At 41.9% G+C, this 144179-nt stretch overlaps 2 protein-coding genes across 15 annotated transcripts in view; one reads left to right on the top strand and one right to left on the bottom strand.

Moving 5' to 3' along the window:
- The window catches only part of LBHD2 (LBH domain containing 2), a 22026-nt gene extending 16691 nt beyond the window's left edge, over positions 1–5335 (bottom strand). The window contains exon 1 of one of the 4 annotated variants that reach the window (XM_041424103.1): positions 5165–5335. The gene's annotated coding sequence lies outside the window, so the exon portion shown is untranslated. The other 3 variants (XM_041424183.1, XM_041424270.1, XM_041424354.1) reach the window with 3 other exon arrangements.
- Positions 5336–51323: 45988 nt separating this feature from the next.
- On the top strand, positions 51324–142785 carry CDC42BPB (CDC42 binding protein kinase beta). 11 transcript variants are annotated; one of them, XM_041398843.1, is made up of 38 exons: positions 51324–51768; positions 79964–80055; positions 92404–92487; positions 96077–96172; positions 100484–100632; positions 102580–102673; positions 103980–104180; positions 105059–105307; positions 106262–106341; positions 107334–107500; positions 107590–107709; positions 109534–109667; positions 111464–111706; positions 113521–113631; positions 114105–114349; positions 114552–114657; positions 115164–115288; positions 116024–116129; positions 117713–117861; positions 118516–118610; positions 118698–118777; positions 121339–121428; positions 121864–121938; positions 122336–122441; positions 124833–124969; positions 125557–125696; positions 127255–127336; positions 130452–130668; positions 131055–131117; positions 133381–133977; positions 136930–137027; positions 137139–137223; positions 137373–137490; positions 137575–137692; positions 138621–138659; positions 138789–138897; positions 138989–139059; positions 141056–142785. In XM_041398843.1, the coding sequence occupies exons 1-38, from the start codon at positions 51591–51593 to the stop codon at positions 141185–141187; spliced, it is 5181 nt and encodes a 1726-aa protein (XP_041254777.1). In that variant the 5' UTR covers positions 51324–51590; the 3' UTR covers positions 141188–142785. The 11 variants fall into 11 exon arrangements, 10 of the variants coding, with proteins under 10 accessions (XP_041254777.1, XP_041254695.1, XP_041254609.1 ...); XM_041398761.1 differs by having other exon boundaries at positions 137370–137490; XM_041398675.1 differs by having other exon boundaries at positions 121849–121938.
- The last annotated feature ends 1394 nt before the right edge of the window (positions 142786–144179 follow it).

Here is a 144179-nt window from a genome sequence, read left to right as displayed (position 1 = left end):
TTAGTCCTAGGAGGATGGAACTATAGCTGAGAACCACACAGGGGGCCTGGGCCATCCACAGGCAGGACCATGGCCAGTACTCTACCAAGGGTGGGACAGTGACTTCAGCATCTCAGTACAACCCAAAACAAGCACTTACATCAGTGACACCCCACAGCCTTTTTTCCTTGACTGCACCTGAGCTCAGCTTTTGGATACTGCAGGTAGCTACTTGGACAGAGTCTTTGTTTCCCCTGGTTGCACATTTGTAATGAATGCACTTCATGAAGTGTTGTGGATTCCATGGGACTAGCAAAATGTAAATCACCGCACGGACCGCAGAAGATAAATGCATGAACTCCTATTTAAACCTCCCACTTCTTTTTGGATGCAAATCTCTTTCCTAAGCAACTGAGAAAAGTGCGATATGTGTCAGAGTCTGGAGATTAGAGATCTGTTCTGTTCCCTCATTTCAGAAGCTCTTGTCTTCGACCACCCACGCAGTACTTGAGTTCTGCTCTCCGCAGGCCAAAGCTGCCTTCCTCTCCTCGGCAGCGTGTGCTCCACAGAAGATGTCGATCTCTCTCAGGAAGCAGGGAGATGAAACGGCTCTCAAAGTGGAGGAGCTGAGGCATTTCAGCATAAGACACAGCACGTAGTTTGGGAGAGAGAAAAGGGGTAGGAGGCTGCTATTTCCAGACCGTGCTGCTTCTCACCGCTAACTTTGTGGCAAGCTGCAGTTTTTACTGTTCCTACTCCAAAGAAACTACTGGGGTAAGTATCACCCTCGGGAATTTCTCAGACACTCATCTGTGGACTTCCAACCCTACAAAACACAGGCTTGGAAAGGGCCAGTGCTGGCAGATGACTCTAACTCAGCCTCCTCGACTCCTGGTGTTGCACTATCAGCCACTGGGGAACCGCTGTTCTTCTGACATCCCCGGATCCTGGAGCGCCACGGCTGCATACAAACCTCAACCTCCAGTTTGCGGTAGCTGCCCAAGTTCCTGCTGGCCCTCTTGGCAAAAAGGAGCTAAAAACTAGATTCACAAATGACCAAAGAACAAGTAAAAAGAACTAAAATGTTCCTGTGTTTAACTATCACAATTTTTAAAGCAAACTCATGATTTGGGGATGATTCAACTCAAAGTTTTTTCAAATTATTTTTGCTATGCTGCTTACTATGGGTGTTTCCTTGGTGGATTCTTCCTTTTGCTTTTTCTTTTCCCCTGGCTGCTTTAAAGCAGCTCATTTATTTCATCTCTTTGATCACAGCACTAAACTACCTGAGCTTCCTCGTGGAAGATGCCACAAGGGATAGGTAGGGCAGGACGGGGGTGGGGGGCAGCCAGACAGGATGCTTGGAGATAGGGACGGGGAGCAGCCAGCCAGGAAACATGTGTAGAGCAGCGGAGGCAGGCAAGAAGTAGAGCAGATGGGAAGAATGACTAAGCCAGCTCCTCTGAAAGCTGGTAGACCTCGATATCATGGAAATCTCCACAGAGCCCTCATGGAACTGTGTGCCAAGAGAAAGTTTGGATTTATTTTTTTAACATCAGATTCAGCAGCTAATTGATGTGAGAGGAACTCATTAGGAAAACACCCCATCAAAATTAGAGATAAGCCTCAACAAGCTGTTAAATGTTTTAGAGGTATCTCTTCTGGTACTTGCTGTGCAAATACTCTCATCTGAGAACTTGCTTTTGGGATCAGAAATGCCTGTGTTGAGCAGAGTGATTTTGCATAGGCTTTTATTTCCCATAGCCTTACAAAGCCATCATCTTACAAATAACTGTATTGTTCCTTTTAACTCAGAGCAACCCTTACTAAACGCTTTTCGAAAGAAATGGTTTTGTTTCTGGGATCTGCTGGAAGATGATGATTCTCTCATCCCTAATATTTCACGCCACAATTGCCCCTCACCTTGCAGCACCCATGGGAATCAGTGACAGATTAAAATTGGCTTCCTGTGATTCTTTCTACCATTCCCTAGGTATTTTTGGATAGCTCTGAATTCAAGCAAGGGAGTGGGGGAAAAACATCTTAGAGCATCAACATAGAGTACATGATTCTCAGATAGAAATGTCATGGGAAATGGGTTGCAAAATGTTTGATGTCTTTTTGGCACCGTGAAAGAATACTCTGGATAGTCTATGACTGGGCTCATTTCTAGGCAACACAGTAGGGTAAGAGGTTAGGTGCAGTCAGATAGAAAAGTATTTACTTAAAAGACAAATTAGTTATTTCCTTGTAACTTTGGGAAAATTAGAATACAGCACTATCAGTGTTATAACCTGATGTAATATTGAGCATTTAGCAGAAAATTTGGTAAGGCAAAGAAAGAAAAAGTGGTAAGATTTTATAAAAAATAAGCAAACAAAAACCCACCAGAGACTCCTAAGAGAATAAAGACAATAAAGTGCCTATTAATATTCCTTGGCAATTAATAGCACAACCACAGGTGTCATGATATCACAACCTAACACCAGAGATGCAGCTGGTTTTGTCCACAAATTAAAATTCCGTCACCTCAATTGAATTTCCAAGCATGGGAAGCTGCTCTAGCCCAAGATGGAGGATATGAGAACACTATGTCCTACCACAGTAAGAATGGGGAAGATGGAGAGTGAGGACAACACATATCTAAAATGAAGAAATCACTAAAAACCAAAAAATTCGGTGTGCCTTTATTTTAATGAGTCATTAACACTGAAAGCAGATATGCATTAACAAAACTGTGAGTCTTCCTGCCAACCAATTAACATTCACCCCCTGAATCTAGAGGTCTACTAAGTATTTGACAGAGGCAGTTTATGTGTGTGCATGTCAGAGACTGAACTCAGCTGAAAATTCAGGTTACATCTTACATAAGCTCAGTGGTCTCAACAGAGAAGCTGGACTTGGACTATTTTATCCTAGTCCTCTGGGGACATGGGCACTAGGGAGGAGAACACTTTGGGATCAGTCAATGCACACTGGTGAGAGAAGGGGATTATCCTGCTGGACCACAGCTTCTTCCAGCACTGGCATCTGCACTGCAGGGACTGGTCATGCTCTCTCCAAACCATGAAGGAGAGGTGATCCCAGACTCTGAGGACTTGCAATCACAGAGGGACAAAACTGAGATGAGATTTTAAGGACCTGTTGGTGTTAATCAGTCTACTTCATTCTAGCTGGATGTTATTAGTTGGCAGCTTTCCTGGGGTTTGCAATAAAGCCTTCCCTTGAAGACTGAAAATTCAGGAAATTGATTATTTTACAGAATTTTCCAAAGAATGTGCATGTTTAAGAAGCAAAAGGAAGGGCTGTTGCTGAGGCAGATACTGGTCTCCTTGAAGTCCTGGCAGAGCTCTTCCTGCCTTGAATGCCATAGGATCAAGGCTTCTCTGACCAACTTCTAAACAGAAACGGTTAAATGGGCTCCAACACAGGGGCATAATTTCAGAAAAGAGAGAGAGAGAACAACTCAGGATTCAATAATTTCAGAAATGAGAGAGAGCCTGTGACACTCTGGGGTTGGTACCTGATCTATGCAAAAGCCTGTTGCTTAATACAAAGAGATCATTGTGAGAAGGGAGAGAAAGTAGTAACTATATTTGCACATTATTTCTTCTGCTAAAGCAACGTACCAAAGACGCTGGAGGAAATTCCACCTGATTGACAAATTGTTGGGCTAGAATGGGAAAGTGACAAAACCGGGTCAAGTTATTCCCTGTTTGCTTGTTTTCTCTTTGTAATCATAATGTTGACTCTGAAAACATGTTTTTTAAATGGTGTATTAATTATCGAAATCCTGAGCTGTGAGCTGGATTCTTTTCTGGGCAAAAAAAAATTGTTGCTCATTAAAACTAAGAGAAGGAAAACACTGGCTTGAGCCTAGCTGTGCGTAGGCAGAATTTCCCTGCTTCACCTTCCTTCACAGGCTACTCATAAGGAGGCATTGTGCTGTGAGCCAGGCAGGCTGCAGGGCAGGTGTGAACACCAACCCTGGATCCTTCCGTAAGATGTGAACCCATAGCCTGAGGTGCTTCATTGCTGTACTGCCGGTAGTAAAGATCTCAGTCAGGAAAAGACTAATGGAAACAAATTTCTCTCTGTGTGTTGCTTATTGTGCTTGGAAGAGTTAATGCTACGACCAGGCTAACCCGACTCCCCTCCACGACTGTAGCCATATTCAGAGATGCACAAACACGGCTCTGTCCCAGATGAAAAGAAAATTTCTGTGGTATGTTCATTTGGCAGATGGAAAATACTCTCACCCCTTGCTCTGAGTAAAACATAGTCCTCATTTACAGAGCAAAGTAGGTTCTTTCATTCTCTAAAAGTAATCGTATGTGCGGTATTTGCTACCTGATGGGAAACGCAGGATTTCAGCGCTCACTTCAGCTCGGCTGCAAGCAAAATCATCGTCTTAAACTTGTGCTTTGTTAGTCGCTTCCTCGCCTCAAAAGTTGTCTTGGAAAAAAAAAGGCATAAACAAATAGCTGAGGCGATCGCAGCCCACAAGCCAACAACTCCCTCAGCGCTGTGCTCATTCATCAGGATTCCTTCACACAGCCCTTTCGGCTGCCGAACGAGTTGGGTGGTGTTTTTGTAAACGAGAACCCTTTTTCTCAGTGAATTCTCCGTAACACCCTTTACTCGAACAAATGTGCATGTGGAGAAACAAGCGGCGGCAGAGGCGCGCCTCTCCCTCTTCCCCCGTTACCCCGCAGCCGCCCGTGGGACCGGAGCGCTTCTCCCCGCTCCGCGCTCCCCGCACGGCCCCGCAGCGCTCCAACCCGCGGCACCGCGCTCCGAGGCTCCCGTGCCCCGCACAGACCCGAGCCGCACCGCACTGACCCGCACGGCACTGACTCGACCCGCACCACACAGACCTGCACACACCCGAGCCACACGGCACCGACCCGACCCGATCCTCACGGCACGGACCAGCATCGCACAGACACGCACGGCACTGACCGGCTCGGCACTGACCCGCACGGCGCTGATCCGCACAGCACGGACCTGCACACACCCGACCCTCCGCCCCTCCGCCCAGCTCCGGTCGCCGGCTCCGCCACGGGTCCCGGGGAGCTCCACCCGTCCGCCGCGGGGCTGCGAGCGGGGCACTCACAGGTGGCAGCTCTCCCCCTCTCCGCACCCCCCGAGCCCGGCGGAGACCCCCGCCCCCGGCCCGGCTCACCGGCGCGGCAGGCGAGGCGAGGCAGGCGGCAGCCGCCCGCCGCCCATGCACGGCGGCAAAGGGGAGCCGGCAGCTCCGTCAGCGCGTCCGCATCCTCCCGGGCCGGGCGCTGGCACCGCCGCCGCGGCACCTCCCCGCCCGCAGACCGGCCCCGCCGCCGCCAGCGCGGGGAAACCACTCCCCCGGCAGCGCCGGCGGGGCGGCGCGCAGACACGGCCCGGCCCGGCCCGGCCGCCCCGCGGGGAGGGGACACTTTCCGCGGACACGTGTGGGACCGCACGGCCTCACCCAGCCCCGACCCCCGCACGGTGCCGGTGGCACACAGAGCGCCAGGCGCGGGACGGAGGTCCCGGAGGGGTCACTCTCCCTGAGCAGTTCCCCTTCTCCCCTTGCTTTTCTCACGGGTGTCCCGAGCCCGCCCTGCAGCAGTCGATGAGAAAACGTCGAATGCGGAAAGCACAAACTTTTCTGGAGTTCTTTTTGGAGGTGTTCTCTTTTTTTTGCGGGGGGTGGGTGCTCCGCACCGAAGTGAGTTTCCCATCGGCATCCCCGACCCGCGGCAGGGACACGCTCTGCGGCGCGCAGCATCCCACCACCTTGTCCCGAGGGGCTGCGGAGCTGGGGCTCGCAGGCAGTCTGTGCCAGGGCTGTGGTAAGGGGCTCCCCCCTGCCAGGGGCTCACTGCAGACAGGCTGTCAGGAGGCATCTGCAGCTCTGCATGTATTGGTGATGCTGCGGATAGAGGCAAAAAACACACGCAGTGGCAGAAGTCACACTGGTGGCAGCAGCCTAGGGAGCAGTGGTGGAGGAATGTGGGCGTACAAAGGAGCACGGTCCTCCCCACTGCTGGGCATCCCGCCGGGAAGCGGCTCAAACTCGGGTGCAGAGGGATGAGAGGGGGTGCGGATCTGCCTCCTTCCCTCTGCACATCCAGCAATGGCAGCTGTGGCTTCAGCCTGCAGACGTGCAGCCCATGGGGTCCCCTCGTTGGCAGGCTCAAAGGAGGGACATGCACCACGGCTGCTGGAACAGGCCTTTCCTTTAGTGCCTTTTTCTTGAGAGTGGTGCTTCCAGCTGAAGCACGGGATGGAGCACGGGAACACTGAAAGGGAGATGGGTGTGAACCAGGGAAGACCCTTCCAGCATTTGTTTTGTGGGAGATCCTGCAAGACAAATGGCAGCATCCATGGATGGCACAATGTGCATGGAGCATCCAGGGGAAACACAGCTGCAGGTGAGGAGGAAGCAGTGTGTAACCTCTGCTTCAATCTCCTCTGCTCTGTCTTAACATTAAGTTGTCAGAAAATAAGGAGCCCACCCTGCATTTCAGGGTCATTCATGCTTGGCTGGTGGGGGTGAAAATGTCAGCTGCTGCTGATTTAAGGGAAGAGACTGCCTCTTTCTGTGGGCAGTGGTGGAAGGTAATTCCACTGGGGCAGTGGGACAGTGGTGGCACAGCTGCAGTCAGCTCTTCAGGCACCCAGGATGGTGGATGAGAAGGATCTGTGCTAGAGCCCAGGAAACCCATTTGGGAGTGAAAGCAGCTCCTTCCAAAGGATGTATATGTAGATATATGTACACTCTACACAGGGAGTTTATCTACTGGAATTTTTCTAGTGCTGGGGTTATGGATATGAATTCCAACCCAACAGCCACCCAAGAACCAGTTTGTAGGCTCTCTTTGGAAGCTGTTCTTGAACAGTGACCTTTTATGCACTTTGTGCTTTTTACATACACTTTTTGCAAGTGTATATAAAGCATAGCTATTGGCTTAATCCTATATATTCAATAGATATACACTTCACTGTACAGCTCAGTGGTCTAAGAATGAACCCCACGTGGCAATGGGCTGGCTAATTGTTTCTGACAGTTTTGTTCCTGAGTTATTCTTGCCTGAGGACAGAGTAGCTGCAAGGGGAGATTTATCCTGTGGAGACTAAAACCAACTCCCCAATAACATTGGGATTGCAGGAAATCCTTAAGTAGGAGGTGTCCTTGGCACCAGCACTCCAGGGAGATAGTAGGGTGCATGTGTACCCTATCAAGGAGATATCCCATCAGGGAATACCCCTTGTGCAGTGCAGGTGCTGGGTGGGACAGAGCAGGATCCAGACTTGGGGCTGGACAAGCTGTTCCACTGTTCCACTGTTCTCCAGAGAAACTGCTTCTGCCACCTGTATCTAAGGGCACCAGAATCTTGCAAGGAGGTTGGTGGGGAGAGTGCAATTCCTCCAAGGAACTTTTCCCCTGCTTTCACTTCTAGTCTCCATGAGCAAGTTCCTGCCTGTGCATTTTCCCAAGCTGCTTCACCACAAGCTGCAAAAGGCAAGGTGGAAAGCAGAGACAGACAGTGACTACTGTCAAGGAAAACAATGGTTTAAAGCTATTTTGAGCTTTGTGGAAACAATTTATTTTGGTTTTGTGGCCCCAAAGAAGAGCAAGCTTCTGTCTCCACCACAGGATCTGTTTAGTCTCGAGTGGCAGATAAGCCTCAGAGGCTGCACCCAGCCTGGTGGGCACTGTGGGGCATTCTGTCTTCTGTTGACCCCCACAGTGACCTGTAGAGTGTTGTAGGGCTCAAGATGTGTCCATGGCAGCTAGAGTAAACATTCAGGAGCAAATAACATCTGCCTGGTGCTCTCCAGGACAAGTTTGGAGTTTTATTTCCAACCCTTGAGGTCTCAAGTGGGAAATTCACTTTGCTCCATGGGCAAATTGATCAGACTCCAGCTGGGAAAGCAGAGGATATGGATGGGATATCCTCTGTGTGGGCTCCTGGAAGTCCCATACTGGTAGTTTCTGAAGCCCACTGCAGTTTCTAAAATAGGCAATATGGCAAAGGCTCTCTTGATGATGAACAGGGTAAGTGCCAGTCAACCAGTGTTATTCCTGTGCAACTGATCTGAACACTACACAGACTGAATTTAATCTCATTATTAATTATGCCAGGAAACCACAAGTATTGGATAGGTGCCTTTGTTAAATGAATCTCATGGAAATAATTACTGGCTCCAAGAGAAGGGGATTGCATTTTCAGATCCAGATAAGACTGGTGTGGGAAGGACAATCATCCTGCACACCAAATCCAGATGGAAACCCCTGGCCAAGATACTTAGTGAGAAGTGCCCGTTCTGAGGCCAAGGATGGCACCTCATGCATATGCCCACCTCTGGGCTCTTGGGAAAAGGATCTGTGCAAGCCCCCATGTGCCCCTGCCTTGAGCCTTAGCCAAAATCTGAGTTGTTATTATGGCCAAAGACACACAGGCTGGACATGCAATTTCCAGAGCTGCATGTCTGCAGCAGCACTTGCACACAGGTGTGTCCATTTTCCAATGCAGCTCTCACCTTGATTCTTCATGGCTCGTGTCCTGCTGTTTCCACATGCCTTGATAAGTCAGTGCATCCGCTGAGCAGAGGCAACTGCCCATTTACACAGCATATATGCATCTCTTACCATAAACCTTTCCTGCCATAGATTAAAAGGAACCAATTTCTTTCACCTCTGTTATAGGAAAATGTCAGAAGCAGGGACAGCTGGTTCAGCTTAAGTGAAGGAGTCAGATGAATATGCATGATGCTAAGGCATTATTAACCTTGTGAATTTAATGTTGGAAATTTGACCTTTCTCTCCCTCCTCTCTCCCCTTTGTGGATTGCTATCCCTGCTGGACACGCCTCTCATTGTGAATTGTGAGATGTCACTGTGTTGTTCACCGTGCATGTCAGCACGTGAGTGCTTCAAGACTATTAATCACTCCAGTCCTGACTGAAAATTCTCAGTCCTTCAATTTTCTGGATGCATTTGACTGAGTAATGTCCTTGCAGAGATGAGGGAAATAAGCATTTCCAATTAATTTGCAGATATTTGATTATTTTAAAAGCTGTTTTTGTGAAGCACCTCATAATACATAAGGTTGCATGGCTCCATATCATGAAGGAAAACCCAGGCAACACAGCTCTTCAATCCAAACAGGCATAAACCAGCTGGCCAATGACAGGATCAGCTCTCACACAAATCAGGCAGCAGCTAAAGGGATCAGTTCTCACCTGGCACAAGGGCGTTTGGGTCAGAGAATCTGGTCATGCTGGGGCTCTGTTTGAAGCAGGGGAGCTGAGGTGTATTAACTTGCACTGAGCACGGGAATCAAAGAGGCTTCAGGTGCCAGGGCTCTTTGGGCTTCAGGCTGGAGAAATAACAAAGGATCACATAAAGCATTCTGATATTAAATAGCAAAAACTTACTGGAAGGAGAAGAAGTACTTTTTATTAAAACACCTGCTGTTCCTTGGCTGCAGAGCTCCTGCTTACATGCTTTTCCCATCCTCCCCTATACACTTTCCCCCTCCTCAAGCTTCACTCCCTGATATGCCTACAAGGCCACACATCTTCATTCCTTGCTGCTGTGCAGGGAATGTGGCCCTGCCTACCCCAGCGTGGGTGTGCTGCACTGCAGGGGTTCTTGATGGGATAAGATCTGCAGAGACTGCTGTAACAGGAGGCCTCCCACTATAATACCAAATGTCCATTTAAATTTTTATGCTAAATGTTGGCTATCATAATAGGCTACCATGTATTACAGTACTGGCTTAATTTCCTTCTCTGAATTTGGTCCCTTCTGGTGTTGGAGCAAGGTTTTATCTGTCTGAATCACTGCATCATCATCAGATGTGGTCTACAGGCCACATCTGATGTGTTGGACTGTCCTCCAACAGCCCATCTCCTCATCTGGAGGCTGTAGTTAGGGGTATGGTTACCATGGCGGTGGCAAGATGATTAAAATGGCTTTATAATCAGCTGAAGGTACTGACTGTTTCCAGGATACTATATATCCTATCAATCTCAGCTCCAACAGACCTTGGAGCAAAGCCAGATCCAATGACAGCAGTTGGTGGTGTTTAATTTTTTGCTTTCTCCTCCAGCCCCCTAGGGTTAGCTTTCCTGCATGGGTTTGTAGCTGCAGTTCAAGGTGAAAAAAAAAAAATCTCCATCATTTCTGGCTGTGGTATCTTTTGGTCTTTGATTTGGGCCATGCAGCACACAAAATGTGTGAAGCTACCACCATTTCTCTGACCTCCTGACCTGCCAGAAGCTGAACTGGCTGCTTGGTGTCGCCTGATGTGGGTGCTGCCTTTGCCATGAGTGCAGGGAATAAGGGATCTCTTTGTGGAAGGCTCCTCCTAACAGGCTGTGCTTCTCCCCTTGCCAGGCCATTCCCCGTGGGTGGTGGGGGCTGGAAGCAATATGTTGGAAGTCACACTGTATCCCAACAGCTTGGGATTCAGAGCTGTCAAGCAGTGGCTCATTGTTAGTACAACTTCTTCCAGAATGCCAGAAAAAGAAAAGGAGACTTGAAACTTTTTATGACCTGCTGACACATGAGTCTGGTAGGAAACTGACTGTGAATCTGGAGAAGTAGTGGAGGGGTTTGGAAATCTGCTGCTGCTGCTCATTACAGGGTTGTTTTTTCCTACAGGTAGCAATGGGAGCCAGAGGGCTCCTCCAATTTACATCTGGTTGTTCCAGCTGGCTTACATGGATCAATTTTGTGGTGTAGGTGCTGCCCTGTGCGTGGTCAGCACTTCTTGGGAGTGTACAGCATTTTTGTGAGGGCTTTTTGTATTTTTGCCATGGTTCAGAACAGTTGAATTCCCTTTTTAGAGAGTTTCTGACCTACATGAGCCCTGAGGAGACTATATTGTCCCAGGTAGGAGGCTGGGCCAGCTGTGTCCTGCAAGTCTGGATGAGTTTGCAATGTGAGACTACAGGATGGCACAAAATGCCACTCCTGACTGCTGCTACTAAGAAAACTTAGCTCAAGGCTGCTCTGTGTGGCACTGGGCACTTCCCCCAGCGCAGGTGCTACAGTGGGTTTCAGTTTCAGGGCTATTTTGCATTTTGTGGTGACACTGTCTCACTGTTCTTAAGATTTTTGTATCCTACAAACATTTGGTTTACATTTTGTATACATACAAACCAAATGCTTAAATCCTCAACAACTATCAGCATTAAAATAAAATTAACTTGGATCTAACTTAGGTTTATGGCCCTGCTTAAACCTCCTAGAGTTGAGATCCCTGTTTTGGAAGCTGCGATGTCTTTGCAATCAGTCAATCAACCAAACAATCCCATGCCATCAATGACATTTGCTTTAGATAATCAGACTCTGCTCAAATCTCCTGAATTTCTAGCATGCCCACAGATTTGCTAGCTCTGTACTCTGTTGGGATTTACCTGATCCTTCCAGCTGGAAGAGTCTGCCAACAGCCTCCACTTCACAGAGGGGCTCTCCACCCAGGCCACCGCTCCTGGCGCTGCTGAAACAGATTTGGAAGCATTAGCCTGCTCCATTAGTCTCCAGGTTAGAGGGTCAGTGAAAGTCTCCAAGGTACACCAGAAACCTTGTCTGGAGACTCTCCCTCCCTCAAGGAGCCTGCTACCTTCAACACTTACTCAGTGACCAAAGACAATAGCTTGAAACAGCCCTAATTTCCAAAGATAAGTAATGTAGCTATGTAAATAAAAAGTTGCAGATTTCCTTAAAGGCTCTGTTTGAACATATGTTTTCCATGACTCCCCTTCACACCATTAGGTCTTTCTGGCAGCTCATTTTGGATGATTTTGTTTCAAAATATGTTTAGAAGCTTAGGTTCTAGCGAAGAATAATAATTACCCAAGTAACAATGAATTTAACCAACCACCCAAGGAGTTAGAATGATTTACAGCTTTCAAAGGAGCTGATGCTAGCTTGCCTTTTGTCTTTCTACTTAATGCCTCTCTAATATTCTTCTCTGGACACAATGCCTTTATGAACTGTTTTTTCTCCATCTTTTTTTCTTCAATAGATTGCCAAGTCCCTCCACCACCTAATTCTCTGCATACAAAAGAAGATTTAATATCCTCTAAATGACTATAAAGAACAAACCTACCAGATGGCAGACTTCATTGCTCAAGGGGGATGCAGGCTGCTTCTCTTGGAGAAGCATTTCAATGTGGTTTTGAAAGAGAGAGTCATTAGATGTATTCATACTTGCCTTAATGGGGTGCTGTGATGTAACTCAGGAAAGGTGTAAGAAGAGGGAAATACATTTTGTGATCCAACAGAGGAAACAAATGGAGCTAGATGAGATGCCTTTTTGCTAATTTCTTGAATCTCTCTGAGAAACATGTTGACTGTGACCTTGAGCATCTCTGCAAAACTTTTGAGATGTAGCATCTTGATGCTATGTATGATTTTACAAACTCAAAGCAAGGTTTAAGAAAGTTACTAGCATTCAAAGACTTTTTCTCCAGATTTAAAACAAGGATGTTGCTGACATATAATCAATGCTCCTCAGGAAGAAACTGTTATGCTTCATTCTCTTTCCATTTTTCCTATGTCAGAAGCTGACAAGATTAGTTGATTAAAAGGACTTCTTTAAGAGCAAATGTTTGCATCTCACTTATTTTCCAAGTATTTGGCTGAATAATTCATCTGACACATAGCTAAATCATTTATCTTTGTAGATTATCTGAGAAGAAATCACAATATTTATGTATGGACCTATTGCTCAGACTTATTTGCTAAATAATTTATTGGAATAATCTGTGTTTTGTGTCTCATTTGTGTCCAGTTCTTTGGAAGATGTTGGTATTCTGATGATGTGATGTGTTTCTGTTCCCATGTGGGTGAGTGTAACTTTCTGGAATTATTTTGTGATGTAAGTGCCTGTTATTATGAGTCTGAAATGTGTTTTCATGCTAAATTCACACTTGGTGAGTATTCCTTCCAGAAAATGTGTTCCCCAGGATAACTGTGGAAAGCAAACACAAAAAAAGGAAGGAAAGCAGTCAAAGCAAATCCATAAAAAGACTCAGATGCACAGAAATGTGTTTGCAGGACACACTTATCTCTGCTGTGAAGCAATGTGATAAAGGAGACCTCAGATTTACAAGGCAGAGATGGTTATAGGCCAGCCAGCTACATATCCTCTGTGGACAGCTGGAATGATGATCTGCAGCCAGGTCTGCTACCAAACAAATGTGACCCACAGTCCCTTGTGCTCTCCTTGGGATGTAGGTTACACACCAAAGTACCAAGCGAAGCAAAGTGTAGCATTACATATCAAATGAAAGAGAAAAGATAAAAAGGGCATATTAATGGGGAGGCAACAATCTTAGTATTAAGGGTGAAGAAAATAGGGTATTTTATGTGTCTCCAAACTGACACAGTAGCCTGTCGTAACAGCCACTACCTGATACCTTGAAAGCAAGAGAAAAATTTCCATCATGATTTAGTGATCAGCTTTCACGCTGAATTTGGAGATCTGATCTCCTTATCTTTGCAAGTGCTACTGGGAGACCTGCTTGGTAACAAGAAAAGAATTCAACCTAACAACAGCCCATTCATCCTGGTGCTGTGTCAGGCAAAACCCAAGCCTTTATCTAGAATATTAATTCTCTACAGACCTTTGCTTCGAGTCTTATTTGCTGTGCACCGGAATATATTTTCATAGCCAAAGAGAGACCTTACTGTCACAGAAATTCAGTTGAAGTATGCTTCTCCCCACCATGAAAAAGTAGATTCAAATCATATTCTTCTCACAATATAGTCATATAGCTCCATGGGGAAAATCAACTATTCTGGATTTAATCCCAGCTACTAATCGGGAAGACAGCTTGCAGTTTTCTCCCCCTCTGGTACCCACATCTATCTCTAGATTTTTTAATGATATCTTTGGGCCATCTATAGAAAAGACATTAACTGTTTTAGATCTTTGGCCATGTCTATACAGGGATGGTATTTTTCAGTACATAAATATGTACGTTGTACACTCTACATCAAACTCTCTGGTGCACCCTGCTTATTTATCACAATCTAATGTGCTTCTCTTGACAACCCTTGTGCATATGCTATTTTGTCAGTACTCGGGAGATATCCTGAGGTTCAGTGGTCCCTTCCTCTATGCTGTACTCTACAGATTTACTGGCAGTAATTTGTGTGATGCCTTTCCAAAACTACAGGAATACTGGTCTGGAGGCGTAAGCGTATTAAACCGCCGAGCTCCCGTGATTCACATCCTTTCCTGACACCCATTAGTGTTCCTGGCACCATTTTCAAATTACTGTTTGGCAGATGGAGGACATGCTGCTAAGTGCTATGATTATGAGATTCATTAATATGGACAGAATTATGCACATGCATTTGTATTTGGGCAGGCAGAAGAATTTACATCTGAGGTTTCCAAAGACACTGGATACTGAGGTGATACACTGCAGGAAATGATACCAGAAGAAGATGAGATAAAATTTTGTGGAGAAGCTACATGAAGCTGTTTTGCTTGATGAAATTTTTGTTTTGGGGCTCACCTAGGCAGCAACAACTGGTGAGAACAGGTAGTGGTTCAGAACTGGATGGTCACTGCCAATGGCAAAGCTTTTGGATGACAAAGACCAATTAGATCTGTGAGCAGAGCCCAGAGCTACAGGAGAGGAGCGTGAATGTGCCCATCCAAGTGGGCAACCCCACCACCATTACCTCTGGCATCTTACTGCTGATCAGGAGCTCACAGACAGGCTTGGGAGACCAGCTACACAAATGTCACAGGGATTTGAAATGGGGAGATTTCTGCTCTGTCATGTCAAAAGTCTGAAAATGTGCAAGAGTTGGAGCTGGCTTTAAGGGCTGTAAATGACAGACACAGATACCTGGTCTTTTCCAGCAGGATCAGGTACTTTCGATGGATTTTCAGAGGCTAACTGATCACTATAAAATATTCACTGAGAGTAATGGGAAGTGGAAAGGTCTGTGATGGTGTGTCATTGCAAAAAAACAGGTCTAGGTGCTGGAATGGAGAGGGACTATTTGCTTCTAGAGATATGAACACTATAACTCTTGTTCTGGGCATCTGGATTTAGTGTATGCTCTGTTTCCCCGGCCAAGGAGGCTCTTTGTTGGTGGTTTCAGCATGAAGAAAGAATTATTTAGCTTTGTGCAGAGTGGTTGCAGATGATCACTGGCATGTACTTCAGGAAGATGGATAGGAGGAAGGTGGTACTTCATGAGAAGGGTGGGTGTTTCTCATCATGATGTGCTTCATGTGATAAGTGCCTGCAGTTTTTTTGCACTTCCATAAGAAGATTTCCTGAAGGAAATGTTGGAGGAGGAATGTGAGTGGGAGCAGGAGGAAGAAATTTAATGTTTTAGGCAGATGGGGAAAGCAAAATGACCAAAATAATCATGACCACAACATACTGGATGTTTGGTGTGCTGAGGACAAAGAAGGATTTTTGGCCTACGAATGCATTGTAACCAGGGAAATGTCTTGCTCTTTGGAGTATTGATAGTGTGTGGGTATGATCTGTCATTTAAGGGTTGAGCTGGAGCTACGTGACCTTTTCCAGTCAAATGCACCAAAATTAATCTGAGTGATGAAAGTAATACATGATGTGTTGAATAAAACCTCAAATAGTGCAGTGAGGAAGAACACAAACAGAACAGCTGCGAGTGAGATGCCTGGTTGGACTAAGAACATGTAGGATCACAGAAAGGTGCCAAAGTGGGGTTCGCAGTAATGAGAGCCCAAGGGTGGCATGTGCCCTGGAGTTCCATGGAATTCTCCATGCCAAATCCTGTCTTGCCAGGTGTTTGACTCTGTGCTGCCCATCCTTCCACAGTACCTCATTCCTATTCTTTAGCAGCACCTCAGGAAGTGCCATCTCCCTGCTGTCTCTGTAGCCCCTCTGCTGGGATGCCCTGGCAGAGATTCTCTCACTTTTTTTTTCCCATTCAGGTACCTGTCAGCTTCCCTGTACAGGATAATGCTTCTTTTCACACAGGTTGCATGCTACAAGTGCTAAGGGACATGATAAAACATCTAAGTGCTTATTGTCCATTCCCAGTTTCCATGGCAACCATGACAAAACATTTCTTTTCCCACGTTTCAGGAATGCCATTCACCTACTTTCTTCCCACTCCTCAGTTCCCTTCAGGAGGAGGCCATGCTCCCTCTGCTTCCTCAAGGACAGACTGCTGTGGCAAAGGCTCAGTGCTGCCCACACCTCCAGGACAGATGTGACAGGTCATGGGGCAGCACTGGGTACCTGGTACATCGCCTTGTCCCAAAATCCGAAGACCCAAACAGGTCTTATCATCTGAAGATGCAATGGTCACTCCAGGATCACACCAAGGGCCAGCTTAGCTCTCCTTGTGCCTGCAGGTGTGGAAAGGGGAAGACAGCTCTCTCACAGAGGAGCATCTTTGCCTCTCAGGGGTGTGCTGTGCTGTCTGGGCTTTGATTTCACTATACAGGACCTACAGAGTAGCACAAATTCACTGCAAATTAATTGAGTTTCCCAGAGGTCTTCCTAGGCACTTCACAGCACCCTAAAATCCGCCTGCACCTTGGTCAGCCTTGGGAGCTCTGTGGCAGGGGCTCAGTCCTGACAGCTCATCTTCTTAATCAAGCTGAGTGAAATAATGAGTTGGAGAGCCTTTCCTAGAGAGTTCTTCTGCCTGGGCTGTATTACTGTTATACACACACTGGGTTCACAGTGTGCATAATTGTTCAATCATAATTGTTCATTGTTGCTGGTCACTCTAGCCTACATTGTGTGAGCTGCTGCAGGTGTGCTGAACTGAGCAAACTGCTGGCCACGTGGGAATGGGATGTGAGGGCAGCAAGCCTGGATAACAGCTGCAGGGTGGTGGTAGGAGGCAGAAAACCTGAAAGTCTTGGCTGACTTAATTTTGAGTTGTACAATGCATTTGGTGTCTTCTCTCAGTTAACAAGTGAAAGGACAAGAGAAAATGGCCTCAAGTTGCATCAGGAAGAGGTTTAGATTGGATAGTAGGAAACATTTCTCACTGAAAGGATGGTCAAGCACTGGAAAGTGGTGGAGTCACCATCCCTGGAAGTGTTCAAAAACCATGGGATGTGGTACTTGGAGACATGGCTTAGTGAACACACTGATGATGGGTTAATGGGGGGACTCGATGATCTTACAGGACCTTTCCAGCCTTAATGATTTTGGGAATCTATGTACAGGAGGAAAGAGGGTCGAATGTGAAATGAATGAAATAAGGAGTCAATACCTGAAGAAGAGAGATTTTATATATTATCCTAGTATTTGAATACATATTATATAGTTTACATGTATTTTTACTTATCTGCTACTGGAGGCCGTCTCTGTGCCACGTTAAATGAAACTCTCCTCAAAGCATTTGAGTGCATTGCTCAAATCTGGTAGGTCTCTGCCCATCGCTGGCTTCCTCTGCTAATGTCCACCTTGGCAGATCCTGGGGCACTTCTGAGGTGAAAAAAAAAAATAGGATGCTGGAGGTAAATTTTGTGGGGGCACTTCTGAGGTGAAAAAAAAAAAAAAAAAAAGATGCTGGAGGTAAATTTTGTCTTTTTCCTCACTGGCAACAGGGTGGTCTGGGAAAAGTCTGTCCCACCGCTGTCCTTAATTTGTTCAGCACGCTGATAATGTCAGGGAAGTCACCTGCAGAAACATAGTCCAGCTCCTCATAAGCTGAATAAAGAGTGGGACCACTGCCTGCCTGCCTGCCTGCCAGAGAGGTCTTGCCTTCCTGCAGCACTGCACTGGCTCCAGGAGAGCCATCCCTTCCCTGTGGCTCTCCTTGTCCTCCTCTCCAGATGGAGACTGAATGTGCAGCTCTGGAGAGGCAGCCTCCTCAGGCCCCTGGAGGGTGCACAGGGTGGCTGTGCAGTGCTGCTAAACCAACATGCTGCTCTCAAGCACTGGGAAGTGACAGCACCAGAGAGCTGGCACCTAGGCAAGGTGACACTGGAGCTGTGCTGAGCCCACATGGTACCAAGGAGGTCAGTCTGATAAGGAGCAATCACTTGGCTAACATGCTTGGAAACCTAGCATAGACGGCAATGTTAGTACCAGAGCTGGCTGAAGATCAGGAATTCTGGTTCACCAAAAGGAACATTTTTCTTCCTTCCCCCTCCCTCTGAGTTTCAGGAAATTAGGGCCAGACCCTTAACCTCAAGACTTCTTAGCCCAGGAAAAGACTTTTCAAATACATCTTTCTGATTCCCCAGTTTGCAGCACCCCCAGCCCAGGGATGTTAGGGATCCAGAGAAAAGCACCCCAGAGCCTTGGCTGAACCTAACTCATTCTCTACAAGACATTCAAGTCCTGAAGAAAGCAGCTGCTGGCCTTGAACTTTGCTAGAAAGTTTTCAGCCAACTGGAATGAGTTAAAATGTGCCTTTAGGAGCCCTAGACACTAAATGGCTTCACTGGGAACTCAACCAGCACCTGTTCTCGGAGGTTTCTTTGGCATGAGCAAAAAAAAGGCCCCAGGTGCTGGCCATCATTTATGCTCTTTAGTCATTGTTTTCCTCCCTGTCCTGGTGCCTGCCAGTGCCCTGGCATGGTATGGAGGGCAGTATGCACTGAGGACTGTTCCCAAATACAAGGCAGGGAGGAATAGACTGCACCAGTTTCAGCACTATCCTCCCCACACAGTGCTATACTTTTTCCATAGCCCTGTTTTCACAGAAATAAAATATCACCCTGCTCAACTGCAATACTATTTCAGACATTTAGAAGTGGGGGAAAAAACGAAATAAAAAGATAATTCTAAGAATACTCTATTAAGGCCATCGGGACAGCACAGGGGTCAGATGAGACCCAGAATCAGATGTACTATGGGCTGGAAATGGCTAATCTGTGCTACTTTACTTCAGAGGCAGAGGAAGGTCCCATATTTATTTCAGTCCTAAACCAGCCAGCAAATTTGGTATGGAAGTGAGCAGCATGAAACATCACACACTTCTGATGCAAACTAATTTAGTCCCTCTGGTGTAACATCTCCTTAATAAAGGTTTTGTGGAAACAACAGGAGGTGCAGAGGTATTGTTTTGCTTGCATAACAGGCTCATGAGGGTGCTCAGGATGAAGTATGCTACATTAGAGATTCTTCAAATTGCCAAGATGACCAAAATCCTAAGAACTGCACAGCTCTTCTGTACGTATTGGTCATTTCAGTGATGCTGTTACAGACAGTCCATCATTTGCCTGCTTCCTCGCTGTGGGACATTTACTACATGGATTTATCCCCTAGATGTTCTGTGTACAGAGTGGGGAGTGGGTGTGATCCAAGGTTGGAGGATATTAACTAACATTAGTTTGGATTTTCCCTCCTCTAGTTGACAAATAGTTCATTGGAAATGAGCCAGAGATCCTGAGGTTTATTGAAGGAAGGAATTAGAAAAAGGATTTTAAGAAAAGGGCTAAAGAAGGGGTTGGTTACACAACTAATTCCACATCATAGCCATGAGCACCTAATCTATCTCCCAGCCATTCCTATTACATCTAAATAGACCTGTTGTAATGAAGCATTGAGAGGTAAAAGAGGGGGTTAACTCTGTCACTGCTGAAGGTATCACAATTTGATGGAGGTCACACAGGAAAACAAGCATGGTTGTCTCAGTTGATTCTTCAGGGTATGACCAATGCTGAATTTTCCTGAAATCTGCAGATTTTGCATTTGTTAAAAATCTGCATAAATTATGTTGAGAGGAGATTGTAATGAACCTGTTATGCAGGCAAAACAACGACTTTGTACCTCTTGTTTTATTTAACACTGTACCCTTTTTACCTGGGGTTTACCTTTCTAGTGTGATCTCTTTTTCCCCTCTCAGATAAAGCAAAATAGCTACCCAGGGGCCAGTGAAATATATGAATGGGGCTGAGTTGGAAAGGGCAGCCCTACAGATACGCTGGACTGGGCCAAAGAGCAAGGTGAGCAGATTAGGCTATATAAATATTTAAAGAGCTGTAATTAGGACTAACATGGCCTTGCTCCCAAGGTTCATTATTATACATGCACACGGCAGAAAAGCAACTAATCATGATCTTTCTCCACTTGCTTTTTCCTATGTTTTTGACAGAGTGTTTTTCACTCCCTAAGGTGTTCTGGGCTGGCACTGCCTCCCTAGGAGGGGACAGGAGATTTGTCATGGCTTTCTGTGAGAGCAGGAAAAAATCCCAGAAAACTTCTGTAAAAAAGCAAGGAGGAGATGTTTTCTCCCGCCCACCCTGTGCTGCTGGGATCTGGGGCAAGGAAGAAGATGTTTTCCTGCATGGTGAAAGCTCTCATCCAAAGCCCAGCAGTACTTGAGGAACCCTTGCTGAGGACACCCTGTGTCCCATGTCACAGTCACACAAACACCCTCCTCCTGTTGGGGTGACTCCAGCCCTTCCTTGGCTTCAAGACCATGTATCTGCAGCTCCGAGGCTCAGCTCACAATTGTCCTCAAGGCATGCAACCTCCCAAGCTACAAACACTGCAGCTGATACAAAGCACAGCATCCTATTTGCTTAGCAACACAGGTTTCCATGAACACCTTACACCATGAGGCTCGCTGTTGCCTTAATGCTCTTTAACCGAGCCTAATGCAAGGTCTCCTCCTGGGATGGAGGCCACAGTGACACAAGGGCCAGTGGGACAGCCCATGGGCTGGGCCACCAGGGCAGCCATTCTGGGTTTTGTGCTCCTTGCAGTGCAGCTGGAGCTCACCACCTTGGTGCCAGCACCTCTAGGCAGGGAGAGCACAGCAGGCCAGTCACTGAAGAGAGTTGTCTTCTCCTCCAGGAGAGCACCGAGCTGTCTTGCCCAGAAGAAGAGGATCAATGAGTGTCAGAGGTTTTTTCCACATTGCCCAAGAACACACCCTGATGCTGGGTGGGGAACACACCCATAAATTCTGTCTGCAGCATCCATCCCATGCCCCTTGCTCTTGGTGGGGACCAGCCTCTGCAGGGTTGGTGGTGTGGGTCAGAGCTCAAGGCATACACACACACACCACAATTTTAGACCTGCAGCTTTTCCAGACATAGCATTTTAATTATCTGTTTAATTATCTGTTTACCATGCACACAGCTCAGTTTGGATGACATTTCCATTGATAACGACTTACTGGTCGTCTGACCCAAGAGAAAGACAGAAAGAAGGATGTGGAGTAGAAGGGAACATGTTCCCAGAGAGTCAGGAAGCTGATGAGCACACCTGGGTTGCACTGGCCAGCAGCTTGCACCCAGGTACACTTCTCTCAAAGTGGCCACAGGACAAGAAAATACACATACAAGCACAGGGGATTTAAAAAAAAAAACAAACAAAAGATTAAAAAAAAATGAAAACAAGAAAGGAAAAAGCGTTGTTTGCTGCCCTACTCTTCCCTGTGGCTAAATTAATTGGGTCTTACTCCTGCCGTCTGTATGCCGGCAGTACTCCCACAGCACTGACTTTAATAGGAGTGCAGATTGCAGGATCAGGCCCACGGTGTCTTGGAAAAGATGAATAATAATCACTACGTGGAGAAATACTGCAGTTTGCAACTCAAAGAACACTTTAAATCTGCTTAGCAATTTGTAACGCCCACAGTAGCACACTGTGTAAAGCTGCAGTTATGAGACAAATCACTTTTCCATTAAGCACGGCTCCAGGACGTGCCTTATGGCAGCACACAGGGAGCAGGCAGAGATGGAGGGGAGGGGAACGCTGTGCATGAGGTGGTGCAAGAAGCCAAGAGGTTTGCTTTTTTCCAGCAGCAGCTGTGTTATCCCTTTACGGTTATTTTCTGTGCTCTCAGCAATTAATCCCCACACAGCCTGATTCCAATGTCCATCCATCTGCAGACCGTTGTGCCGCCTCTCACATCTAACCATCTCTCAGTACTGATGACTTTCCTTCAACAGCAAGCCTGGAAACAGCAAATTATATGAATTTTTTCAAATTACAGTATTTTTCCCGGTTCCAGATCTGAGTGTTGTTTGATGAAGCCTGACCTGGCCACCCAATGTTCTGCCAGCAGTTATCTGACCTCACCTCTGCCTGAAACATCACTCTGCCAAGCCAAAACAAAACAGTGGAGCTATGAAAACTCATTTTAAGGGCCTTCCTCTTTCTTAAGCCTTTGAAATCCTGCTGATCTTCTGGAGGCAGAGAACATCGCCAGATGCAATGTGTCCTCATTTGACTCGGGGATGTTTCACACTAGCAAGAGGCAATGAGATGCTTGGGATGCGAGTGGCAGGTCCCAGTCTTGGCCACCACAAACTGGTTTAACTGGTAGATATAACCCACCCTTGCCAGCTCTGACCCTTTTGTCCCCAACCTCCCCTCACTGTCCAGTTATAATTCGATTAGTACCAGATGATGACAAAAAGCACCAGCAGACACAACACCTGAACCACAACCATCAGCTGTAGGAGGCCACTTGAAACAAATTCCTCACCGAGGGCTTGGGCAGGGCTGGCTCTGAAGTGCCATGAGAGCAGAGATGCCTGCTGAGCACAGATCTCTACTGAGAAAAAAGACCTTGGACACACTGGAAATAAAAGTGTGGTTTGAAATACAAGGAGAAGGAGGACAATGAGCTATCTTGAAGCATCTACACAAAAGTATAATGACATTTAAGCCTGTCTAGGCCAGTGAGGAGATCCAGGCAGACTGGGAAATTAGACAAAACAGCCAGGGTCTCAGTGCAAGCTTTTATCTCATTCTTAGAGAAGGTGTTTGGAGACCTTGAATGAGAAAAAAAGGGTAGCAAGATAAACAGAGCAGGCAGCTGAATCCCTCAAGATTTTAAAACAATGATCAAAGGAAAATGCAAATGAGGAACCTGCCCCCAGAAAGTCAGAGGAAAACGATTCATAGCTCAGTGGTGGGAATCAGTATTAGAAGAGGTGTTTCAGCTCCTCCAGGGAATCCAGCCTGTCCCACACCCAGAAAGCATCTTTGTGCTGTAGGGAGAACACAGGCAAGGCTTAACAGATTAGTCAAGTTTCCTTCTGCCTGGATTATGGGATATCCCAAGTGGTGGATGTAGGATGGCATGGAAGATATGTAAAAAGTAAGATATTATATGTAAAGGAAAAATTATTCTTGACAAGGATGATTAAATGATGAAACAGGAGTCAAACTTCCCCAGTTTTCTCTCAGACTGGGGTCTGTGCTGCCACTGTGAATGCAAGGGATCCCAGCAGCCACTGAGCAATGCATCTCCACTTCCAACAGAGCAAAAGAACCTCTCTACTCTTGCACGTAGCCAGTTATTTTTAGTTTACATCCTAGCTCAAGACAAGTTTTACTGCGGGGTTTGGGTAGTGATGGGGAAAAGCAAGAAAGTTTCATATACTCAAGGTCTCTTTAAGTTTTACTGCGGGGTTTGGGTAGTGATGGGGAAAACAAGAAGGTTTCATATACTCAAGGTCTCTTTGCAGACTTCATCCTGCCAGCCTCAGGAGTGTTTGGCCATAATGGGTTTCAAGGGTAAGCCCTAGGTCATGAACCCTGTAGCCCCAACTCAGAGCAGAAGGTAGGGAAATAAAAATTAAAATAAACCCCAAAAATAAAAGTGAAAAACAAAAATCACACACAGAATCACTAGGTTGGAAAAGAACTTCAAGATCATCAAGGCAAACCCATCCCTAGCACCTCAACTAAACCATGGCACCAAGTGCCACATCCAGGCTTTTCTTAAACACATCCAGGGATGGTGACTCCACCACCTCCCCGGGCAGACAATTCCAGCACTAATTCCAGTAATCCCATGACACAGGCTAGTCCACAGCGACACCAGTAGCAACATCTGATTTCCAGCTGGTCATGCCTTGGTTATTGAAGCACAGCCAGGGTGCCTTACCTTGAAGCTGGCAGTCACTCAGGGCTAAATACTCCAAACACATCACATCTGATCATTATTTCTTCAGAAGTACCTTGAGGTTTCCCTATAGGACAAAGAGTCTACAGAACTGAATATCATGTACACAAAATACACCGCCCCCTCCATCATCATTGTGAAATCTCCCATCTCTTTTCCCCCTTGACCCACATTTTTGTAGCAGAGAGAGTGCTTTTAAATGAAGGAAACAAAATGAGGAGCAGCTGTTTGATGGCTACTGAACAGCCTGGGATGGCAGTAGCAGCCCGAGCTGAGAAGAATTAATGGGCAGCATGCACATGAGGAGGTCAGAGGTGGCAAATAAATGACATTTATCAGAGAGTTACAGAAATAAAGGAATGAATCACATTGCTTGCATCACTATAGATGAGGTATAAATAGAGTTAATCAGCACTGAAAGCATATTAACTCAAGGAGAATTATTCATGCACTGCAGGTGTTTTCCCAATCTCTGTCCATGGAAGAAATAAGTGGGAGAAGTAATTGGTGTCCAGCCCATCTCTAGCCAGCAGCTATTGCCCCTTCTGGACTGAATTAATCTTCCAAATTGCTATGCTGCTTTACAACACATATTTCAACATAATGGTCTTTTACTTATTATTATTTTTGGTAGCTTGTGAGTTATAGAGATTGATAGCATCCTTTGCAAAAGAAATAATGAACCCAAGGGAAACTGATAATTCATTGAACTTTTGAACTGCCTCCGAGTCACCTCTCTGGGACTTCAAAATTATGATGTATTATTTATTCAGCCCTGACTGTGCCTCTCTCAGTGTGGTAGGAAGCTTTGGGAGAGTAATAACATCACAGGCCTGTACACTTTCCCTCAACACTTGCTAGACAGAGCCTGCTACTAATTTGCCTTTCAATAGGGGCTGTATTTTACCTTTGTAGCCACTTTTTAAAACTACAATTTCTGTGTGTCGGTTTCAGTGCAGACTCAAGAGTCTCCCTGACTGTGGTCAGCTGAGCTGCTGCTCCCCAGCTGTGGCACAGGAGGTGTTCCAGAGCCCTCACGGGGAGGTTCACAGGCACCGCTGTCCTCCCCGCTCCCTGGGCCAGCACCACCTCTTCCCACAGACTTCAGCAATACGGGAACAGATCCCCGAATAATTGGATGTACCTCCTCTGGGCCCAGATCTCCCTCTGAAAGGTGCTCAGCTCTGTAACCAGACTCAGAAACGGGCTTAAACAAAGGCTTAACACAAGCACGTGCTCACCTTAGAGCTCAAAGGATCATCCCTGGGCAATTCCAAGCCCCATTAATTTCCCAGTGAAGTTATGAGGTGAAGATTTCAGTGGGTGCTGAGACACTGCTGAGTTTTCTCACCCTCTCCTCCTCATCCTCCCCCCATGGTGTCAGGGAAGATGCCGGCTTTAGGAAGGCTGACAGGACCATCCCCAGCCCTTTAGCCCCTAAGGGAGCGTGGCCATGGCGACGGGGCTGACATGGAGCCTCTTTGCGATGCCAAAGGCCCGTTTCTCTGAACACCTGAAGCACAGCAGCAGGAGGAAGAGGGGCGAGCACCAGAGGCATCCACCTGTGCCCCTTATGCCAGGTTTAGCCTTTGACGGCAAAGGTTCCCTACAAAATCTCTGCCTGGGCTATTCAGGTGTGTAAAGGCGTTGTTAACCCTTCGAGGGCCACCCTCAGCCGCGCAGGCCGTGGTGGGGCCGCGGGGTGCGAGGGTCCGGATCCCCGCGGAGCCTCCGCGCTCCCCGGGCGGGCTCGGGGCTCGGCGGCGGAGGAGAGGCCTTTGCTTTTCTCCTGGCTCCCTCTCGTGGGCCTTCCCGAGCGGCACAGCCCCGGCCGCCTCGCAGGCCCTGCCTCGGGAGCCCCCGGGCCCCGCTGGCCTCCCGGCCATCCTGCACCCCCACGGGTGCGTGGGGTGCACAACCGGAGTTTGGGCTGCGGCCCCCGGCAGTAATTTGGGTTTTCCAGGGTGTGTTGGCTTCACAGCTGTGTTTTTGTTTCCAGCAAGAGGGGTTTAATGCTCCTGCCTTCGTGACTTAGCACCAGTTTTAGGGAGAGATGTGCTTTCTCCCAAGCAAAAAGATCATTCATAGTCGTCGCTTCTGTGCCCTTTGCTGCTTTTCCTCAAGCTGAAGGCTGCAGTAGCTGTATTGCTGGATGTGTTGCTGCAATTCCTTTCGTTGCTGCTACCCATGGGATTGCTTGTCCCACGGGATCCTCCATCTACCCTGCAACCTGGTTTAAACCTTCATCTAAGTCTTCAGCTTGCAGCACTTTCAGAGAACTGTCACCTTCCTCCTTGTTCCCAGCCTGTCTGCAAGCTCCTCTGGCCCTTCTTCACCCCAGTTTTCACCTCCCTTTTCACCAGCCATGACCCTACGCCTGTTCGGCAGCTCTTTCCCGTCTCTTGCTTCTCTCTAGACACCTTCCAAACTGTTCTCTGCCAGGGCACTGTCAGCACTGCTGTCTGCTTCTGCCAGCTGACCTCTTCCTTTCACCCCTGTGAAGCCAAAACACCTGAAAATGTGCTCATTGTCGTTTCCTCCTCTCTTTTATTCTTTCCCCTCGTGTTTCAGTCTCAGCTGTATCCCTTACTCCATAACTCATTTTGAGGCACAAAGAATGACAAGCCATGCCACCCAAAGCATGGATGAGAATCAGAAAATCCCTGCAGCTCCAGGGCTGTGAATTAGGGTCTAATGCTCTGTTGCATGATCTCAGGCAGGTTACTGAACCTTCCCATGGCTTTCTTTCCCTTTTCATCCGTTCTCTGTATTTCAAACATCAGCTGCCCAGTGCAGGACAATTTCTTAATCTCTAATGTGTCAGATTCAAAGAAGTCCTGTTTTTATAAAATTGAAATCTAAGGCCTGATAAAATTTGAATCTAAGGCCTGATAACAACACAAATAATAATACAGCATATAGCACTTCTGAAACGGTTCTTTGCCAAATTGATATTGTGGAATTGAAGTGATGCTTTCTAGTCTTTCAAACACCCACAAGCCTGCAGCTGCCTCCAGGGCAATTTATTTCAATTCCACCTCATTTTCCTGTGAGATACTCCATGAGATTTAGTGACAGAATGTGACAAAGGAGCTAGAAAACGTTTTGGTGTAGAACAGCCACTGGGCCATCCAATATGCTTGATGTGCTTTATTCAGAGACATGCCACTAGGTATTGAAAATTTATGGAGAATTATACCATTTGGTGATGTGTCTGCCTTTCCCTTCTCACTGGTTGGGTTCCTTTGGGCTTACTGGAGCATTCAGCAAGGAGGAGCATGCGCTGCCAATCGATCCAAGAGCTCCTCTGCCTCACGGTACAAAGAGTGTAAGTGAAGTGGAAAGCACATGTTCTTTCTCTGTGAGAATCACTGTTTACTTGTCACTTTCTCAGAAAATTTTGCAAGGATTACATGTGTTAGAAATGTCTGAAGGCTTTGGAAAACAAAGCAAAGCTATTTTGAAATGGTATCATTCAGACTGGAGGGTTTCTCCATCATGATGGAACTTCACTACTAGATAGCAATGTAGTTCACAGCTGACAGAGAAAATAAAGTTTAGTGTCCCATTTGGTCTGGTCATCCAGGTCTCAGTAACATCAACTGCACATGAGCTGTCCGGTATCATTCAATATTTTGGGTTGGGACTGTTAAAGGTCATCTAGTCCTAGCCCCTGCAATGAGCAGGGGCACCTTCAACTGGATCAGGCTGCTCAGAGCCCTGTCCAACCTGACCTTGAATGTTTCCAGGGATGGGGCATCTACCACCTTTCTGGGCTACCTGTTCCATTGTTTCACCAACCTCACTGTCAAAAAGGAGACAATACAAGGTGCTGGACAGAGGGCAGCATAAGCATGCCTTTCCAACCACCCCAATGAACAATCAAGGATGTGCAGGAGGTAAGAGAGGTGAACAGAAAGACCCAGCTTTCTTTCTTAGTCCCTCGGTGCTAGGCCTGTTTTTCCAGTAGATCCTTCCAAAGCACCACTGGCACCACGGAGGAGAGCTGACCTCAGGCAGCACCAGCCACTGCCCAGCCACTGCCATGTGCAAACCCTTTCCACTTGAAGCAGAGCTGGGATGCCTCCATCTCTCATGAGATGCCATCATGAGGTGGGAAAGAAGACCCTGCTGTCCGTGCCACCTCTGTGAGGCATGTTCTCAGTGCTGATGGCATGGGGTCCAGCACAGAGCTGGCCATGTCAGGGGACTCAGGCCACTACCTTAAAGCAGCAGCCAGGCTCCCACAGAGTCCAGCTGCCAGATTCCCACTGCAGTCTGCAGACACTGGATTTGACCCTTGCTGGAACAAATGCACTGAGGCACAGCCCCTTGCAAGGCCAACAGCTACCAAACCCCTTTCCTTGCCCGTGTTCCCGATGCTGACCATCCCCTCTCAGAGCCCTGTGTGGCTCTTACATAACAGAAGGTTTGTGACATTTGTTTGCCATCGTTTTCCAGAGACAGCAGCTACTCATGTGGCTGCCACCTCCATCCTGGCAGCCTGCAAGCCCCTCTTGACACATTCTCTTATCAGAAGGTTAAATGCTGGTCAGAGCAGTTAAAATTTAGGATGTGCTGCTTAATGAAGCAGCATGTGTTCTCTGTCTGCCACTCCCCATCTCCTTTGTCTTCAGTAGGAACTATTTACTGCCCAGGAACAGCAATGAGGGGCTGGGTGTTGGTCTCACAGCTGGAGAAAGGCTGCTGTCTAGGCTGAGCTCTGTCTTTTGATTCCCTTGCTGTTGGATCTATTTTTATTCCAGATGAGCAGATATTCTCTTGATGTATAATAGTGAATGCATAGTTCTTACCTAGAATCAGTCTCTATGAATTCAGGTTTTTGATCAGCAGATGAAGGGGCAGATGGGAGGTGAAGAAGGGGACATCACAGGACCTATAAGGGTCCTGAGGAAGCCCACCCATCTTTGTGCTGTTTCCATGGGAAGGACAGGTATTTTGGTTCTGCTCATCAAAGGTGAAGGCAAGTAAATGAAGTTCATTCACTTCTAATTTGGGCAGTAAGTTTACTCATTCCCCACCAGGAGCCTGGAGCCCCAGGCAGGGTAAAGTGCTTACTTTTATTCACCACTCTAGTACTGATCCTGGTTCAAAGACAACTTACTTTTAGTTTTTTTCTCTTCATTTTTCAACTTAATATTACATAAAATGTCTGAACAAAGTCCTGTCTAGCCAGTACCCTGGAGAAGAAACCAGCTGTATTTCGGGGAGACACAAGCACATGCTTTTCTTGCCCTGCAGCTGTGGGACTTTGTCTATGGCTGTGCACTGAGACCCCCTTGGTGGCACCTCTGAACCTACTGGGTGTGCATGCCACCTTCACTCCACCTTGGGGGCCCCCTGGGAGCTCCTTGGTGGGTCATGGGGGTGAAGTGCTGTGCAAACACCCTCCAAGGGACAGTCCCCTCCCACCCCAGTGGGACAGTGGACTTCAATAGGAAACAAAAGCAGAAGACAGCAGCAAAACCATCCCCTTTGCTGCCCATGGTTAACCTCTCCATTCATCCTCTTCACCATAAAACCTCTGTTAGAAAATTTTGGAGATTACTTAAGATAGACCTCTGCATTCAATAGGCAGATTTGGGAAGGGATTCCTAGTAGCTGCTAAGGGGGGAAAAGCAAAGTGTAACTACAAGCAGCAGGAGACCACAAATCCATATTTCCTACCCAGGCAAAGCAAAATAGCGGGGGGGGGGGGGGGGGGAGGGGGACAAGGCAGGGTGAGTGACTTAAAGACAGAGCCTGGGGTCTGGCTGGAGGAAGGCTTCTGAACCGAGAGGGAAAATGGCATGACCTTGGTGTTATGCCAATCTTATGATGCAACAAAAAAGTTACCTTTCCTTTTGAAACTTACTTTTTTAAAATTATTTGCAAGGAGGAGGTAGAGAAAGTAAACTGTTTTAGCCTACATCTGGCAAGCTGCAAAGCTGAACCATTAAATCTATAAATGCAGATTACTTAGGGGAGCTGGTGGCTGCAAGCTCGGTGCCCTGCTCATCCCCACAGCCAGGCTTGTGCTCACACGTCAGCTTGCACAAAACCAGGAGTGGCATGGTGACTTGGTCTGCAGCAAACCTGAGTGCTGGAAGCTCTGACACTCCCCAGGGACTCAGGGCTGCTGACTTAGAGGAGCATCTGCTGTTAGTCAGAATGGAGAAGTCCAGTCACAGTTGGCATCTTATTGCTCAATTAATTCATCTTGTTTGTTAATTCTCACAGAGGGAGAGAGATCCTGGAAGGACATAGCCTCTGACAGGCAGGGAGCAGCCAGAAGCCCTGCCAACACAGTTCCTGCTGCTGCAGTTACAGCACAGGGCTGTGGTTAACATCCCCATCACAGTTAGAGGGCATGGTTATGGTCTTCTGCTGCAGCAATCAGGATCTTCAGCACTAAATTTGGATTTAAGGGAGGTGAAAATGGCACTTTGGAAAGAGGGTTCTGGCTGGAAATGATGGAGAAATACTATCACAAGCTCCTGTCCCATCCCTGGGCTGCTGCTGCTGGGGTGATTTATGAGCTGGTTTATGGACTGAGACATGCAGGAGTGATTGCCTGTTCCTCTGCAGTGCAACACAGGCTGCAGCCAGCATCAGCAAAAACACTGCTGTGCAGTCCCCACGGCTGGGAAGAGACAGGCCCCCACTCCTGACTCCCAAGAGACCCACCCTGAGGTCCTCCTCCAGGATAACATCCAGCCCAGCAGGCACAGCAGTCATACCCTGGCTTCTCACAGCTAGTCAGGGCTTGAAAAATCATATTCACAAGGCATCTGCAATATTCAAGGGGTCAGAACTGTTCCTTTATAAATCAAGTGCAGCTACTAGCTACATCTTCCCAATCAGAGTTCCCAGGGAAAAAAAAAGCTTTTTGCCTGGAATTAATGTTTGAAAGTTTGCTTTATAGTTCTAAGTCAATATCTTTAAATGCTTTGCAAAAGAGCAATGGAAGAGAAAAGCTCTGCAAACTGGCCATGCATATTAAAAGCCTCATCCTTCAGCAGTCTAAAGCCAAGTAATAATCCACTCAGCTCTCACTTATTTCAATCTTCCATTGCTTTTAAAACAAAATCATCAGAATATTTGGAGGCATTAGACAGTCCAGTATCTCTGAACAGGTCACAACCTGCAAACTTTCCTAAGGGCCCGTGTGTGGCTGATGTGATCATTTCCCACCTCCTGTCACTGTGCAGGGCTGTGTGTTGGGATTGGAGCCTGTGTGGGCCAAGGACAGCTTATGGGATCAGATCAGTGGCATTTTGTTCTGGTCTTGCTTTGCCACAATAAACGCAATCATTATCACCCTAGCGTTATCACCCTGGCTATTTATTATTGTTATTTGATTTACAATTACTATTTGCATTTTTGCATGAGAGCTTCTTTCTATTCCAAGCAGCCACATTGGATCAGGAAGATATATTGGCAATCAGGCTGCCCATTTGAACCAACTCCCTTTGCCTAGCAATGGCAGTGCCAGTCCAGCTGCCTCCCTGCTGAAGACACCAGCAATTTCCTCAGCTTCTTCACTTCACTTAGCCAGTAAATGGATTTTCACCAGGAAGGCAAGGAACAGGTAGGCTCCCACCTCAGCCTGCTGCAGTTGCACAAATGTGAATGGACAGACACAGCAAAGCCATGACAAAAACCAGGGAGTTGTCTGGGACAGGCACAAGTCCCCAGGCAGGGGAGAGCTGGAGGAACAGAGATTTCTTCACCCTGGCTGTGTGCAGGACTGAAAGGAGGGAGGGAGAGGAGAGAAGCCTGGCTCAGGGCAGTGAGCTTTGGCTCAGAGCCCTGCTGCTGTAGGGGCAAGGGGAGAGGGCTCAGGTAAGATGTCACCATCCCCTCGCTTGCCTCATTTCTTTGAAAGGGCAGCTGATGATAGCACTTAGATGAACATTTGTCTGTAACTCCATCACTGGTTTCCATGGAAAATATTGTGTCACAGGGGAGTTTATGAATTCAAGGCAGGAAGAAGCTGAAGAACCAGAGAACCTGGGTAACAGCACTGGGAAAAGGCAGGTCAGGGACTGTGCCTGTAACTCTACCAGTGGGCTGTGGACACGGTCAGCATGCTTGTACACTCATACCCCAGGCTGCACGGCTGCCACAGACGAGCAGGGTTTCCAGCAGGCTACAATGACAAGGCCACGAGTTATTTTCATAAATCCTCACCCTTGCAAGGGTCTCTCCCCCAGATCACCCTGTGGGCTCCCAGCACCTCCCTCGGGCAGCCCCGTGCCCGGCAGCCCGGCACGGCTCCGGTCCCTGTGTCACTAGAGGGCACTCGGGTTATTTTTTCCACCAAGCCTTGACTATTAACATTCATAACATGCGCCGCGCTCTAGGCGCGGGTTGGCAATATTCTCTTACGGCAGCACAGGGTTTTTTTCAGCTGTTTTGCAGGGAGCGGGAGCGATCACAAAGGCAGCTGCTGTTTTCCGAGGGGTTGCCACAGGGGCTGCGGGCAGCGCCGGGAGTGGGGCGTGCGCGGCGTGGGCTGCAGCGGCCTCCACGCGTGGGAGCGCGTCCTGCCACACTGCCAGGTGGTGCTGGGGGAAAGATGGGTCCCGGACTGCGTCCTGCCACACTACCAGGTGATGCTGGGGGAAAGATGGGTCCTGGACTGCGTCCTGCCGCACTGCCAGGTGGTGCTGGGGGAAAGATGGGTCCTGGCCCCACAGGGTGTTCCATAAAGTGTGCACTCCCAGTCTTCCGAGCTCCAAATAAAACAAGAGCACTGACACATCTGAAGCCAGATGCCCAGTGAAGGATGAACTGGCATCGTGGCTTTTGTTTTCAGCCTCTGCAGCAGATTGCTAATGGAGGAGTGAATACACTTCTGTAGGGGCCTAGAAAGGATCCTTCAGAAAGAGATGAGTGGTGATCTGCCTGGACCAAGGGGTTGCACTGCATGTCATGTTTGGATGGGCTTTTTTCCTCTATTTTGACCTGACATGAAGGCTCCTGAAGTCCTGTCCTGACTCGTGTCCTCAGCAGAGCAGAGGACCCAGCCGCAGCCCACACACGGGCATGGGGCACAGCTCCAGGGATCAAGGCTGAGAGAGAGGGCCATGGAGGGTCACGGCTCCTGGCTTCCCCCAGCTGATCAGATCCTCCCTGACACAGGGATACACAACCTGTGGCAAATTCCCTGGTGCCTCTGCCATCCATGGCTGGAAACAAAGCTTTTGCTTCCCACGGGGTGCTGGAGCTGACACACTGCTGTCACAGGAGGGTGGGGCTCACTGCGACCCTCGAGCCTTCCCCAGCAGCAAAGCACACGCCTCGCCTCTGATGAAGCACATTTCTCTCTCACAAACCACATCTCATTAACAGTAATTCTTTCTAAGCTGTAGCTGGCATTCAAATCGAAGTAGAGTATTTTCCTTTATTTACTGCCACTTTATTTGTGCTGGAGTAGCAGCTAGAGGCTCTGATTGGGACCCCCTCGTGCAAGACATAATGAAAAGATAGTCCCTGCCCCAAAGAGCTTCCGGTTTAATTACAGAATGAGCGACAACAGATGGATGCCCCATACAGACAGGGAGGAGCACAAGGTAACAGGGAGACAATTATGATTAGCTTAATAACCCATGGTCACAGTACAGCAGCTGCCTGCCATTGTCACTAATTGTCACTTCAGTTGTTACGAAACAACTCTTGCAGTTTAATCTCAAATTGTTCTCTGTCTCCCAGGGGGAGAAAACCCAGATATTTTCCAACACCTTGTGCCTCACCTCTTTACAAAACCGTCCCACCAACCTTGAGAATGCAGGACATGTTGCCCCAGCATTGGTGCTTTTACAGGTCCCTCCCTGCCCCTCTTTACTTCCCACATGGCCCTGAGACATGACAGCTGTTTCTGTCCCCTCCACTCCTGTCCCTGCCTGGTCTTACCATAAAATGGGTGGAGGAGTACAAAGAACAGCGCCAGCAGGAGTGCAGACAGGGCACCATGCACCCAGCTCACACAGGAGCGAGCAGCAGGAGGAAATCTTGCTGCTGGAGGTCTGGCACTGTCCAACCACAGCCTGAGGGTCTAGCCCACCTTTCTATTTTCCTCTGTCTTTCTCACCACCGTGACATGTAAGTCCTCACTCCCAGCATCCCTCCTGTGTTCTAACACTGTGACTGTTGCAGTGTAAGACCAAATTGCTGCCCCTTTTGTGACTGAAGTAATCATCACAATTTAAGTGGTATATAATTGAAAACTACTCCCCTCTGTATCTGTCTTGACTAGGTATTTTCTGTGTATTTCTGTCTATTTTCTTCTGTGTGTTTTTGTGTCTGCTTCCAGATTTTTACTGTCTGGATTCATGTTTGAAATATTTCCAAGAATCTGGCTTGTCCATGTCACACACAAATACATGTGCACATATTGCAGGACTTCTCCATGACCAAAGAGGAGGAGAAGTAGAGGGTACATCTGGCCACCCAGACTGGATTTCTGCTCTGACTGAGCCCTAGTCAAGCAGAGAGAGTCTCAGGAGACTGAGGCTGCTCCTAAGCCCAGGCCCCACCAGGCACAGCTGCCCTGCCTCCCCCATTTCTGCAGCCACTAACCATCATCCTTCGTGTGCACAGGCAGGAATTCTTGCAATGTGAGCTGGCCATTAGGTGACTTGGATCATCCCATCTCCCTGTTCCACATCTGCACATCTTACCTCAGACCAGAGAAAACAGCCTGTAGTGCCTGCTGGGTTACACCCTGGCCCTCAAGGATCTCCACTGGAGTGGGGTCATGAGCTCATGTGGCCATGCCAGCTCTCAGTAGTGTCTCCTAGGAAGGAGCAGAGCTGTGAGCATTGTCTTTGCTGGCTGCAGTGGTCACTGTGTTACAGAGACCTCAACCCACGCTCTCTCCCTTCCAGGGGCTTGCTTTAAGCTTAGTTTCATTTGCAGCTCTCCTCAGGCTGAAGGAGAAGACACCTGTGTAGAAAGCACGGCCCTGGGAGGGAGGATGCACTGGTCTGCACCACGGAGGGCATGGCCCCGGGTTCTCCAGGGCTCAGGGGATTCCTGCAGCACCAAACTTGCTGCTGCAGTGTGGCAAAGTGACAGCCAGCAGTGAGGAACAGAGGCTGGGCTGGCATCTCCTGCTTGTACTCAAAGACTTCTCCAAGGAAAGCTCTTCCTTGGCTCTTCCATAAGGCTCTTCCAGCCAACAGAGCCCATGGGGAGCCAGGAGAGGCTCTGGTGGCCGGGCCAGCCTGGGCTCAGCCAGGTGAGCAGTGGGCTGCAGCCCAGCCCTGTGTGCCAGCACAGTGTGGCAGACACACACACACCAAAACTGCTGGTTGCCAACACTGCTGTGCCTTGCTGTGCCACAGGCCTGCAGATAAGGGGGTTGACAATTTACCAGGTATGATGGAGCCTGGCCAGCTTTGAGGGAACTAAGTGGGAGCACTTCCACCAAAGCAAAGGTTAAGCTCACGAGTGCTGTGGGAAGCTGCTGGGCAGGCCTGGCTGTGTCCTGCCTGCAAAAGTCATTTCAGGTTACTCTGTCCACTTTGTAGTGTTCTAAAAGCAAAATATGAGTTGCTTGAGCCTTCAAGTAACTCAGATCACTCTGTGTCCTTGGATTCTCACATCAGGTAAAGCGTGAATAAATTGTACTTGCTGCTTTCCTAGATATATTGCTTTTGTTGGAACAGCAAACTGCCAGGTTTACTAGCAAGCTGAAGAAAATCTCTGAGGTTTGGTTTATATTTTTATCCTGAGCATTAATAACTTGTTATTTATTCCACTATTATTAAAAAAAATATATTAAAATATTTGAAGATTTTATGGCAGCTCCTGCTGAGTCATTTCAAAGTGGAAAAACTCCTTCAGTAAAAATTAGCCCATGACATTTGTTAGCTAGGTTATCTGGGGTTGCATTCCTTTCCTTTTCCTACCTGGTAACTATTGACATGACAAGTACAAGAAAGGTACAAGATAAAGGGTAAATGTAAATTTAAAATAAAGCCTTTTGTGTTGAAAGGTGGGAACTGTGTTCCAATCAATCTGCTGCTACTGTTTTCCTTCTGTTGAAGTGGGTATAAGTCAGGGAAAAGGAAGATGTCACAGAATGTGGTGATGTGCTTGCTGCAGCCCAGGCTGCTGAACGAGGTATCTCAGGGCCTTAAAGACCATGAGAGTTGGAAATGAATTGCTGGCTCATATTTTGCACCATATGTCCCAGCAGTTGAAGTACCTATAAAGTGTGCTTGAGCAATAATATGCTGCCAGGATGAAGGCTGGTGTTCCTCAGCCTTTCAGCAACTCTGCTGAGGGAAATGATGACAGAACTTGCAGAATCTGTTGGTATTTCTTTGTGTTGGGAATGCTGGTTGAACTTGCCAGCCAGCCCAGCAAAAAAGGTGAAAGGCACCAGAGGCAATGAAAGGCAAGTCAGTGTAGAACTTGCAGAGTCCAAAAATACTTGAACCAACCCTGTCAGTGAGACAATATTCCATAAATTGCAGTCAAAAAAAAAAAAAAAAGCAGTCAAATAGAGCTGGGGGCAGGGGGGGAACCCAACATAAACATGTATTAGGAAGAAAATACTGTTATTTCTGAAGGATGCAGTAATCTATTTGAGACAGGTCTTGGTAAATCAGTGCTTCAGTGCCTTATTTGCAATGATGAGACAGATGATATGAAATGATAAGAAGTCTTGCATAACTAATTCACTGCAATATTTCAGAGCTGTTAGTGGGATGATAGCAAGAGAAAATAGAGAAGACATTTTGTGCCAAGATTTTTAAAAGCACTTCATAAAGAGAAAAGTTAAAGATTAATTGACTACTGGCTGTGGTATGATAATGCAGTAAAGCATTGAGTTAGACAGACAACTGGCTTAAAAGCAGCTTATGATGGGAGGCTAGGACTTGAGCACCAGAAAGCATTTGATTTTAAGACTTTAATTATCTGTAATGTCTTGTATTTTTAAATGGCCAGGTTGGGATATTGAAATATTAGCTACAAAATTTGCAGGTTAAGACAACAGTCGGATTTAATAAGCAGGAAGGGAGCTGGTATGTGTGCAATACAGCTCTGCTCTGAAAGGTGACTGTGAAAATTACATACTGGAATTTTTTTAACATGGTTATATTTCAGGGAAAAGCAAATGATTGTTTCATAACCACCTGCTCTGCAAACTGAATGGGAGATCCTTGCACATCAGTAGGAATATTTGGAATATTTGCAGAGTTGGGTGCTTCTCAAAGTGAATCAGGGCATTGGTCTCTGACCTGAAGCCAATAAAGGAGAGATGGGTTTTAAAGCTGATGACTAATGTGAAACAATACATCAGGGAGACGTGCCAAGTTGCAAACAGCACTGTCATGCAATACACTGCCAAATATTTCTGAGTCCTATTCAGAAAAGTTTTGAGCTCATCAGCGTTGTGTGTCACTGCAATAAAACTGGGAGAAATAATGCTGTTGCTGGGGGTACAGAATGCAGAATCTGTGCCATATGGCCTGTGGTAGGTGCATTTTGATGAGACTACAGCACAAACCAAATGCAGTAGTTCCACAAATGCTGGTTTAGGACTTGTGTTAAATCTCATGAGCTATGATAGGTTTCAATTCTGCTTTTCCATTTAAGGAATCTTTAAGATGAAGTAAACATATGCTTCATATAGGGGAGGCTGCTCAGGAATTCAGCTGTTCTGGGTAGTGTGGTTTTGTCTGGGTAGTGTTTGAGGCTGAGTGACAAGTGCTGAGAGACAAAGAAACTCACAGGCTATCCAGAAACAGACACAAGAAGATATATTAATAGCACAGCCTCAGCAGTCAGGAAGAGAATACCTGCCTTGTGTGTCCCTGTGTCTGTCCAGCCTGAATCCAGAGAGCTGCTCATTTGGATCAGGGCACTGACTGAAAGGCCTTCAGGGATGTCAGCAGCAGCACTGACTCGGACTGTCTTGAGTCCTGTGTTTGGGAAGACCTGGCTAGCTCCCTGCCATGAGGGGTCTGAGTCTCTTGAGCATCACAGTTACATTTTACAAGCCTTAAAGAGCAGCTTCTGATGTTCCCACATTCTTGTTTTCCTCCCTTCTCCAAACTGGGCATGCAATTCAGGTCACAGTCAACCATTCTATTATTGTTTCAATCCCCCAAGCCAGTAAAAATAGCTTGTAAAGGCTTTCATGTTATCTCTACCACCCATTTTTTAGTAATTCTGCAGGAACACTGCGCCCTGCTCCCTTGCTGAGCCTGAGCCTTCCAAGTAAATGTCTTTTGCATATTTTCTTTTTTCTTTTTCTTTTTTTTTTTTTTTTTGAAAATCCTGCTGCAAACAGCTCAGCTATCTGGAAAATGGCCACTTACTCTTCACCTTTGCCCACTTCTCTGTTAAGAACCTCATTAAAGTGTTCCTCTGCCTTCCTGCAGTTGAATTCTTTAGAACTAAAAGCTTCCATTTTTCTTTTTTATCGGACTCACTCCCACTTCCTATCTTCCCTTCACTGCCACTTTTGTAAAATGCTCACATGCTGTTAGGACTCCTACTCTGCCCCATCATGTCCAGAAAGCCACAAAAGAAATATCTTTTGCTTCATCCTGTCAGCTTTTTGTACCCACTTTCAGCAATATCACATGGCTCTGCAAGAGGCTGAGCTGGAATTTGAATGCAAACAATCAGTCACACAGCACACTAATCCTCAGATGCTTTTGTGTCATCCTCCCCATGTTGGGTGTATCTTGTAGAGACCAGGACCTTTCACAACTCTCATACAGCACTCTATCAAACCCTCAAATTCTTAGCATTTCTGTGATGTCCCTTTCTAGACTTGTGTTTCCCAAAGCCTCTGGGGTATTTCTGTGGCTGTTCTGCATCTACTTCTTCATCATGCAGGTATTTATGCTATCAGCATTCTTACCAGTCACAGTCAGAACTCCTCAGGAGCCTGGTGTTCCGGGTTTCTGATTTCCTTAGCAACTGTCTCCTGGTTATGTGTCTGGTGCTCTCCCTGCACCAGTACCTATGGAACCTGATTTCTACCAAATTTGGCAAAAGCATAGAAATGGCTAAGATATTGTCATCCTGCAAGTTCTCTTGTAAATGGGTGATTTAACAGAGGAGGGTGAGAAGCTGAACTTTTACCCTCCCAGAGAGAAAGGCAAGACTACCTCTAGGCCTTATCTATTGGGTCTGGCAACCAGCACAGCCAGGATCCTTGTGGCACTCTATTGAGAGCCCACAGGAGGTAGGTGGGAAACAGAAAGGGAACTGGAAATATTGACATGAATCAGAAGGAAGTGGTAAACACTTTGGCATACTACAGGGCTGGAGGGCAGAGGCAGGGAAGCATGGGTGGGAAAGGCAGGTACAGGTCTGAATGCTAGACACAGAGCTGTTCTGGGATGCTGCTATGGAAACGACAAAGAGAATGAGTAGAAGAATGATGGTTAGTGCACAGGGCACAGATCCACTGGAGAAAGGTCCCTTAGTTCTGCAGTTTGTGAACACTCTCCATCCTGGGTCACTACTGACAAATGCAGTGACAAGATAAACAGTGACCTGATCTCTGGAGCTCTGCATCATATCTCTAGGTGTGGCACACTTAGCAGATCTCATCCCTTGTAACTATTCACAGCCCCAGGACTCTTTCAACATGTGATTGGTTTCTTCCTCTATTTTAGCACTTAGTTCTCTTGTCCATTTCTTATGACAACTTGAGAAAACCAGCATGTTCTGGTAGTTCTTTTACCAGAACTGGGCAGTTCTTCATAGACTATTGCTGGTTTTTCATCATTCACTTATGCAGTGACTACTGATAAAGCAGATGCCATGCTCCCTTTTTTATCCTGAAACAGCAAATTTATTCACTGAGGGCTTTGAAACTGGTGACTGCTAATAACCCAAGCTCATCATAATACATGCTCACACTGCATATCCAGCTGGCTTGCTTCTCCTACAAAACAGTGGCTTTGCTCATTTTTAAATGAGAGTGCTCTCTCAACTTTTGCATGGCTGTGATACTCCTCTGGTTGCAATGTTGTATTTTGGGGGGTGGCCTAACTGCATAGGATCAAAACATTCCACATTCCAAGATCCACTTGAATGTATTGTTGTTAGGTGATTTCCCAATGCGTATTTGAGTTTCATACAAATTAGGGCTTTTATAGGAGAAATGTTCAGCATATGCTCAACCTGCACTTCTAAAGAACCAGGCTTCTTCACCTGACCCCTCTCATTCAGCGTGATGAGGAAAGGAGCCTGCAAACAAAAACTACTGAAGGATTAGCTGTGTGCCCATGGGAATACTGAAGTCCTTCTGCAGGGTCATACACTAGGTAGAAAGGGCCATTAAAACACCATTAGAGCTCATAGTTTGTGCTGAATGAGCCCCACAGCACTGCCTCGGGGTAGTGAAAATGAAGCAAACCTTCACTGGAGCCTCAGGAGTTTTCTCAAGGGGAAAGGCAGCAGGCAGAAGGAGGTGCAGGCAGAACAGGACAAGCTGTAAACTTGCAGTGCATGTGGGTCTAACCTGAGCTGCAGCCTGGTGGCTGCATGCCAACTGCATTAAAATCATAGAAGGATGTAGGCTGAAAAAGATCTTTCAGTTCATCAAGCCCAGCTGTAAACCTCACACTGCCATGTCCACCAGCAATGCCATGGCCTGTCCCACACAGACAGGACAGCTACTCACAGCTAGGAGGGAGATGGCCACTCTGACCAGGCTGTGTCCCACCAGCCAGGCACCTTAGATACATGAGCCTGCCTAAATGCCATCAGGGACAAAATCCTGGAATAGCTGTCCACCCAGGGCTCAGAGTGGCTCAGACCTTGGGTTGTTGCCCCAAATTCCTGTGTGTGCCTCCAGCCAGTGCTATCCTCATGCTTTGCTATCCTCCAGCAGGACCCCACAACAGGAGCTGCACACCACCTTGCTCAGTGGTGGCTGCTCGTGGAGGAGGTTTTCCTGCTAGTAACACACCAGATGATTTTGGGGCAAGATGGATGGGTTGACATGACTAGTGAGGACCTGGAAAGGTAAATCCATCAGTTAGCTTAGTGCACTCTTTGTCACTTTCAGAGAGACCCTGTCAGCCCTGCTGAGCAGTGTCTCTGCAGGTTCCCTAACTGTGAGGCCTGGCTGATATCACCTCCCTTCTGCCCAAAGCCCATTTGCCCCAGAAAAAAAGGCAATTACATAAATCAGCAATGCTTCCCTGTGGCACAGCAGGCTGAAGGTACCCTGGGCTGTGTTGGGAGGAATGTTGCCAGCAGGGAGAGGGAGGTGATCCCCTCTGCTCAGCCCTGGTGAGGCCCAGCTGGAGCACTGTGTCTAGCTCTGGGTTCCCCAGGACAAGACAGACATGGACACAGTGGAGAGAGTCCAGGGAGGGAACACTACAACAGTTAAGAGACTGGACCACCTCTCTTATGGGGAAAGGCTGAGAGCCTGTTCAACCTGGAAAAGAGAATGCTCAAGGGGATCTTAGCAATGTGTAATAAAATAAATACCTGAAGTGAGAGTGTAAAGAGAACGGAGCCAGACTGTTTTCAGTGGTGCCCACTGACTGGACGAGGCAGGGGGCAGTGGGAAACCTGGGACTTTCTATCTGAACATCCAGAAACACTTTTTTCTCCCTGAGGGTGACTGAGAACTGGCACAGGTTGCCCAGGGAGATTGAGGAGTCTCCACCCTGGAAATATTCTCTCACCCCTATAGATACTGCCCTGGGTCTCTAGGTAGCCCTGCTTGAGCAGGGGGAGTGGGATCAGATGACCTCCAGAAGTCCCTTCCACCCCCAACCACTCTGTGATTCTGTAACAGAAACAGTGAAGAGCATGTGTAACACCTGGACTTTTAAAAAAAGGTGACTTCAACTTTCTACTATGACAATGAGTGATTACATTTGGAAGCTGTCCCTGAGATTCTGCTTGAGCTGAAGCCTGCTGTGAGTGCTTTGCATTTACTGGTAGAAACTACACCCAGGTGGATGGTTCAGAGACCAAATGTATTTAAATTAGGCATGTGGATTTGCATCTTAATCATGTTATCATGATTAAGTAGTACCTCAGCGTTACCTGAGGCAACCATAGACAACACACCTAAATGAAACCTGAAATAGTCAAAGCCCTTCTGCTTTACATATGTCAGTGCAGCTTTTCACATCTGCAGGGCAAATCATAGATTGGCAAGCAGCATTTTAATGATTGAAAGAGACAGCCTTGTCCGGGACAGGCCCCAATTAACTTCAGTAACGATGAATGCTTTGAAATAATGTATCCTGTTCCTGGACCATCACAAAATTAAATTTAGGCCTTGTCCTCCTCCTAACATAATCAATAACAAAACCTCAGGATCAGATGGACATCAGTGGATTTCCATGAAGTTATGACTGATTCTATCAGCCCTGGGGAATTTAGTTATTGACAGAGTGAGTCTGTGCAATTTACTATCAACTTCAATGAAGTCATGGCAATTTACTGTAGCTGAGGATCTACCACCCCCCACCTCCTGCTTAATAGCAAGAACAAAAGCAGTATCCATTTAGAATGGAATGGAATGGAATGGAATGGAATGGAATGGAATAGAATAGAATAGAATAGAATAGAATAGAATAGAATAGAATAGAATAGTTTGTTAGGAAGGGACCTATAGTGATCATGCAGTCCAAGCCCTTTCCAGTGTTTGACTACCCTCTCAGTAAAGAAATGCTTCCCAATGTCCAGTCTAAACCTCCCTGATGTAGCATTGAACCATGTGTTATGTTACTGGATCTCAAAGAGAAGAGACCAGCATCTCCCTCTCCACTTCCCCTTCTCAGGAAGCTTTGGAAAGCAATGAGATCACCCCACAGCCTCCTTTTCTGCAAACTAGACGGGTCCAAAGTTCTTAGCCACTCCTCACAGCACATTCCTTCCAGCCCTTTCACCAGTTTTGTAGCCCTCCTCTGGATGCATTCAAGGTCCTCACACCCTCCTTAAATTGTGGGGACCAGGATGGCACACAGTATTCAAGAAGATTCTCTCAGAAAGAGAGATCACAACTTCATACACTTCTGCATAGCCTGAGCTCTTCAACCTGTGACAATGGCCACCTCAATTTTAGAAAAGTCCCCATTTCTCCATCAGAGCTAAGACTCCAAACAAGTGCTAACCACAGCAGCTGCCTCCTCACACACCATCCACCTGCTCTTATATCTCATGTCAGGGAAGCAGCTCTCGAACCCCAGGCTCCTTGAGGAATCCTTCCTTGCTGTTTCTCCCACAGTGTTTGCTGGTCAGACCTCCTCACATGGCACTGTGGACTCCATGTGGTAATCACTGCCTGGTCTTTTACCTCTGAAAACAGGGCTTTGATAAGACATTTGTGATGACATTAAATGGAGTTTTGACACTGTCACACACTAGCAGATGCAGCCTCTACCCCCATGTTAGTGGGAATTGCACCCACACCTGCAACATGGTGTTTGGTCTTGTCTGGGAAGCTGAAATCCCAACTGAAGCAGCTCATCACAGATTGAATTTTCAGAAATTCAGGTTGCTCTAAAATGTGGGGAACATTTCAACACTACATAGAGAAAGCTAAAAAGAGAACAAGATTAAAGAGCAGGGGCTGCAGATAACTCTATATTGCCAGGAGTGGCTGAGGGCTGGCAATTACAGAGCTGGCTGGAGACCTGTGTGGGACCAGCAGCTGTCCTCTCCTTCTTCACTGAAGCTGGAGAGCCAGCCTTGCTGCTACTCCTTCTGAAGCCATGGGAATGCCCTACTAGGGGCATTGCCAGTCACCATACAGCCCCCATCCTCAAATTAGCTGATGCATGTCCGTCCAGCTCTTCAGGATCCTCCCAGGCTTTTTGTCTGCCCTTCTCCTTGATTCCTCCACAGACTTCTGAAAAGTCCAGGTGTGTGCCACCAGAGGATAACTCATCACTCTTCTCAACCAGAAGGGGATCAACATGGGGAATGACAGAGAGCCAGCCCTCAGCAGGGAGGTGGGAAGTGAGCAGATCAAATATTTCTGGTGGGTGGTGGACTGGCAGTGTCTGGGAGCACGGGAGCCAGGCAGGGGTAGCATTCACCCTTGCCTGCAGTGCTGTGAAGTCCAGGTCTCTTCTGAAGTGCTGTCAATGTCGTTACAAATCTCTGTAATTGCTAACACGTGAGATGAGACAGAGGCCCTTGGCACAGCTCCGTGCTGTGGAGGGGTAACTCTGCAGATCCACACTGAGTGCCTCTGGATGTGCAATGGTGCAGTCAAGAGCAGCCTGAAGCTTGGCTGAAATCTTTATTCAGAGCAAATGAATAGGAGCAAAGTGTCTTCTCTGCACATTGTCAGAACAATCACTTTGTTTTTGGAAGAGGTTTTATCGAACAGAAAAGTGAGAATTATCAGGAGCAGTCTTTCAGGATATTTGATGCTGATGCTGGTACAGTTATTTTTTCACTGTCCCAGGATATTGTGAATTGAAGCCATTTTGGTCCCACCTGTGCCTCTCTGAACAGAAATTTATAATAAAGCCAATCCCATCAGCTGGGAATGGCTTGCCAAGTCATCATTACTGAAGGAGTAAAAGCATTTTTCTGCACAGTGTCTCCTGCTGCTTTTAGGGCAGTGTACAACTGCATTTTTCCTGCATGCTATTTAGGTTCTGCCTGCATCTTAGAAAGAGATTGGAATATTTTCTGATTTCAACTTCTCATTACCACAAAATTATTATCTATGGATTGTTCATTGTGGAGAGGGAACCAGGGAAGAGAGTACAATAGAACTTGCTCTTTATTTTGATTACACATTTTCTGAAAAATCAAAGAGCACTTTGTCAGAGAAGAATGAAGTATGTATTAAAGTAACATTACTTAAAATGCAAAAATATTTCATTCAAAGCAGATTAGTTCTATTCCTTTTAGAGAGACTTAGTTGTGCTTATCTCCATGGGAACACTACTATTAAAGTCAGTGACAGATTTTTAAAGGTTCAAGAGAGAAGACGGAATAAGTTTTATTTTTCATCTCCTATCATTCCTCTCAAGACATAAAAAAATTAATAAAATGCAGTATTAATTTAAAATGTGGTATGAATAACACTGCTACTCTTAGCAACCCAGGAGAACTAATCCTACAGATTAGTTAAGAAACATATTTCCTATACATTTATTGCACATATCACCTAAAACTCCCCTTATTCTCTACAACGAACAGCACAACTGTCAGCTTGGCTGAACCACGGTGCCAGAGCATCTAGCAAAAAACAAAAAAGCCCACAAAACAAAATCAGATAATCTTAGTCTAGCATCAACCCAGGCGCAAAAAATCGCCTCTAGCAACAATGCTTTTCACACTTTGTACAAAGATTGATCTGACCAAGTCTGGCAGATGTGAAGTTGCAATAACAAACACTATTAAATGACAAAATGGCAGCTGTACAAAGAGCAAGACATGGTGCTGTGACTTGCAAGACATCATAATTGTTGAGAAGTATTAGGGGGTTTTAACATCATCTCTGTGCCACTGCGTCCACCTTCTTGGGAGATCCACGAAGAACTATGAGCCTAAGGAGGGTTTTATGTTTTGTTTTGTCACTCTTTCAACACTGCCATGTGCCTAAACAGATTGGAGCATTGAGCCAGTGTTTTCCTTAGGATACTGTGGACTTGAAATCAGAACTGAAATAAAAATGAGCTGTTGTGTTGCCTAAACGTGGTGATGACATTCTGCTCCAGATGTCCACGACAATGACCTCATCTAAACCCATAGTTCTCTACACTTCAGTTTTTTTCAGACAAATGCTGGGTGGGGGGGAAAAAAACAAGAAAGAAAAGAACAAGTGATCTCATAATGATTTTGATGAAAGCAGCTGCCCACTTCAGTTAATGCTGCACTCAAAGCATGAATGGAATGGGAAGCTTTTTAATTTGATGGGATCCATTTCAGGCTCCTCAAATGAAACTGCCCGTAAGGAGGAAATGTAGATTAGTAAGACCAATGGCTTCCTGAAACAACAGCAGACAGGCAAGATCCCTTCTTTCAGGTGAACTTACGTGGGCATAAATTATTGAGTAAGACAACTGGATGAGCATGAAAAAATAGATAAAATGATGTGTTTGGGAACCTGCTGCAGCTAGACTGGGGGAAGTGAGGGGTTAGCATGGCTCCTTTGCTTATTAAGGCACTCTGCTCCCTAAGTCCTGCAAAGCAAACCAGTCAGAAGTGACAGTGTCCCCAAAAGTCTCTACTAATACACCTAATACATTTTTGCTTCTTTGTTTTTTTGTTCTCTTTAAGGAAGCATGCAGCAAGTACAAAACCTTTTCACATCCTAGTTTGCTTCACCTTCAGTCAAAATGTTGAGTTATGCCATCACTAAAATCTAGATGCTTACAAGAGCAAAACAGAAGCACTGTCAACAAATGCACCCAATGGCAGCAGAACACACTTAACAGGAGGTAACTTGCCAAGCAGCTTTGTTGCTCTCCTCTTTTCTTTCTTTTTTTTTTCCTCTCTAATTTATGTTATGGGAAAGCATTTTAGTGAGAATTGGAAATGACCAGACTTTCAGCCTTTCCCAGCACTTTCCTGTGAACAACTGCCCGTTCTTTCCTCCCACTTCACTCATCATCATGTGCAAAAGGAAGAGCATTAGTGAAACTCCCTTTCTCAGATATTGCATTACCAGAGCTGAAGCAGACAGAGCTCCCTGTATGCTGAAGCACAGTTCTAGCACTCACCAACAAAGGGGCAGAGACTTTGTCTTCTTTGAGAAATTTCCTATGTACTTGCCATTGTGGCTAACACACCAGTGGTGACTTTGCTGTTGTTTTTAATATTGACTGCATTAGCTCAATGTTCAGGCTTACATGGTGCAATGTCATCAAAGACAGCCCCCACTGATAGATTATTTTGGCTCCCAGTATAGATGACAGCTGTATATTTACACTGTGTTTGGCAAGAAAGGATTTTTTAGGATATTGCCAAATACAAACAGAGCTGGAAAGGTGACAGTTTCCTAAAAAATAATTCCAGGAAGGAAAGTGATGATAACAACAAGATACAAAGCAGTCGTGTGACTTTTAGACATGCTTAACTCTTTTTTATATTCTACTTTGGAACTCATTACTATGAGCTTTCTCTGATTTCAATTTAATTATCTTTTGCATTCTAGATCCTTAGAATACTCCTCCCTTGCCGCACATTAGTAATTTTCTCTCTCTCAGTTAAAAATTTTATCTAATTTCCTTAATTAATAGAATATATTTAGGTCTTCTAGCTAGGTTTTTTAGCCGTTTAGACTCCCCTTTGTTTAATACCATAAAAACAATCTAGGCAAAAAACAAATAAAATATTGCAACCTGATGCTTTTTTTCTCTTTTTCTAGAATTATCTGTCTAAATGTAACAAAGGAGATGGTTGCAACGCCTTCACTTTTTATTTTGAGCATGGTGTTTCCCTTGTTCATGAGCTATACTTGCAATTTCTGTCCATACTCTATATTTCTTCATTTTCCTTAATTCTAAAATGATCTGTGGGTGGATTTTCCTGAAGTCATAAAGCAGTGACACAGCTATTTCCTGTTGCCATCAAAATTCTGTAACAGAATTTCTCCCTTTACAAGTTACTTGGAGTACAGCCACCAAAAAAAAACAAAAACAAAACAAAAAAAAAAAACAAAAAACAAAAAACCCAAAAACAAACAAACAAAAAAAACCACAAACCCCCCCCCCAAAAAAAAAAAAAAAAAAAAAACCCAACCCCCCCCAAAAAAAAAAAAAAAAAAAAAAAACAAACCAAAAAACAAAACAAAACAAAACAAAAAAGGCAAAAAAACCCACCCCAACTTAACTTGGTTGAGTTAATTGGATTCAAAAAACTTTTCAATAGCCCCAAGGACTTTGTGCCTTCAGTTCTGCAGTTCTGCAGATCTACAATGATTCCAGATAAGTGTGAAAACTGAGAACTTGTTCACTTGCCAAAAAAAAAAAAAACAGAAAAAAACCTAAACAAACAAACAAGCGAACCCTTAAAACATTTAAAATCAGATCTGCTCCAGAAAAAGGGGCTGTGTTTTTCCACTTAAATATGCCATAGGAAAAAGGAACTGGTAAGACGGATCATTTAGTTCACTTTAGCCAGATCACATTTATATTTATTTTTAGCCTATGGAATTGGCACAGATGAGTAACAGAAGCAGAATACCTTCAGCTACATTTGCAAGTTTACATACAATTCCTAGTAGGAATACCAAATGTCACCTTTTAGCTCAGTAGAGGGGTTTTTTGTAGCTGAAACCTTTGCTGTGAAAACCCAGAATAACTTACAATGCAGACGGCTTTTAACTCTTTGCAAGGGTTTTTTAAAACAAAAATTTCAACTAACTCTGGAATACCTACAGTATGGCTCATGAATAATCCTGCACGTGCTGCTCTGATGCACTAAAGCTTCCATAGCTGTTAAAGCCGGATTCAATATCATCTGTCACCCATCTGTCGTTCTCCCAGCACCGGACCCGGCTCTTCCCTGCTACTGGCGCAAGCCAGGAGTAGCTCCCGAAATCCCTGAATTCTGCTAATGCAAAACAGACTGAGGAGACTGGAAACAACAGAGCGATTGGTAGGTAGAGATGGCTATTTCTTCACTAGCTGCAATCTCCTTTTATCTTTTCCTTGCTGAAGGAGGTGATGATAATCATCACCTGTAGGGACAGATAAGAAGGGCAAAGACAGATATTGTAACAGGATCTTTAGACCTTTGTTCTGGCTGGCCATCACTCTGATCAACTGCGTGAAAATTACTCTCCAAAGTGGTAATAAGCTGAAAATGTTAGGTTCTCCTTTTAAATAAAGCAACGGCACCAGAAGAACAATTGTGATTGTTAAAATACCAAGGCTCCTCTAAATGAATGTATCTGTGATATGACACAGTATGAGGTCAGATGAAGCAACTGTAACCAAGGAGGAACACCTCGAGAGAACAATGAAAACTTCGAGATCTGCTGCAAAATATTTTTTTTAAGTGGATGTTTGCAGGAGGAAGTACAAAGAGATATAAGTTATTCAGGAAAAACAAAACTATTTTAGTCTACTGTGGGTTTTCTTTGTTTTAAAATTATAGCTTCTCTGTGTGATTCATAGGATCTTCTATCAACTTGCATTTTTCAGAATTAACAGGTCCCAACACGCCTGTATCTTCTTGACCCTGGTACTAGGTCCAAATGCACAGGATGGTATTATCATGAATAGCTTTCAAATGTAACAGATATCTGCTATCAAAGAAGCTTGAGGGCCAAGGGATCCTACAAACAGGTATTTCTGTGTCCCATGGTCTGCTCCACAATAAATATCCCATCCTCTGCCTGGGTGTGCTCCGGCCCTTGGGAAAGGGCAGCTCCCCGTGTGCAGCCCTGGTCGGGTCTGGCCTCGCCTTTGGCCCTGGAGGTGACAGATGGGCCCGTTGGGGTCTTTCAGCAGGGACTGACATGGCACGTCTGACCGTGAACAAAGCCCGGGCTGGCTCCTGCTGCCCGAGGCAGGCTGTTCCCCGGGCAGACACAGCCAGCTCGGCCGCCTCCTTTCCGGTGCGATGCTTTTGAACGCACAGCACTTCATCTACCTGCCGGGGGAGACAGGCCAGGAAGCAGCATCCTTGCCAGTTCAGCTTTGCATCAGGACCTGACTGGCTGCATTCCTGCAGGAGTAAACTCCCATCCCAAGCTACTCAGCATCTTGCCTTGAGGTGCTGCAGCTTCCAGAGAGAACAGTTCTCAGAATAAGCTGTGGTGGGAAAAAAAAGCAGTGCTGAGGAAAGGTTTGAGTGCCTTACGCCCAGCTCCCTGCTCCTTCAAGGGACCAAGGGCAGCAGCTGTGAACACACAGGGCTCTTTTTGCCCAGGCTACCTGCTGCTGGGAAATAAAGTCCTGTCACCTGGGAGGTTCTAAAAGGCATAAAAAGCTACAGCTTCCAGACACCATGTCCTGCTGCAAAGCCATGCCTACCCTGCCAGCCCCACTGAGGCAAGTCACAGGGCAGGGAATCATGACCTAGGCTGGGAAAGAGAAGGCCCCACTCCAGGTGTGATGGGAGAATTCTCCCAATGGCCACAGCACCCAGTGAAGACCCGTGGGGATGGTGGCCCTGGGGTCACCACATCCTTCATGGGAACCCATGGCCTGGCACGGCCAGGTGTGGGGCTGGCTGCTCAGGCAAGAGCTGGGTGGCTTGGGCAGGCTGCCCAGTCCCCAGGGCATCTGCCTGACCAGTGGGGAAGGGACATTGCCCTGGAGCCCTGTCGGGATGGCACAGGCCAGGGCACACACACACACTGGACACATACTTTGTCCATGAAATGGGAATCATTATCTGGTGTGCAACAAGCCAAGAATTGCACACTCGAGAGAGACATTGATTATTTATCCCAGCGTTGTGCAAGCCTGGGTGCTCAGTGGTATTGCACAAATCAAACAGAAGCCACCGGAGTTTCTGCGCCATTATTCATAAACAGAAATTCAGAGTTAGCAACTTCCCAAGCTCAGCCCCTCTACTAGGACTGGTTATTTCCATACAAGTTATATAACCCCAGTGACTTCTACACATGCTCAGAGAAAGGGCTTTCATCTGGGCAGGGGTCTTTCTGACCTGTAGGTGTGATCTTTAGTACTACACTTAAGATGGTTCAGCAACAGGATACTTGGACCTTGAGTAATTTGTCCAAGTTAGCAATGGAGCCCCTGGAGCAGGTCCAGTGGAAAACAGGAAGGAAAACTGGGGAACTGGAGCATCTCTCTTCTGAGGAAAGGCTGAAGTAGCAGGTCCTGTTCAGCCTCGAGAAAACACAACTGAGAGGGGACGCCATCAATGTAGATCTACAAGGATCTGAAGGGAGGGTGGCAAGAGGATGGAAGCAGGCTCTTCTCAGCGGTGCCGAGTGATAGAACAGGAAGCAATGGGCAGAAGCTGATGCACAGCTGAACAGAAGAACTTCACTGTGCAGTGACCACACACTGGAACAGATTGGCCGGAGAGGGTGCGGAGTCTCCCTCACTGGAGATATTAAAGGATATCTGGATGCAATCCTGTGCCACGTGCTCTGGGATGACCCTGCTCGAGCAGGGAGGTTGGACAAGGCTCCGCTGTGGTCCCGGACCCATTCCAGGAGCCTGTGGCTCTGTGCACATAGGCTGACACCAACACCGCCATGTGCTGCCTGCCTGAAACCCCTTAGTGCCAGCGGGTCCGTGCGTGAGGGACCCTGCCTGGCCCTCTGACTAGGGCTCCTCTGTGGTGCTTGAAGGTCTGACACCAAAGAACCTCCTCACTGGGGGTAACTCATAGACAGACAGACAGACACACACGCGAAAGTGCCGACGCGGACACGCAGGCCACGCCACCGCTTGCACCCTCCGCGGCGAATCTGCCGCTACGGGGCGCCGCCCGGCCCAAGCTTCCTGCGCGGCTTCGCGCCGCCCTGCCCACGTCGGAGCGCGCGGGCGCCGCGCGGTGGGCGTGGCCGGAGGCGCTGCGAGGGACGCGCCGGGCCCGGGGAGGAGGAGCGGGATCGGCAGCGGCATCGGCCCTTCCCCGCCGCCGGGGCGAGGCCGCAGCGGAGCGGGGCGGGGGGTGGCCGGGTCCGGCCCATGGACCGTCCGTGCCCGACGCGGAGCCCGTGGAAGGAGCCGCTCGGCCGCGGGAGGCGGCGCGGAGCGGCTGAGAGCGGCTGAGCCCCGGGGCCTTCGCTTCGCCCCGTCCCGTCCGCGCCCCGCGCCCGCCGCCCGAGCGGCACCATGTCGGCCAAGGTGCGGCTGAAGCGGCTGGAGCAGCTGGTGCTGGACGGGCCGCAGCGGCACGACAGCGTGCTGAGCGTGGAGACCCTGCTCGACCTCCTGGTCGGCGTCTACGCCGAGTGCAGCCGCGACTCGCCGCTCCGCCGCGACCGATACGTGTCCGACTTCCTCGAGTGGGGTGAGCCCGGGCGGGGGCCGGGTGGCGGGGGCCGCGCGCGGTGCCCGCTGAGGGGCGGCGGGCCGGCCGGGGGCGGCCCGGCCCCGCAGCGCGCTCCCTCCGCCGCTCCCGGCAGCGGCCGGAGACGCCGCCCCTGGATGCGGCGCCTCCCTGGGGAACACCCCCGCCGCCAGCCGGGCCTTGACCCTCCAGGTCTCCTCCCTCGGTCCCAGGCGAACCGCTTGGCAGCCGGCAGCAGGAGCGGCAGCGGAGTGTCCTTGGCCTGAAACCGTGCTCGGCTTAGCCCGAAACGTCAGGCTGATCCAGTGCTCCTCGGAGGGTTTCCTACCTGGGGGAGGGGAGGAGGGGAGAGCACCAGGCTCAGGCTTTGAAATGTTGCTCTGGTGCCGGCTCCTTGCTTTAGAGAGGGCGTGTGCGTGTGGCTCGAAGAAACAACAGTTCCCGTTCATCATGCTGTCTTTTTTAATTTGGGCATGCCCCCCCCAAGGACAGAGTATTTCTAGGCAGCCTTTCTAAGAGCTTTGTTTAATGGTTCCCTACTGTTAAGCAGCCTGATAACGAGGGACCTCCAATAGTCCGGAGCATGCTGACAAAAGAAGATGTGGATACTTTTGATGGCACTCAGGATAAAAGTTTTCCATCCAATGTTGGTTAGTTAAGGCTATTGACTAGAGGTATGTGGAGAGCAGAGATCCTTCCCTGCTGCATGTCTAAATGAATTTATGTTAAAACGGCCGTGGTGGCTGACTGGTTTATTCAGCTGAGTAAGTTATGAATAATAATGTATGACGAAGGTGACTTAACTTCTCCATGGAATAAGAATTGAAGGGGAGGCAGAAGTGATCACTGCTCACGAGAACGTTGCCCCGTTTATCAGCTGTTCCATGCATGTACAGTTAATTAAGCTTTAAAAGAGCACTCTTAAAATATCAAAAAAAAACCAACAAAAAAACCCCCAACCAACAAAACAAAGGATTTCCTAAGGGAGAGGGAGGGGCAGATTTACTTCAGTAAATGCAAATGTGTGTCTTTAGCACTAGAGACCAGAGCACTAACATGAAGGGACAGCTGGTTCTCCTTAATTTCAGTGGGGACCACCACTCTTTGTCATACACTAACAAACTAAGAGGATTCACTTCCTGGACTCTTCTATTGACGTCAGTAATGCGATTGCCAACTGAATAATTAACCACTTTATCACATCTGCCCCGCAAGGCTGCAGCCTGGGGAACATTGATTATTTGTTTTGTCATGGGAGCTTTGGATGTCTTCTGCAAAGAGCAATCAGGGTTTTTTGTTTTCAAGCTGATGGCTTGAAGGAGTGAGCACCAGCAAATTGTTAAGTGTGATAGATCAGAGTGCAGCATACTTTGAAAACTGAAGTTGCAAGGATTTGGGGCAGGCCAGAGAATGATATGCTTTTTCTATAGCACTGCTGGTGGTTGTGTCTTACTCACTGATCCCAGCGTTGTCATTTTTTGTGTGATGGAGAGGCCGATTATCCAATTGTTTATAAAATTGCTTCTTTTAATTCTATTTATTGTGTTCACTGAATGTGAAAAGGTTACTGACTTGATGAAAAGTGTAGCTCGCAATAAAAACAGTGTGTAGGTTTTACTGCAGTGTGGGATTACCCTGGTATAACAAAGTGCCTATTCAATAAATAATTGAAATGTATGTGAGCTACCATCTGGTGCTGCAGAGTAGGGATAAAAGTTTGTAATCCAGGCTCTTGATGGTAAGGGGGTGGACCTAAGTCTGGACTGTATATTTGTGTTCCATCAACAAGGGATACCCTTAAAACCAATTACAGTTAATACTGTGAGTTCCTTCTTTTCCTTCAAGCTGCTAAAAACAAGTAAATGCCAGCAATGAGACACCTTTTATCTGTGTCCTAATGCCCTCACAGTGTGTTTCCACTGACAAGGAACTTGTTTCTGCCTCCAGCTAATAAGGAAAATATCATGCCAAACATGCTAATCTTCCTTATGTCATGATGTGTCTTAATTACAGCCTGATTTGCTGTTAGAAGATATTCTGGATTAATGTGCAGAAGTTTTCTGTGCTGTTATGTGTCTGTAGAAGTATGAGAGTGTAGTTAAATATTTGGGATATACTTTGAAGATCAGTGTTTCTTTATCAACTGGAGACAGAAGGAATTTCCTTTTGACAAAATGGAGACTTACCACTGACAATGGAAATAAGCTGCATAGGTATTAAATTTGAATTAACATGAGCTATATAACAAACATTTTTTTCACAATTGTGATTTTAAAACTGGGTGTGAGGTATCACACATGTAAAATTCCCTTGAAATGATTCAGGGTGGCTAATGGACTTGCTTGCCTTCTTCATTGGCTAGAGAAAATAGAGTTCAGGCGTGGTAGTTGAGGCTGGGCTTTTTCCTGGCTGTGGGGTGCGGAGAGGATTGTGAGTTGTGTGCTGTAGTTGCTGGATATGGATATCTCTGCTTTCTGACAGAGCATGGTGCTGCTCATACTCTGTAGCTGGTGGATGCTGGAGAAATGGGGAGTCCAGAAAACTCCCCATTTAAAAATTAAGTTCCACGTTCATGTTGTGAGACTTAGGCCACCTCCTCTCTCAACATCTGCAGAGGCCTTGCACCTACCTGTGCAGGCTGATGAACTCCAAATGGTGCATCCCATTGCTTCTGTCCTATTAATTCCTCTGCTGCTTCCTGGTAGGCCTGCCACAGGCTTAAATCTTCTTCCTATTTGCTAACCATAGAAGAGTGCAGGGTGTGGTCCTTTGCCTTGAGGCAGCTTGTGGCTTCCATTGCTTTACAAATCTTGTAAGAATCTGCCATTTTAACCTTGTCAATTATAGCTTTCCCATGGTGAATGGAGCTTTCAAAAAGGCTGTTCTTTCCCTATACTGGATGTATAATACACATTCTTTATGCCAAGTGTCTTTGGAGAAGAGCTAGCTGAACTGCAAGTGAGGAGTCCAAATTCCTTTTCTTTTAGTTATTTTTATTTATAACTTCCGTTGAATAAGCTCGCACCCAGTTGGTTATCACTGTTATATTGTTTATACAATAGATATTGAAATAATGCTCAGTATTCTTAGTGGGAATTGAATCAAAGTCTGTTAGGTAACAGACACATGTTGTCTGCGTGTTCAGAAAGAACTTCCCAAGTCTGTGTTTAGTGTCTTTTAAACTGTTGCTTCATCTGCTGCTCCTAGAGTGAGAAATAGTGGGGAGTCCTGTTTATTCTAGTTGGCTTTTCTCATTCCTCTGTGAAAGTGGGACTGCCTGAAGCTGTCTGCATGGACTTTGGACTTACCTGATGGACTATGGGTGCTGCAGTGTGTATTGTCCATACACTGCAGAGGAATGTCCCAAGAGACTTTTCCTGCAGAAAATGCTGTCCCTTGTTTACCCTGACAAGGAGAGAACTGCAAGAGTGCTGGAGCAGCACAGTCACAGCTCAGGTGTCTGCACCACCTGTCCTTTTGCTTTCAGGTACAGCATGTTCCTCCCCATGGAGCCTCTTGTTCTCTCATACTGAGGCATCCAAGTCTTGCATAACCCTGTGCTAGAGTGGCTGCTTGCAGGGCACCTTGCTGGCTGGCATCACTTCTGTGCTGGTTTGACATCACCTTGTTTTTCAGGAGTTATCTTAGCAGGCTTTGGCTGGTGCTCACTGCCCCTTCCTTCCAGTCACCAGGGACTGGCGCAACCGGCTGCTCCATTTTTGGACAGCTGCTTGTCACAGTTTACAGCCAGTAGTTGTACATGTTCAGAGGAGAGTCTCAGGAATGGGCCTTATTGGTATTCAAAATGATCCTGGTCCTGCACAGCCTCTTTCTTCAGCCTTTGTTTCCTCTGACCCTGTTTCATACTGCTGGTCTGCTACAGAAGGCAGGGTGGCACGTGCCCCATACACTTCATTCAGTGTTGTCTCACTCCCAGCTATGCAGTGGCTGGTTCTCTCTGTGGCAGCACCTCAAACCCCATGGCAGAGTAGTTCAGTAGTTTGTTGTTTTTGTTTGACGCAGGCTCACAAGATACTTCTGTGGACTGTTTCTCCTTATTTTTTGTGAGCTGTCAGTTTGAATGCTGACTTACCTTCCGTGTTCTCAGTTTGTGCAAGGTCTGCTACCCACCTAGAGTGGTGTTCTGCTTTTGCATGGTGGTGGTGGAGTTTTTTGTCTCTGTGTTTGTTTTGCTTTTTTACTGAAAGGAACTCTAAGGATGGTGAAGCTGTGGGGAGCATGAGGAAGATGCACATGATTAGCACAAGTAGGCCAGCTTGACACCTGCTGCTGAGCTCTTGAAGATAGTCTGGCATAGTAGGCAGTGGATGCTGGTGTAGTAACATCAATATATTCCCAGTCTGGACTAGAGGAGAGAAAAAATTTACACACAGAATGCTCAAAGCAACCTCTAGCCTAGCCCTGAATTGCCACTTTCGGGTACATATTTGTTACACTTGAGTGTGGACCACAGATGGAAAAAATCATACACAGAGCATTGACCAGGAAGGGCTGCTGTGCTGGTAAAGTGATTCACAACTTTAGGTCACTGTTGGGACTGGTGCTTCAAGTTTGGATCTTGCCATTTGGAGGGGCTCTGTGAGCTCTGTAAGTTGACTCCGAGTCCTCATCTCTCCTCCTTTCAGTTCTGCTTAAAGAGACACCTTAACCTTTCAGATAAAAAAAAATACCTAATTAGGGAAGGGATAACCTTGCAGGGTGGCCTTTCAGTCAGAACAGTGTAGAGCCTGTTCTCTCAGCCTGAGAGCAGTTGTGTTCAGAAGTGTACATGTGAGCCTGAGAAAGGGTCTTTCCAGCCTGCACTGGAGCATCTTCTAAACTAGCTGCAGGGTTGACCTAGTCCTGTGTCACAGGTACTGCTGTACTAGAAAAAGTACTGGGTAAGAGCAGGGGCACAACATGTGGCAAGTGTGCTGCTAGCATAGGAGGCAGAACTGTCCTCAGGTATTTTTGAGATGACCTCAGAGCTGATGGACTTTAGACTTTTAGGGTTGCTTATGAGATCTCTTGGTCTTTTGGGTTATACCAGGAAAAACTGTCACTTGATAACATGTCATATCTCTTGACTTGAGGGCTTAAATTCCTCTCTTCCTTCCCTTTGGCACTCCTCTCCCTCCCCTGCTTGCAGAAATACACGTAAAAATCTAGGAAGGGGCCTCAGGCTCTGCCAGCTCATATAATGTCCTTCTCTGTGCAGGCAGAAGCTGTGCAGGGAGTGATAAGCCTGTTGGGCACGAGTGTGAAGTGACAGTAGTTGGATAATGAAGACAGCTGATGAACAAGAAAACTGAATTTCAAGATTTTGGCTTAGTTTCCTCTACATCATCCTCTATCCACCAAAGCCTGTTATGATCCCTTATACCAGAGCTAGTGGCAGGAGGGTGTGGACTGAGGGCGCACTGGGGCAAGGTACAGCTACAGGTGCCTTGCAGATGATCTGGAAAGGTGAGTGCTGGTGACCATGGGGTTTTTTGTGCAGTGTGGATTCTGCTAGAACTCTTCCCTGCTTCTGAAGGCTTTCCTGTGGGCATAGATGGGGCACCATAGCTTGGATCACCTTCTGTAACAAGGTCATGATGGTCATCTGGCAGAATAGTGTGACCCTGGCTGCTGAATGCCAGTTTCCTGCATTTTCTGCTTTGATGAAACTGGTTTTGTTCTTTTCAGAGATGTGTGTTAGGGTTAATTCATGTTGAAGTAGCCCAAACTTCCATGTTAGCTTTGACAGCATTGTAGTCAGGGCTAGTGACATGAGGGCAGGTTAAAATCCTGCTGCTGTATGATGCTGGACTCTTTACAGGACATCTCTTTTAATCTGTTATTTTTAGAATGAGACAGAATCTTTTCATGACTTTTTCTGTAAAACTTCGTGCTGTGAAGCATTGGGACTGAATGTTGCAGTCATGTTTTAGTAGTGGCAAAGTAACAGGGTCTGGAGGATGAGAGGCCCATTGGCACGTGCTGTTAAGGTGACAGATGGCCTGGGTGAAGATTCTTTTGTCCCATAGAAGGAACTCAGTATTGCTTTTCTCCTGTGGATGAAGGTGCTAATAAAGAGCACCAGTCTTTAGTTAGGACTTGAGGAATTATGTGATATATTGAAGGCTGTGATCTATATTTTGCATTTAATTTTGTTTATCTATGAAAACTCAGAAGGGGGTAAATAAGCCACTGATAAGTTTGTCTTCATACAGGAAAATGTGTGTGCAGCTAGTAGCTTCGAGATGGTACATGATAAAGTGTAACATTATAATGCAGATTTCATAAGCATCCATAAATCTAACTTTTTTCTGTCTTGTTTCACTTGCAAATCTAAATTATTTTCATATTGATTTTTCACAGATAATATTAAGATATAATATTTTGCAAAAAAATCACTCAATTTGCATCCTTAAAACTTGCACAGTCGTCACAGTTACACATTATCAGTGGAAATGTCTGGAAAGTCAGTTTAGTCAGCAGATCTAGTACAATGAATTTTTTTATGAAATTAAGTTGAGCTAATCTATTTTTGCAAACAATTAATGTGTGCGAATGAGTCAGTTTCTTCCACACCTACTAGGACACATGATTTTAATTGTGGGAATCAGAAATGCAAATACTTGTTTCATTAGCTGTTTTTAGCAAGTTACTTCTACTTTATGGTTGTATATTAATATTTTAGGTTATAGGAGTGTTAATCTGTAGTTGAGATTAGCTGGGAATGTTAGACTACAGATTCTTTAAATTTATAAAAAGTTACACTTTTTCTCTTGCATGTAATTTGAGGCAATTCATGCAAGCTGGTTTAAGATGGGTATTACAAAAAGGAAGAATAATAATACTTAAAAATTGCAAATTTGTCTGTGCCATTAACAGAATGCAGTGCCTAGGATTATGAAAAATTTTATGGGTTCATCATTTTCATTACCAAAGTCTGAAAAAATTAATAGGACAATGGACCACAAATAAACTGTTTAGAAAACTAGAAGGGACTTGTTAAAGCTGTTTAATATAATTTTGCTTTTGATAATACTTTAAATAGAGTTGGCATTTGTTTCCTAAATCTCATGAGGTAAGCTTGAGGGTTCCAGTGTATTCTTGATGTACCAAAGGGCTTGTGTCATGCTCACTGTTATATCCCACTGAAGTGCTAGGGGGTTTTGCATTTTATTTATTTATTTATTTATTTATTTTAAAAAGGGATTTAATTTAAAATATTCTCCAGGTCTGAGAATTTTTATGTACATTTGCTCTGTGGTTCAATGTGATCTGTTAATTTTTTGGCTGTCTCCTAACACTAAAAGCTTCCTGTCTATTTTTTGCATCAGCATATGCAGATTGCCAGAATGTAGGCTTTCATTTATAAAGATCTTGTTCACTATAATGAATGTAGCTTTCTTCAGTAGGAAACTACACTCTGTTTTCTTAAGCCCTGATTTTGCATAGACCTCAGTAATCATGTCTGGAGATATACTTAGAGTGCATTCAGATTAAGTGTGTGCATCCATCATTTCCAGCTGAGGCCTTAGGCATCCTGAAGTGCCTGAGATCTTAATTTCTATCATTCATGTCATCAGGGTCTTAACACTGAAAAGTGTTACTACTTAACCATGGCCTAAAGCTTCAAATGTGATTAGTTCCTCTGGATACCCAACCTAAGACATCTGTAAAGGAGTCTGAGCTTTAGAAAATGGTGGGGATATCTTTACCAAGTATTAAATCATTGAAACTGTTTGGAATTTATTAATCAGATGTGCATTAGTGAAGTCTGAGGTATAGTTTTTAATTTTGTTAAGTGCAGTGCCATTGAAGGGTGAATATGTATGGGTGCCTTTCCCCAAAGGGCCGAGAAGAGGTCAGAAGCAGCACCAATTTCAAATATATCCCGAATTCTTTTCATAATTTTTAATTGTTCTCCAACGTAAAAATAAACATGGATAATTGCTTTGTCAAGTCCTGCTTGGAATGTTTATGCCAGTTTAGTAAGATATGCGTGCTCAGAGTTTTGGAAAAGTCAATACAAAAATCTGTCTGGATTTTTAATTCAGCTTAAATCTGAGTTGTGTTGTTCTAATTGTCATCAAAAGATTTGATGAAAGGTGGAATAACAAGTAAAATGACAGCTGTTTTAAACTCATTTGAGTAGGTATATGGAAGTCAGTCTTGAAGAAGTGTTGCAGCTGTTCTGGCAATATTGTACTTTTATTTGGGACTGTGTAATTCATGGGATGTAGATTAATTCTTTTTACAGGAGGTATAACTTTAACCAAAGCACAGCAACCACTATAGAAATATGTGGGGTTGTATATTATGATTTCCCTGTCAGTAATGGTCCCTTAGCCTAAGAACTAAACTGTATGCCTTTGAAATCTCTGTCCTCGTTTGAGGAAGGACAAGGTTTCTAATAATTGCATGGTAATACTTATGGGACATCTGGAATCTTTTTCCTACTCTTGAGGAATTCCTCTGTCCTTGGTTCCCCCCTCTACTTCTTACAGAGATTTGACATGTACCTTGGGAGTGGATGAGCATTGTCTCCATTTGCCTTGTACACCTCAGGATTTCTGATGTTTTTATAACGTGGATTCTCTGATCTTCACTTTGCACATCCTTCCTCAAAAGTTGGCTTCTTCATGGAGCTTTTCAATGTGCTGCCAGCCTTCTTGCTGCCCGTGTGACTTGGATTATCAATACAGGAAGCTGGAATGTTTGGAGTGCCTTTTATTTTACTGTAATTAAGGCACAGCAGGAAGGTGACTCCAGGCATGAAGATCCTGTTATATAATTTTGAAATATGTTCCCAAAGGTTTGCTTTTTAAGATGTGTGTTTAGTCTTTAGATTTAGCTCTTTTTCTGGTAGGATTAGTTAGGTTGTCATGTGTTGTTCCTTCTGCCCCCATTTCTGTGTATCATGACTGCATGGCTGTGGTCTGCCTCTTATGGACACCCAGTGTGCAAGCTCTGCAGGCTTTGTTCTACAGGCTTCTAGTTTTTGGACTCTGGATTCTAAGAAGAATAAGCAAATTTTTCCTGTTGTTAGGTGTTTTTCCTGTAGTTAGTTGTACTTGAGTAAGATGTTTGTATTGACATTTTTAAATTAAGGATTTATGTTTCTGTGTCTAGTCTGTGATTGCTTGCATTATGTCAGCATGAAATGGGAACGTAATATCTGACCACATTTTCTTTCTTTTTAGTTTGTATGCTCTTGAAGCCAAGGAGGGAATCTCATTCTCCCTATCAGTGGCTACTTTTAGGGTGGCATTGTTGCACTGGAATGCTCTCAAGTTACACATTTTGAAGGAAAAGACATTTTTGTGATTCAGAATCTTGGGACTTCTTCCAGGAGGCTGTGAGAAGAAAAGTTTTATATGTACAAGAGGCTAAAAGTGATCTAGACTTCATAGTGGAGTAACTGGTAGGTGTTGGGTTGTAAGTGCAGAGTGAAGACTGGAGCCTGTGGTATTTAATATTTGTGCCTTTATTGGGTAATAGGTATTTTTCCTAAACTCACAGCACTTTGTCTGTCAGAGCAGACTTAGAACTTGCAGGTCAGCTGTGTCACAGGGAAGAAGCACACACATTTTCCTTCCAGACCAGCTTTAACTGGTTGTAGCAAAACACCTTAGGTCATGTGGCATCATATCAGTGCATAGAGTTAAGTTTGACTGTGTTAACTTACTCTGGTATGTAATTGAAGATTTCCATTACTAGTTAGTTCAGCCTTTGGTTTCCTGAACAGTTGATATTTAAGTTGGGAATAATGTCAGTATACACACAGCTGTTTTTAAACTGTGGTTTTTCTGGCCTGGTACTCCAGATAACGTGGGACAACAGTGTGGGGATGCCTAACTGGAGGCTGTATCAGACCCACAGACTGTCTTTATCTTACCCTAGAAATATTTACTGGTTATTAAGGCAACTGAACTCTGGTTATCAGTGTGTATTTACTACTGTGGGCCAGCAGGATTTACTGGGTTGGATGTAGTGCTGTACCAACAGGGCTATACTGGGCAGGCTTGACCCTGGTAGGCATGACCTAGACAGGTTTACATCTGTGGCTAGAAATTATCAATCTTTGTGCATCCTGAAGTTTGACTCTGATGTGAATTGTGAAGATAAAAGCCCTGACATTTTGTGAAGGAGGGAAGTGGGAGATTTTTAATTAAGAAAATTAAAAGCTATTTGTGAAGAAGCTTTTACTGCCCTTAGGAAAGGGCTTTGCAGTAATTTTCATCAGTGTTAAAGGTATGCATGCATTTGAGTGGCTCAGACCAGGAGAAGTTGCCCTGGTTTATCCTGACAGAACCAAAGCTGTAGGTTGTCTAGGTACAGACTTCCTGTTCTTGTGGGTAGTGTTAAACATCATAAAGATTGTGTTTAATGTTTGAGGCATGTTTTGAAGGTGGGGATAGCAGATACTGCATTCCTCTACCTTTGGTATACAGCATTATACTTCCCTCACACTGTGAAACATGACAAAATTCAGCATGACAAATGCAAAGTCTTGCTACGTGGAGCTGCAAAAGTTGGGGAATGACCATCTAGACAGCAGCCTTACAAAAAAGGATTTGTGGATCCTGGTATACAATTAGTTTAAAAAGTCAGTGATGCATCATTATAGAAATGGAAGCTGCCTATGTGCAGGACTGCATCTGGAGAATATAGCCAGCAGGCTGAGGGAAGTGGTTGTTATTCTCTTTACACCGCACTTCCAAGGCCATTTCTCTTGTACTGTGCCTAGTTCAGGGCTTCCCCGTACAGAAAAAACCCTGGGCAACTGAAGTGAGTCTAGGAGTAAACCACTGATGTGGCTGAGGGCTGAAGTACGTGAGATGCAGCAAAAGCCTGGATGCGTGGAGAAGGGGAATCTCATCGTTATCCTCCACTGCCACACGTGTGGTTAGGGAGAACAGAGAGAGGCAGATGCTTCCTTGGTGCACTGCCAAGGACAAACAGAGGACACAGGCTATGGCAAGGAGGATTCTGACTCTGTGAGAGAAAAATTAAAGCACTCCTCCTGACAATGGTCTTGCACTGGAAGAGTCACCCAGAAAGATGAAAGGCTCTTGATCCTGGCAACAAACCTCAGTTGGACAAGGCCTTTGTCACCTGATTGAACTTTGATGTTATCTCAGCTTTGAGTAATTTGGGTGGATTCTGATGTCCAGAAGTCTTTTCCAAACTGTGTTTACTCTGCGGTTCAGTATATTTTTTTTCAAGTCAGCAAATATATTTAACATCATGGCTGCTCTAAGAGTAAATAGTTGTTCTTCATACTTCTCAGAATAAAAGCAGTATATAAAATAGCATCTTCTTGCTGTAGCTAAAGTAGCTAACACAACTTGGTTTTTTGATAGTCTAAGGTGGTCACCTTGGTTGGCTGGCATTTTACCACAGTCTGAACATAAGTATTGACAAGCTTTTAACTAGGCTTGTTAAATTAAGGGAATTTTGTTCATGTTGTTCTTCCATGTTAAAGAAAGCACCAATTTCCTTGTTCCAGTGAATTTGCCAGAACAGGTTTTAAGAACTTTGAACCTATATTTTATGTTTAGTGCCGTCTCTCAAGTGTGGTTTCCTTGTGTCTAGTTAGCCTTGATAGCACTTGGGTATTTTAAAGCATTCCTCTGTGGAGCTGTCAGAAGAGCCTGCCCTCCCTGCATGACTGTGAGCCTGAATCATCCTTTATGAAAAGGACAGGTTTAATTGTTGTACTAGATAGGTTCTCATATCACAAAGGATCTCTATCTAGTAGGGCTCCTAATATATGTTTATATCTGACACTATACGGAGTCTGGCTAAGCAGTTGCTAACAGCAAGGTGAAACAAATGTTCCTCATAAGAGGAAGATGTAATGGGAGATACTAGCTGGGGTTTTTTGTTTCCTCTGTAAACTGAGAACTCATATGGCTTACATGGCTTACTCGTATGGCAACGTGGTTTTAATGCTGATATTCTTGATTGATCATAGTAGACTCAGCTAACCAAAATGCACAACAAATTCAAATTGTTTCAAAATCATTGGTATATGATAGTACTATCAGTGATGAGGATAACAATGTACAAATGGGACAAAACCTAAGAAATTAATCCTTTTTTAGTGCTGTTTTGTACTTAGAAGGTATCCAAAGTGGCACTTGACTTTCCATACAATGAATTTATATCTGTGTCATTAAGTATTTTGCTTACAGCAAAACCCTGGCAAAATAATAACATTCTTCAAAATTCTTACATTCCTAAATGCCTGGAAGACTGGTAGATACCCTTCTCAGAGAACATACATTGCCAGCTATGTCATGAAGGCATTCATTGAGAGCACTATGTAATGCAATGGTCCACTGCCCTTCTGGGGCAAGGACTGTGTCTGAGCTGTTTATAATGTGCAAGGCATTCATTGAGAGCACTATGTAATGCAATGGTCCACTGCCCTTCTGGGGCAAGGACTGTGTCTGTGTCTGAGCTGTTTATAATGTGTGTTCATTTTACAGAATAAACTTGTCTCAAAGTGTTGTGTAGTCGTTACAGACGCTTTGGTGCTTGCACACTGTGGAGGTACCATGGGGAAAAAGAAGATAGTGAAATAATGACAGTAACTTTTTTTGTGGACTTAGTCTTGCTGCTTAAAACTACTGAGAAATACCATTCCCCTCCTCTTATGCCTGAATTTCCTCTTTCATTTAATTGTTCAGACTCTTCACTTTTCGTTTCTTAGTTCTATTTAGAGAAGGCACTTTGCAGTGATGTCTTTAAAACAGCAGTGCACACTTGTGCACACAGGGCAGCAATGATCTTGTGTCAGTGGCTGTAATATGTTCTTGTGCATGTTGGTAATGATAGCTCGCTCTTCAAGTATATGCTTGATAACTGCAGAATAAATAATACAGACCTCACTGGAAAATGTGCTCCAGTAATTCACCTTCAGAGCTCTGTGGATGACAGCTGGTGAAAGATAATGGATTATCTTTCTGCAAGAGGAAAGCATGGGCAAGACCTACTTCTTACATCAATCTCCTTGCCCTCATCTCTTCCTCCCCCCTCATGTCCCATATAACACTTAAGAACCTGTCCTCTCCATTTTCTAAGGGACTTGGGTGGAGATGGCTTGTTATCACTTTTGTGTTTAAAAAATAATAAAAAAAAATAATTGGCAAGGAAATAAATTTAGCTGTGCATAACAATTCATGGAAGAGGAAATCAACACTGTCTGCTTGTAATCTTTTAACACATATCCAGAAATAGATTGTTGGAGAGTCACAGTATTTGTTTTAAAATTTATAGTATTGCAATAAAAAATAAGCAGGTCTGTGAGTTAGAAACAAGTGGAAAAAACATTATTTAAAGCCCAAGATACTGGTCAATATACTGCAAACATTGGTCATGCCAGATGTCTTTACCTGGTGCTTCCAGAAGTTCCTGTACGTTTAAGTAAACTTTGAGATTTTTTTACTAAAATGTCTGTCCAGAAAGTTTTGAAGGAGAAATGGAACTGATGGTACTCAAAGAAGAACTTCTCACATGAGATAACAAAGATTCTTACTAAACTTGCGGTTTTGAGTTGTTAAAGTTTGTTCACACAAGAAAGGTGAGATTCCAAAGTGACTTCTTGGTTCCTTAAAAATGCATTCCTTTAGAGAGTGGCTCTTCAGAAGAGTAATTCCTTAAATTCTGATTTTGTGTAATACAGTTCTAAGTGCTCCTGTTTTCTTTCCTTCCTTTAAAATACTGAATAGTCAGGGGTGAGTTTTGGCCAACAACTACATAAACTACTCTGCTATTGTAAAATTTCTTTAAACAATTAGGTACATTTTTGTTCCTGTGTCAGAGTAATGAGTGGTGCAGTCTGAGCATAGTAACAGACATAGTGACAAAGTGACCCTTGCTGCTCATGCAGATAATGCAGTGGAGTAGTTTAACACGTGACTGTTCCTTCTTTTTTATCGTGGCTGATACTTGTTTTGAAAGATTTTATGGAGCTAGGTTTTAGTTATTTTGACTTTTTTGTTTTAATGATGCTTCTGTGGGCTTGTTTTAAAATTCAGATTATATAGGAAACAAGAGTTGAACATCAAGAAATTATTGTAAAAGTGAAATATTGGGGCTATTAAAGTATAAACAGTAGGAGAGTTGCCAGAAGCATAGTCTTCAAGGCTTTTTAACTCCTTTACAGACAATTTGATGAACTAAAAAGCAAGTTTTATAAGCAGTCATCTTTCCCCCAATGCTGTGGGATGTTTGTGTCCTGCAGACCATTGCCACAGATCTGCACTGTGTGTACCTGCTCATGAGAATCAGAGTGAAGCTGTATGTTAAAGACCATGAAACTACCAAGAGATTAAAAACATTTTTGGTAAATGTCATGTCCTTGCTTGATTCACAGTGGCAGTCTAAAGAAGGAATAATGTATTACTGAGCACGTTTTTCATGACACTTGGGAAAAAAAAAAAAGAGCTCTAAGTGACATGTATATTGAGTATCTTATGTAAAGTAAAGGGGGAAAAAATAGACAGCTCTTCCAGACTTTTACATTAGAGAATTCCAAAGAAGTTTATGGAAGAAAAGGATTACATAGCCTCAGCTCCACAATACTAGTATCAAAATTGAACCTAGCTTGTCTGAACTACAGTATCAACGATGAAGAGTTTGACAGTCTTTATAAGATTGTGGTTTGGGACTGAAGGTGTTTTTAAAGTGAGTCGATGCAAGTGGAAAATATTACTGAAGAGCTAAAACAATCATGAAATGGGCAAAGTACCCAAGGTTTACTTAGATGACACTGGAGACAAATTAGTAAAGGAAAATACTAAATTCTATATGGAAAAAGAAAAAGGAATGGGGTATAACTAAAATGATGTGTAAGAAAGTAGAAGGGCATCCATTTGGCTTTTATCTGTGTAAATATTGGCTCAATGTCTATAGTAGTTTGCAGTTGCATTGAAGTAGATTGAAATATTTTGTAGATTGACTGAAATTCCTTGGTTTTCTGTTTGTGGTCACCTCTTCTGCTTGCAGTCTCCTCAGAGGTTGAGTGCTATGTTGGAAGATTTCTGGAAAGAAGTTAATGCATCTTTACTGATTCCTACTCTGGAAATGGGAACTTGTAAAAGCACATCTACACCAGTAGGGTTTTCCAGCTGCATCTGTACTGGCATGCAGGTGCTCACCCTGGTGTTGCATAGGAGCTTCCAAATGTTTGGTTGCTATTTCCAAGTATGTGTAAAGACAAGGGTTGGAAGCCAACAGAATGGAGCCTGAGGTATAGATGAAGATTTGAGATTGCCAGCCTACTACAAGCTTGTTCTGAATGTCTTAGTACTTGATTTTCTGTTTTGAAATCAACACACCTGTCTAGGTGGACTGTAAATGAGGAAGAAAAAAGGAATTCTCCACTTAAATGCGTGGAAATAAATCTTAAAGCAAAAGGCTCATGGATGTAGTGTTTATTAAACATAGATGGCATGTGGATAATGTTATACCTTAAGTAAGAGGGAGTGTGCAAAACTGAAAACTTATGTTCAAAATGACAAGCTTAAAACAAGAATGCTTTAAGATACTGCACCTGATATAAAAACTTTCTGGGATGATCCTCCCTTGATATGCCTATCTTGAAAAGCTGAGGAACAAGACGCAGAGGTTAGACATGGTATGTGCAGTTGTGAGTGCAGTGATTGCACAGATTTTTGTTCCCTACTGGCTTTAGGAATATGTAAGAAAGAGGAAGCAGCTAGAACCCAGGGATCTTGGCCTGCTGCTGATCATGCTGAAGTGTGCAGTAACAGGAGCTATGATCTGGACTGGAATGGAGGATATAAGATTCCAGGAGCCTACAGGAGGTTTGGGAATGCCTAGAGTCATGTCCATTAAACAGTGTGTCATGTGGGCTGGCAGTCTGTTGAGAGCTTTTCTAAAATCATGATCCAGAAGCTGGATTTAAGAATTTCTGAAAGATATCATGGCAAAGATGTTAAGAAAAGATGGGCTATAAATACTAAATAAAACCAAAACTCTTCTTTGATGCACAAAATACTGAGATAAGGGGAAAGAGCTTATTCAGTGTGCTGTACATAAATTACCAAAAATTTGGATAGGAAAGCATGATAAAAATACAGAATGAGGGGGAGGGAAGAAGGAAGATCTTCATCCTGCCTGTACTAGAGAAAGCTGAATTTATAATGCTTGGAGACTTGGAAATGTCTCTAGGAAGAGGCTTGGGGTTCTATTTTTAGTTTCCTGGTCCGTATGCTTTGCATACCCATGCGATGTTAAAGCTCTTTAGTCATGTTCTAATTCAGTTAAATTTTAAAAATTCACTCTTAACTGTTCCAAGATTTGCCTCCCCTAACAATGACTTTCTGATTTGAAGGAGAGTTTAAAAATTTGATTCTGTATAAACTGTCATATGTCTAAAATTCTAGGTTATCATTTATCCAAAATGTTTTGTTTCATGGATATTCACTGTGTGTTTAAAAACCAAACCCTGTTTTAAATGGATTTTTTTTTTAATTGCAGTTGTATTGTCTTGGTCAGTTTGAAACTTCAGAATAATTAGCTGATGCTAGCAAGCTAATAACTGATAGCTGGTACATAGGCAGTATTCTAAAACAGAATTCTGCAGGCTTCTTGGTTTATTTCATTGGTAATTAAATTTTTTTGCTTTTTTTTAGCCATAAGCACTTTAAAAAAAAATCTGTACTGCTAATGATCTATTATCATACAGTTTGACTCCATTTTTTGAAAGCTGCATCTAAGGCCAGGGGTAGGATCTTCTCAGCTTTCCAGTAGATTCTCGTCACTCTTGGTAAAAATGTAGACCTTTCTTTTATCCATTTAAAAATTTAACTGTGTTATATGGAAAGCCTGGGAATAGATAGAGACAGATTTTAAAATATGCTGAGGCAGTGTCACATGTTAAGGAAAAGTTGCACAGTGAAATTAGAAGCATGTTGCCTTATCTGTGTGAAGTTTTCATCATGCATCCGAAGGCTGAGATGTATTTCTCTTCCCTTTCGACTTTCTGTCCATACTGTCTGAGGAAGTAATTTGTCAGGAAGCATCCTGATATGCCCTCTGGAGATGTGCTTACCTTCTGAGTACCCCAAACCCCAGGGATTTTTCTGTTGCAGGCAGCTGGCCATGCTCCTGATGCCCTGCTTGCCCTGAATTTTGTTGGGAGTGCCCTTTGGCACTTGAAGTCATTGAAAATAGTGTTGCTGTAAATGGTCTTCCTCTTGCTTGTTGCCAGCCAGTGGTATTGGAATGAGTAGTGGAAGGCAGAATACATTTGGCTATAGATTCCTGGTTTAGAGGGGGAAGTGAACAAGAGTTATAATCCTGAGAATATTTATAATAATAAAAGTGGCACTCTGAGCTGTCCAGTATAGTGTGTAGCAAATCTTAGCATGGGGCTTGTTAGTATTCTCTGCAGATTTAAAGACAGTTCCTCTCTTCTCTGCTTCTGAGTAGCTTGAGCTACTCAAAGATTCTTGTGCCTGGTTACAGTAATTGCTTGTCGCATGTCTTCATGGCCTTTTCCTACGGCAAAGATCTGACTTTTTCAGTGACCTTTTAATTAGATCTCAAGCTCCAGGCAGGTTTTGAAACAGGATGAGTAATGTCTGAGAAAATGTCCTCCTGCCCGCTGCCATTTAGAAGGAAGTGAAGAGAAAGATGTGCCACACCTGTTCTTAAAGTAGCTGTTGCTACCTGAGCTCTTAAAATTGAAAAACAGCTCAGGGTGTTTATATGTGTAGTGTTGCAGCCTTGTGTTGTTAAAAAAATGTCAGGTGCAGTTCTGTAGCACTGGTAGCTCACCTAATTGTCCCATCCCTTTAGTCTTGTATTTCCTAGTTGATGGTGTTGATCTGGTTGGGAACCGAAGTGTCAGGCAAAAGGTGATTGTCATTTGGCTGTGCTTGCTTACCCAGCTTTCCATGGAGCTCCCTGTTAGCAGCAGGGCAGGCCGGCTCTGCAGCAGCTGGATGTGGTGCAGGGCTGTGGGCAGCTCCTCACAGCCTGTGCCCCGCCGGCAGCCGCTTCGGGAGAAACGCTCCGCTCCTTCACCCTCCGTGCTTCTGCTGCCATAGCAGCCTCTCCCGACCCTTGTTGATTCAATTTCTTCATCTACAGGGTGATAAATGTGTTACGTGTCTTGGGATCCTGCTGGTTTAGTGAGTAGGATCAGGTCAGTGAGGTGAGACCAGCCGGGTTTGTTGGAGCTGATGGGAGAGAGCAGATCCGTGGAGCTGCCGCTCTGGTCACAGCGATCCACTACACTTGTGTCATTGAACTACTTTACTCTAAATTTATAAGCAGAGAAAAGGGATGCATCATAAGGTGGATTTCACTCCTGTTACTGTCATTTGTGTAGGGTGCTTTGGCAAGAAGGATTTACTGGAAACCTCTAAGCTCTAGAAATAAAGGAGGTGGTGTGTGGTAAATACAGCACCAGCGTGAAGTGTAAATTGTCTTATTACATAATGCACATATTGTGTTTATAGTAACTTGAGAGAAAAGTTTGTGTATCTGGAGAAAAAAAAACCCCATGCATTTACAGTAAGTGATTGGTAAAACAACTATACAGCTTTCCTGTTAAGTTTTACTTCTAAGATGAAATAAAGCATGCAGTCAGGAACTAGAACTTTGCTCATACATTGATGATGTAAGTGGTGGCTTAATTAATGTAAGTATATGTATGCTTATATCAGCACAATGTGGTCATCAGATTGGAATTGTTTTATTTCTTAGGATGTGCAAGAGGTGCTGGGTCTGATGAAATTTAGTTTCATCCTATGTTATTAAAATTTGGGTGAGCTCAAATTTGAGATTTTTTTAATCTCTACTTTGAAACCATCTGAAAAATACAATTTTTTTTTCTGAGCAATGTAATTCTCAGGCTATTCTACAAAAAATTACTAACTATGCTGTTAAGATTGTTCATCATGCAGTAAAATAAGTGGATTTTAGCAATATTTACAGTGTTGTTATGGAATAAAAAAAAATTGAATAATTGAAATTTTACTGTTTGGAACTAGTGATTCATGTAAACCCCCTGAAACAATTTTTCCATTACTGATGTGCTTCAATATGTGATTGCCATTTGCTGTGGCTTAAATGGCCTCTCCAACACCTGCAAAATCTGGCCCTGAAGTAGGAATACAGAAAAATTGAGGCACGAATAAAGCTAAATTAAACAGATACTGCATTCTGTGGTGTTTCTTACAAAGTTTTAACATCTGTTTTGGAGGAGCCTGTTCTATTGTGGTGTAGGCTGTGGTATAGCCACTTCCATGGTTGCTGTGCTGCACACCACATTCACCTCACTTCTGAAAGCTGTTTTGCCCTTCTGCAGCCTTGTCCTGCTCCCTGCCTTGGGCTGGGGCTCCAGTGCCACAGCTGTATGGGAGTCACATTGGGTGAACAGTGTGGTGGGAGGGGGTGAAAGGGGATAGACAAGCTGGCTTTTGCCTGGAAATGTTCCTTGTTTGACATACCACGTGAAGGCTGATGATCCAAATAATGGACTGAAGCGTGGTGAGAAGGAACAAGGAGGAACTCCTTCAGGAGTAGAATGAATTTCCTGGATTGAAATAGTCCTGTAGCTCCCTATTCAGTTGTCTCAAATGTCTGGGATGTCAGACAGTCCCAAGGAAAATCTGTATATGGCTTGATGTACATATGTCTTCCAGGCTGGGTACTATCATCTTGAGGAAAATAAAAGGACTGAAGATGAAGCTTATGAAGGCATTGGATATCAACAGTTATAAAGAGCAGAAATAGTAATCTTTTCTTTGCAGATTTTTAGCAAGACTTAAGAGGAAAGAAGCTACCATCTTTGAAAACTTCGTGAAATTTGAGTAGAAAAGCAAGGTCCATTTGTTTTGGTCTCTGCAGAAAGTGCCAACTTGCAGATATTGTTGGACTTCTGCTCAGTATTTTAGTCAGTGATGGTTCTAAGGCTGAAGAGGCTGATGGACCATCAGGGAATCCATGGTTGGTATTTAGTCTGATGAAAGAGCTGGGAATCTTAGGGAAAACTTTAGAAAAAGGTTAAAGAAACATGCCTTTTCCTCTCCCAAACAAATGTGGCAAGTTGGAAAGAAGTATGAAATACTGGACTACCAAGTGCACTCAGGAGCACTGTTTCTCTAAGGGCTTTCTTCATTCTCCCATGAGACTCAGGCTAGAACTGAATCTCAAGTTGCTGGGTGTTTTCTGAAATGCCTTTATGAGTACTTACAAAGGTGCAGGTCTTCTTGTCCGGTCTTTCTTCCTGCTTAAAAAAAAAAATCGGTGTCCTGACAGCAGTATGCTGAAATAATACAGTTTGTGAAGCTTCACCAGGTTTGTGTGCACAGTAATTCACTTTTTGGCTTTCCTGAAGTCAGTGCTACTTACAGTCACATTCTTCTTCAGTGTTAGTACTAACAGTTTAATCTTCCAAGATTAACTTCAATATTAAGAAATAAATAAGACAAACTCTGTGTGAATTTGTTCTAGAAACCAAGGAGCCATTCCCCAACTTTGAATCATTCAGTGACAGTAACATGAATAAAGTGAGAAATTGGGTAGTGAGCTTCACCCTCTGATACTGAGGCAAGCCTCCTCTCCTTGTACATGCATCCCTTGTAGTACTAGCACACACCATGGTCTGATTGGCATGTGGTTTTTATTTTACCTATTGTTTTTCCTTTGGCAAAGAAAGGTCTTGCATATATATGAGTACAGCAAATAGTCATTTGGTGTGTTTCTTCGGGTGTGTGAGCCAACTCTTACTTCCTCTCACCTGCTAGAACTCTGTTTAGTTCTCAGAAACACACAGTGGCCTTGGCAGCAGTTAAACTGGCAATGTGTTTTGTCACTTGGACTACTGGAAACCATCTGTGTGTTCCTCAGTGCTTGTCTGTTCAAACCTGGAGTATTATCTTGGGTGTCCTTTCATTGTAAGCATGGAAAGCAGTGAATGGGCCGGGCAGGCAGATAGCCAGCTATTAAGTGTTTGTGGTAACATTCATCAGCGAGCTGGCATATTGCTGCTGATTGAGTCCTTCTCTGTGGCACTTGCTTTTGGGGCTTGCCACACAAAAAGAATAACAGTGAACACAGATGATATTTTGAGGTAAGTGCCTTGCTCTTCTGCTGGCAAATTTAGCAACACTAATAGGATCAACATCAGAATTACTACTTGATACTTTTCTGGAAAGCATTTCCCAATGCCATTAGCCTTCAGCTTGGTGATAAATTTTTCAAGCAGTTATCACAGACTAGTGTACAAATGCCAAATGCCAGAATCAGTTCTTCTGTAACTGATAAAGCCAGTTACAGAGCAAGATAAAGAAAGAAGCTAAAGACACTCGGTCTTGGTTTATGCCTAAAATTAATGATGTTTTTGTCCTTTTAAACCTTTGAGGGGTTTTGAATGTAATTATCAAATCCAAATGTTATCCAAATTCATAGTTCTGTTAAGTGTCAGCATGGTATCTGATTGAAGGTGCTCAGATGCTCTTTTACATATGTCAGAAAACTTTCATAAAATGAAGCAAAATCCATAACTGGCTGCAAATGGATACCTTTGTGCAACAGTTCTTCAGAAAGCTTGAAGGCTTTTTAAGCATTTATATACCAAATAAAGACTACGAATTTGACATTTAACTTAATAATTGGTTACCACCTTCTGTCTTGAAAATCAGCCTCAAGAAAACTCAGAGTTTCTTGTTGCTCTGTTCATGTATGTATTTCTTTTGGCATTTTAGTAAATGCAAGTGATACTGTTATAAGAGAACAGTACCAGCCACTGTAAAACTGGCTGGCCTTGTTCATGGAATGAAGAGGATTCTGACGGTGTGTGAAGCAGTGTTGTAGCAACAGGCTGTTCTGCAAGGTCTGCAGGCACTGTAAGAGGTAACCAGATTGTGCTTCTCTGGCTTTAAAGCCAGTGGAGTTTGGTTTATCACTATCATTGTAGTGATAACCAAGAGTCTTGCCCCACTGCATGGTCCAGTGGATGTTGATGAGTGATGAAGAATTGGATCGCTGGGCAAGAGGCAGACAGAGTAACTGGAGTGTGTGTATGTATGTTGTAAAAACAGGAGGGAGGGCGTGACAACGGCCCAGCAGCAAATGTGTCAGAGAACACAGAATGTGTCACCTTGACTTGTAGACAGCAGAACTTTGGTGAAATTTGTCTTCCTGTAAATTTGTATTTATCAACTTTACTAGGCTCAGTGGAATAACTGCCTGCCCTTCCCACTGCACGAGCTTCTCTTTTCTGCTGCACACTTCCCTTTCTTCCCTCTTCCATGCAGTGTTGTCCCACTGTCCCTGCATGACTGTGGACAGTGAGGAATGTCTGCTTTGCGCCTGGGTGTGTGCTGGCTGCCAGCTGAGCAGGTGACTGCTTTGTTCCTGCTGCCGCCTTTCCCTTAGCAGAGGTGATACCATGGGTGTCTCCTATTCACTGCCATTTTAAAAATAAAAGTTGTAGCAACTTTGTATCTTTGGACAACTTCAGAGAAATTTGGTAAAGGGGATATGAAGGGACTTTATTGGGATCAAAAGGTACCAGGTGAGAGGAATGGCTTCAGAATGCCCCAGTGTGATCACACATACCTTATTTCCTTAGGAAACCAGACTGAAAAAAGCACAGAGGTAGACAGTAAGAGGAAACAGGCCAGCACAGGAAAAGGGAAGCAAAGATCTATATTTGGAAAAATTAAAACGAGTCAGCATAGGATGGAAGAATAAAAAACATTTGCATTTCTAAAATACAGGGGAAATTTCACAATCTGATACAAGAGGATTGTACTTCTTTAAAACTCAAGTGTGGTTTGTAACAGGTATTTATCACCTTAGTAAGCAGGTTGAGGCTACCTGGGTGTGGGTATCTCCCAAAACATGTATACAAGCACTAACTTGTTAAACCTGCCAGCCTGCTGTTTTAGTAGCAATATCATAGGAGTGCTGTTTCTTTGAAAAGAGTGCACAAAGGGCACACAAGTTACTTGATTTCTAGAATGTAACTTGAGGGCTGGCTGAGGGAAATGGTAAAATTTGCTGCTCTTTCATGTTCTTCTTCCAAAGAAAACATCTTAAATAAAATACTGGATCTGCCTGGTGGGAGTATGGCTCCACAGACAGTTATCTGCGTCATTTTGTTTTTCCCTGACATTAATATTTTGCAATTCACATAGTTTCCTACCACAATGTTTTGTAGAGGGAATGAAGAGATAAAGGGAGCATGGTGGCAGATGAACTTGTGTCTGACCAGACAGTTTGGACATACCTTCAGGGCAGAGCCACCTGAATGTTGTTATTGTGTTATATAATGACTTAAACCCCAAATCACTTACAGCATCAACTGTGAAACTATCTGGTGTAGGCAGTCTGTTATATGATATGAACAGGTTGTCCACAGAGCCCATGGAGTCTCCATCCTTGGAAGCTTTTGAAACCTGACCAGGCAGAACCATGAGTAACCTGGTCTGAAATCAATATTGACTGTGATTTGAGCAGGAGATTGGATTAGAGACCAGCTAGGCCCTTCCAACCTGAATTGTGAGTCTGTATTATTTCCTTGCTGTTGTCACATTTATTTAAAACTTGGAGCTGCCAGTGATACAAAACATCAGGTGTTCTTGAACATTTGGCAGCTTCAGTTAAGTGATTTTTGTGAATTTCTGGAAATTTGTACTGCCTAGCAAAATTTGGATGAGTCCTCAAATAAGAATCCTGGGGTAACTCCACCACTGAAGCAGCAGTGATCATAATCCAGCGGATTGTCTTTTGCCCATTGCAGTGTAAGGGTGTTAGCTTTTGTGATTCCAGATGGTAAATTATTGACATAAATTGAATTATCCGGAATATGAACAGAAAATAGAAATTCAAAACATACCTTGACACTTCTCATTTTTAACGACATTGCAGGTGGGAAGAGTTGACCTATTATTTTTTGAGGGTGATGTTGACAACACTGGCATCCTTCCCTGACCTGCTTTCAGAAATGAGAGGAAATTTGACATAAGAGGCCAGCATGCACCCATTCCTAGGGTAGAAGTGGAGAGTGCCCAGTCTGCTGTGTCAGATCATCTCTGCTGGCATTTCCTGCAGCTTTCAGTCATTCTGAAACTGCCTCCAAACATTTTCTGTTAGGTGGCATAATACACATTGACTGCAGTGTAGATGCACCAGCTCTCAAACCTAAATCACAAATCTATTTACCTGTGAGTAAAACATTTAAATTATATATATATGTTTTTACTTATTAAAATTTGTTTTCTTTTTGCCAAAACAAAATATCCTAATCCCATCTATCAGTTGAAGAGGAGAATATGATCAGAATAGAATTGGTGTGTGGAGAATTGTGTCTTTCACATGTACCCTAGTTTTCAATGAGGAAATAAATGCTGGCATTTCACTTCTCATTACAAATCAAAACATCAACTGTTACTGTTTTGTATTATTTTCTTGAGAGCATACATTACTTGGCTTGTGAAAATTGGTTGTTTGGGTTTGTTTTTTTTTCCTTGCCTGGCGGTATAGAAAATACCCTTCTTCCAAACAAGACTAAGCACAATAATGCAAAATCAGCTTGAGAGAAAAGGCAATGGTGCATACAAAGATACTGTACATAGAATCTCCATCCCAAATTCTTATTACATCCTCACAGTCGTGAATAAACAAACTCTTGCAATTACTTGCAGCTAATGTTACCCTGACAACAGTGTGTATATATAACAAAATTCAGTAATCACTGCCAACAAAACCCCCAGTACAGCTAATGCTTCTGTTTGCCAGGATGAAATACTTTCATTAAGGATTAAATCAACTCCAGATCATAAGTTCTGCCTTCAGTATTGGATCAAAAGTAATTATTCATTCCAGTATATGGAGATAACTAGTTTGAGTTCCCTGTTTTTCAAATAGTGGTATGTAAAGGGAGAAGCTGTAACTCTCTTTACCAATTAGGTAGTGATAAATCACTTGGCATTGTTCTGGCAAGCACAGTCTGTCTCTGATGCTTTTTGGTGCAAGTTTCTCCTCACTCAGTTTTGCCAGTTCTGTGCATGCTGCTGATTAGCATATTTGCAGTTGAGGAACAGCAGCCTCAGGAATGCAAATTGGAAATATTTTTTGATTTAATTTACTAAGAGATAGAAATTGTGGAATCCAGTACTTAAATGGAGCAGGTCACATCCTGATGTAAACAGGGTTCTACTTCAAAATGCCAATAAAGTATATATCAGTTTAAATAAATTACTGGTCTGTTGTCTCCTCTGAGCTCTGATCTGTAATTGCTGTTGTAGTGTCTGTGATCATTAGATTCTTTTGACACTCAGTTTTATTTTCAAGTTATATTTACTTTTAAGGCATCTTAGATGCCTTGACAAAGACTCAGAATTTTTCCAGTTCAGGGCAAGTCCTGCCAAGTTAAAGATTTTTCTGTCCATTCAAATGTTCATGTTTGGTGCTTTCTAAGACAGAGACCACTGAAGCTGCAGTATTTCTGAACACCAACACCTACTAAATACTAAAACCAAACATTAGTTAAGTGCACAAATGGTTTGTAAAAACAGTAACTTCCTTCTAGGAGTGAATATTTCTTTTAATTTACATGTGTTAAACCGAGGATTTTATTAACAAGTACTTCAGTTGACCAGCTGAGTTGCAAAAAGCAGGACCAACCTAGGACTCTTGTAGATTTTATCAAAAATCTCAGTCAAGAAAATGAGGGCTGCTCATCCTTGCTTCTTCAAGGATACAATTTCTAGAAAGATGACAATAATGCCCTTCCCTATCTGTTCTGTTTACTGAAACTTGTGTGCTCTGCTCAATACATAATGTTTATTAATATTAAAATGCAAAACTAATCAAATTGACTTGCTCTTATACAACTTTATGCATTTCTAAACTGCATTCTAGTTTTAGTGGTATGAAGTTTGATGCACTTTCAAGTGAGGAAATTTGTAGATGAAATAATATTTTGTCACCAGTCAGCAGAAATGTAAGATATAAGGGAGTTGGGGTTTTTTGAGTGTACAAGACAGTTTGAACTTACCACGTTTGTCTCCTGGCTTTGAGCGTTGCTTGTGATTGATTTACAGCACCAGAGCTTCTAATACTTAAAGCAATTATTTTATTGCCCAGAGAAGTTGTGGATGCTCCATCCCTGGAAGTGTTCAAGGCCAGGTTGGATGGGACTCTGGACAACCTGATGTAGTGGAAGGTGTGCTTGCCTATGGCAGAGGGCTTGGAACTAGATGATCTTAAAGGCCCCTTCCACCCCAAATCACTCTGTGATTCTCTAATTTTGATAGTCTGTTTACTTAGTAGAATTATTGCTAAAATTTGCTGTTTATTTAAAACAAAAGTTATTATTGGGTTAGTGTCCTCCAGAAATAAATACTAGATTTCATTTCCCCTTAAATTTTAGTAACAAAAGCTGTTGTTCTGCAAAATTAGTTTAATGATCAGCATTCTGTAGTAGCAAACCCTTGAGAGGGGAACTTGCATGTTTATTTCTTGTCTGCAGTTCTGTTTCCTCCATCTGTGTTCATTTGATGGGAAGGAGATGAGAGAACTTTGCAAAACAGTTGATAATACCACTGCTGACAGCTGTACTGTGCTTGTACAGGTGTCTGACTGGACTGGTACAGATCTCTAACTGGCTTGGGGTGGTGGTGCTGGGGAGGTTCAGTGGAAATTATTTTGGGTTTGAGGTAATAGTCTCAGTGACCTTGTGGTGAGGAAAGTGTGATTGGCATTTTTGCCCAGCTGAAATAGGGAGTCTAGCAGTGTCTCATTCTTTAAATTTCATACTGTGGATAGGCAAGAAACTCTCAGTGAAAGGGGTATTACTTCTGGAGGAAGCCTTTTCAGTAACACCCTCCTAAATACAAAGCAGCAGCATGACTGTTCTTCAGTACAGCTGTTTCTTCATTATTGTCGCAGTTATTGGTTTTTTGCTGAATGGTTTTCAGGCATTCTTGGTTAGACTTCATAATGAAGTTTTCAGTCTCCAGTTCAGACTTCTGTGTCTCTGTGTGGTTGTAAGGTTTGATTTCTTTGTTAGCATCTGAAATACACCGTTAAGGTAGTGACCCCTCTTGTAGGAATTCTGTTTGGCTTATAACTTACTAGCTTAATCATAATGTAAGGTGAGGTAAAACAGGAGTCTGGGCTGAATTACAAGTAGTGGTTCTGTGATGTTTTATTCAGTTGCAGATAGGAAAAAATACATGTACTGGAAAAGTTTGGTCCTTTTAGTCTAAGTGTTTGTGATGAGGTGAAGAGCAGCAATCTTTTTGTGCTTAGTTTGAAGAGTAAACTGCTGCTGTGCTTGTGCAAACTCGTCCTTGTGCAGTTTGCTTGCACTTACACCACTGTTTTTCATTATTGATCTGGTCTTCGGAGTAGTGACTTGTAACAAACGTTCTACCTAAATAGTGATCCACATATTGTTATATGCTAGAAATAAATAAAGTATTCTGAATGGGATCTGGAGAGAAGAAAACAGATAGATCCACAAGTATAGTGGAATTTATCCACCAAATATTTTGAGAAATGTGGGACCACCAGAACAAAGTGTAAGTTAGTTAATCACTGGACATCTTTTTAGACTACAGCCCGTCACTACTTGGTCTGATTGAGATCTGGTGAATGTTGCTTAGCAGAAAAGACAGTTCAAAGTAAAAACCTTAAATTAGCCACAGATCTTGTGGGAAATGGTTTCACTGCTGTTGAGTAGAGACAGCTATCTCTTGAGACTGAGTTGTTAAAGCCTTAGTTGGTACTAGCTGAAATAATAAAAAGTAAAGCTGCACTCCACTTAGGAGAGAATTAATCTAGTGCCTGCAGCATAGGACAGATTGTCCGTAGGGTTCAGCAGTAATGAATGAGCTCTCCCTTTCACGTGGTGCTCACTGATTCACAAAACCCTGAAGAAAGGGAGGAAAATCCTTCTGAAAGACCACTTTGCTCTGTATTCTTACTAGCAGCAAGACAGAATCATTCATGTGATTGAACTTCTAAAAAAATGTTAATTGTTAATTAAATAGTGTAATTAGCTTTTTTTCCCCTCTGTAGTTTTAATAGTTGAAAATCTGCTATTGGGTATGCAATGAATACTTTTGACCTCGAGTTTATGGGCTGGCTTGTGATGTTTCTCTTTGTAATCGACTTTTTTTTTTTTTTTGTTAAACAGCAAAACCATTTACAAAATTGGTAAAGGAAATGCAACTCCATCGAGATGACTTTGAAATTATAAAAGTGATTGGAAGAGGTGCATTTGGAGAGGTAAGAGATTTTAACTTTCAGTTGTAGTAACAAAACTTTCATTGTTTGTGCATCTGATTTCTTGTTACAGTTGACCTGGGGACAAAAGGTTCACACAGATGTGCTAAAATACTTCCAAATGTGGGATAGGTACTGAAGTACTAGATACCTAATGCAAGGTCCCTTTGAAGCAGGTTATTCAGTGTCCAGGTGTGCCATTTCTGTGACTGGCTTTCTGACTTCAGTGTAGCCAAACAAATGTCTCTTGGATGACTGTATGAGCAGGATGGTCCCACCTAGCAGCTGCACAGCTGAATTTGGGATCCCTTCTCCCACTTGCCATATGTACTGCTTGCTGCTGCTCTAATTTAACACAGAGCTGGGCTGCTTCTATGGTAGGAGCGTGGAGGCTGCTCCACCCATCTGCCTGTCTCTGTAGCAATCTGGTAATGCAGAAAGACGCATTTGGCTGCCTCAAAGGCTGTTCCCTGTCATCTTTGAAGATCAAAGGCTGCTGGATCTGTTTTTTGGACAGCAAGTTGAATCATGCTGAGATGATAGGAACGCCTTGTGTTTTGAGGACTCGCCAGTCCCAGGACCCTGGACTGAAGCTTAACTTCTTAATATATTTGATGAAAGTCTCATCAATCACACAAGCCTGGTAGGGCTTGCCACTGGCAAAAGCATTCACAGACAGCAGGCATAGGGTACCCGAGGCTTTTGGAGGACCTCAAAGACAACCTTTTCAGCATTTAAGAACAGGTAACTAAAGTGATTTTCATAGCTGTCAGCAAAAAAGATTATTAACTAGAGAATTTCTAGAAGTAAAAACCCCTTCTGTTTCTTTCAGGAAACTTTTTTGAAGTAGTGCCACACTGAAGTGAGATGCAGAGACTGCCATTAGTGGCTTACTTCAGCCCATGAGCACTCAGCTGCACCTTCTGCTGCTGGTGGCTAAGGAGAAGCTTCCTGATCCCCATGTCCTGTTGTCTCACAGAGAGCAGGACTCTGCCATGCCAGGCATTCCTTCCAAGCATGGTGTGCTCTGGACACGTCAAACTCTTTCATTTAGGGTTTGAATGTGGGACAGGGGTAGCAGAGGGCAACCAGAAACTGAGCTAGAGAAACACCAGGACCCTACTTGACCTGGGTTCAGAAAACAACGAGATTTCTATGTGCATATGCACTTGGTAGATGGTGAAGTAATCACTTTATATCCACGTAATTTTAAGCTACTTCAGAAACTGATTTTGAGAAAAGTGGACACCTAAGATAGAAATTAATGTTTCAAGAATATCTCTTCATGTGTACCATCATCTAATGATGCAGTAACATGTAGTTTACATGTAATCGTCATGAACACAGCTTCTGAAGGAAGTGGAGCATTTTAATAAAATGTCCAGATTAGCAATAATGTCTTGCCCTGTAAGACAAAAGTTCACTTTCTAGTGGATGTTGAACTTGATGAGTGCAACATTTGTTACAAAAAAGGAAGTGTTTTCTCAGAGTAATGGAAATACTGCATGAAAATCACTTATTTCATTTGAGTGATTCACTTCAGTATTATTGGAACACAAATTTTAGAGAAAAAAAGTTACTGTAAAAAGTTTGTCAGGAAAAAGCAATAATTGAAAAAATATTGGTTAGTCTAAGGGAGGACTGAGAGCTACAAACTTAGTCCAGAAAAGAAGTCTAAGGAGGAAGGTTTATAAGTAGATAAAAGGCCTAAAGAATCAAGACAGTAGTGGGTACCTGTCTGTCTCTCTGTTAGGGTTTTGGTTCAAAGCAGTGGCACAGTTTTGAAGACAATGCCCTCACCTAGTGCATGAGGATTTTACTCTCCATGAGCTGGGTTTCTTCTGGAGGAAACTAACCAGAACCTCCATTCCAGGTGTGCACCAAATGGCCCATTGGATCCAAGGAGTGCATAAGCATCCATCACTGGGTTTGACTCTCCTAACGGCTTCAAAGCATGTTTGGTCCAGGAAATCAGGCTAGATACAGTCTGAAACAAAATTCCTGAGCTGCATACAATATAGATGGGAAGGCTCAGCACAGGATGCTTTGATGTTGTTCTGCTCTTGCTGTGCCAAATGACTTGCTATAGTGGCTGTGACCACTGATATCTAAAGAATTTTAGATTACCATTTTGGCAGTTTGTCTTTTGGCAGGATTAGAAAAGGTTTCTGGATCTTTTCAGAACTAGACTTGTGATTGCTTTGGCTATCAAAAATGGGAACCCTTTATAGTGACTTGCAGATGGAGTCGGTGTTGGGAATGCCTTCCCACAGTATAATATTCAAGGAAGGCTTGTTTTCCATAGTACTTGTTCTGTTCTTTTTCAAAAGGTGCTCTTCTCTACTTAAAGAATTGACCAGCTGGAAATCTCAGTACAACAGTAGATGAAGTATTTATATGCATTTCAAGAGACTTCAGTTTATATTTGCTGGGATGACCTTTCTTAGCTTTGGATCAAAGTCTTAAGGTGCATGAAAGATACAAATGCTGAGTGGAAACTTGTGTTACTAGTGTTTGCAGTGCCAGAATCAACAATGTGTTTCATACTCTTTCATTTGGAAAAAGCATGGAACTTTACAAAAGCAGCTCACCATCCCATCCCCCCCAGTGGAAATGAAATTTCACAGAAGTGAAATGAGAAAGTATCTTAATTTCATCCTTCTGTTGGAGCTGTGAGTGCTCACAGAGTCAGTGGTGTCAGTTACCTGTCAATATCACATCTTGTTCATCTCTTATCTAGAAAAGTTTTAATTTATAATTGCAGCAGCTTGAAACTTTTGATCAGTTTATATTATACAGGAATCATTGATGTTAAGTTCTTTATACTTTAATCCCTCTTGCCACACAATATTTTGTGCTTTTTGGTTATGAAAGAATCCTTTGACCCTTGTATATACCACACTGCTATAACTGCCAGATTTTATAGGTATTATAAAACAGTAATTATGTAAAAGTTGACATTCCATGATAAGAAAATGAAATGTAGTTTCTTGAAAGGAACTGGTGGCATCTGACTTGTATAAAACAACACTTGAGAAAACTGAATGGAGGAGCTGTGAGTCATTTTTTCATAATACTTACATACATACATGGGAATTGTGTTGGAAATTACTTGATGGGCTTTATGTGCTAAAAATCCATTTTAAGAATACCTATAAAATATTTGTTTAAATGTATAAAGAAATTATTCAGAATTAAAGTAAACAGATTCCTGTTAGAATGAAGTAATTTAATTTAAATACTGAACAGCTAAACAAGGTAGACTTCAAAAAGGATGAAAATTACATTCCATTCTTCTCAGTTTAGCTTCTTTGGATTTTTTTGGAGAGTGCCAGGGGCTTTATTCTTCTCAAAGAACTTTTGCATAAATCAGTAACTTTGAAGAAATGCAGTTCAAACAAAATAAAAACATGATATTAGTTATTAGTCAGGATCAGCGGTCAGTTTTTGCCAGAAAAGATGTAAGCCAAGGAAGAAAACGTGGTATTTGACCAAAGAGAGGATTGAGAGCACATGTGAGTGTATCCCTCTGAACACAACTGCAAAATCAGTATCTAAGGCAGATTGATATAATCACCAGAACACATCTGTATTGGCATGTCAGTACCTTTTTCTTTCTTCTTTCTCCTTTGCAGAGCTCAGCTTGCTTCTTTACACTTTTTCCAGCAGCATGAGAACAAAACCCAGTGCAAAACCACCTTAATGAAAGTTCTTGTAGCATGGCATGTCTGAGAAAGCAAGAGAAAAATGTTTCTTAAATTGTTGTTATTATTATGCTAGGGGAGAAACAGCCTAGCTTAGAGCCTAGAGATTTCCTCTGTAGCCACCTGGACTTCTCCTTTCACATAAAGGAAGCCAGCTACTTTGCAATCAGGGTGAACTGAATGTCTGAATATTCCTTACAGCAGCATGTAAGGCTCTGACTCAGGAAGTCACTGGCTTGAGAACATAATTTATTTTTTTCAGAAGTTTCATAGTTAGGAAGAAAAAACATGTTATTTGAGTGTGTGACAGTTAGAATAGCTTATAATTTGAAATGCTAAAAGGAGGATAAAGTGCTCATGGTTCTTCCTCATCTTTAGTCTGTATTTGCCTGGGTATATACCCAGCTGGCTGGAGCATTTTCATGAGTGCCCCTGTGTTACTTTTAGTATTTCATTTTCTGGGTCATACAGGCAGGTAACTCATATACAGAGGGACAACCTCCACAAGCAACAAAACTAATAATAAGTTAAAAACCCCCTGAAATAAATTCAGAAGTAAAATGGTTTTCTGTTAACTTAATTCTGGTTTCCATTAATAAAATTACTGTAGAAATCTGTATTTGTAGACAAGAAAGAGTATTTTGTGTAGCATGAAGTATTTTGTGAACTACACAGTAAACACACAAACTACACAAGAGTGAAAATCACTTTTGCAAATTACACAGAAGTGAAAATACAGTCTTTAGGAGATATAAAGAATATCAGCATAGAATGCAAAACTCTTTCAGATTTTCAACCTTTACAAAACCACACCAAAACAACAAAGAAACCAAAAAGCAGCCGAGCTGTGGTTTGAAGTTTTACTGTGCCTGACTATTCCTTTCATCTAGAAACACCATGGACCGTTACTTGAAATGAAATGATGTCCTGAGAACCTGTGCCTGGTGGGATTGTGCTTACCTGGGAAACTCAGGCCAGCCTGGGAAGTGCTTTCTGTGTGCTTGGTGTTTGGCTGCATGTGCCAAATGAACTGGGAGCATTTGTGCTTAGAGCAAGCAGGCTGAGAGGGATAGGAGGAGGACACTGTACATGGCTCTAAACACTTGGGTGTGCTTCTTTGCAAGGTTCATCTGCCCTCAGTAATGTGCTCGTATGTCTTTAAGGTCACATGTCCTCATTTTGTGTAAAAGACCATTTAGGCATGCTGCTGTAGATCAACACCCTCCAGTCAAAGAGGTTGTTGAAGGAAGAATGAGTCAAAATGTACCTTGTTTGAGAACTTGGATTGTATAACGTGGCTGACACCTCCTGGAAATTTGGCAGCGTGGGACTGAAACAATTGTCTTCCTTCCCTTGTTTGTTAGCAAGGATTTCTTGAATGAGCAATGCTTACTGTGATTCCAGCAGAAGGGTGGAACTGCTTGGTCTTGCTTAGCACAAAAATAACTAAAACTCTTAATGTGCCCCACCTAAGTATTACTGTTCTGGATGGATTAGAAATACCTTCTCATGTAAATGCTGTTGTGCACAGACTTGATCTGTGTAGTGTTTGGTAATAATACGTCACTTCAACTCGGGATGCTTAGTCACAGTCTCAGCTGGGATCAACAGACAGAAAAATGTGTTTCCAGAAGAAAATAATGGCTGAGAGAGAATGAGGCTGATCCCCTGTGTACCACAGGTTCTTATCACTGATGTGGCTTCTAATGAGGGAGATGCTGGCTGAGGTTGCAGTGGGAGTCAGAAGTGAATGTGTAAAACCTAATCTCTCCTTGGTCAGCCGTGCTGGCAGTGAGAGGCAGAGCTCTTTGTGCCCTTTCTACCTTGTAATCACAGCTGTAGGGTACTGAGTTCAGTGTTTTGATGTACTTCTAGAAATTAACCTGGGGTACAGGAGCCTATGCACTGCAATTAAGGCTGTCTCACCCATTCAGAAGCTTTGGTGGTTGCTGTCAGGTGCCCAGCAGGGACTGTACCTTCCTACACTGTAGATTAACAGAATTCCAAAGTATTGCACACCACATATGACACTTTTCATTCAACTATTCAAAGAGTCAAAGCATTCAGAATACGATGCAAAAGAAGTATTTAATTAGCTCTGCTTTTCTTTAATATGCTCTTTATGAAAAAAGAAAATTAAATCAAAGCAAGCTATTTTCTGCTGTGGAAATGGATGAAGAAAGAAGCTGCTTTGTTTTGAAAATGCTTCAAAAGAGCTGGTTTCTATCTCAGTCCTCCCAGCTCCGTGTATGTTTGTGTGGCAGCACCAAGTAACTATGGAGACAGGCAGGTTGCAAGGAGCCAGAGACACACACAGTTCATTGTGGTGCTGCTGTGAGAGCAGACATTCGTCTCTGCAAACCCCCTGGTCCTGAGGAACAGCTTAGGTGCTATTTGGGGCCTTTATTCTTCTTCTGCAGAGTCGTTCTGGCTGGGACTTGTAAGGGATTTCTTATTTGCACAACATGAAGATATACACTGCATGCTCAAAAAAACCTGATTTTGCTTTGGAAATCTGCACCATGGCATATGAACTCTATCAAAAGACACTCCGGTTTTTAAATTTATATGTAAAGTAGACGTAAAGAAAAAACCTGATAGAGCAGCCCAGACCAGTTTTTCCTCAAAGATCCAGTATTAAAACTATCAACTAATGAGCTCTATATCAAAGACGTTTTCCTATCTGCAAGTGTCAGGAGGATAAAGTAGTTGCTGCAGTGTTTTTGCAGTAGCTGGTGTGCAGGGTATCAATAACATGAGACAGAAACAGTAGAGTAAATGTGGCATAAACAAGCTTTAGCCAAAGGAAATTAATGTAATATTCAATTATAAATCTGGTAATAAGACATTATGGGTAAATTGTTTACATCTGAAATGACATTTTGTCTCTTCTCCCGGTTGAAAGGCTTGACTAAAATCTCTCCTCAAATGTCTAAAGCCTTTCCAAGTTCCCATCAAAGGTTAATTCATGGTATTTTACACTGTTTTATCCATGTAATTTTATTGTCTGTTAGATTGAGATTTTTTATCATTCACTTTTATTGATGCCCTTCCTTCCAATTTTATTTTTAGATAGAATCATAGAATGGTTTTGGTTGGAAGGGGCTTTAAAGATTATCTCCTTCCAGCCCTCTGCCATGTGCCAGGGACACCTTTTACTAGAGCAGGTTGGTCAGAACCCCATATAATAACAATAATGTACACTTTAGTTTTTCTTTTTTTAGCAGGTAAGGCTCTTTCTATTCCCAAGCTAGCATGAGAGGCTCTTTAATTTCTTGATCACCTCAACTGTCCTCTGTCACACCTGCTCCAGATGAAGTTTATTTTTCTGAGGTGTGGCTGTGTGTGGTTTCCCGTGAAGTTTGTGTTGTACGGCAGTAATGTTTACCCATCCCCAGTGGTGTCTATCTGCTTGTGATTTCCAGATTCAGTTTGCCTTTTTTCTTAACTACCTGCCATTATGAGCTGTTTGCACAAGTATTATCGCCTATATGTCTGTGTTCCTCTTCTTTTCAGCTGAGAACATTGTGCAGTTTCACCTTATTTCCTGTAAGTCCAGTCCTTAAAGATAAGTTTTACCTGAAAGTTTAAGGTGCCATGAGCATGAATAGTGTCCTAGTGAGTATTTTTGTCTTTGCTTTGAAATTAATGCCAGCATGATTTCTAAGAAATATTTGTTAGCTGTCTTAATTGTTTTCTGGAAAGCCAGTCTTATATTTAAATGATTTCTGCACTTTATTGCACCATACTTACATTTACATAAAATAAAATTTGTAACTTGATGCTGCTTACTAATGCTGATATGTCACTCAGAGGGCACAGTACAGTGCTGGGAAGTTCTTTCTTGTCTGTAGAGGATGATTTGGCTCAGATTTGCACCCTGTAGATTTCATTGGAACACTGGGAAAGGTGGAACTTGGCCTGGGATGGCTTTGCACAGTGCAGCCCTAAATGTCAGTGAGTGAGTTTTGAAGATCAAAACATAGGAAAATACTCCTATAAAACAATTCAAGAAGCAAAATACTAACTCTTGCTGAAGTCTAGAAAGCTTCTTTAGCTATATTGGGTCTTTATTTTATTTTATTTTATTTTATTTTATTTTATTTTATTTTATTTTATTTTTTTCTTGCACTACAAGTGAAACAGAGCTTTGAGACACAAAACATGGCAAGGAAATGCATGGCAGAATCAATACAAATGTGGTGGGGTGTTTTGCCTTGTAGTTACCATAGATGGATCTCAGTTATGCCTTAGCCCCACTTGTCATACTTTTTTTTTTTTTACATAAATACGGTGAAAGTTGGTTGAAGTGAAAGCCCTAGGATTCATTAGGCCTTCTGAAATCCTTGAGGAAACATACTTGAGCTTTATTGCAGTTTTCCTGTTGCCTCAGTCTTGAGCATGAGAAGTCATGGTGATGCTAATCAAATCAGATGGAAGGGGAGTTGCAGTGCTGGGGGAACCCTTGCACCTGCAATTTTTTCTTGTCACATTTTTAAGACTTAATAAAACAGAATCACCTAAATGTCTACTGGACTACTTTGTGATTGTTGAGCATTTGCCCCCCCCGATTCTGCATTCCAGCCTGGCATTATGAGATGCGAATTGGGAATAAGTTTTCATTTCCTTAGTTTGACACAGGTATTAAACGTGGTAGTTCTGGGCCAAAGGTGTGTGGATTGGTTAGCCCATGTCCCACCCCTTTGGCCAGGTAGAGAGATGTAGGAAAAACATCCAAGAACGGAGCAAAGCTGAATTCTCACAATTTCCAGAGGCTGAGGGTTCAGGGAGTTCCCAGCCCACCCCTCTCACTCAGGGGTCCGTAGTCACTGAGGCCCACAGTGCAGTGTGTGTTACTCAGGTATTAAGCATGTCTGTATTTAATACACTCTGAATACTTAGGTGGCCACAGCAACCTGTGGCTGAGTTCCAGAACTTTTTTGTGACAATAATACTTCCTTAATCTTCTTATCTTTTTTTTTTTTTTATTTGATGCTTTTCAATGTCTGTGTTATGAGAAATGGCAAATTATTGTTCTCTGTTCATGTTCTCCTTGACATTCATGGTTTCCTGTGTCTGTCATAGCTGTTAGGTCTTCCAGGCCTGGAATATTATAGGTTATTAACTCTTCTTGAGAACGTGTTTTATCATACCTCTGCTTGTACATTTTTTCCTTTCATTATTCTTAGCATACTTTTTTTTTTTTTAAACTTCTAATACAGTGTAAATTGCATTAGGCTTAGAAATGGAGAGTGAAAACCAATATTAAATCCTAGTCTGTGCATAACATGAGCACTTGTTCAGCCACTAAACTTTTAAACTCTGAAGATAGAAACAATGCTTTTGTTCTTAAAGTAGCAGTGTACAAATCTATGTCCTTTGGAATACCTCTGAACACCAGCTGAATGTTTTTTCCTGACGTTAGTAGATGTGGTGGATCGGTATGTAGGATAAAAACCATCATATTTAAAACCAGACATCTTGCATGTTTTGCACAACTGCAGTATAAGAGGCCTCTGTTTGATCTCACAGAGTGGTCAGTGTGGTTATTGTAACTGAATTTGAGGTATGCCAGAGAAGGAAGAATTAATACAAAAGTAAGAAAAAACAACTCTACTGGAACGTCTCAGAAGGCGACAAAGCATTACATGACAAAAGTAAACTTAGAAATGCTGCCACCTGATGAGGAAAGTAAAAGAAACGTAACTCAAGGAAATGCTGAGGTATTTTATGGAAGAAAGGATCTTTTCCAATATTGTAACAGTATTCTTCCATATAATAGCACTGAGTTTATCAGGGCATAATTTTATTTGTGCTTTTGTGTTTCATTTCAAATATCATTGAAGTTTGCGTTATGCTTTTCTGTTTGTTTTCTTTTAAAAAAAATCCTAATTATTTGAATTGGTTGAGGAGTCAGGTCTAGTCAGGCAAAAATTCTGTCAATATAAATATTGACATTACAGTCCCAAAATACTGGGACTGTAATGTAATGTGATATATCTTCAGCAGTCCTAAGATTTCTTTCCAGCGATAAAATTCATGGAGAATTACCTAATTTGCTGTGTGGTTCAATGATTTTTTCTGCTGACATGAGAAGCTGTCCCACTGTCACCCTTATAACTAAAGAACAGTGTGTTTGCTGGTGCCATAACTTGATAACCACTTAATGTGAAAAGATGAGTCAGCTTTCTTTTTATGAACTATACTTTCTCTTCCACAGAAGACAATTATCTTCCTCCAGAAAGTTTAAATTGGCCTTTTTAAAGCAGTCTTTTCAGTTGAAAATAAATAGCACTAATATAGTTAGTGACTGGGGAATTGCTAAATAAGTCCTACAGATTTGGCATCCTTTCTTCTTTTCCTTTCTTCTTTTTCCAGGCCTGTTTCGTTTGCCACTTTGTTCTAACATTTACACAGCTCCTCAGCCGTGCCTGCTCTCCATGATGCCAGGCTTCCATCGCTCCTCAGCACTTGAGCACGCTCCAAACTTGTGATATCCTGCAATGCTTTTGGACAGTGATGGCCGTAGATAAAGTGCAGTAGATGCCTGCCTGGGTTCTGATTTGTGCACTGTGTTTGTACTCAAATGGCTGGGCAGTTCTAGTGTTGTGGTGTTAAGAGATTTGAATGTTGCTACATTGAGGCTCAGAGAGCTACACCTGCAAATTGCATCTGCTGCAGAGCGTAGGTTCATTCCTCTGCAGCGGGTAACCTCTCCCCTGCAGCAGGTAACCTTGGTGCTGCTCTGTCCCTGTCCCTGCAGTGAAGGTGTGGGCATTTCCTGAGTCACTACGTTCTCTGTGGAACAGTTTGAAAAGTGTAGTGGGTAATGTCAGCATCTTACAGTTTCTCAAAGCTTTTAATGCGCTGTTTGACTTACAGTGTGCCTTCAGCTGGATCAGGGTAATGACCCAATTAAGTGTATGGAAAGAGGTTTTTACAATGACTTTTAACTGTGATGAAAAGAGGAGCAAGGCTGTTTACATTTAAGGCCATTACAGAAGGTCAGTTGAACAGTTTCATATGTGCCAAGGAACCTCGTGTGTTTGGTTTGAGACTTTCTTGTCTTGCTCATCCTTCCCCCGCAGCATGAGCAGTTTCTGTGGGAGGTGTCTGTAGGCCAGGAGACACTGGGATTGTTATGTAGCTCTGGATATTCTGCTTCACAAGCTGCTTCTTAGTGCTGTGCTTTTCCCAGCTGTGTCCAGGGCCAGATTCCCATGTCTTTCTTGCAGTGGGTACGTTTTTTCAGAGCTATGTGTTTGTCACATGGCTGTGCAGGTGTATACAAGGTGCTGTCAACTACTGTGTGACCTGGTGAGTGGAGCTTCACTCTCTGAGGGGTGAAGGGCTGAGCTATGTACCTGCAGGCTGATGTCCGTGTAAATGTGAATTCCCTGTTCCTGTGTTACTGGAGAAGCAGTATTTCCCTGCCCCTCACTTGGAACTTCTTTACTGGTAAGGTGCAGGGTGATACTACATTTCCCTCTTCCCTCCTCAAGACTTAAGGCTTTTTATAATGTTGCTGTGCTTGATGCGCTATTCCAACCTGGTTTTGGTTTAGTCAGCAGCTTCTTAAAGCTGCTGTAGGTGAATCCTTTCTAGATAAGAGTTTTTAAACAACAGAAGAGGTGAGGTGATGTCATTCCTTTTCACATGGCTATTCAGAGCTATGTTGGAAGCAGTGAAAGCTGGTTGGTTTTCTGCTTCTGAAATAGAGATGAGCTGAGAAGCAGTAGAAATAGCAGTAGAAATATTCAAGCAGTCCATGTATAGTCCTGTGAAAATGTTGCTGTGTTAGTCATGATGCCTGTTTTTCTTTTGCCAACTGGAAGAACTTTGTGGAAATTACAGCATTACCACAAGAAGAATTAGATTTGGTCTTTGAGAATACATTGACTTTGGTCAATGACGGTACATTTTCTTGGTCAAAATAAAGTCTTTGCATTCCTAAGCCTTGAAGTTTTTGTATTCTTGTTTTTTCTTCCTTTTACAGCTGTGTGCAGAGCTACTGTTCATAACAGATCAGTGTAAGCAAGTCTAATACACAGCATGCATAGTAAAATGCTGTAAGCAAAATGTTGAATAAATAAATGAATATTTTTTTCTTTTAAAATATCTGCATAAGGTACACAAAAGCATGGTAATTTGCAAATATCTTTCAAGTTTCTGAGACCTGAAATGTGAAAACAAATTAGTCAAATGTAGTGTATTTCTATTGACAGCAGCCTTTCTTGTTTTCTCAGGCTGCCCTTTTAAGTATTGCCCCACTGGCTGCAGGCATGACTACAAGCCCCACTTGTTCTTGGGAAACAATGCAGCTTTACTGCACATCTTCATATGAAAAGCTTCATGCTCCTCCTGTATCATCCCCCATGTACTTCATCATGAGCTCTTGACCACACAGGGTGCATCAAACACATAGTAGTAATGCTGGAGGAATGCAGAAGGAGCAAAGACGCAGACTGCAGTTCATCAATGTGTCAGTTGATCACTGATGACTCCTTAGTAACTTATTTTATGGATTTGTGAAATTAAACTGTTTGAAAACTATATTTCTCTGACCATGCTTTTGTGTGAGTATTGATTTCTTTAAATGTTGTATTTTTCTGACCATGCTCCTGTTAAAGATATCTTAATTTTTCAGGTTGCAGTTGTTAAAATGAAGTGTACAGAGCGCATTTATGCAATGAAAATTCTAAATAAATGGGAAATGCTTAAAAGGGCAGAGGTAAGTAATATGGTTTTTTAACATAGAGAATTTTTTGAATGACATTAGAAAGATTACATTGAAGCTCTTCCAGATTAGGAAGAATTATTTCATGAGCATAGGAGCTTCGTTCTTTTCTCTTTTTTTTTTTCTTTTTTTCCTTAAGCTGTTTTAATGCAATCAAGTCTGACAGTCCCTTCCAGGCATCTGTTGTTCTCAGCATTACTGTGTATTCATTTACCAGACAGTCTGCCCTAGTTCTTACCCTGAATTTATTGGCCAGATTTTTGTTTACAGTAAAGGCAAGTTAAAGACTACATGAAAGCTGAGATTGGTGCTACTATGACATTCACAGCTGTATACAAAAACGTTATGAAAAAGGTCTTTCTTCTGTTCCATTCAGAAAGCATCCATTAAGGAGCTTTGCATCCTACAGTTTGTAACAGGATTTATATAGCTAGTAAAACTATAACTAAATATTTTGGAATCACATTCAGATTGTAAAACAAAGTGTGTTAAGAAGGTAAATCTGTTTAAGAAGGGTTTTTTTTTGGCGAAAGGGGGTGTACACTGTCACAACAAATTCTCTAAATCTGAAGGCAAATGGGTACTTCACACATTAGGAAAAGAATACTAAGAATACACAGTGGGAAGCAGCTTTCTAGGATAGGTATTTCTAGGATACATACTCCTCCATGGTAGAGGAAAACCTTATGGCACATATATAATATTATGTAAGTTTGCAGATAAATGAGCAGTAGATTTGAAGAGAAAAGACATGTAATGCATTAGGACTTGCAGCAGTTCTGTTAAGGGGCAAGCAACAGCAGCTTTGCTGAGGTCTGAGATTGCTGACCCTTCCTTGTCCCATTCTTCTGTCCCCTTCCTGACACCTCCTCCCCCCAGCCTGCCCTACCTAGTCCCTCCCTTCCTTTCAGTGAGTCAGTGCCAGCCCTTTTCCTGTGACAAAATCTCCTCCCTCTTGTTAAGCCCCTCTTCACCACTGCCTTTGCCTGATTTAGTCACAGTCTGTCCATCTGTCCATCCATGCACTTCTTTAGAGGCAGCAGCAGCCGCTGCCACCCGGCTCTCCTTTGAGCTGTCAGGAGATTTCACACCCTGGGCTGTGCTGCATCAGCGGTTCTGCATTAAGCCTTTCCCTGTAGGAGGGAAATTTGGTTCCCTTTCTATGCAGATTTCAGCTGTGCTAATTCACTGGTCAGTACAGAATTATTTTAAACACAAATATTTGCAGGGGTCTTCTAAACTGAGATGGAAATACAGCTATGCTGCCTTACTTCAGTCATTTTTAAAGTGATTTCATTAAGTGGCCTAAGTAGATGCAGCTTTTGCATGTAGAGAAGATAGCTGTTTACAAATTGTGTTCTAATCATGCAACTAACTCATCCTCTCAGGCAGACATGAAGGATGTATAATAAGCAAGAGTTTTCCCAACTTAGGAAAAGTAACAGTCAAAAAAAATTTTTTTCTCTGCTGATTTTCCTCATCTACAAAGGACAGTAAAGGAACTGTCTTTTCTGCAGGACCACTTTGTCTTTTCCTGATGAGTTGGCTTGCTTGATTTGGCTTTTCTGGATAAGCAGGATGTTACAACCTGCATATCAAGTTCATGCAACATCTGGATGTTAAAAATTTCCCAAATGTGGTAAAACCTGTTAGTTTTTAAAATGAAGCCTGAAAGAATACAATAGCTTCTTAAATGGAGAGTTCCACTGAAAAAGTAGACTTCAAGTATTTTATTAATCCACCTCACCTATTATTATATAAAAATATTATCATTATTATTATGAGTGGGTTAAGAAGCATGTTGTTACACTGGTTTATGTTTGTTGTGCATGACATAAAAGATAGTAAGAAGTTAGCAAAATACTGCTTATTCTTGTACTTGCTGCAAGGAAAAAAATCCCTTATGGTTGGAAGCCACTAAAATAAAAGAAAGGTTAGTGAATATCACCTGACATTCATAAATGGGTTGTAAGCAAAAATAGGCATGCCATTTATGTTGATAAGGACTATTTGTATTCGCTGTTCTCACAGCAAAATACACAGTCATTAGTGTATTAGTGTTGACAGTTCCAAATAAGTCCTGACTGGCTGATTAGGTAGCCTGTCATGCTTTTTCAAGTCACGTCTCAAGGCCTTTTAAGCTAGTGTAAGCAGAGGAGGAGAATTTTATGCTCTGAATTCATGATGCAGTGTTCAGCAGCATTACTGGGTTTTCAGTGTTCATAACATTCTCTCGCTATTTGAGGTTGCACAGTGAACTGGATCAAGGGACTGATGTCTTCAAAAATAAACAAACTAGTTCTCTGTGTTGGCAGCCTCCTCACATCGTGCTGCCAGGAGAGCTGAGAAGTGCAATGCTCTGCTGCTGTGGGAAGGGGATAGGATTACTTGGAGCTGCTGTAGCTGCCAGCCTTTTTTGCAGAGCGCTACTTTGTCCTTGCATTCATAAACCGTTAAACCACTCAGCTGGCATTTAATTACAATTTACTTCTCTTTGCACCAGTGATTACTAATTTACAATGTGACCACAGCATGGTCTTCTTCAGTAAAATTCTGGATTTAATTTTGCTTCCCTTGAGGGAAAAATAGTTGGAGATACATTTGTAAGGTGCAGTCAGTATATGGTAAGGCTTGGGCTTCCCAGGCACATTTCCATAGTACATTTTCTAAGACATCTGAGGAAGTGGCAAAGACCAAAAAAAAATCTTTTCTAGAGCCCAAACACTTCAATCTGTAGCTGTCAAATATCCTGATAATGCCTCTCTGGATTGAGAGTAGTAGAAGAGTCCCAAGGTCTGTTTCATGATGGTTCTGATCCAATAAAAACATTAATATATTTTTATTGGGGAGAACTCTCTTGAAGTTTATGAAAGTTGGTTTTATGTAAAGATGCTGAGAAAACCTGTTACACAGAGCTTGCTTCTGTGAAGTGTTGCAGTGTGCTGTTTGAAGTTGAGGAAGGATTATTGAAAATGAAAATGTATTATACTGGACAAAGATAAGACAGTAATAGTAAAATCTACTTATTTGCCATAGTGTGCTAGCAGTGTCTGAAACAGGGACTGTAATGTAATAAAAGTATACATGTAACTGTTTTCATAAAGGTCTTTATCAGAAGAATCAGACTTACTTTCCTAGAGCCATTATCTTTCTGCTAGAGATGGTAGTGACAAGTTATTATTTTCTAGCTTCTAAAAATGTTCTGTAAAACAAAGATTTAGCTTTGACTTGAATTGGCTTGTGGGCTTTTTGGTGTTGGGGGGCTGTTGTGTGTTGGTGTGGAGTTTTTTGGGATTTGGTGGGGAGGGAGGGGAGGTTGGTGGGATTTTTTTTATTTGGTTTGGGGTTTTTTGGTTTGGTTTGGTTTTGTTTTTTAAAGTCGCAGTCAGGATTAGAGTGACTGAATGCCTGACTAAAACCTGCAGAGATTCCCTGGCATTTAACTTGTGTAGACTGCATCCAAATGAATAGAGACCTCTGTTCAGTAATTTGAAATAATCCCATAAAACATCCATGTATATTCATCCTGTGAAAACTACTTGTTGATGTTGACAATGGCTTTTCTCCCCCTCTCTTCCTTTAGACAGCTTGCTTCCGAGAGGAGAGAAATGTCTTGGTGAATGGAGATTGTCAGTGGATTACTACATTGCACTATGCCTTTCAAGATGAGAACTATTTGGTATGTTTGATTCATCAGTAAATAAAAGCTTTGGGTTGTGAAAGAACTTTATTTTTGGTATATTTAAAAAATATTAGTGCATTAAATCTGTCCACCTCATGCCTCACAGCAGTGTTTCAACATTCTTGTTTTCTCCTTGAAGCAAGACTTCAAAGGGACTGACTGTAACTCCAGGAAAGTGAGAAAGTTGTGTAGAACTATAGTATATAGAAATTTAGTTAAGCATCTTCAATTAACTAATCTCCCCTTGCATAAAAAATACCATGTTCAAAATTAGTATTTTGGATAAGGTTGCATTTAACTAATCTGAGATATGTTAACTCTGTGAAAGTAAGAAATATTTTATTTTAAACTTTCATAATGTCTTTTAAAGCAAGATTTTGGTTAAGCTGGCAAAATTAATTTAAAAGTTTGGTATTTTAAAATCCTTAGGGGAAAAGATAGCCTATTTCTTAAAAGTATTTCTATAAAATATGTTTTTAAATCAGCAGATTGGTCTCTCAATAATTTGAGGGACTTTAGCAAACATTTATAAAGAAAATCTGTAGTCCTGTGACATTTCTTTATGATTGGTTACTAGAACTGTGGCATACAAGCAAGTTTACTTTAGTCACAGAATACACCAGGGTACTGGTTAGGAGCAAAGTCAGTAAAGCCCCAATATCCTGCAATACACTGAGCCATACAGCTTCCCCGTGGCTACTTCAGGCTGGGTTTGCAAACCTGCTGTTTCTGTAACATCTGACATAGCTGCAGTGTGAAAGTTTTCACCTTCTTCACACTTTAGTAGCATGTCATGAATATAAATAAGAAAAAAATGTCTGTATAAAAGACTGCCAAAGAGTTCAGGAACTAAGCAAGAGTTAGTAAATACTCAAACATTCCACAGATGTTGAGACAAAACACATTACTTTGTCATGGTTGAAGTATTTTTAGAATACCAAGCACATAGTAGGAAAATAAGCAGTCACATCTTGGGCCCTCATTTACAGGCTATTTCCATTGAATGGTTTGTGATAGGTCCAGATTTTCAATCTCTGGCAGTTTAGTTGTCTCCAGCACTGCCTCATGATTTCAGATCAGCTTGGAGTTTCAAATTCCCACAGAGGCAACCTTCAGACTTGTATAAAAAGCATCCTGTTTTGTATTTCCAAGTAGCTTGTAAGAATGGAGCTACCTGAGGAAAAATTGTTAGCTGTGTGAGATAACAAGCAATAGCAAAGCCAGCACAGAAGGGGAATCTTTTCCCGAAGTTCCCAAAAGTGTTTAGATATTGACGTTTCACTTGACAGCAGAATGTAGACATCTAATTTAAGATGCAGTATCTAAGAAGGCAACAGTTCTGCCCAGCAGCCAAAGTCAGCAGATTCCCAGCTTGCCTGAGGTGTGCTGCTGCATGTGCTGAGGTGCTGCCTTCCAATTTGGTCTGTTACTCAGAAACCATGTCCTGTAAGTGTCTGGTGCTCGCAGATGGAGTGGATCCGCATCTCAGTCACCGTTGTAAATGATGCATGAGGAAAAGGTGAAACACGTCAAGAAATCAATTCATTCAAAAAGCTGGACAGAAGGTTCTCTTCCAGACCATCTAGTACTTGTCCAGGGGCTAAGGGATCTCTGTTCAATTCTCTTTGGTGCTTGAAGAAGTTTATAGCTACATTTTTCCTCATCCTAGAGAGTGCTGCCTTGTTACAGAGCCTGAGCAGATTTAGTTTGCTTTTTAGCTGTGCTGTTCACCCATGGTCTTTGCAGAATGGAATACAAAGCTGAGAACAAAACAAGAACAGACAACAGAGCTTGGTTTTCCAACCTGGTCCTCTGCAAGAGAAATCTCTAGGTTCCAGTATTTTCTCACAGTGATGTTTGTGCATTATATCTAGTGATTCTTAAATGCAAAACCACATAAGCTAACCCTGAGCAGAGGGAGAGCCTTGTGTCTTCTCCCGCCTAGTGCTCTGTCTCCTCTGGCTGTATGATAAAGGGTTCAGAACAAGAAAAGAAAAAGTAAGATACTAACATAGAAAAGTAGTACCTGCCTTTGGAGAGTCTAAAAGTAGTTAGTTTTATTCTCTGCCTTTAGTATTGACAGAGCATTTGATAATGCAGAACTTATATTTAAGCAAGAAATACAAAATTCTATGAAATATATGTGTTCTGGAATTCATTTTCTGGTTGTGCTCTTGTAGTTTTAAAACCTTTCAAGTAAATGCACCATGCATTACTGTTTTCTAAACAGCCAGTTCTTAAATTACATTACATGGAAATGCTGCATAAGTTTTTTCTGGTTCTTAAAAAGCTTTCATAAGAGACAACCTGTGTCAAGATGGGTTAAATCAGCCTTTGGTGATGTAGCTGAAGCAGATATGATGTAAGTGAAACATAGTCCATGAATACTGAAAACTTGCAAGGAACTTGATGTTCTCCATCTCTTCCAGATTTAGATCTCTTAATTTTCTTACCTGGTCTCATTCATGAAAAAGGGCATATGTGTATTTCCCTGCTGTCAGCCTCTCAAAGGCTTCTGGGTACTCATGAGAGTATTTTGATATCCTTTTTTCCTTTGATTCCTAACTCTCACCGTTCGGTGTAGTCACTTCCCTGGCAGAAATGCACTGCTGCGAGATTTCAGCATCAGAATAGCTTTTATTTTAATCCCATAAGAAGGGTGAAGCACCTCTGGCAAGCAGATCATTTTGAATTGAAAGATTAATAAAGTTCTGCTTCCTCAAAGACGAGATATCACCATGTTTCTGTGATCCAAGTGCCTTCTTCCTTCATGGGTCACCTGAGTTCTTGCTGAGTTATAAATGCTTTGGGAGCTGACAGAAGTGCATTACCTTGTCTCTGACAGGGAGGATATTTCACTTCCCACAGAAGGTTCTATAAAGCCTCTTTGCCTTGAATGTGAGAGAAAATACTTCATTATAGTATCCCTTTTAGAAAACTGATGGTTTCTGTCTGTAGCATTTTGTTTTCAAACATAAGTGTTGCGTGTGTACAGTGTTCAGTACATGTTTAAAGTTCCTTGGAGCAATACCCACAGATTGATTTCAGCATAAATTATGCAATTTGCTTATCAGAGTAAGCGGTAATTTGAATAAAATAGAGAAAAATATCAAAACTTGTGGCTCTTGGAGTTGCTCTTTTAGTGCAAAAGATAATGAGGAAATGGCTAGAGTTGCACTTCATGTTCTTTGCATTTCTATCTCCTTTGATTAGTTTCCCTTGTGGAAGATGAATCTGTGGCAGGGACAGTGGATTCTAGATTGCTTTAGTTTGAGGAGAAAAATAAGATGATGGCTTTGAAAACGTAATTCCAGAATAAGAAAAGTGAGTCTTAAAACCATGTATCAAATCATCTTGGGAAACAAAGAACGAAATGGCTCAAGACTGGTAGTACTAGATGAAGTCATTATACTTGAAGTAATGGTCTGTATTTAGGTGGATATTGCTAGGACATACCTCAAACATAATCCTTGTTTTGTGGTATAAGAAACAAATAGCATGAGTCCTTTCTTTCATGTCACCCTGTCAGTATTGGTCCTTTCCATGGATAGGATGGTGCCTGATTGGCCTAGGAGACTGTTTACTTTTTCACTGAAATGCATTCAAAAGAGCACCAGTGTTTGACTTTTAAATTTCCCACTAGTGCCTCTAGCTTGACAGTGCTTTTGCTTTGTTATGGGCATCCATGTATTGTGTAGTAATGTATGGTGTCATCAAACTCCTGCCAGTGTGTTATGCATCCATGATCTGGAATGTGCCAAGGTGAGTATTTGAAGATGTTGATGTTATAAGTGCCACTTCAGGAACAACAAGTAGTATTGAATGGTACCATAACTAAAAAAGTAATAAAATGTATATGTTAGACTAAGCTGCATCAAATATTGATTTTAACTATACTTTTTTTTTTTTCTTTCATCATCCTTGGGAAACTTTCAATTTAAGAGTTGATAACATACATCAGTTTTGGTGATATTAGATAATTTTCTTTATGATACTAGTTAAGACAGAAATAAACTCATCCTGATTTATTTCTTTGTTGTTGTCATATTTTGTTCAGGTTTTTTTTTAGTAGAGGAACTAAATGCTGATGTGCCTTTCTTACTGTGATTAATAAAGGAATGTGATACCTTTTTATACTAAGTAAATAATAGTAAAACAGAAGGCCACCAATTTTGACTGCTTTCCACAAGCACAGAAAAAAATAATGAAAGGGTTTTTTTTTTTCAGGGGTTAACTGATGAACTTTAATTTTCTTTTTTCTTGCCAGCTGTCTCTCAGTACTTGATTGCCTTATTTCTCTATTTTCAGTATCTAGTGATGGACTACTATGTTGGTGGTGACTTGCTGACACTTCTCAGTAAGTTTGAAGACAAGCTTCCTGAAGATATGGCTAGGTTCTACATTGGTGAAATGGTGCTTGCTATACATTCCATACACGAGCTGCATTATGTGCACAGGTAACATACCTTCTCATTTGGCAAAAAATACAAGTACAGTTATTTGAAGTTAATCCCAAATTTACTGCTATGTATATACAAATGCACACAGTAGCCAAAAGCAAACTACTATAGATACATGCTTACTTTATGCTGTATAATAGCTGTATAAGCTACTTTATTTTAAATATCAAGGTTTGATGGATTGGTATCAGAAGCAGTGACATTTATCTGACTAACCTTTTAAGGTCTGTTCTATTTTTAATCAGGGCTCTTGACTGATTCTCAATTCACTTAATAAATATTTATGTGCCAAGCAACCTAGAAGTTTGAAGCAGTTTGAAATGGTTTTAACTTTCTACAGATGTTTAGACATTCTGCAAAATTTATGCACAGTAAGCCCGTGATAACATCAACGCATCTACTTACCTGAGATCATCCTCAAACAGGTTTTCTAATCAGTGGCCATGTGCTGGTCTAATTGTTCTTGCACACAAGATGTGTATTCTGAATCAGTGGCTACCATCACGTAAACTTAGTTTGTGGTTGGTAGTAGCTGTACAGTTGAAATTCAAAAAGCCTAGGGAATTCTCAGCTGTAATGCTTTGAACTCTTCTGTTTGCACTTTGATTGCTGTTTTAAATATTGAAAAGATGTTTAAACTCTCTAAAACTCCTGTGAGTAAATGTGGGCAATATTTGGGGATTTTAAAATGTCACAGCCTCAGAGAAGTTCACCAGAGACACCATTGCACCAATTTCCAAGGAAGGTGGCCTGACTTACTGAGCAGCTACATCTTTTCACAGGGCTGAATGAAGGTCTGTTGTGGCAATAGGAGAGTGTGGCTCTATGGCCAAAACACGTGCTTTGAACAGGACGTGTGCCAATGCCCAAGAAATCACTGCTTGGCAGCTGGAATGGATGAGGAGGAAGCATGATTGCTCTGGAGAGGGTTTCAAGGGCCCTTTAAGGGCTTACACGACCTGTTAGCTGCAGATAGGAGACAGTGGAGCTCAGAGAGGAGCCATTAAGCCTTTCTGAGCAGCAGTTCTGGTCCCTGAGGCAAGTGAGAGCTGCATGCCAAGCACAGATTGGCTCATGCTGCCAGTGCCACTGTCAGCAGCGTTCTTTAAAAAACAAACAAATTAGTATATAGTTGTATATTAATTTTCATAGTCCACTGCAACTACTGAGCTTGACTTGTGGTTGTGGAATGTTGACAATATCTGGAACTGAAATGTATGGAATAAGTTTAACAGTACAGAATTACTAATTATTTTTTGGGGAAGCATGGTGACATAGTCCAATTTTCTCAGCACATATTTTTTGTGTCTTATGACAAGTAAATACACATTTAACATTTAAATTTATGTAGACAGGCATAGATTAGCATTTATTATTTTGTATTAATACTGCTAATGAGCAGCAGTATTAGTGACATTTCAGTAATTAATTTCAGAGCATTAGCCTTTGGTTAAAAAAGGTTAATTCAAGTTTGTTTTGGAAAAATGTATCAATTGGCAGGCTTTTTACAAATATGAGGACCCTTTGTTAAATCTGTCACAGTTTTTCTCACAAATGTCAAGTGTGAAACTGGAATTCAGCACCTTAAAGATCAGCCATTGTCAGCTTCCACATCTATGTAGCAAGGTGTATTAGAGCACCCTATTTTTGTTTACTCCTAGTAATTCTAGTCTCCTTCTCAAAGATTAAACTGAAGGTGTTGTAGAGTTTTTAAGTTTTTCAACACATGTAGTAGCATTTGGAACTTCACATTTGCAAAGCAATGCAGATTTTATGGTGCAACAAAAATGGTGGGTTTAAGGTTGGTTAGGGGGAGAGAGTCATAAATAGTACCAAAAAGAGTTTACATCATTGGGTAAGATTCTATGTTATTTTGATGCAAGATGAATCTCTACAAGCACAGCTAATACTGTGTGTTTAAATCCTTTCACTTCTGTCTAACAGGGACATAAAGCCTGATAATGTTCTTTTGGACATGAATGGCCACATACGACTGGCAGACTTTGGGTCCTGTCTGAAAATGAGTGAAGATGGCACAGTATGTATGAAGCTGCATTTATTTGGGTTGCTGATAGTGGGACCTTCTAAGTGAGTTGCTGGTTTTAAAGAGATTAGACATCATCAGTGTGCTTCAGGGGTGTGATAGATTGTGGACTTTCTGACACGCTAAAAATTGAGGGTGCAGTATAACTCAACATACTTAAATGCATTTTTGAAATCTTCCATCTCCTTATTTTACAGGCTGCTAAGTTTTCAAGTTATCCTTTGCTATATTTTTCTGGTTTTCACTTTTTCTTCTAATTTGAGTCCAGGGAGGTAGGGTGAGTCACCATTCCTGTAGATATCAAAAAGATATGTAGATGTGGTACTTGGGCACATGATTTAGGTGGACTTGTCAGTGCTCAGTTAACAGCTGGACATAATGATCTAAAAAGTCTTTTCCAACCTAAATAATTGTCTTGATTGTACAATTAATAAGCAGTTTGTTTTATATGCCTTTGACAAATGGAACAGCAACATGATGGTAATTGACCATCTTGTGCAGCAGATTGGATTTACCTCTAAAAGCTGAATTGCTTGTGACAGGTTTTGTTTGTTTTGCCTCATTTAGGGCACTTCCAGGGGTGCTAGTCCTGCCAAAGTATGGCATGCACCATCGTTCACTGGTTTTGGCACAAACTCACATCTTGTTGAGGTTCTTTAGTCATAAAATGCCTGTCAAAGCTTTATCATAAAAAATGTAAAATGAAAGAGCCATTAGAATTGAGAACATATTCCTAGAGAGTAGTCTGTCCTGATGGTCAGGGCTTCTCTATTACGTGTGCACAGAGTAATTTCTCCACCTTATTGCTGTAGTACATCCAGTTGCACATTAGGCAATAAATATTTGACTGATTTCTGACATAATAAAACTTACCCAGGAAATTTGTTCTATGATCTTCAAATGAAACAGTAAAATTCAGAGGTAGGACCTGATCTCCCTACTTACTCATTTTTCATTTCAACTTCTGGGCAGCAAATTGCAGTTTTAAAATATAAACAAACACAAAGGCAAAATATATTTTGTCTTTCTGCTTTCACAGTATCTGTGATTATTTTGGGTTTCTGCTGTGTTCAGAATAAAACATATCAACTAATTTTATGTAGCAGTAGAATGGAACTTAATCTTTGTAGTCTTTGTTACTTTCTTAATATTTCCTTTGTTATGTTACCATGAATTTATGAATCTCTTCCTTCTCCAGAACTATGTTGTAGTGTCTCTGTCAGAAGTACTAGTGTTTGAGTAAAACAGTTGCTGAGAGAAACTGGAAACTTATGAGAATTATGTTTGCCTTATGTTTAAGGTGCAGTCATCAGTAGCAGTGGGCACTCCTGACTACATCTCTCCTGAGATACTGCAAGCAATGGAAGATGGAATGGGGAAATATGGGCCTGAGTGTGACTGGTGGTCACTGGGTGTCTGCATGTATGAAATGCTCTATGGTGAAACACCCTTCTATGCAGAGTCACTAGTGGAGACCTATGGGAAGATCATGAATCATGAAGTAAGAGCTGTATTAAATCTCCTGTGTTCTGAGTTTGTGTTTACAGAGAAACTTAGCACTTGAGGATATTGAAGTGGTGGTAGTTGTTTGCTTTTGCACAGTGTTTTAGATTGATGTTGTGTAGGTTTGTTGGTTCAGGTTTTAGGAAGCTTGTTTCTCTGAACTGCAGAAATTTAATTCTTCATCAAATTGAAATTTTTCCCTAAATGCTGTTTTTCTTGTTGGAAAATCTAAGTCATCACAAAATCAAAATTAAAATCTACTCCAATTTCTTCAGTCTAGAGTAATTTCAGTCGTTAGTGGTAATTACAATTTTTAGATCTTATGTTTATTATAATAGAAATATTTTCTAAATGTAGATTATATTTTGGTAAGAAAAACAGGTATTTAATCTATATATTAGAAAAATACATTCTTAAATATGACAACATAAAGAACTGACTAACATCGTGGGATTTTAAGAGTAGAAATTAATTTAATCTCAAGGAGTACATCTCCAAGAGATCAGTGGACCTCTGACTAAGAATACCAGTCTGTCTTTATTGTATGATCTTTAATATATTGTAGTGTGTAAAAATCCTGGTGTGTCTTAAAAAAAGTTTGCTTTTCCTAACAGAGTTATTGTAATCACAGATCAAACAGATCTGTTTTAAAGAAATTGAAAAATGATTTCTTGTACTTGAAATCCAATTTAAGACAAAAAGTCTGTCATTGAATGTATTGAATTGTGCCCTGTCATTGCTCACTGTAACTAGAACAATATTTGACTATTAATTTCCAGGTTTATTGATGTAGTTAATGTTTTTTTTGAAACTACAGTTGTAAGTTTTGTAATTAATTCCTTCTCTAAAAAGTTCTCTGTTTGTTTTGTTTTCTAGGAACGATTTCAGTTTCCATCCCATGTTACAGATGTATCTGAAGAAGCAAAGGATCTCATTCAGAGACTTATCTGCAGCAGGGAACGTAGACTGGGACAGAATGGAATAGAGGATTTTAAGTCTCATGCATTTTTTGAAGGACTTAATTGGGATAACATCCGAAACCTAGAAGCACCTTACATTCCAGAAGTTAGCAGTCCTTCTGACACCTCAAACTTTGATGTAGATGATGATGTACTAAGAAATCCAGTGAGTCTTTGTTTTTAGATATTACTAATGGAAGTATGCATCCTTGCTGCACCGTAAGGTAGTAGTGGGAATTTACTTCAGAATAAAGAAAGAGATGAAAAATAAGTCACTCCAAATGTGCAGAATTCAAGTTTTTCATCTCTTGGCATTTTGTGTTATCAGAAATCATGAGCTGCCTTTTTAAGTGGTAGCACTTGCCAGACTGCATTACTGTTACATGGTCAAAGTTAAAATATGTTTAGGTAGGGAAAAAGGCCTCTTAGTTGCCCTTTCAGTTTACCTGGACAGGGAGCTAGCATTTGGATTTATGCTTTTTCAAACGTGAAAAAAAAATCTGTGTTTACAAGTACACATATATTCTCTGTGTGGCTTGCAAGCTGTTCAAGTGAGAGGATTCGTCCTGCTACTTCTCCACTGACTTAAGAAGCAGGAGGTTGGTTCTTGGGATAGGGAACATTGGTGTTGCACTCCTCCATTTCTGTTTCTTATAGTTTACAAATGGTTCAGGAGGAGTAGAGACCTTTTGTGGTAATTTTTTCACCAGTTTGTACTCCAAGAAATTAAGAGCTTTTGGCACGTTTTTTGATTACATGTCTGACAGTAACTAGAATACTAAGACTAACAGCATGCATTTTGGTGCCAGGTCACTTTTAATTAGGAACTTGAAATTTTGGGTTTCCTTTTACTGGCTGCACTGTGCTTTGAACTTGTTGAAATGCTGCCCTTTCCAGTGCCAGTTCAAGAGGCTCCAAAATTCAAGTCATTCTGTTAGGCAACCTAATCTGAAATAAAGCTTGTCCGGGGGCAGTGGAGCATAACTGCCAATTGTCAGTTGGTGTATTAAGAAAAATCTTTCCATTAGCTGTCTCTTTTTGAGCTGTTGAGGCTCAGTGAAATGCCTTTCACTCTGTATGGGTTCTCTCTTGAGTTTTCATGCACATTGTTTTCATGCAGGAAGTGGTGCCACCAAGTTCTCATACAGGCTTTTCTGGATTGCATTTGCCATTCGTTGGGTTTACATACACAACTGACAGGTAAGCAAAGGATATGTTTTATCAAGGAAACTTTTTTCCCAAATGCAGCTAATTCCTGGGAATTCTCATTTTTATAAACATATAGAAAGGTTGATGTCCATAGGTATACATGCGGCCCAAATTTTATTACTTGTTTGGTTTTTTTCCCAATGTCTGAACATATTTTGATCCTGTGTGCCAAGATTAGGTGCTTTTGTATTTAATATTTTTTGTATTTGAAATGAAAGAAAGTTGAGGGACTGGATGTGTCAATTGCAGTTTCTGCATTGAGAGGCTGAGAGCAAGTCTTGTCCACACTGGACATCCGCCAGGAACTGTCAGGATTATCTCATTGCTCCACTGTCCTGCTGGTAGACCAAATTAACATAGAGGGTTCTGAGCATGGACAAAGTGGCTCACTTTGCATATCTTTGAAATGGCCTCCAGCTGACTTCAGAGATCTCTCAAACATATGCTTATCTCTGGTCTTAGGGTATTCAGACCTGTTTGTTATTCCATTATTTCTCTTCGCTGGGACTTGTTACCCCATGAACCCAAAACATGTATGTCATTCTTTTCACAGTGAGATCATGTGAAACATTAAATTAAATCCATCTTTAAACTAAAGCCATGCTTTAAACCAAACTTTTGGTGTTGTCCCTCAGCTATCTCAGTGCAGGTACACTTCAAAGCGGGTACCTGCTTCCATTTCTGCCAGGTACCTGTAACCTTTGGCATGGGAGAGTTAACATTTTCAGTAATTTAGGCAGTTTGTGAAGTCAGGGTGTATCTGCATCGTTGAAGTTCTGCATGCAGGTATCTTAGTCTACAGCAGCATGCGCAGTTGCTAGGGAGTAATAACTTTACCCTGAGAATTGTCTCTACAGTAACAATTACTGCACTAATTGTACTTGTAAATTTAAGGTGCATATTTGGTGGAATCCCAGCATGTCCCAGCTATAGACTGCTGTGAGTATTTATTAAAATGTCCTAACTTAAGTATTTCTTTTCAGCTCTTTATCTGATAGAGGCACTTTAAAGAGTGTGCTGCAGTCTGACACTGTAACCAAAGATACGGAAGTACAGCGAGACTTAAAGAACACTTCACAAATAGAAGGCTATGAAAAGAAAATACGGAAATTAGAGCAAGAAAAGCAGGATTTGAACAGAAAACTGCAAGGTTAGTGGTTTATATTTGTTTGGGTTCTTAGTTCTGCTCATTGGAATATATTCTATTGAAAATCTGTTCCTTTGTTTTTGGATTTTAAGAATCTACACAGACAGTGCAGAACCTCCAAGGTCCAGTGTGTGTTACAGCAAATACAAGCAGTGATAAGGAGATCAAAAAACTAAATGAAGAAATTGAACGGTTGAAGAACAAATTAACAGGTAAGCCTCTGGCATGGTAATTATAGTAATGCAATTTATTTTGCAATAAGTAGAATTAATGTTCTTGAGCTGTTTAAAAAACAGAGGGTGTTTTAAAGCCTTGTTCAATATTAAGAGGCGTTTCATTTTTTTTCCAGATGAGTGCTTAACTAGTTCTTCCACTTGCTTGGCTTGATAACACATGGGAAGTCCAGAGTGTGATGAATTGTGTGGATGGATTTGGTTAAATATTTTGTGTGATACTTGTTTCCCTAAAAATCTCAGGAGATCCTGTTCTCTTACTCCTCCATTTGGGGAGGAGTATTGTGTTGGAGAGATTCTACTTGGAGGCAGGTGTAAGAGACAAGGAGATGGAAGTCCTTTTGCTCTTTAGTAGCATAAAGGAGTAGATGGGAGATGTGCAATAGTAGTTCACATTTAAATATTTCTGAGCTTCTGCTCCCTTTGTGTTTCTGTGTTTGGTGATGCATTAATTAGGAAGCACTGAGCATTGCAGAAAAACAAATACTGGCATCTGTCCTGAGGGAAGACTGACTCACCCATATCGCTAAAAATCTGTTGCTTGACAATGCTATTAATTTATCCATGCAAACCTCCTGTTAGCACCTAATTTTTAAGTGTGAATCAGTGATAAACAAAGTGGTAGTTTTGAATCCTAATGACTTGGCTGAGAGTTTTATAGAGGCCTGTGTAGTGTGAGTTCAGATGCTAAATCGCTGATGCTGATTTTTTTAGAATATTATTTCCCAATTTCGTTTGACAATATCCTCTTTTTGTAGGTGTATGCACTGCAAAAATCAGCTCTGTTCTCCTACACAGATTATCTTCCCAAAAAAAAGCTATTTTTGTGTATTCTGAAATTAGGCTTGTGTCACAACAGTTAGATTAATGTTCTGCTTTTTCAAAGGGTTCAGGTTTATGTCATTCTTCTAACAGTTATGTCCTGTTACATATAAATTCTAACAGTATGTTCTTATTTAAAAAGAAGTGGCATTGGTTCATGTAGGATGGGAGGAAGTTTGTTCTGAAGTGAGGAAAGGAATAATACTTCAAGCATTATAACAGTGCTTGGGATCCTGAACACTTAGGTCTATTTTCCTTTTTTGCCATAGGTATCACTGAAACTTGAGTGAGACAGTTACTCCCTGTGAAATTTCTTATTAATTTGTTTAATAGAAGTGGTAATTAAAAGCAAATAGAGAATGGCAGTTCATTTTCTTCGAATTGGTAAGACTGAGCAGGAATATATAAAGGTGGCTATGCTGGGTGTTTTGCACTTAAAACCAATAATTTCAAATCCAATTTGTTTATTTGTCATTGAAAGTAAAGGGAGAACAAGCTGCCAGGAGTATGGTCAGTCAGGTCTCCATATTACCTTGTGCAGGATGGTATTTCTTTCCCAAACTATTCATTAGTTCTTATCTAGAAAATAAATAGTCCTTGCTTGTCTTGCTGGATGCACTAATGACTCTTGCCTTTTTGTTGCATAAGGAAAACTCTTTAGGAAACACATTACTAGAGTTGGAACTGGAACATTTCAAGTTTATTTTATGATTTTCTAGGGCTAGAAGTTGTGTTCCTCAAAAACAAAACAAAGCCTTGTGCTAAGGCTTTTTCCCTTAGAGATCACAATCTTCAGTACTGAGAAAAATAAAATTTTTTGAGGTATCAATGTCCCAAAGTTACTTTAAACAGTCTAAAGTGGTGGGAATAGGAAAGAACTTGATTTTCCAAGCAAAGTGATGCCAATTTGCATGACTAATGTGGCTTGTGTTATTGGTGTTAATTTGGGACCAGTTGCCTGTAATATGTATTTATCTACAGATATAAGTAAACTGGAAGCACAGCTTGCGGATGCAGTGGCTTTTCGACAAGAGCATGAAGACTCCATACACAAGTTGAAAGGACTAGAAAAGCAGTGCAGAGTACTGAGGCAAGAAAAGGAAGACCTTCATAAGGTACTGATCCAAAGATAGATATTTTTTTAAATTGCTATGTAAAGTAGTTCTAGAACAGTTACGTTGTGATTGCAATTCTAGTGTTTAAGTGCTGCTTTTTAAAACTATGCAGAGATGTTAGGGAACCTGTTCAGCAGTACAGTAGCTTTCCAAATTATCACACTTTTATTTTTTGGAAGGTGATGGGCTTACTATTTCAAATGTGTTCTGCTAGATGAAACAAACGCCTAAAGAATGGTTTTAATTAAGCTGTTTAATTAATTCTGAGCTGTTTCAGTAGAAGTCTGGGGGCAATCAAGAGAGACTGCAGAGCCTTGGGATGACTTGTTAAGGGATCAGGAACACAAGTATTTTGCTCATCTATTCTTCCAGTTTCAGGGAATGATGAGGGAGGAAACAGACCCAGCAGGTACCTGTTTGGTATCCCTGGCAGAATTAGGGGTTTTTGACCATGGGTCAGTTTACAGCATGTGACACCAGGGCCTGCTGGTGACATTTGGGGTACACCTGTCTATTTAGGGGAAAAGGATCTTTGCACAGAAGTTAGCAGAGCTCATTGAAAGAGCCCATTTACTCTTTTTTATACCAAAAGGTTAATTATTGCTTAAGGTTAATGATGACTTTTATGTAATCATTGAGTTTATTTGCTGCTGTGTAGATTATCCCTTTGTTTGCTTCATGAAATTTAGCAATATTTCAGTTTTAAGTCAGCAACATATTTTGTAGTAAAGTAAATAGGGATTTGCATATACTACGTACCACTTTCAATTATAGTAAAAAAAGCTACCTGTATTGGAATAACTACTTTTGCAGAAGTCTACCAGCCGTGTTGTTCTGAGCATTCATATGGATCCAAAAGTAACCCATGGGCCAGAATTTCTGGGCTGTTTCTACACTAAAATTTAACAGTCTCTCTTCTGTCTGTTAACCACCGGTAGGGATTATTTGCCATAGTGTAGAAGTAGCAGAGAAGATGGATCTTCTGGTCTGAGCACATGCTTTTGGGAATTTAATCTTCCTGCAATGCTCATACTAATCGGTAGGGATTATTTGCCATAGTGTAGAAGTAGCAGAGAAGGTGAATCTTCTGGTCTGAGCACATGCTTTTTTGGAATTTAATCTTCATGCAATGCTCATACTAACGGCAGGAATTTTTAGAATTCCCTTGTACAGTATACATTTATTTTGTTGTGTCATTCTGCTCTTTTTCTTATTTTTTCCTCCAGCTCTCAAATGGTTTTATGTCAAGTATTCCATTTATATTTTAATCCTGTTAATTTTTGTGAACTACTTTCTGTAAAGAAAATAGTTTTTTATGTTTTCAATTAAAGTATTAAGAGTTTCACAAGTTGTTTTAAGGAATCTTCCTCAGTTTTCTGAAAAATCTCACATTTGTTGCAGCCTCCCAGTGCTGATACAATGTATTTGATGTTGCTCCTGAATGTCCTGTCTTCTGAAGCATTCCTTTAAACAAAAGGTTACAAATGTGCAGGTACTGGGTGGTAATCTAAAATCAAGTTTTTTGGAAGTGAGGTGAACTTGTGTAGTCACATTTATAAGAAAGACTTCTGGGATACCAAAAGTAGCTTCGGAGCTACCACACTAGAAGCAGAGTAATGGCTGTCTTTGTATGTCACTGCAGCTGCTTAGCTAAACAATTGTGTAAAATAAGAATTAGAAATCTTTAGTAGTCACATGAGGTGGTCAGAACAAGCTTATGTAGGTCCGGTTTCTTTCTTCTTGGAAAGAATAGATGGAATTCAAATTACTTTTTTATTATATTTTTTTTAAACCAGCAACTTGTAGAAGCCTCAGAGAGATTAAAGATGCAGTCCAAAGAGCTGAGGGACGCCCACCAACAGAGGAAGCTGGCTGTGCAGGAGTTCTCTGAGCTCAGTGAGAGGATGGGGGACCTGCGCTCCCAAAAGCAGAAGCTGTCCCGGCAACTTCGCGACAAAGAGGAGGAGCTGGAAGTGAGCATGCAGAGAATCGATGCTCTGCGCCAGGACCTCCGGAAGTCAGAGAAGATGAGAAAAGAGGTGACTTGATAAAACACTCGTGTTTCAGCTGCTGCTTACCCTGCACCTCATATGTGATTGCATGGAGAAATTGGGAGTGTCTTCTGGGGATCTTTGTGGGGCTTTTTTGTGCGCTCAGACTGATTTGAATCTTGAGGGAAGTATTCTTGCTGTATGCCCAGTTTATTAGTTCTGGTGTTTGGATTCCTCTAGAGTCTTGACTCACAGTCAGCTTGAAACCTATAAAGTTCAGTGAATGTCTTCATGTGCTCTGAGGTTGGAGTATTCTGACTTCACTGGTTTTTTTTAACTGAATGTTTCTGTCCAGCGAAATGAGGAATAGTGATGCAAAACTAAATATGTGGTTTTCCTTCCTCTGTAGTTAAGTCATTTTAAGAGTAATATCTTTAAACAAGCTGATTTCCAATTAGTATTCTAGGCAATTTATAGTTTTACATGAGATGAAGTGGATAGCCAGAAGAGAGCATAAGAAGAAAAATAACTGTGGTTAATCTGGAGTATTTTAATCACTGAAAAATCATGTTTTCTGTATTCTCTGGGTGAAAGAGAAGAGAAATTCATCACTGAAAAATCATGTTTTCTGTATTCTCTGGGTGAAAGAGAAATTCCAGAGCTCTATAAGCATTGCTAGAAAACTTCTGGCAAATTGAAGGGTAGTCTATGAAAATGTAGTAGATAATGAAGATGCTAAGGCTTTTCTCCATGAACAAGATACAATAGTCAACTAGGAATTGATGAATTGGTGTGGCATCTCATCTCTAGAGCAGAGTGCAGCAGGCATTCAAGTGTTGTTGCTCTTTTCTGTATTCTCTGGGTGAAAGAGAAGAGAAATTCAAGAGCTCTATAAGCATTGCTAGAAAACTTCTGGCAAATTGAAGGGTAGTCTATGAAAATGTAGTAGATAATGAAGATTCTAAGGCTTTTCTCCATGAACAAGATATGATAGTCAACTAGGAATTGATGAATTTGGAATCTCATCTCTAGAGCAGAGTGCAGTAGGCATTCAAGTGTTGTTGCTAATGCAGTTAAATACTTTCATGCAGAGCTTTAAAATCTCCTGTCTTTGTTCTTGAAAATGCCTCTGTACTCCCTTTCATAACAGTTGTATCAATCTTCTATTCAGAGCACAGTCTAGAAGTTCATTATCTCATCCCACAGTTCTAAGTACAGTCCTTTTAAAAACAACTTTGCTAGTTTAATTTGAACACAGAAAAACAAATCTTACTCTTCCTGTCAGGGTTTGAAACTGCTGCTATTGCTTGAATTCCAGCAGTTGCCTTAGTTGCCACTAAATCTAAATTGTTTTTTGATAAGCTTTCTGAAGTCAATAAATGCATGATCAAGCTTCTTTTGTTCCATAATTGCAAAGTAAAAATGTTCAGTGTTCATATTTAAAGTGTTTTGCAGTAATTTGGTTTAAAGGTTGATATTTTTAAGCTGCCATACTTAGATACTGAGCCATGGAGCTGACCTGTAAATGTGGCAGACTTTTCTCTTTCTCAGCTGCAGTGTCTTCCTAGTGCCATTTCCTTCTCTTTTCTGTAATAGAAGCTGTGCAGTTATCCCTGAATGGGCTTGATGTAGTTCACATCAGTACAAAGAGTCATAAAATAATAGTTCTCTGCATGTGACAGATGGATGCCTGAATCACTGAAGGCAAAACAATTGTCATGACATTCTGAGATGGTTGTTATAGTGGTGTAACTTAAAATAGAAATAAGTAAAACTTGCTGCTAGGCCGTATGGAGGAAAGGAAATGAATGATCCAGATAGTGTTATCTTGTGTTGAAATGACCTAAAATGGCTCTTCACAGCTGGAAGCCCAACTTGAAGAAGTTGTAGCAGAAGCATCAAAAGAACGCAAGCTCCGTGAGCACAGCGAGGTTTTCTCCAAACAACTGGAAAATGAACTGGAAGCTCTAAAGGTTACATGGTTTTTGACAAATATTTACTCATGGCCTAGAAGTTGCAATAGTTTGGCTTACTCAACTGTTGATACCAGTGCGAGACTTAAAAACGATGGCATTACTAGAAATCTGACCTATCCCATCCAGATTTACTTGCCTTTTTTGCTTGAAAGCCTTTAATTGCTAGATACTAATGTCTTGAAAATGCTCAGTTTATATGATTTCTAAGCAGCTAGTAAATTTGTTACTAGCTAGTAAAAGCAGCTAGTAACAAATTTGTTACCTCTGCAAGCCATTTCAACCCCTTATTCGGGTAATGTAAGCAGAGCAGTTACTTACAATGCTTGGGGACAGGCAGCTTTTAAATCACTCAGTGCCCAAATAAAAATTTTTCCATAATGCCACCAACTGGATAATTCTGACTTTTAAGAGTATATTGAAAATATAAAGATCATAGCTTCTCCCTGATGGCTTCTCCTCTTGTTTTGCAGTTGAAGCAGGGAGGCCGGGCAGCTGGTGCCACACTGGAACATCAGCAGGAGCTTTCCAAAGTTAAGTCTGAGCTGGAAAAAAAAATCTTATTTTATGAAGAGGAGTTGGTCCGACGAGAAGCATCACATGTTTTGGAAGTAAAAAATGTGAAAAAGGAAGTACATGATTCAGAGAGCCATCAGCTTGCACTCCAGAAAGAGATCATGATATTAAAGGATAAATTAGAGAAAACAAAGCGAGAGAGGTAAGCTTTTGGGCATGCTTCCCTCACTATGGATTTCTTTTTGTTGTGTGTATGTATTGCATTGCATGGGTGCCCATGCAGGCATTTCAACCTAACTCTGTTTATTAATTTTTGAAAATCCCAGTTTATTCATTTTTGAAAATCCCAGTCTACAGGTTCAGCAGTGTGACAATGTGTTTCTATTTCTTGCCCTTCTCTTTAGGCACAGTGAAATGGAGGAAGCAGTAGGAACAATGAAGGAGAAATATGAGCGTGAAAGATCTATGCTCTTGGAAGATAACAAAAAACTAACAACAGAAAATGAGAGGGTAATTATTTCAGAAAACATATAATTCTTACTTCATTATTCTCTGATGTTGAAGTAGTCTACTCACTGATCAGAACAGGATCTGTGAGTATTCAGGCACTATCTGAATTTTTAAAACTTCATTTTTGCCATATAAATATTAGAGATTTGGCTACATAGTAACTTTAGCATCTTGCTACTCTGCTCTTTGGGGGATTGATTCCCACCACTCTTTTTGATTCTTCTTGAAGGCTGCAAAGAGAGGGAATCATTGACACACACTGCCTGCCTTCCTGGTGGTTTACAGTTAAACCTTATTCCTCTCTGACCTCTACACTTGTTTGGTTTTTTTTTCCCTTTGTTTTAAATTATTTTATGTGAACTGATAATTTCACAAAAAGGAAACCCATCCAGATAGCCCAGGGTGGTCTTGTTTGTTCAGGTTCTAAAGGTGTGTGGTTGGCATACACATATATAAAAAGTCTGAAACTGGCCTAAGTCACAAGTGAAGCTAATCTCTTGTTTCAGCTCTGCTCCTTCGTGGACAAGCTAACAGCACAGAACAGACAGCTGGAAGATGAGCTCCAGGATCTAGCAGCAAAGAAGGAGTCTGTTGCTCACTGGGAAGCTCAGATTGCAGAAATCATTCAATGGTACGTGCTGGTTAGAGATCCAGATATGGCCACTTTCTACTTCTGAAATACTGCTTGGCTTTTCTTTTTTTTTTTTTTTAACATATAGCTAGGCCTTGTCTGTGTCTGAGACCAGCAAAAGCATGGTACTTCTGAATGCTGATTTTGTTAAAATTGCCAGATGCCACTGAAACAAGTACAAAGCAGAGTCTGGGTGTCAACTTTATTCAGTCTCTAAAGTGATTGTTAAACCATCCAATTTGGAATATTTTGATAAATTCATTCAGGAAGTTGGTCATGATTTAAAAGGTCAGCATTAACATACAGAACCTCACTAGCTGTGAGGCAAGCACTTAGTACTTCCACTCTTCTCCTCTATACAATTCACTGTTCTAGCAAGCTGTGTGCAAGAATTTCAGTGTGCAAAACAGAAAGGACTGGAAGGTAGCCCTCATAAAAACTGAGCAAGTAATATGCAGATAAATTTCATATAACAGCAAATCTCTGCAGAACTCTTGCTAATGGCAAAAGGGAGATTTCAGTTTCCCTAGCAACTGCCACAATCAAGAAAATCAGATAAAAGAAAAATTTAAGGCAGGCAATCTGAGATGTATTCAGTTTTCTGTTGCTCAGAGAGTTTTCCCTGCTCTGTTCATTCCTGTTACGTCCCTAAACCCAGCCCAGACACTCTGATAATTTGGTAGTGCTGTGAGCCATGAAACTGCTAAGTTGTGGGTTTTTGTAATTGCACAACAGGGTAAGTGATGAGAAGGATGCTCGTGGCTATCTCCAAGCATTAGCTTCCAAGATGACAGAAGAACTAGAATCACTGAGAAGTTCCAGTCTGGGGTCACGGACACTGGTAAGGAAATAGGAAACATTCAGGATGTTCTGGGCATGTCTGAGAAGCTACATTTTGTACCTAAAGATAATTAATCCTCTGCTCTGCTTTATAGTGTTTAGGTACTGCTTGCAAATCCAACTAGGTAATCTGATCAGAATTTGATCATTACAGGGGGAAGTTGTTTCATACTAATATGTGCCATCACAGATATTAAACACTACAGAGGAAAAAAGAAACAATAACTTAAACCATCAAAGGGGAGTACAGAAATACACCTTACCATTTTGTGCACAATTGAATAATTGCTGTTCTAGTGAGACAACAAATTAAGTTTTCTTCTGTGAAAAAATACTATCTAGCTTATACCAGTAGGAACTAGGGACATAAGAAGCATGTGGCTTTATTTACGTGCAGAACAATGAGACCTTTGTGCCATAATTTTCCCATACAGTAGTAACATGAATTCCCCAAAATTTAATAGAAGAGCTCTCATAAAGGCTTATGGTTTCAAAGAGAAAAAACACCTGCATAAGGAAAGGAAGAGCCATTTGCAGCTTGGCATGGGAGCCCACATCCCTACTAATGCCAATCACCAGTCTGCCATCCAGAATCCATCTGCTGCTGGTTTATGCACTTGAGAAATTGCTCACCCCTTCCAAACCTATGAATATGAGAGAATAAGAGAAAGTTTTATTTCTGTGAGCTGCCATTTGTTTGCATCATCAGGAGACTACATTATAATATAGAGAGGTTTAACAGGAAGAAAGATTGGATCAAATGCAGTTTGCATTTTTATCTTAGCTACTGCCAGAATAAAGAACCCTGTCTGTTCTTTATGTTATAACTAAGGCAGTTACTTCTCAGCATAAAAAGTGCTTCTCAATTTTCATGACTATTATTTACAAGTTAATCTATGACTAGAGAGGTATTCATTAGGGAATATCAGAAACTTAGTCTACACTGAAAAATGCCTGGAAAAGCTCAGAATATTAGCTTTTGGGGTAGTAGGGAGGAATTGCATGGTGTATGCTGGGGTATAGCATATGTTGTATGTATGTAGCATATGTTATATGTATAGTAGCTTATATAGTATATGCTACTTAACAAGCATAAGACTTGATTAGGCAAATGTTCTGGCTATCTTGAGCATCTCAAGACCCAGGTTCTTTCTTCCTTTTTTCTTCTCATGGTTTTGCTACTCTTGGTATGTTTTATGTTAGTATGTTTTACATTAAATGTTGTCATTTAACTCATATTTGAAAGTCCATTATATCACTGTGCAAGTTTTACACTCAGTTCTAGATTGGACAGTAAAAACTAGTCATTTCCAGTGGGTTCTGTCTGACTTCCATGCTCAGTGATCCAGCATTTTGATTTCCAGCATATTGTGTTAATGGTGTAACCAACACTGAAATTGCTCACTACTTAATTTTTGTGTCATGACACTGACTATTGACTAATTTTCATGCAGCAGGTATGCTGTCTTTAGCTGATTAAAAGAGCATTCTCTGAACCAGTGTGAAAGCTAATTTATGTCTTTGGGCAAGAACAGAAATATCCTTAGACAGCTGATGGTAATACTCAGTAACTTACCGCAACAGGATCCACTTTGGAAAGTGCGCCGCAGTCAGAAGTTGGATATGTCAGCAAGGCTGGAATTACAGTCAGCTCTTGATGCAGAAATTCGTGCCAAACAACTGGTTCAAGAAGAGCTAAGGAAAGTTAAAGATGCAAACATATCTTTTGAAAGGTAATGAGGGTTTTGGTTCTGTTTGGGGATTAATGTGCTGATCTAAACTGCTGATTAGAATAGCAGCAACTTCCTTAAAATGGCTCCTTGGGCCTGGGTATTGGAGTCTGCCAGACTGTAGAATGGGATCCTACAGACTATGCATTTCTTACATAGTCAAATGAGAACTGTAAATATTTCTTCAAGTAAACACTTTGCTGTTATAGTAAGTTACCAATCTTGGGCATCTGAGAAAAAAAAAAAAAAAAAGTTGTAAGAGCAAATTCAAAGCAAATTCACTACCATTTCTTCGACTAACTGGAGAGTTAGACATGTTCTTGGGAATTGAAAGTCAAAGTACTGTTAGAATAATTTTGTTTGGCAGATAGTTGCAGTGATAGCAGAATTCTTAAGTACATTTTTAAATATCTGGTCAAGTAGTGAGGTGTCTGTTCAGGGGAAAAGTAAAATTAATCATCCTTAAAATAAAATCACTTAAACCCCAATGCCCTTCAAAAAAACCCTACATAACCACCCAAAAATCACAAAGAAACAAGCAAAAAGGGTTTTTCTGAAAGTCTGACATGTAGAACCAGAAATGAACAACTTTGTGTACTGGCATTCCTGCCTTTGAGGCATTTCAGATTACATTGTGATAATATTTTTTTTCTTTAGTAAATTAAAGGAATCAGAAGCAAAAAATAGGGAACTGTTGGAAGAGATGGAAGGTTTGAAGAAAAAAATGGAAGAAAAATACAGAACAGATTCAGGTAATTAAATTCATTATGTTCTAACAGAGTTCTAACACAGCCTGTGATGTTGCCTTTTAGCTAAGCCTGTTCTGCTTTTGGTTTTAGGTCTCAAACTTCCAGACTTTCAAGATTCCATTTTTGACTATTTCAACACCTCTCCTCTTGCACGTGATTTGACTTTCAGAGTGAGTTATTACATAAAATAACTACAAAAATGAGATAACCGAATTATATTTTTATTATATAAAAGTATCTCTTAGGCACTGTATGGCAGATTGGTATCTTGCATATTAGCCAAATCAGTGTGGCACAGAATTGGATGCCCAGTAGTTGTCAGTTTGCTTGGCATTTTGTAGAGAAGCTGGCACCTCTGGGAAATATTCTCTGAAGTTCAGTTTAATTATTTCCCATTCTAGCTTCTTTGTTTAGGTTAATCTCAAACATTTGCTAGATGAAATATATTCAGAGTTTTTTGGAAATGTTGGCACACCCTGTTACAAATAAGGAATTAAATGCTTTGCAGTTGGAAGATGCTGATTATTACAAGGAAAAGTGTTCACACAGTTCAAGGAGTGCTTAAACAGATTTGTAAAATTGTTGGCTCCAGATCTTAATGGAGTGGTTCGAGGAGAAGGAGCTGGGAAGAAAATCAGAGGACCCACAGATGTTGATATAATAATTTTATTGTGACACACCCTGTGATCCTTAGAAAACTAATCATTCAAATCACAGCTCCAAGTAGGCGTTTCACTTTAAATGGTTTGTGCATTCCCCGAGGAAGCAGCTGTTAAATGCAACATTGAATCACATTTCCTTACTTCATGAACTCTTGATCCTTGAAGATTTTTCTGGGGTTTTTTTAAATTTTGTTTTGCAAAGCATAGACAGTTTAGGATAAAACCAAGGGCTTGAACTGAAACAATCTGTTGATGAAGTGGAGTTAAAGGGGTTCAGGTTAAAACCTTGTCAGTCTGGTTAGATTTTCTATCTGAGATGTCTATTCTCTCGTTTTTATTTTTCCTTTTTTTTTATTGACACTGTTGCTAAAAACAAAAAAGCCTATGGACATGCTGTAATATTTTCATACAGTTTGTGTATTTGCTGTTCCCAGTCACAAAATGTCTATGCTGCCTTTCTGTTGAAGCAGGAAGATGTGCTCTATGGGTGACAAGGAGGGAAGAGAGAGAAGCATGATACATGCTACTTTCTTAATACTAGGTTTTATCTACTTACCTTGATATTTTAAAACATTGCTTTAAAAAGTACCAGATAGATGTAAAACAGTAGCATGTAAAATAACAAGCCCATAACTAAATAAGGTTCCATTTGATGGATCCTGAAATAAATACATATTCTCTATGGAAATACAGGTGGCATTTTCTGATGAATTACATCAAAATTGCTGATACCATGCTTAATACCATACATTAACTTTTTTTTTTCACATGTACTTATAAGATATTTTGTATCATCTGCTTTGGGGTTAATTCAGTTTGAATTAGTTTCATTTGGCCATATAAAATTTTATTTAGCTAGTCAACTGATATTCTATCTGAAGTTTTCCTGTGGGTGATAAGCAATCGTTTTTATCCCTCATATCTGTTACAACAAAGGATTCTGTTTCTTCTTCGTCTACATCTTCTCTGCTAGCCTTTTGGGAAGAAGTAAGTTTTTGCTAGTAGTTTTGTGTCCTTATTTTGTTGTGACCTGTCTTAGTAAGAATGGCCATCTAAAACTAGATATTTTGCTTCCTTAATTTTTCTGTAACTTAATCCACTAAACCTCTTTGAGGCTTACTGTTTTATAGTTTGACTATCTATATAGCTAAAGCTGAATCACACAGTATTTTGAAATTGCTCATATTACATAATAATGCAATTTGATCTTAAATGGCCCAGCCCTTCCAATCAATTTGGAACAAAACAAAAATAACAAGTATCCGAACAAATTTAGTGAGCTGACTGGAGATATCTTCCTGTCTAAACTGGCTGGGAAGTGAGTGATTCATTACTTGTTGCCTTTAGTGCTAATTACATCATTGATGTGAAGTCTAATCTCATGTTTGTTAATCACAGTTTTCATGATGTCCTGAGAGTACAGTAATACAGAATCCTACTTCCACACCCAGCTGCTTTAGCTCTGCAATTGTAGCATACTTCCCCCTTGTGCTGGCAATTAGTAGTTGCTAATTTAAGTGTGAAATTAATAGATGGCTTGTAATGGATGCTAGCTTTAAATGTTAGTGAAATATAAGACACTGTGATTAATTAGACATGATTCTTTTAATGACAGAGGCCAATCATTCTTAAACAACTTTTTAAAAGATGGAGTATTACTACTTTAAGATTTTGTTTTTCTTGTGGCAGACTTGCTGGCTTCTGTATGCTAGAAAAATCCTAGTGTAGTAAGCTACCATGAGAAATCAGCTATTTTAGGGATGATTGCCAAGCTACTCAAACATCATTCCATACCTGCAAGGAAGAGATTAGACACAGCCTTGCTGGGAGAACACAACTGTTAGAGCATTTATGCTGTCTACTATGAGATTTTGTATTTCAGTCCTTCCAGCTTTTCCATCCGGTGTCAGGGTTTGTTTTGAGGAAAGATCTTTTTTCAGAGTGGATGTTAAATGTGTGTGTACTTCATATAGAAATCAGCACCAGGTCTTGTTTCCATTTTGTTGACACGAGGACACTTCATCAGATATGTGGTATCTAATCTAACATGTTTGCTGTCCCTTTTGCAGACCAGCTCTATTAGTGAGCAGGAAATGCAGGGTCCCAAGTCAGAGGTTTCACCATCTACTTCAGTTGTAACTGCAGAGCAGCAACAAGAAGTAAGAGACCCGTTATTTTACCCTGAAGAGTAATTCACCAGAAAGTCTCTCTGTCTTGCTCATGATAAATACATACTGCAGCATTCATTATGAAGAAGCAGGATTGAATGTTGCATATTTGCAATGTCTCAGTGTTAATTGCACCTGCTTTGAGGACGTTGCAAATGAAACCCTTTTGCTGGCTTTGTGTATGTTGATGTACCTCATTTTCATGTTTCCTGTATTGCTGCTTGTTTGTTAGTGTGCAGGCTTTCCTGTGAGTGCTTTAAAACACAATCTGTTTCTATTAAATCAGAATGGCAATGTTTACAATTATTAAATTTTTTATAATTTTCAAAAAAGGAGAAAAAATCAGAACAATAAGCTTTGCCACCCCAATCTTGAAACAAATTCTTGCAGCCTTGTTTTGCTCAATTACAGTTTCTTGTGATTCAGGAACCAATTCGGCTTCAGAGGATGCCTGCTGCTCCTTCCCCCACCATTCAGTCCATTTCTCTAGCTGTACCGAAGGTAGGGGGACTGTGCTAACCTTATTCTAAAGAACAAAGGAAAAATATCATTTATAAATTAGCCCTCTGTGTTTTCTTGTCCTGTTTGGGTTTGTCATATGTGTGTTTTTGTTAGGTCCATGTTTTTAATCAAATGCTTCCACATGCATATCAGTGAGTTTTGTTTTGTTGGAGGGGATGACAAAACGTGGTTGTAGTTTTGATTCTGAGTGTGTTTTGGAGTTGGAAATAAAACTGTTACTGTTGTCTTGCAGCACCTGCTACAAGATGCAGGTGCATAAAAGAAGCCCAGGCTTCATAATGTACACACTGATACACTGGAGGGTGGTGGAGGGAGGTGCTTGCATTACTTAAGTCCAGAAAATGAAGTTATTTTTTATCCTGAATGTATCTTTCAGCCTAAAGCTCACCAGCTCAATATCAAGTCATTCACAAGCCCCACTCAGTGTAGTCACTGCACCTCTCTTATGGTGGGATTAGTTCGACAAGGTTATGCCTGTGACGGTGAGTTGGTGAAACTTATTATAAATTTTTGGCAAGCCCCTCAAAAAAGCATCCCAATGTATTTTAAGACAACCATTTCTTTGGGGAGGAAATGAAAGAGAAGGATGTCTGCCACTGGATGATTTTCCTTTCTGTTGCATCACAGCATGTTCCTGAAGTGTCTTTAGAAGAATGGTGATGTATGATGGAGTATGGTTTCCTTGCATATTGTTAATTAATTCTACTACCATTTGTGCAGTTATAGTGCAGGGGAGGGGGTAGGGAAGGCAGGACGAGTTTCTTCTGTTGTACTAGAGAAAAGTGCAGGAATGATCTGGTGACATGAATCTGATTATGTCTATTTTATTGTATTCTGGTCATAAACCCCATATGTTGGGAGGACTTTTTGCTCTGTTACTTGGCCTGTAGCCTGTCTTTCTGCTCATTAGTTCTATTTAAAATGCTTTCTCTGATGCATGTATCACTACTGAATTCCATGTTCAAGTATATGGAGGTATTTTCATTTGAAAATATTTACTGCATATTGATTAGATACATGAGTTCAGTTAAATAGGCCACAAATCCATGTAGTATACATACTGCAGTATAAATAACTTTATTTCTGTGCTCAGCTTAGTTCTTGCTAGTGGCAGTCTCTCCACTGACACTCTCAGTATCACATGTAGATTGCCTCGTCTGCCCTTCAGGGCTTTTTTCCTGGCAGATCTTCTGGTGGCAGCTCTTCCCCAGGAGGACCTGTCACTCTGCCAGCACTTGCCCTGGGGCTGCCTTTTGTCTCCTGTTGCTGACAGTTCTGAGCTCTTGTTTTGCACCTCTTCTTGCAAGCTTGAAACTGTCTTTTTCCTTTAGTGCAGCCATCGGCTTCACTCTTCTTTTGTCTTGTGTATTTTGATTAAGCTCTGCCTCGTTAGTTTTCCATTTTACCTAATCTACAGCAGTTCTTGATTGCTAGAGAAAAAACTAAAATCACATTGATATAAAAATAGAGATGACTCCAATAGAACAAAACTTTCAAACGTTCCCCTCTAAATCACTTGCATTTCCCAGTTCCTCCTCTTTCTAATCCTGGAGACTATGGATACAGCTACACTTACAGAAGACTGGAACTGATTCTGTTCTGTGGATTTTCCCTGTTCTGTAACTGCTGTACCTTGATATCCATGGTCCCAAATAATCATGATGCCTCCTCAAAGAGCTGAATTTATTACCTGGTCTTTGGGAGCACCTACAGTACTTTGTGTGTATGACTGTTTGGTACCCCCTGCCCTCCTGGGAGCAGACAGTAGCTCAAAGAACAAGCCAGGCAACCTGATCTGGGCTGCCCCCTCTGCTGTCTCTTCCCTCAGGCATCATGAGAAGGAGGTTTGTTGCCCTGATTGTAGCTGTAGCAGAAGCAGGCTGTTTCCAGTTTTTTTTGAATCCTTTGAAACTTCATAACTACAGAACAAGATGTACCTAGGATATCTGCCAGATTCCCACTTCTGAGAATATGGTTATGAGGAAACACAGGACAGCTCAGAGTGTTGTGCCCCTCTCTTCCTGCCTTCCCAAGCCTTCTGGTAGAAACAGGGTAGCTGGGACAAACAAAGCAAAATCTCTGTGGAAGGATCTCACCCCTAACCTGTGGGTCAGATGATATAACACATTAACTCATTCCACAGTTCTTGTTCATGTCAAGTTCCACAGTCTGTCTCATGTTAAATGGCATGTATTATGAGGTTTTTCTGTGTACTGCTTCTGTGTGAAGTGCTCTGTAGACAAGATCTAGAGACCTCTGTCCCTTGCTGTTGCAGCACAAAGTGATGCAAATGCAATGTTAGTTTTCTCCTTATTTGAACTTACTGGAACTCTGGGCAATAGGTATGTATGGCTCTTTCATCATGCAGTATTTCAGTCCTTGTCCCTGGTTTCTACTTTATTTATGCTTTATTTATGTCTATGTTTTGTGTTTAATAGTTTAACCCTTTCTATTTTTTGATCAGTTTAGTTCTCTTTTGTCTTTGCAGTTTTCTTGCATACGTGGATCAAATTAAACACTTATTAGTGCTACCCTGTAATTTTTATTCCTTCTTTATTAATACTGTTTCTCTTCTGTGACTGGCTTAGTTGGTGCTTAGCACCAGCAAGGCTGCCCAACTCAATTTCCTTGAAATGTGGACTCAGACCCTATCCTTCATGAATGTAATAGGCTAAAAAGAGGAAATAAAAGCACTTTGGGGAGTCTCATACAATATCTAGGCGTGTTCACTCCTTCAGCATAGTGAGCTATTGCAACATTTGACTGCCAGTTTCAGTGTGATTAATTAATTTGCTGAGCATAGACTGTGTTAATCACCTGTTATGATTGACTCATACATATATTTCACTGTGAATTTTCTCTTTTGTACTTAGTGTGTTCATTTGCATGCCATGTTTCCTGCAAGGATAGTGCACCTCAGGTCTGCCCTATACCCCCTGAACAAGCCAAAAGGCCTCTTGGAGTAGATGTGCAAAGAGGAATAGGAACAGCCTACAAAGGTTATGTCAAGGTAACAGTCTTTTCTTCTTGGACAAGAGAAGAATACTTCACTTCACTTACAGCTTTACAGCTTGGAACCTCTAAGTATGTTTGAACACATCTCCTAAATAGTGCTAAAGCCTTAAGGCTTTGTGTGCCATCTGTGTAACTTATTTAACCTTCATTGCTTTAGATGTGGGAGAAACACTTGCTTTTACTACAAGAGCTGAAGGTCAGTAGATTAGTAGCTACAATGTTCATAAGCAGCAGGGGGGGAAAAAGAATGGTTTAAGAAAGAATTTCTGTCATTTTTGATGTAAGCATAATACAAAAGTTAAACTGTCCTACCGTTTTGGCATTGGTGGAATATCCAAACCTAATATCTTTATATGAGTCTTCATATATTTTTTAAGCTGTAACAAGGAATGGTTGAACTTTAAAAGAGAAAAAATAATTGCTTGATTAGTTGGTATTTTTCATCCTATTTTGAAAGACAAGTAGAATGTGCTCTAATTCCATTTATCTAAGTTATACTTAGATAAATATTTCTAAATATTGTGCTTTCTGTGTCTTCTACATGTGCTTACACATAATAAGCAATCAATTCTTTACCTGCAGGTCCCAAAGCCTACAGGAGTTAAGAAAGGGTGGCAGAGGGCTTATGCAGTTGTCTGTGACTGTAAACTGTTCTTATATGATGTGCCTGAAGGAAAATCCACCCAGCCTGGAGTTGTGGCAAGTCAAGTCTTGGATCTCAGGTTTGTATTGTTATGGCAGAGTAGAAATCCTCTCTACTTTTTTCTTAACAGGAGTGCTTATTCCTGGTACACAAGAAATTACAAGATTTTGAGAGCTCTGGCCTAAGAAGATTCATGTATTGTGTACATAAACTGTAGCTGAGTTTAGGCTGATGAGGTTAGCTCAACAATAAATTATTTAAGTGACTTTACAGTCACTCACACTGCAATCACCAGTATTCACAGCATTGGCATGCTTCTTCCTAGAATTCCATATGCACCTGTAAAAAGCAAGTGTGTATTGGTAGATTGCTTTTCCTATGCACTCTGACCTCAACATTGAGTCACAGATCATCCCATAGCCAATAAGTTCAGGAATGTTAGAAAAATTGAAGTAGTCTTCAGAAAAGCACCAACTAATTTCCACTGCAAATGGCTCTGACCCTGCCTTTTACAGGAGTTATTACTTCAAGGGAAAACATCTGAACCAGTGAACACTGTCTGCCAAATATCTGAGACTTATGTTGATCAGAGTAACCAAGGAAATTCTTTTATTTCAGTTTATGGAAATACCAAGAAAGCATGATACCTTTTAATGTTACAGCACCTTTGTACCTGTGTTGAATGTAAAATTTGCATTCACAAGCACCTTGATTTATATTTTTTCCAGACAGCAGTACCATGGGGTTACCCAGTACTGCTGTGCTGGTCTCACACTCACTGGGAGCTGTCAGTGTCAGCTCTCTGACATGCTGGCAGTGGGAGCAGGAACGTGGAAGTATTGCAAATAGCAGCATTCCCATCAGTACATTGCTTGAAGCAACTCAGCCAGATACCATGTACCAACTGTCCCATGCTTTATCTGGGTATTGTAGCTGCCCCTTTGAGGCTGACATCTGAGGGTTCTTAGATATTTTTAATAGATGTTAACCACCACAGCTATGAATTCTAGCACGGGCAACTTTCAGCCATTAGTGTCATCTTTGCACTAAAATTGGCAGTTATGGTGATCAACTTGGTCAAATTCAGTTTAAAAAGGCTAGTGCAGACGAGCCCTCTGGAGTGGAGCACTCCAAGATGCAAAAGTTGTTCTGATGTCTGTTTATTTTACTGTAATAGAAAATAAAATCTAGCTGTTTTGAAAACCCTTATTTGAAACCCACAAACTATAATTATGTTGCCAAGAGCTTTTTATGTGATTTTTCTTTTTTTCCAAAGGCCCCTCTCTTGCTACACATTGAGGTATGAATTATTAATTTCTAATGTGTCTGCTGGGCTGGAACAGCAATATTCTTGCTTCTAATTGTAGAATAGGTGTAGTTGGGACACCAAAACTACACAAAACCACCCTTAACTTCAGGTGGTGGACTGAGATACACATACCAGATGCTGTAGAGACATAACTGAGGCTTGAGAGCTGTTTGGGTCAAGGATGGTTAGAGCATAACAAAGCAGTTGTGACCTCTGTGCGGTGCTAGGAGATTGCAGCCTATTGAAACAGTGCTGATACCAATTAGATTTTGCTGAATAATCCTAGTGTGTGCTTCTATGTGATGCTCTTGTTCTCTTTTCTCACTAGAGATGAAGATTTTTGTGTGAGCTCTGTCCTAGCATCAGATGTAATACACGCAACTCGGAAAGACATCCCATGTATTTTCAGGGTATGGCTATGCACTGACTCGTACAGAAAATACCTGATAAATACCAGTGGTTTGCTTTGATAATAGCAAATGCTGGCCATATCTAATATTGATTAAGTTATGTAGAAGTGTAAGAATTTACAAGTGCTGCTGACATATGTAGAAAAGCAATATGGTGTTCCTCTTATAACTAAACTGTAAATAACAAAGTTCTCCTTCTTTAGCTCCTTCCTTGTATATAAAGTTTGTCACTTTTAAAATTTTCATTATTATAATTCAGTGTATTTTCTCTCTTTTTCCATTGGTATTACCAGATTCTTTTTTTTCTTGCTTTAGGAGCCAATGCTGTAACAGAATATTCTGAAACTGATCTAGTTTCCTTAATTTCATATTTAGGTATAGGAGAAAAAAATAAAATAAGGGAAAATAATGAACTGAGCTTTAATATCCCCTTTAGTGTATGTTCTATCTGAATGCTGTATTTAGTTTTTTACAACAGGAACTTAATTCCTGCGTTTTGTGTGAATCATATTAAATCTGGAGTTCTAAAATTTAGAAAAGAATATCTATAGTCCCTTACATTTGAATACAGATACTCACAGTTTTCAGCATCTCTGATCTTCATCCATTTAGAATCAAGTCAGGAAAACATGGAAAGCAAAGAGCTGTCAGTCAGTTGCAGTCCCTGTCACTTGGTCCTTCGGGATTTTACTTGGGATTTGTCTTTGCTACTTGTCTGTCTCTGTGTTTCTGCTTTTTTTGTAAAAATATTTTCTGCAGTGAATTTTCATACTTTGGTTTACTACTACCTTTACCTTAAGTTTCCTCTTGTTTGTATTTTGGTTTTTGGGTTTTTTAGTTCCCATCTGCTTGTACTCTTCTTAAATTAGCCAACATGGAATACTGTAGGAAAGGACAGCTGAGGAGAGAAAATATGCTGTGCAGAATGATGGTTCATTCATTTAAGAACAAGGCATCCATACAGTTCAGCCTTCCTGACTTGCTGCTCTAATTTCTGCCTGCAGTTTTTAACTGAAAGGGTATCTAAATAATAAAATTCATTTTTGTCAAATATCCCTGTGTAAAAATACTTGTGAGGATATACATGACTAAATATCTCCACGGTTTGATCAGACTATCCCCTAGAGAGGGATGTGATGAATCAACTGGAAGCCTGATGTGTGAATATGTCCTTTTAGGTAGGGGGCCAGAGAAACTGCTGAATTACACCCCTTTTCTCAGTTCTATGTCCTCCTTCAAAAGCAGGAATTTCTAAATCTGGAAACCACTAAGCCTGATTGGGAGAGTCTCATCTCAATTTAATTTAGTTCTGGATCTGCATCTTGCTGACACAGTCACATAGAGTAGCTTGTACAGAACAGTTTAAACTGTTAATTCACATCATCTGTGTAAAAATGTGATCCTTGTTTTGTATGTGTCATTGCACATAACACGTGGTGATATTGGTGGCCTACAAAAGACAGATGTTCATTTCTTCTGGATATTCTACCAGCAGAAAACAATACCAGAATGCTGCCAAACTCTAAAGTGTTCCCACCTCTGACCCCCCGTGAATTCAAGAAGAGTAAGAATTTGTCTCAGATTCAAACATTTCTCCTTGGTAACCAGTTTTTAAAGCTGGGTGTTAGGCCATGCTGACATTCAGACACCACAGTCTGAAGTTCTGCCATCGATTCACATTTCTAATAATAGTGTAAGAGTTGGCTGTAGTGGAGTGCTCCCACAGCTTAGTAGTCCAAGTTAAGAAGCCTTGAGTTTCACAGCAAATATTGGATTTTTCTATGATGAATAATGCAATGTATATTATGACCAACTGCTCACTTTTTTTTTATTGCGTTTGACTATATGTAAGTTGCCAGCTTGAAAGATTGAAGAGTAATACATGGTGGTACTTCAAAGGGAAAACCATTGCTGGAATCTGGTTTGGTTTTGTTTTCTAAACATTATCCATTATGCCTCCATCTGTCTTTAAGATATTAATGCTTAGTTACAGTTTAGACAGGAGCAAACCTTTATGCAGAGTAGTAAGAGTTATGAGCAGTTGCAACTACACAGTTCTTTCCCTACCTCCCTTCACCTCCACCTTCATCTTACTTCTGAACTTCTGTCTTTGACAGGCTGTTGTCCCAAGTTTACTTTTAGATATATAGGATGAGTGTTACTGTTTCATTCTCTCTTCCAGGAAGTGTGTGTGTGTTGCATACCACAACATCCATCTTTACAATTATTTTCTTTTAACAGCATGTAGGCTGAATGTCTGATATTCCATGTTACAGCCTTCAGATTTGCACTTTGACACTTTTTGTTGCCTTTTTTCTGTTCAACTGTTGTTACTCAGAGTCTGTGGTGAGGGCTGATGCTGGCTGTTGGCCTGTTTGTCTGTGGCTGAAAGTATAGTTCCTGTGATACCATAAACCCTTCAGTCTCTTCATGCAGTACAAAACCCCAAAATGTTAGGAATTACTGCATGCATTCTTCAGGCAACAGAAGTTCCTGGATAGTTTTTCTATGTAGAACACATTCTGCTTTGAGATCAATGGGATGATTTAACTGAAAATTAAGTGAAGCCATAGTGATTTTCCTTTAACACAGGGACGTGGGAGAATGCAGTTCTTCAGTCTCAAATACTGCTTTCCTCCAGAGCTTTGAATGCAGATATGATGTGCTCTTCCCCTGGACAAATGTTTGGAAAATTAGATAACAAATTCAAAATGTAGAACTGATGGTAGCAATGCCTTTGGGTTTCAATGCATCTGGTTCACAAAGCCTGTGTGTCACTCTCAGTAAGTTATGGGTGGGTGGGATCAGGACAAACAATGGTTCAGAGCAGGAAGAAGCCTTTTACTGCCATGTATTGATTATTGTAGCATTCCCTGCCCATATGTTAGGATTCAGAATATGTAAGCAAGGCTGAATATTTTTAAACAAAGCTGCTGTGGCTTGTGCAGTGTTTGTGTTCTGGTAGTTTTATTGAAGCACTGTGTTAGCTGTGTTGTGTATGCCCCTTGGGTACATCATTCCATTGTCATGAGAAAGTGTAGTTTACTTTCACAGTTCTGTGATAAAAAGGGCTTTTATTACTCTGACTAATTTTACTGTCTCTGTCTGTTTAAAGGTGACAGCTTCTCTCTTAGGTTTGCCTTCAAAATCTTGTTCTCTACTGATCCTGACGGAAAATGAGAATGAGAAGAGAAAGTGGGTTGGAATCCTAGAAGGGTTGCAGTCTATCCTGCACAAAAACAGGCTGAGGAACCAGGTTGTGCATATTCCACAAGAAGCCTATGACAGTACACTGCCTCTTATTAAAGCAAGTTTAGCTGCTGCTATTGTAGGTATGTTTGTTTTAACTTTCTATCAGTGTATGAAGGCTGTTGGAACTTTTAGATGGGCTTTTATAATGAGAGTCCGACATCTTGAAATAAATTCCTCATCTGAATTCCTTCATAGGAATTTAATAATGGGTGAAAAATGCTAATCTTGCATTGATATTCAGGTTTCTTCATCCACTTGGAGAATATAATACTGTTGAGTTGTTCAGCAGGTTGTTTTAGCAATATGGTACTTAGCATGCTTTTGACAGACTGTGTGAATTCAAGTAAAATTGATTTGCTGGTGAAAATCTGTTTGTGGAGAAATTTTTTCAGCTGTTCAAAACAAACAGCCTGTTTTAAAGATAAGACCAAGCATAGCTGAATTAATGGCCTTTTTTCCCCCTTAGATCGAGACAGAATAGCAATTGGTTCAGAAGAAGGACTGTATGTGATAGAGGTGACCCGTGACGGTAAGTTAGGCCTTAATGCATGCAGTAATTACATACAAAATAATGAGCTCCATAACTTTTAGTGCTGCTGTAATATAGCTTGCACAACAGCCTTTCATGTATAGTAAGTATTAAGCACTCAGTTAATTGATGAGAAGGAAAAGTGAGTGTGAGACATAAGCACTAATTTGGTCATTATCGTTACATTCAGGTGAATGGCTGAAATTAAAGGGATGAGTTACTGGGCATATCCTGACACATTCTCACCTTAGCTGTGTTCCCACAGCAGGTTTCAAAAAGCTTCAGCTCACAGAGCATGCACAGCATGCACAAAGGGTGTAGGCATCCCTTTAAAACCTCCATGTCTTATCTGTTTCTTCCAGAAATTTGACAACCACTCACATTCTCTTGAAGACCAGTGGTGTCCAAAGCAAATGTGTCTTGGGGTGCTAGACTTGTCAGGGATTTTCTCAATTCCTTCTTCTGTGTAATTTAGTTTGTGGCAATGTGAAAGTTGGATTTTACTCATGCTAAAGCTTGCATTTCAATGTAAAATAAAGCAGTGAATACAGGTTTTTAGAGACTTACTTGACTTCCAAAATTAAATTATATCAGGGATCTGGTTTTGGAACAAAATAAAATTCTTCTTGTTTAGAATAAGATATTGCCCAATTCCAGGAGAAACTGCTTTATATATGGAGACAGCAGATATTTGGAATTCTTTTGAGCAGTAATGAATGCCATTCCTTTGAGTAAACTTCCAGTGGTCACCATTCTTTAAGTAGTTAGATATAAACATAACTTGAGATGCAAATAATTCCAGGAATTCCAGTACAGTTTCTTGCATAAAAGAAAGTTGTAAATTTAATTTGAAAGGTCATTTCCTAAAGGAACAATTATCTGTATCACCGTGTTATATGTAAATGTGAAAATTAATTACCAGGTTTGGTTTTAAGTTAAGAGATGTTTAGCAGGAATTTTCTATGGACAGTTCTGTGTGTTAATAGCATTTTTATAAATTGCAATCTGTTTTTCATTTTATGGCAGTTGTAATTTTTAGTGTTAATTAACTGCCAGCTGTTTATAGCAAAGGTCTTTGGTTAGAATATTGCTTAATTCTTCACAAATAAGCTGGAGTTGGAGCTAGGAAGGCAACCATTTCTTTGTGGCAAAGCCAGTTATTTCAGAGAGCGTTTCTTCAGACATTTCATCTATTTATTCAGGTGAGGGTACACCACAACAGCACTTTGTAATTTAAACAGCTAAAGTCTTATTGCCAAGTTTAAAGAATTTGGTAGCTTTGGCTACATTACTCAACTGTTACTGAAAAAAGGCAAAGAATTTCCAATGAAGAGTTCTCTTTTTTTTTTTTTAACTACAATTCACAAATATTTTTAAAGCATTCAGCTAGCAGAAAAATTAAAGTTACAATTTAACTTTATTGGTTTATGCTTATTAAGTTTCCTAGTTTAGAATTGCTCTTCTTTTGTACCTCATTAAATACTCACTGCATTCTTGAAGTTCTTGTATAGCCAAGATCCCCAAAGAGCACACATTGTACCCAACCTCCTTAGCTGCCTCTAACCCTGCTTTAACAAGAATGCATCAAGCAGCAAAACTCCCCATGGGTAGCCTGACTAGTCCTTGTTCTGAAAGGGTTTTCCTGGTGCCTGTCCTGAGCCTCTCTTCCTGCAGCCTAAGCCCATTCCTTCCTATCCTTTCCCCATCACGAAGAACATTTTTTGCCTTTCCATATGTGGGTTTTACACCCCCTTATTGTACTGCTTTTGTACCTGGCTGAGAGATCTGCCAACAGTACAGCATTTTATCTCCTCGCTTATCAGGATTAAATGCTTTATATTTCTTGTCTTTGTATTCTGCAAATTTGGTCGTCCTCCAGAATTTACTGAAGATGCTGATGTTTTCCTGGAGGTGGGACCCACTTCTGAAGATGCAGCATCTTTCACTGTACAGATGGTACAGATGCAATTGTATAAAGAAACGTCTCCATTTATCCTGCATATTAAGCAGCATTTTCCCCCAAAGTGTTGTTGAGATTTATTTATTTTTTTTTGTGAACAGAGAGGGTTACAGGAATGCTTTGTTTCATTGTTTGCTCTGAGAATTAATAACAGAGAATCAAACATGTGTAATAAGTGCTCTTCCTCACCTGGTACATGTCTGTGTTTAGATTAATTTTCAGGCATCACTATGTAGCACTGCAGTGTTTCTGGGCCTGGTGATTTTCCTCTTTAACTTACGGCAGCTCTTGCTTCCTTTGCAGTGATAGTCCGAGCTGCTGACTGCAAGAAGGTGTACCAGATAGAGCTTGCTCCCAAAGAAAAAATCATCATCCTCATCTGTGGTCGGAACCATCATGTCCACCTTTACCCCTGGGCCTCTCTGGATGGGTCAGAAGGGAACTTTGACATTAAGCTTGCAGAAACTAAAGGCTGCCAATTGATTACAACTGGAACGCTAAAGAAGAGTTCTTCTACTTGTTTGTTTGTGGCTGTCAAACGACAGGTTTTTTGCTATGAAATTCACAGAACTAAACCTTTCCACAAAAAATTCAGTGAAATTCAGGCTCCAGGAATTGTACAGTGGATGACAGTGTTCAAGGACAAGCTCTGTGTTGGCTACCAGTCTGGGTTCTCTCTGTTGACCATCCAGGGAGATGGACAATCTATAAACCTGGTAAATCCTAATGACCCCTCGCTTATCTTCCTCTCCCAGCAGTCTTTTGATGCCCTTTGTGCTGTGGAGCTCAGTAATGAGGAATACCTGCTTTGCTTCAGCCATATGGGAGTTTACGTCGATTCGCAAGGTCGAAGGTCACGCATGCAGGAACTAATGTGGCCTGCAACTCCTGTTGCCTGTAGTATGTATATGTTTTTCTGTTGCCATATCCCTGTTGCTGCTTTACTTGTCGAAAAATATTCAGCATTGTATTCAATTTTGCTTCAGTTTGTCTTTGAATATCGAATTTAAGTTTTGGTGAGTTAACAGACACATGGTTCTTCCTGATGGTAGTTTTGGACTTGGAGATTCCTGGATGGTGCAAGAAGTGCTCTGTCTTATTACAGGACACAGAAGAATAAATAGTGGAATGCAAAATAATTTTTACAGAGTGTAGTCCTGGATGCAGGACGGTGCAAGACTACCTGTCTGTGAAATTCTACAAAGATTTTTGTTCACCTAGAGAGCATAAATGTCCAGTAGCCTGTAGGGTGTCTTCTGTGTACTGTACTTAAATTACAGTAGAAAGTTGAAGAAGAAATGTAAGTGCAAGTCTGAAGGTTCATAAATATAGTAAGACATAAAAATTTTCTCCTTTTGGTTTTAATTTTAGGGGGACAATATCCAAAAATAATATAGGTGGAGGTTAATATTTGAACCACTCTGCTTGTTTCAGGAGCATTGGTTATCAGCTTGGTAGAACAGAGACACATGCAGAGCATTTTTCAATATTCAGTAGTCAAAGGCAGTTGATGGTAAATCTGGTATTTCTATTTGAAGCTCAAATAGCAATTAAAATTTTTTGAATGATTGAAGGCAATAAATAGTTTTTTGTTTAAGTAGTACAGCAAGGAGTTAGGTGCATGTTGGTTTGATCAGACCAAGCCCTAATAGGAATGTGTTTAATTGTATTTGATTTGAACTGAAATTGTTTGCTTACTTTACTCTGACCTAGTTCTGTACAGAAGTCTGAAGCAAAGTCCCAAGGAAACAATGTAGTGGCAAATTTACTTTAAAACACTATTAGCTAAAACTAATGTTTCCTTTCCCTTAATCAGCTTTACAAGTTTTTGCATTTCAGCAAACTAGACTTGCTAGTTAATGGTTTTGTCTGTTATTTTTAGAAGTGTTCTTACTGTAAACTATTTTATAACATTCTTGTATGTGCAGTCCTGAGTAGTGCTGGCCTAGGGCTGTTTTTGTAGAAAGAGCAACATTTTCTGCTGCCAAAGGAAACTGAATTACTTCCCTTTTCAGTAGACTTGTCCTCACTCCTCAGTCCTAGTGTCTTTCACTAGTGATGGTGGATTTTTTTAACTATCCCATCAGGAGGTTGTAAAATTACAGAATGGTTTGGCTTGGAAGGGATCTTAAAGATAACTACTTCCAACTCCCCTGCCATGGGCAGGGACACCTTCCACTAAACCAATTTCCTCAAAGCTCCATCCAACCTGCCTTTGAACACTAGCATGGATAGAGCAGCTTCTTCCACAGCTTCTGTGAGCAGCTTGTTCCAGTACCTCACCACCCTCGCAATAAAGAATTTCTTCCTAATCTCTAGTCTAAACCCACTCTCAGTTTAAAGCCATTTCTCCTGTTGTATCACTCCATGCCCTTGTAAAATGTCCCTCTCCAGCTCCCTCGTAGCCTCTTTAGGTACTGGGAGGTGCTGTAAGGTCTCCCCAGAGTCTTCTCTTCTCCAGGCTGAGAACAGCCCCAGCTCTCTCAGCCAGTCATCGTAGGAGAGACCAACAAAGTGGAAGTGATTCTGCTGTGTAAAACACCGTGTTGTAGAGAGGTTTTGGGCTAAAACAGAGAATTTGTGTCTGGGGCATTCAGTGCCCTCGCCCCAGGAGAGGGCAGGCTGAGCCCTGGCCCTGCTCTGTAACCCGGGCTGGCCCATCAGGGTTGTCCCTGCAGCAGCCTGGCGCTGCTGTGCTGTGCTGAGCCAGCGTGGGTGTCCTTGGCTCCCGTGCTCCTGGTGCAAAGCCTTGGAGCCAGCTGCTCCGGAGGGGGAGCGTGGGCCAGCCCAGTGCAGGCGCTGACACAGCTCTCTGGGAGCCTCTTGAGACCTGCTCGAGCTCATCAGCTCTGACTGGCACGTGCCAGCCATGGCTGCAGGTGGTGTTCCTGCCTGATGCTCGCTTCTCTCTCTGGGTGCGAGCATCCGAGCCAGCTAAGACCTCATGTAATAGATGCTTGACCATAAATCACTTTTGTGTTACATTTTTATGATAGCTGTCCAAGGCATTCTTTTAATGAATTTAAAAAATAGCACCACAACTGTACTTCAGTTCTTCTAAGAAGATTCTGTGATGTGTTTAGTGTCCTACTGGGTTATTTTCGTTTTGTTTATTGAAGCATCTTCTCTCTATTAAATCCCTTAAGTTTCTAGTAACTGCTTTTTATATCAGGAGACAGTCTTTACATGAGCAGAAGCATGTTGATACAAAGCTCTAGAGATCTCTGCTTTTTGTTTGACCTAAAATAAACTTGTCTGCTGATGCTTTTTATGCCTTAAAAGTAAAAAATTGAAAAGAGAAAATGAGTTACGGGCTTTAAGCATTGTGACATTTTTCTGTCTACTTGATGAAAGTAACCCATACATGAATATCTAAAGGTAGAAAATTGTAAGCAAAAGAGAAAGGAAATTGAGAGCAGATCTGCATCATGAGTTCATGACCCAGCTCACAGATGGTGGCTCTCTCATCTCCTCTGCACTCAGCAGATGTGTAGTTAGTTTGCTTCTTCTGAAGTGAAGTAATCCATAGCAAAGCTAGCTCTACCACCTAGCGAATTTGTATGCATCTGAAAACTTCAGATGCCATTTTGAAATTTCATGAAATGGCAATGTGAAGTTTTAAAAAATACTGAAAGGGTCAAACTTAAATATTTCCATAATGCTGGTAGTTGTCATTAGCAAATCTATTCTCACAAAATAAATCTGTTTGAAACTGGGGCTTTGAAAATGTGTTTTAAAATGTATTTTGCACATAGTGGAAAACTTGTAACTATTGAAATCTGCTCAAGTGTTTGTCAGTTCTGCACTACTGAAATGACATTAAGGTTTTCTGTTTGCTTTCAATCAATGCAGGTTGCAATTCTTCATATGTAACAGTGTATAGCGAGTACGGTGTTGATGTGTTTGATGTTAACACTATGGAATGGGTCCAGACTATTGGCCTGCGAAGGGTAAGTAATTTTCTTTGAATATTGAACTTAATTGGGTTATTTTCAAATGAGCTGTTTCTTCAGAGTGTGTGCTAGACTTGAGGTAATTCTCTGTCTCCTTCCTCAACACAGATCAGACCATTAAACATGGATGGCACACTGAACCTCCTTAACTGTGAGCCGCCAAGGTTAATATATTTCAAGAACAAGTTTTCAGGTGAGTCCTGAACAAGGGGAGAAATGGGGAACTCATTCTAACTGGCTAATTTTCACCATGTTACCTTTGCACTAGATGAAATTTGTGTTGAACGTGTCTGGGTCAGCCTGTACCTCTGTAAGTGAAATTGCTTTGTGCTGTTACAGCAGGTGCTGGCCTCAGTGTACCAGAAACCTCTGACAATAGCAAGAAACAAATGCTCCGAACCAGGAGCAAAAGAAGATTTGTATTTAAGGTTCCTGAGGAAGAGCGGTTACAGCAAAGGCGGTAAGAATTTATTTGTAAATTTGTAAAGCATAACTGAATATACATGATGACATGCAGAGGTAAAAATCACTCTTGTTTTTTTAGGGAAATGCTTAGAGACCCTGAGCTAAGGTCAAAGATGATTTCTAACCCAACGAATTTCAACCACGTGGCTCACATGGGACCAGGAGATGGAATGCAGGTCCTCATGGACCTCCCACTGGTAAAATACATTTATAAGGGAGGGATACATATGTGCATTTGTTCTTGCTCACAAAAGCTGTGAAGATGAGCTGGATGGGCTCAAGTACTATCCCTGTACCAAATTCTTCTTTAAATCCTTTTGAGAAAGGTGAACCTTCCTGCTGTGCAATGCTTCTAAATCCTGTGCAAGGAAATACTGTTAGCTGACTTATGAATGAGACACTGAAAGACAGATATCACTGCCAGGAGCTTGTTAGTAGTTTTGTATATAATCAGTCTCTCCCCTTCCTTTTTCTTGTTTGTCTTAAAACAACAGAATGAATTTCCTTTCCCCTCATCCTCTCAACATTCTGCTCTTGGTATCACCCCCAACAGGCTTTGAGCACGTCTATCACATGAGCCCTATCTCTGCTGAAATCTCTCTCCAGAGTGACCATTCCTCACTGCAAGGCTCCCTTCTGCTTTCTTCCTCTTCCTGTCCCTCCTCTGCTTCCCTAGCAAGGGTAGGAGTAGCTGCAAACTGTTAGGAACTGGAATATGGTATGCTTGTGGCACTTCACCAATTCTAGAGCAATAACAAGGGGGAAAAAACTAATGCTGTGGAGGTAACTAAAATGCATGCGACTTGCAGTGCTTTATAGCATTTGTTTTATTTTGTATTTAACTAATACAGCATTTTATGAGCTATTTTAGTGTTAAATCTACAAGAGGAAGATGTGAAGGTACACTTTTATGTTCTGGATGTACCCTCCAGCCTAGAGCTCTTAGTCAGGCTTTCTCTTGTCTTTCTCAGATAGCCCAGATGTGGGTCAGGCATTTGTCATTTCAGCAGGAGGAGGAAGGAAAGCAGAGCTGTTAGTACAGTCCCTGCCTCTTCATAGAGGGTTTGCTGGCTGACAGGTTCCAGTGGCTGCTATGGGGCTTAGTTCTTTCTCTGTCTTTCTCAGGGTTTGTGTCTGTTACTGAAAATATGTGGATGTGGTCAAGTAAGTTCAGTTTTTCTACCAACACTGGGTTGTAATAGATTCAAAACCACAGTAAAGTTTTCATGAGTAACAGCTTCTTCTGGGATAGCTTTTGTTGCTGGCTAACAAGGTGTTTCATTTACGCTGTAGAGTGTCCTACCTCCTGCCCAGGATGAAAAATCCTGTCTGTCTTCAGCTAACCTGTCACGGCAGCAGCAGCAGCAGAGAAACAAAACCTACATCTCATGGCCCTCGTCAAGTAAGGCTGGGAGCAAGCTGCTCACTTCTGAGCTGTAATCTGTGATGCCAGCAGGAGCTGTAAAGTGCCTTTTGTCCTTTCCTCTCTGCAGGTGGCAGTGATGGGGGAGCAGCCATGCCTTCCCGAAGTATGTCCGACCCTGACCAGGAGTTTGACAAAGAGGTAAAACAGCTTCTGTACACGGAGACCAACAATATCCTGTTGGCACAGATTGTTCTCCTTCCAATAAATTACATGCCCAAGGAAATACTTCATAGAGATGTTTTCTTTCCACAAGTGTTTTTCCCAGCAAAAGTTAGATATGCTAGCACAAAAGCAAAGCTGTGAAAAGATCTTCTTATGGTGATATTTTAAGAAGTGTAATGTCTTCAATTAAGCTTTATAGGCAACAGAAATTTGACTAATTGATGAAATGTCCTCAAAGTTCCTAAAAATGTTCTCTGGGATATTAGCATCGAATAGCAAAGTAATATGACTAGTTAAGTAATTTTCTGTGCTGCCTTAAGGAAGACTTTTTGTCATAAAACTTGAGAAAGAATCAAATTTATAATACATAAAACTGCTTTTAGCAAGAATAAGAGTATGTGCCAGCAGTTACCAAACTTAAAATGTCCTGGCTCTACAAAACTGATGTTCCTAAATCTAAATAGAGAAGATACATGATTTTTGTATCTGTGATTTATCATGTGTTTTCTTCTAAGCTTTGTTAAAGCACTGTCTGTGCAAGGAAAGTGTTAGGAATTATTCCTGGGAAGCAAAGTCCCTGATTAAGATATTTTTAGCACTTTTTGGTATCCAGCTGCAGGTCCATGTAATGCTCTGAATTTTGAAGCATGTTTTTGTGAAGCCAGACTGTTGCTGGATGCCTTAGCACATGTCAAGTCCAGAGTTCTGATGACGCCTGTGGTCTGACTTCCTTTGTAACCTTCAGTTAGCCATTGAAAGCACATGAAAGTGGGGATCTCTAAACAGGGATATTTTTGAAACAGTCTTGATTTTCAGAGGTGGTTATGACAGACTGTGTTAGTTATTCTGCTCACCCTTCCCAAACTCCATTATGTTCCATGCTCTAATGGTAATTGTTGTTTGTAGGCATGATTAATGATGGATTCGAAAGGGATTTTTTACAATGTTTTCTCTTTTTGGTAGCTCTTAAAATTTCTAATGACCTGTTAAATTTTAAAAAATAGTAGTTTGAAACTGGAAAGAGGCTCTAATAGCACCTTTTGGCTTTATACTATTTCCATGGCTGCATTTGACTTTATGAACTGGATCACATTAGGATAATCTTGTTATAGATTATCTTATTTTTGTTCAAGCCATGCAAAATCTTCTAAACAGCATTCTTGAAGGATGTTACCTTTCAATCTATTTGCTAAGTATATATTTCCCTTTCTTGAAAATAACTTGCTTCAGTGGTAACAGGGTTTTTTTGTGCAGTATTTCATTAGCTGTGAGTCTGTGCAGTGCTCAGAATTCTAAAACACCAAAATAGTGGGAAACTTGCCAGCCATCCTGTTGAAGTGGGACCAGCCTGTGAAGGCAAATATCCAACGACTAATCTCATACTGGGGAAATAACTGTGGATAGTCTTTATTAGATATTGACGTAGGACATAGCCACTAAGTGTATTCTGTTTCCAGATCTCCAGCCAGATTCTTGGCAGCCTTCACTCGTTTGTCAGGCACTTCACAGGCTTGTTGCTGTTTTGTAAACAGTTCATAATGCTTGTTTCCTTCCTCCTCACCAAGCTGAAGATGATTTGACTATAGTTTTTATATGTTTACATAGGCAGATAAAGCTACTCCTGAGCTATAAAAATTGCAGGCTGCTAAATTGTGAACAGCAGTGAACAGATAGATGTGTTCCATCAGGAAAGCTTTGCGATGTCTAAAGGAGAGGAGCCAGAGATGTAGCAATTTCCACATACTTTACCATAATTCCTGTTGCGTCAGAGGTCACTTTTGGGACTGCACTAGAGCCTGTTGATGGTAAAGGGAGTAATTGCTTGAATGTTTAACTGTGGATTTAATGCAATGCACACTGCTTCGTAGGTGTTGCTCACCCTCATTTTTGAGTGCCTTTGAAAGCTTTTGAGTGTAAAGAATTCACTTCAAGTAACCATAATTCTTTAACTTCTCATCCTTCTCGTTAACAGCCTGATTCAGACTCCACCAAACACTCGACTCCATCGAACAGCTCAAATCCCAGTGGTCCCCCAAGTCCCAACTCTCCTCATAGGAATCAGCTTACGCTCGATGGACTGGACCAGTCGACCTGTGACGCGTAACGCCGGCGCTCCCGCCGCTCCGGCTCCTGTCGCCCCCTGCTCCCCCGTGCTCAGCAGCAGGGCAAAGCCGTCTCAGATGCTAGTGCCAAGACTGACACAGACTCTCTAGTGTACAAGAGTAATTATATATCCAGATTGTAGATACAAACTATGGAAATGAAGAAAATTCTTTACTAATAGCGATTGAGCTTTTTATGCGGAATTGTTCACTGCTCGGTTACGGTTGATTCCTTTCTGCACAGCTGTGACAGTTTTATTGCATAGGAGCGTTTAAGGCCACCGGTAAATAGTCTTATTCTTATGGTGAAAGAGAAATAGAGTTACTGATAATGTTGCTACAATATCAGGAATATTATTTTTCTATAGAATGATGTAATGTCTGATTAGCAGGAAATCCTTTTAGACAGAATTTGGACTTCTAAATAGGAAATGTGAGCAGGGCTAGTTACATCCTCAGATGAATACACTTTTCCCTTTTTCCTGTAACTGTTTTTTTTCCTAAATCTTAAGGAGAATGGTAGGAAGCTGTAGGTCGTTTCCAACATCAGTAGAGTCACCAGGAAGTCAAAGAAAAGCTGGTTATAGTTTTGTGGCCTTTTAATTCATTTCACCATTACATATACAGCTGCATAACTGTCTTTCTATCTTTCTACCAACTTTTTAGTCTTGTACATAGGACTACTGACAGTTATCTCATTACCCATTCCCTGCTTTTAGTCCTCATCGGTCATTAGTCAGGGCTTTTAAAATACTGCTGTGAAAAAAATTTTACTCCTAGTTCCTGCCTTTCTCCTCCTGAGAAGTTGTTTCTCCTGGGTTTTTGGTGTAAGGACACACTACGCTGTTTAGCTAGCAAGCCTTCTTGTGGACGCATTGCCCTCGGAGTCTGCTTGACCCAAGGGGCTGTATCACACTAAAACATCAGTCTGTTCATTGGTTACCAAAGTGGAACGTGAAGGATGTGTAACTGGGGGTGCTGCTTTTCTCATTAATTGTATCCTCACCTGCATGAAGACCCCATGATTATTAATCAAGTATTGATCATGTAGAAAAATGCACAACACACTCCTGTATATTTTGCGATGGCCCACGTGTGGTGATGTTTTGCGTGTATATTTAATCTCATGCTTCCATGTATTATACATTTAGTACTCAAAGATTTGTGACCATGTTTCATTAAAAGCTTGTAATTAATTCAGTGGCTGGCATATCCAGTTTGTCATTGTTACACTAGTGTGCCTTCTGTGCCAATTTTATGACAGTTGGATGTCACTTATTTAAAATTCAGTTTAAATGGGCTAATGATATACCAATGGCTAATGTTCTTTTCTGAAACACTGTATAGGACGTGCACTTATCTTTAGTTTAAACTGAGTGTTCTAGTCAACATTTAATCCTGTTACGTTAAGTGTTCGACAGTACTTGCTCTTTTTCTCAGATTCTTGATAAAGGGGCTCAGTTAGAGCTGGACACTACTGCTTTGGGGGTTTTCTGGTTTTTACTTTTTTAATGTAAGTCTAAGTCTTTGTAATTATTGAATTGTGAGAACATTTTTGAACAATTTACATGTCAATAAAGCAGAAGAGGGAGGTTTTAAAGTTTATAGTCGTCTGTCTTGACATCTGAAAACAATCTACCACTGACACTTGCTTCAGTCTCATGGTAAATTCTCCTTGTTCACATGGATATTTGACATAAACTGAAGGTATTTTGGAGCTCCATACACAAGCACTACAAGAAAGGTGCATATTGCTGAAGGTGAATGAGTGTTCAGGAGCCATGGAAGTCCTTTGGTGGAATACAGCACTGAAATTTTGTGCCCTCAGTTTTGTTTTAGTGTTGTCATGTCGTTGATTTGCTGGCCCTATTAATCCCTTTTTAAATGATTTATATGACTCGTTACTTAGAGCTGAAGTGTGGTAAGGAGGCTGCAGGGTCTATCCGTGCATCTTAAGTATCATAAAACAATAAATATATTTCACTTGTCAAAGCAGTACTGCCAGGGAAAGCTTAGGAACATTTCAAGGATTGGTGTGTGAATGGTGCAGCCCCTCAAATAGGGATTTTTTTTACAGCTCTCCTCATGCTCTGGTATTTGAGCACCATAGAGCCCACTGTAGCTAGACAGTGCCAGCATCTCCTCTAGGGTGTCCTAGGTAAGCATCCCTCATCCCTTACGGAGTGCCAAGTGTTCCTGAATTCCTTCTTGGTTTGTCTTGCCCTTCACAGGAAAGGTCGAGCTGGGTGTTTTGGACCCTGCTGTTCCTTGCCTGACCAAACCACGTGAGCAGGCTGGGATGGCTTGGCTTGGGAAACTGCACCCACACTGTGTCCTGGGGATGGGGGATAGCTGACAGGAGATCTGAGGGCTGTGTGCTGGAAGGACTCTCACAAGTATTCATGCTAATCAGCCTTTGACTTTTGAAAAACATTTCTCCTGCTCTTGAGCTGATTTTTCTGTGCACAGTGAGGGCTTGGGATGACAACAAAGTCTTTAATTATGGCGGTATTAAATCATAGCACTCAGCAGTGCCAGGGCTTGGTTATAATTTAAGCAGGAGAATGTTTCTAGAAAAATTAATTAATTGCTCATATGAATACATTATTCTTTTTTTTTTTTTCTGCTTAAGTCTGGCCAAGCAGAATTCCTTCCCAAGTCCTCCACCACAGCCCTTTGCAGATCATCTTTTCCCTTATGGATTTTGATTCTAGTTACCTAAAGAGTCCTCTTGAGCCCTCAGGAAAATGTTCATAAATGCAGGAATTCAGGTGAAATCATTCTCTGACAATGCATTTTCTTATCCCTGGAGGCTACCAGTCTAGGACTGAAAGTGAGGAATTGAGCTATGCAAGGAATGAGGGTAATTTGGTGTCTGCCTGTTTCTCTGCTCATTCCATTTTCACAGAGGCATGACATCAGGTCCTGAAGCTGGAGTGGTGGGTGTACCACTCACTGCAACAATTGGTCACTTCTAGCACAGATCTTTTCCCC

The sequence above is a fragment of the Onychostruthus taczanowskii genome, unplaced genomic scaffold (assembly GCF_017590055.1).
Source record: "Onychostruthus taczanowskii isolate IOZ18803 unplaced genomic scaffold, ASM1759005v1 scaffold1, whole genome shotgun sequence".
Lineage (NCBI taxonomy): Eukaryota > Metazoa > Chordata > Aves > Passeriformes > Passeridae > Onychostruthus > Onychostruthus taczanowskii.
The sequence above is the reverse complement of the archived record's forward strand: the minus strand, read 5'-3'. Positions and strand labels throughout refer to the sequence as shown.

Bases quoted from the DNA above. Each gene is read 5' to 3' on its own strand.
- CDC42BPB (XM_041398590.1), top strand. From the start codon at position 51,591: ATGTCGGCCAAGGTGCGGCTGAAGCGGCTGGAGCAGCTGGTGCTGGAC. The intron at 107,501-107,589 runs GTTAGTGGTTTA...TTGGATTTTAAG, and splicing joins TTTGAACAGAAAACTGCAAG to AATCTACACAGACAGTGCAG. The intron at 130,669-131,054 runs GTATGTTTGTTT...TTTCCCCCTTAG, and splicing joins TTTAGCTGCTGCTATTGTAG to ATCGAGACAGAATAGCAATT.